Source organism: Monodelphis domestica, chromosome 4 (genome assembly GCF_027887165.1).
Source record: "Monodelphis domestica isolate mMonDom1 chromosome 4, mMonDom1.pri, whole genome shotgun sequence".
Lineage (NCBI taxonomy): Eukaryota > Metazoa > Chordata > Mammalia > Didelphimorphia > Didelphidae > Monodelphis > Monodelphis domestica.
The window spans coordinates 272,571,157-272,681,766 of record NC_077230.1 but is presented as its reverse complement, the minus strand read 5'-3'; the positions used below and the strand labels follow the sequence as shown (position 1 = coordinate 272,681,766).

General features: G+C 41.5%; 3 protein-coding genes and 1 long non-coding RNA gene across 7 annotated transcripts; 2 read left to right on the top strand and 2 right to left on the bottom strand.

The window, feature by feature from the left end:
* Window positions 1–16,461: 16,461 nt before the first annotated feature.
* On the top strand, window positions 16,462–39,670 carry HEPACAM (hepatic and glial cell adhesion molecule). The gene is made up of 7 exons (XM_001371457.4): window positions 16,462–17,019; window positions 32,780–33,121; window positions 33,583–33,864; window positions 34,321–34,420; window positions 34,717–34,790; window positions 35,194–35,264; window positions 35,412–39,670. The coding sequence occupies exons 1-7, from the start codon at window positions 16,935–16,937 to the stop codon at window positions 35,712–35,714; spliced, it is 1,257 nt and encodes a 418-aa protein (XP_001371494.1). The 5' UTR covers window positions 16,462–16,934; the 3' UTR covers window positions 35,715–39,670.
* A 2,135-nt stretch (window positions 39,671–41,805) lies between these two features.
* Window positions 41,806–59,904, top strand: ROBO4 (roundabout guidance receptor 4). Its single transcript, XM_007495060.3, has 15 exons — window positions 41,806–43,530; window positions 50,825–50,940; window positions 51,105–51,348; window positions 51,692–51,804; window positions 52,508–52,676; window positions 52,901–53,086; window positions 53,285–53,327; window positions 55,121–55,257; window positions 55,398–55,661; window positions 56,284–56,394; window positions 57,352–57,493; window positions 57,666–57,902; window positions 58,083–58,435; window positions 58,944–59,156; window positions 59,313–59,904. Exons 1-15 carry the CDS (start codon window positions 43,395–43,397, stop codon window positions 59,318–59,320), a joined length of 2,472 nt encoding a protein of 823 aa, XP_007495122.2. The 5' UTR covers window positions 41,806–43,394; the 3' UTR covers window positions 59,321–59,904.
* A 302-nt stretch (window positions 59,905–60,206) lies between these two features.
* Window positions 60,207–78,806, bottom strand: ROBO3 (roundabout guidance receptor 3). Of its 3 annotated transcripts, none has more exons than XM_056794551.1 (27): window positions 77,389–78,806; window positions 74,245–74,571; window positions 73,712–73,869; window positions 73,004–73,124; window positions 72,774–72,912; window positions 72,314–72,441; window positions 71,802–71,926; window positions 69,707–69,878; window positions 69,236–69,441; window positions 68,925–69,006; window positions 68,362–68,530; window positions 67,971–68,137; window positions 67,521–67,645; window positions 67,089–67,308; window positions 66,690–66,811; window positions 65,472–65,643; window positions 65,155–65,346; window positions 64,821–64,844; window positions 64,695–64,737; window positions 64,314–64,453; window positions 63,838–64,035; window positions 63,439–63,577; window positions 62,747–62,959; window positions 62,423–62,571; window positions 62,149–62,259; window positions 61,765–61,926; window positions 60,207–61,380 (listed from the first exon to the last, which is right to left on the bottom strand). In XM_056794551.1, the coding sequence occupies exons 1-27, from the start codon at window positions 77,546–77,548 to the stop codon at window positions 61,160–61,162; spliced, it is 4,185 nt and encodes a 1,394-aa protein (XP_056650529.1). In that variant the 5' UTR covers window positions 77,549–78,806; the 3' UTR covers window positions 60,207–61,159. The 3 variants fall into 3 exon arrangements, with proteins under 3 accessions (XP_056650529.1, XP_007495123.2, XP_056650530.1); XM_007495061.3 differs by having other exon boundaries at window positions 67,521–67,642; window positions 77,389–78,805; XM_056794552.1 differs by lacking the exon at window positions 77,389–78,806 and adding an exon at window positions 74,965–75,082 and having other exon boundaries at window positions 67,521–67,642.
* A 1,225-nt stretch (window positions 78,807–80,031) lies between these two features.
* On the bottom strand, window positions 80,032–103,450 carry LOC103092502 (uncharacterized). 2 transcript variants are annotated; one of them, XR_008911345.1, is made up of 4 exons: window positions 103,251–103,450; window positions 101,714–101,994; window positions 95,766–95,832; window positions 80,032–80,299 (listed from the first exon to the last, which is right to left on the bottom strand). It is a non-coding gene; the product is annotated as an uncharacterized LOC103092502 (long non-coding RNA). The 2 variants fall into 2 exon arrangements; XR_008911344.1 differs by lacking the exon at window positions 103,251–103,450 and adding an exon at window positions 102,624–102,909.
* Between the last annotated feature and the right edge of the window lie 7,160 nt (window positions 103,451–110,610).

The window sequence follows — 110,610 nt, the reverse complement described above, 5'->3', positions numbered from 1 at the left end:
GATCAGGACGGCTAGGGCGAAATACCGTGTGTCAGAGGACCGAAGGATCAAATCCATCCTCTCTACCTGCCCTTCCCTTTTCTCTCCTTCACCTTCTATTTCTGTTTCTGGGTCAGATTGGTTTCACTTAGAGCCACGGGAAGTTCTCTAAATTCCAGCTCCTCTCCTTTAGAGTCCAGGTATCCTATCCTAACAGACTACCTTGTGCTGGACCATGTTCTACTCTTAGGACCTTTTGGAACCATTCCAAAGTGACATTTCACTTTAACCCCGTTTCTGCCTGTGTTGTAAGAGATCTAATCCACCTTCCAAGCTAGGACTTTTGAAAGGATGTTTTAGAAGGCACATGAAAGCTTATCTTACAATATTTTGAGATCTCTTATGAGGCAGTAAGCCCTGATCAGATAGGCATGTAGATTTTGGAAGAAAATGTTTCAAAGTTTTACCAGACTTCAGTTTAGGAGCTCTACAAATATTGTGAGCCTTGGGAGGTTGATGTACTATTATCCTCATCTGACCCTTAAGAAATTGATGCATACAGGTTAATGACTTGCCCAGAGCTGCACAGCTAATGTGTGCTTCGAATAGTACTTGTAGTGACCTATTATTGACTTGAAACCCTAGTGCTCAATCTACTGTACCACCTAACTGCCTTTCAGAGATGTCAAAAAAGTCAAAAAGGTTCCACAAGTCTGAAAAGAGGAAATAACTGTCTAAAGAATCAATGGAGTTCACAACCAACTTGTGGGAATTCATTGATCAACATAGTTTTTTAAAAAAGATTTTAGTATGCTTGCTGTTCATTTGTCTTGACTCTTCATTGATTCCATTTGCCATTTCCTTCTCCAGCTCATTGTACTGATGAGGAACTGAAGCAAACAGGGTTAAGTGACTTGCCTAGGGACACACAGCTAATAAGTGTCTGAAACTAGATTTGAGCTCAGGAAAGATGAGTTTTCCTGGCCCGTATGGGAAATGGTAGCAAAAGCAGTTCACTAGATAAATATAAAAAATGGTTCTGTAAGAATAAAGTTGTGTTCAGTTTGAAAGCTCAGAATAAACTAAAATTGGCCATGACTACTAAGGAAAATAAACAGCTTTTTAAGCCAAGCCACTTGGGGGGGTGGGGGGGGGGGGGAGAGCCAAGAAGCAATAGGATGATATTTGGTGTCCATGCTTACAGGCAACAGAACTCAACTCTTGGCCAAGGAGAGCAATATTTGGACTAGGAATGAGAGAATAAAAATAGCTAACAAGGAATTGAAACACTGGATAAATGAAGAGATAGTATGTGAGCAAGTACCTCCTAAACCCAACGAGTTCTGGCCAGCAGTACTGCATGAACACAACCTAGTGTATTGGGGGGGGGGGGGGGGGGGACTGTCAATATGATTGCCAAGCATAGATATTTAGAACATTGGGGATGAAAAGTGGAGGGTCAGAAAGGATATTGCAAGACTGAAGCTGTGTAAATGTAATCCCAATTTTCAAAAAAAGGGGAAAAATGGACTCTGCAAACTATTGGCCAATGAGCTTATTTCTGGCAAAATTATAAAGCACATTATTAATATATTTGTAATCATTTAGAAAAGGAAGCATAATTTCATCAATAACAGGTTATACAAAACCAGATTTCTCTTATTTTCTTTTTTTGCCATGCCATTGAATGTATATCCTTCTTCCTTCTTTTCCTTTCCTCAACTTTGGGATCAGCTATCAAGACAACCAGCATCATTCTAAGAAAAACATAGGAGTCGTCTAGTTCAGCCTTTATATCTTCTACATGAAGAAATTGAGACCCATAGAGGATAATTGGCTTGCTCAAGGTCACGTGGACTATATAAGTGGTATCAGAATTTGAACTCAGTGCAGCAATTAAATTCATGAGCATCAGGGTCTGAAAGCATCCTTTCAGTGACCACATTCAAGTCATATAGCCATGGTTTTTCAGAATAAAAAAATACCTGGGAAGATGTGCAGATTTTCCCCTTCCTTTAAAAAAATAAAAATCCTTCCCAAGTATCAGTTCTAAGGTAGAAGAGCAATAAGGGCTAGGCAATATAGATTAAGTTCTGGTCCCCCTTATATGTTGTTTTCTTCTACTGGAATGTAAGCTCCTTAAGGGCAGAGTCATCTTGCTTTTCAGTTTTTTTCTTAATCCTCAGTGGTAGACACATAGTAAGAACTTAATAAATTATTTTTTCATTAATTTAATTAATTACAACACAGAAGAGAGAAAGGCTTTTTTTAGTAGCAACAGTAGTTAGACTGAGCTGTGAGGAAATTTCCTACCTTTGCATGCATTTTCTTTTTCCCTCTTTTCCAGTGGCCTATTGGATTCTTCTTATATCTTGTCTCTCTAACAAGAGATTATCTTCAACTTATGATGTACCTTATAAATGCTTCCCTCCAACTAGACGTTGCACTGGGGTAGTACCATCACCAGATACCAGACAGACCTATGAAAGATCTTGTTCCCAATAGACACATGTTCTATATCCCCTTTCAACCAGATTCCATACTGGGGTAGCATCATTACCTATCAAGGTCTGCATTGGCTTGGAAGGAAAATAGTTCCAAAGGAGAATGTGCCTCTTTGTATATATAAATCTTCCTTATTCCTTTCTATCCAGAACCTAATATGTAAAGTGCTGATAGAGGTGGACAGTGATAGAAGCAAGGCTCTCATTCTGAAATCTAGTGAGCATATATTGCAAAATATGTACTAGTCATTTGTATTAGTCTTATACTGTTTTGTATTATTCTTTTACTGTTCTCTACCCTTCCAATGTCCCCAGATGATAATAGCATTTCAGGATAGCAAGATATCTCTAGAGGGAACAAAAGACATATGCACTGAAAATTTTCACAGTCCAGGGGAATCCCCTAAATCTCTATATACTCTTTAGTCTCTTTTTCATCTCCTTAAGTTTACCTATGATGTGTCAGACCAAAAAATATACCTCTATCTGGATCTATACTCTCCTCTACCCCCATTTTCCAGGGTTTTCTGCCCCAAAATGCCCAGGGGCGGGCTATTCTGGGAAAAATTCGAATTCTCTGAAATGGGGGGTGACTACACCCACAGCTTGGGCCATTCCATCAGTCCTGAGGCCATTTCATCAGCATAGGATATTTTATAGCCCTAAAACTCTTCTTTAAATAAACACTTTCATGCCTAGATAGAACATTTTGAGCCTCTGATTCTTTAGGCAAGATTCTGCACAAACTTTGATGTATTTCCTGTACCCCAATACTTGGAAGGAGAGCTAGTTTAATGGGTTGGGGATATATCCTTCCACATGGCCTGGTTAGTAGAATAGGATGGAAGCACTTTTAAGATCTAAAAGAAGATGAATAATGAGGAAAGTTTGGTAATTTTCCCCATGATTTTTTAACTTATTTGTCTTTGGGCAATGAAGCTTTACAAGAACTCTAGAGATATTCTTCAGAATGTCCTCACTGCATCTTAAATAGGTCAGTTGTGCCACTGCAATGCTTAAAAAGCAATTAATTTCTTTCTTTTTGTTCCTCTGAAGAGATGCTGAATAGGGCACTTTTAAAAACCATGGACACCAACTGAAATCACACTCAGCATCTGAATGGAAGATAACTCTTTTCAGAAATCAAATATTTACTCTCAGTTTTCTCATGCTGAAGTAAATGTTCCTCACCCACTTGTTAACATTTATAAAGATCTCATAACTGCCCTTATTTCGCCTACTGAAATTCATACCTTATCTGAGACCCCCATGCTTCTTCTGTGGCCTCTATCCTTTTAGGGAATCCATACCTCTTCTCTCTAAGCCTTGTATCTGTTCCAACTACACTCATCTTTTTCATATCCTCAGGAACCAATGTTTCTCTAGTGCTCTGTTGGAAGAAAAACCTAGAAGGTGATAAGAAGGGTGGCTTTGAAAGAGAGGCAAAATGAAGGGGCCTTTTGAGATTTGTTTTAGTTTGGTCTCATCTCCATTTTCCTTAATTTGATATCTCTTACAAAGAATAACCTGATGTTTTAAAAACTCTTTGAAGAGGATCATTCTTCCCAATTCATTCTCACTCAAAAACATACAAACAAAAAATATCCACCTTCATTTTGTTTCAAAAAGAAGCCAGCTAATCTAACACTTGTTTGGTGGTTGCTGGAGCAGCATAGCCCTGCCCACTCTATACAAAGCTGCACACAAATTCCTTGTTTCCTAGGCAGGGCTCTTTAGCTCTGCAAAAGCTCTGGCTGGTATTTGCCTCTCAGTTTATTTCTCTCTGTTCTGGTAAATCAAACCCACAGTAGGGCCCTATTACTACCAGTTCACTAAAGCAAAATTTTATGAGGCTGGATGAAGGGAAAATCCCAAGGTACCTTTGTGGAAAGAGGGCTGGGGGAGGAAAAGGAGTAACCCTTGGAGTTAGAGAATGACTATGCACTATGTGCTATAGATCTCTGAAAGAGTGCTGGAGTCCAGGTGATAAGGGCGGTGTTTAGATTTCTGTAACCAGGGATGGAACTCTCCATTTAAGCAACAGGAATTAGAAGGTTTGGGGAGAAGGAAAGAGAGTTTAGAGGAGATTAAGGTAGCAGATCACAGTTCTGCTTTCCTCCCTTTCCCTGAATATCACCTGGCCCCTTCATGTCCTCAACATCACCTTCCTGTGTTCACAGCTTCTTTCCTTACATCTTTCCTGTAATTCTGAGATAGGAATTCACAAAGCTGGTACAATCTTATTATGAATGCTATTAGCATGGAGATTTTTTGAAGACCATAATTCATTTGGCTTTTTTTTTTTAACCCTTACCTTCTGTCTTAAAATTGATACTAAATATAACTTTCAAGGCAAAAGATCGGTAAAGGCTAGGTAATTGAGGTTAAGTGACTTGCCCAGGGTTACACAGCTAGAAAGTATTTGAGGTCACATTTGGACCCAGGACCTCCTGTCTCCAGGCCTGGAACTCTATTTATTGAACCACCTAGCTGCCCCCAGTAACTCATTTCTAACACCATTCTTGTGTAATTAGAATCTGTTACCCTAAAAACTAGAATTCCCAGCCCCCCACTCTCCTCACGTTTATGTGCTAACTTAGGGAGCTCATGGGTTTTGTGTAGCCCCACCTCTTGATCTCTTGATCTGACCTGTTTGGTGGAGGGGATGTGAGGTGAGAGTCAAGAGATTATTGTTCACATGGTCTTAATTTTGTTAGATAATTGGGTTTTCTTTTTACTTCTATTTCCTTTTTATTCCTTCTACTTCAAGTGATTATTAATAAACTTAATAAAATATAATTCTTGGAGTGTTGGATATTAATTTAAGTCCTATATTCCCTTTTCTCTCTGTGAAACTTCCTCTTTCAATCAATCAATCAATAAACCATTATTAAAATGGCTACTACGTGACAATCACTGTGTTATGTGCTGGGGATACAAAAAGAGGGAAATTCAGTCCCTGTCCTCACAGTGCTTACAATCTTCTTGTAAACTTACAAATAAAATAAAGTAGACAATGCGCAAACTAAAAGCAAACTATATAAGATAAATAGGAAATAATTAAAAGGGAATTAAGGAGGATTTGATAATCTTTCTTTAGAAGGAGAGATTTTAGTTAGGACTTAAAGAAAACTGACATGGAATGACAGGATTCAAAAAGTCTTGACAAGGGCAAGAATTGAGTAAAATAAAAAGCAATGAAAACAAATGTTGTCTTTTACTGGGTCTAAAAAATCAACTTCACAGAACACCTGAGATACTGGAATAGAGGAGATAGTGTGAGACAATTTGTTTGAAAAAGATTTAGGGGTTTTAGTAGGCTTTATAAACTATATGAATCAGCAGGAAAAGCCAAGAAAATCTTGGGCTACATTATGACAGCCTCAGCCTCTAGTAAGAAGGACATGGTAGTCCCTCCATTTTCTTCTTTGATTAGATTACATTTGGAATATTGTGTTTAGTTCTAGGCACCAAAGTTCAAGAAAGTCCAGCTTGATGAGCTGGAGATTGTCCAGAATAGGGGAACCAGGATGGCGAAGTGACTTGACTCCATATAATAGGAGGATTGGTTGAAGAAACTGAACATGAGTAGTATGAAGAAAAGAAGACTGAGTGAAACAATCATTCTCTTAAAGTATTTAAAGGACTGTCATATAGAAGAGGATTTATTTGTCTTTTTAGTCCCAGATGGCAAAAGCATGGGGAAAGAGTAGTAGTTACAAATAGTCCAATTTAGGCTTATATCAAGAATAACTTCAACAGTGAATTGCTTTCAGAGATAATGGATTTTCCTTCATTAGAGGTCTTCAAATAAAATCTTGATGACTATTTGAATATATCATAATGGAGACTCTTTTAGAAGTATGGATTAAATGAGCTAGATAAATAATATCTATTGAGTTCCCTTCCAACTCTAAAATTCTGTAATTTAACTTAGGTTAACAGGTGCCATAGAATTTTAGAGTCAGACGAGGACTTAAAGATCACTCATTTTTCACTTTTTCATTATGTTCCCTCATCATGGGTATACTATGAGTATAATTATATTAGTTCTACTTTTTATTATTATTAATTCATTTTTTGGTTACATTAAAATTTCCAGATATTTCACCTCCTTCATACTCCCATAGCATTAACAACATCACCCGACAAAAAATATGTATGTTGTATTAACTTATATTTGTTTATATAATTTTATTTTATGTATTTTTTTCTTAGATTTCCCATTGTGGTATGTTCTTGCTAGCTTGTGACCTTGAAAAAATCACAACCTTCCTGATGTAAAGGATAATTTTAGCATTGTGACCTAAACTATATTAATTATTGGTTGCCATGGATATCCCAAATAATAAAAAAAATTTTACCCAAGTCAGTCTGGAAATTTATGGTGATTTAATTACTATAGTGGAAAGAAATTTAAGAAGAAGGGAGAAGGAAAAGGTGTAGGATTTCTCCTGCCTGGCTTGTGCCAGGTGGGAAGATTAGAGGCTCTAGAAGGTAAGGTTTTGGAGAGTAAAAGAGGAAAGAATCAGCCTGAACTCCAAGAGGGCTCAGCCAAGATGCCTGAACCTAAATTAGCTCAAGGGCAAACTCACTGCCAAAACCCAGACAAATAGCTGCCACCACACCCAGATGTTGGAACATTTAGCACACTGCCAGCCAGAAACACCTTTCCGGGAAAAGAGGCCGAAAAGAGGAAGTGACGTGCCCTATATAGATGGCTTTACGTCATTTTCCTGTGTCTCATCTGTACCAATGTTAGCTTAGCTTGACTTAGGACAGCCCAGGGGCCTGTCTGCTGTTTCTGCATATGTCTGTTGAAGGCCATTTTCTCAGATACTTAATCTTTGAGTATGGTGCAGACATTCCTGACCTTGTTAAACTAAGTAGGGTGGAGAAATGTAGAGTTCCCAAGACTCCTTGATTCTGTTAGACCAAGTATCTCCATTTTTACTAATCAGGAAATAGCTATATCAGATCTTCTAAAGTATGGTCTAAGTAGAGTAGTTTTAAAATTCACACTGAGCTCCAATTTCTTCATCTAAAAATGGGATTTCTAAGGACCTCTCCAGCTGTAAAATCATATCATTGTCCTGCTTTCTCATTTTACAGTTAGTTTCTTAAATTCAGGGATCATAACATGTGGTTTCCTTTTTTGCCTTTCTACAGTGACCTGTAAATGAACATTCACATAACAACACTGAATTCCTGGTTTGTATTTTGAGAGTGAATATTGAAGCGTTGAAACTTGTATACCAAGTATCTCTATTCCTGCAACCTAGAACTTCTTTACATGAAGTTTCAAAATCCTCAGAAAGATGCCAGGTACTTAGGTATATAAGCCAAGTGCTTAGAAGGGCAATCTCTTCTATTGCCTTATATTTCTTTAGGTTCATAGTATCCCATATGCCTTTTGTTCAGAAAAATGGACAATCCAGAATACCTAAGCATTTGCCCAATGATAGTTAGTAACCTGTTTATACCAAAGAAGGCAACAAAGTTCCAGGAAAATAGAAGAATATCTTAGAATCTCAGTGTTGAAAGGAACCTCAGAGGCCATCTAATCTAAACCATATCAGAAAAATAATCCCTTCTACAGAATTACTTACAAAACGTCATCTGACCTTTGCTAATCTGACCAACATTTCACCCTTACTCAAATACAAAAATAGATCTTTGATCTTATTTATTTCTATGGTACCTCCAGTTATGCAAATCAGAATCTATTTCTACCTATATATCTTGTGTGACTATTTTTCATGTCCTCTCATAAATTTATCACAGGGATCACTGGATGAGATGGGTGGTGGGGTCTTTCTTTTTTTTGACATAGCAAAGATTCTACAGGAGCACACTCTGTACAGGCCTCATTTTTCTACTTCTGTTTTTATGATCATACTTTTTTTTATGATCTCCTTTACTCTAGTTCTTTACTACTCTTTTTATGATCATACATTTTTTGATGATCTCCTTTACTCCAATTCTTTATAGTCCTTATTTATATATTGCAAAATTCCTCTTATCTTTTAGAAGCCTCTATTTGTTGTTCAATCATTTCGGCCATGTCCAACTCTTTGTGACCTCATTTGGAGTTTTCTTGGCAAAGATACTAGAGTAGCTTATGGTTTTCTTCTCCAGCTCATTTTACAGATGAGAAAACTGAGGCAAACAGGTTAAGGGATTTGCCCAGGGTCACACAGCTAGTGGGTGTGTAAGACTGGATTTGAACTCAGGTACTCTTATCTCTAGAGCCAACACTCTATCCATTGTGCCACCTTGCTGTCCTCCTCTGAACAATAAACAATTTTAATCCTCCAAAAACTTTAGTTATTAATCAAAAGCAAATGTTGCAGGATTTCAAGAACCAGCATGATCCCAAAGAAATTAGAAAATACCCTCACCCATCTCCCTTTGATGGATGTGGTACAGTACATATATTTTCAAGCTTTTTCAAAGTACTTATCAATTTTACTTATTTTTTCCTTTTCTTCCTTTTTCTTTAAAGATACTATATGTAATGTGGGATGGCCCTCTGGGAAGAGAGAGTGGGAATAAAATCGAGAGACATTCTGGTAATATAAAAAGTAGCATATATCAATGTGCTTGGTTTTAAAATTTTTGTTTATTCCAGTCAGCAAAAATCTGCCTTCTTATCTCTTACCTCTTCTCCTCCAAATGGGATCAAAAGAAAAAAAACCCTATTACAAAGATGTATAGTTAAACAAAATGAATTTCCTCACTGATCATGTCCAAAATATTATGTCTCACTCTAGACTCTGAGATCTTTACTTCTGTTTTAGAAGGTAAGTAGCCAATTGCATCATTAATTCCCTGGAATGATAGTTGATTATTACACAGAACAGGGTTCCTAATTCTTTAGCATATTATTATCATACATTGCATACATTGTTCTTCTGTTTCTGTTCTCTTCACTCTGTATCAGAGCATATAAGTTTTCCCAGATTTCCCTGAAACACTCTTGTCACAACACAACAGTATTTCTTAAATGTATATACCATAACTTGTTTACCCGTTCTCCAGTTGATTGGCACCCTGTAATTCCTATTATTTTCTACCTCAAAAAGAGCTATAAATATATTTGTGCATCCTTAGAGTTTGTTTTGCTTAGGACCTTATCCCTTCCTTAATCTACCTTCCCTTTAAATCCTTTCCTCTTCTTTCTATCCTATTTCCTTGTTGAATGAAACATATTTCAGTACCCAACTGCACTTGTGTGTATATTCTTCCCTCCTCTGACCAGTTTAAATGAGAATGTTAGCCATTCTCGTTCTTGTTTGTGGAGATGTCTACTTGCACAGTCTGATTATGTGATAATTTCCCCCAACCTTCCTTTCCCTTTCTTTCTCCTCAGTATATTCTTCTTCCCTGCTTTCTATTACTCTACTTAAATTTTTTTTAATTATTTTTTTACTTTGTCTTAAAATCTGTGGGGTTTTCCTTAATGGACTTCCCTGACCAGCAGGGTCCCACAAGGGAAGGGGCTCACCTTTGTGATGGGACCCGAGGAGAGGTAGGAACTGAGAACCAGGGTGGAAATGAAAGACAGGGACAAGTCAGTGTTTGAATAGGGCAGGCAATCCCTATGATACTCCCTTTGATAGGAGAGTATGAGTACAAAGGAACAGGAGGCGAGTGAGGAGATTAAGATAGGGAAAGCAGGCCGAGATGGTTACAGCCTCGGGGAAGGAGAAGGTCAAGAGGAGAGAGACATAGTCATTGAGGAGCCCAGTGGAGCTCCATGGAAGGGGAGAAAGGCCAAGAGCCAAGAGGAAGTTCATGGGAGTGCCTCCAAATTTATTCCTGTCCTGCTTGGGCGGTACTCCCAAGGACGTAGTAACCACATCACAAAGTATAGACAATTAAGATTGGGTGGCAAGGTAGAGGGAACACCTTTGGGCATGTAGATTGCAAACCACACTTTCCCCGGGAATTGAGTCCGAGCATGTTAATGAGTTTGTCTTAGCCAAGGGCCACATGGCCAGTTCAAGGTTACATTCACAAACCTCATAGGTATAACCTTATGCTTGGAGACACAGTAGCCATACAGTCATTTATATTTCATAGATGTGAATATGCTTGGGATGCTACAAAATCAATACTGTATATGGGTCCTAAGGCAGAAAAGCAGTAAAGGGTAGATAAAGGGAGTTGTGACTTGCCCAAGGTCACACAGCTAGGAAGTGTCTTAGGTCAGATTTGAACCTAGGTCCTCCTAACTCCAGGCCTGGCACTCTATCCACTGAGCCACCTAGCTGCTCCCCTCATTTCTTTTCTAATCTTCTAGTTCATTTCATTTATTTAAAAAAAAAATTTTTTTTAACTTTTAAAAACTCTTGCTTCAGCTCTTTCAGGAATTCTAGTTAAATTTGTGCCTACACTGTGATTTCCTTTAAGATTCTTATAGACATTTTGGAGTCCTCCTCTTCTTCAGGTTTTGAGTCTTGATCATCCCTGATGCCATAACAGCTTTTTATGATGAGATTCGTTTGTTTTGCTTTGTTTTTTACTTCTTTTTCCAGCCTACTTCCTGATTTAAGGCCTGATGTTAAGTCAAAGTTCTGTTAACTTCTAATAGGAAGATGTCTCCTGGTCTTGTGTTTTTGGGGGTGTATTGAGTGCTGCATTATTTCAATATCTCAGGTTGGAGACCTGCAAGCCTTCAGTATTCACAAAGGGGTCTGATCCAGGGCAAAAATTGACTGCTAACCCTCCTAGTCTAGGCTCTGCAAATTCCTGACCTGAGTTTGGATTTAGCCACTCTAAGCCATTGGTTCAGTGTGACAGAACTGTAGAGTCCCCTTTGGTCTGTGACCCCTGTCCTGGTTATTTTTCCATAGGCTGATATTGGACTCGACTAGAAGTTGAGGTTGAGACATCACTGTTCCCTGTGTGTGACACACACTACTGCTGCTTGCTGCTGAACTTACTGCTCTCTCCATATACCATCTAGGGCAGGGGTCCCAAACTTTTTTCACAGGGGGGGAGCTGTTCACTGTCCCTCAGAGCCTTGGAGAGCCAGACTATTAAAAAAAACTATGAACAAATCTGTATACCACAGTCTGGGATAGCGGAGGCTGCAGCGCTGGCTGTGATGGGCCGGTCACCACCACTATACCGAGCAGCAGTATACACAGTGCGGAATCCCCTCCCCCAGATCGCCTCTCACCATGCTGACGGCTTCCATTGTGCAGCCAAATAATCCTTTGTGTGGCACCTTGTTCTCCTTCAATTACTCTAAGAACAAGGCACCACACAAAGAATTATGTCACCGGAAGTAGTATTATATGTGAGCAATGCTGCGCTTTGCAGCACTGCCATATATAGTGCTCCTCTCACTGACCACCAGTGAAAGAGGTGCCCCTTCCAGAAGTGCGGTAGGGGCTGGATAAATGGCCTCAGGGGGCCACATGTGGCCTGTGGGCCATAGTTTGGGGACCCTGATCTAGGGCCTACACTGGAAAAGAGTACTTCCTTGGATGCAGGGCAATCTGCCCTGAGTCTGTGACCTAGAATTGGGCAGTAAGTGACAAACTTTCAGTGGTACCTGTTTCTGTCCTATGTTCTGGTATTGGTATGAGATAATGCCCCAGGGACCTTCCCTTGTACTGAAGTGCTCAGCAAGCAAAATATGCCTGGCCAGACTTTAACCCCAGTGTCTCCCAAACCTCCTTGTCTATCTCCCTGTATTGACTTGGGCTGGAAAAAGGACCCACTGAGACTTTTTTTTTTTAATTCCCCATCAGGATTCAATCTAGCACATTTTATAAATTTGTTTGGAGAAGTATGGGTGGGGCTGGGGACAGGAAGAGAGCTCATTGTACTTCTTCCTACTACTCTGCCATATCGGCTCTGTCCCATTTATAATTTATTTTTTTAAAACAATCTCAGTATTAAAAAAGATGTACCTTTGTTTTAAGTAGCAGTCTGGCATCAATAATGGAGCTCTGAAATTTACTCCAAACAATCCAACCTACTCTCCTTATTTAATTCTGAGCCCAATTCATGGCCATTTGCAGTGTCTGCCTAACATAAATATGTCTATTTAGGAGCTCTATATGTTGTCCATCTAATTGCACATCACAATATGGAAAACAACATCCTTTGCCCACTTTTTAAACTCCTTTGAGTAGTTAAGGATCTCAACTAGGAGACTGTACAGTGTTTTAGAATTTGATACAATCAGCACAACAAGCATTACAAACTAGAGCATCTAGAAGGCCTCATTTTCTATCCTCTTGAACTTGTACTCTATGCTGGATCTCCTCTGTGTCACAAGAAAACCTTCAGGGAACATAGACTTTTCTTTATCTTGCCTTGCCTGATGCTAATGATAAATATGTTACAGCAAGGTTATTTATATCTTTCAAAGAATCTTGAATAATTTTGATATGTGCATTGAAGGAACTTAATTGGAAAAGAGCATTTAAGGCATCACTTTGCTCTACCAAATCTAATGTATGTGCATTTAAACAAAAATAGCCAACAAGCATAAGCATAGAGGCATCTTATATTTTCTACATGCAAAGTACATCTTGTGAAGACTTGCCTTTTCTTTAATAATATCTTCATTGAGAATGCCCTTGATGCATGTGAACATTATCATCATAAAATTTTTATACTGTTGGGAAAGTAGACATATTAGTAGGTAGTTGCTGATGTGTTCTGAATTACTTTTTTAATATTAATGATAGAAGACATTTTCTTACTGTACATTCCTCACACCAATGCAGTCATTTGCACAGACTATTAAAGTCTGAGATATTTTCTAAATCTTTGCTATTTTCCCTTCTTTCAGATTCTTGTTGTTCATTTGTTTCAGTCATGTCCAACTCTTTGTGACCTCATTTGAGGTTTTCTTGGCAAAGATACTAGGGAGGTTTGCCATTTCCTTCTCCAGCACATTTTACAGAAGAGGTAAACAGGGTTAAGTGACTTGACCAGGGTAATACAGCTAGTAACTGCCTGAGACCAGATTTGAATAAAAAGTCTTCCTGAGTTCAGGCCCAGCACTTTCTTTATAGACAATACCACCTAATTGCCCTATCTGTCTTCAGATACTTCCTGAATGAATTCCTAAGCGCCTCACAATTGTGTAGCCTCCAGCACACTTAATCTAATCTAGTGACTTCTATCATTTTTTATCTCTTTAATGTCATTCCTACCTCCTCTCTAAATCTGGGTCTCTAATGTTAGAATCCAAGAGCAGTAATTTCACTAATGTGGCAAAAGGAGTTTGTTACTTTAAAAAATCTTTGATGATCTTTTTCATTTTTCTTCTATTTATTGGTCTTCCATTTTCATCTTTACTATCTTGGAGACAAATGTCTTTGCTTAGTTAGGCCTGTTAACCAGGCTTTCTTTAAGTTGATTTTACCCTCCACAATTTTGCTCCGTTTTATAAAGTGATATTGCTTCCATGATCTTGCCATGATCCATAAAATTTTACAAATGGGTGTTATATTCCAAACTGGTTGATTCTCAGATTTCTGTGTATGACAAGTAAAATAAACATTTGCTGTTAAAGTACCTTTTGGGGTCTTCTGGTCTTCTTGTTATTGCAATTTATATACATTGTTTAAATCTCTTTATGAAATTTTGTAGTTGTATATGTTTTTTCTTTTTTCTTTTTACATTATCAGTAACTCATTTAAATAGGTCAAGATAAATTAATTATATGCCATATCTTTCATTTTTATTCATCTATTTCTATACTAATTTTGATATTTACTCTTAACAGGACAATGGGCTGATTACACATAGACAGTTTGCACAAGTCTTATCGCCATTTTGCATTTTTCTTTGTTTTATGGGTTGCCTTGGCCAAAGAATTAATCAACATGGCAAGTCTACTTGTGATGAACTTCTTCTGTGTATTTAGTTAGACTGGCACTCAGAAAACTGATTTAGTCTGCTGTTAGTATTGCTGTCAGCATCTATCTAGCAGGATAGAATCTGCTACTTCAATCTTGTCCTCCACTAACATAGTTTTTGAGAATCCAGGACCATTTCCACATCAAATAGACACTGGATTTGGACTTGATGAAGGACTCTATGCAAGGGAAGTATTAGTACAACTGTAAAAATCTTGAAAACCAATTCAGCTTGAAATGTTCAAAAGAAATTAAAATGAATTAGATGGTTCAAAATAAATTCCTTTGGATACTATTCACACAAGTGTAGAAGCTCTAGGCCACAAAACTAAGCAGTGCAATGGAATCTCTTTTCTTAGTTGCAAAACACACCTTCCCTACAGTAATAGGGGAGAAGAAGAGAAAAAAAAGATAGTGAAGAGCAAAGGTCACATTTTTGCATCAAATGATGGGTTCTGAATCAGAGATCACAATCCTTTCCTTATTCAAATACTCTGGAGTCTGGGAAATAGGCTTGTAATCCCCACTAAATCCATCAGTGTTCCTTTTGTATGGATTCATTGTACCTCCTTCCCGTACCTTCTGTTTCTCAAGATGGCAGAGACTAGAGATATCCTGCCTTGTGGTTTACAGAAAATCATATCTCTAATGTGATCACAATATTTAAAGAACACCTTCTTGCAACCTTTATTCTCTTTAGGCTATCTCTTCCAGTCCCCCACCCCTCCATAGACATACACAGTTCTAACCCCCAGGTAACTAGAATATAACAAGTTATCAATTATTGAAACACAGGCTATCTATGAGGCATTTTGCCATTATGAAAAAATGCAATTAAAATAGGATGTAACCCCTTCAATCTACAGCTGCTTAAAGTAGTAGAGGGTTTAAGATTGGCAGGCAAGAGAGGAATTGGTCACAGTTATGATTGACGCCTGATGGTGAAAAGGTATGGAACTTGGTGTTGGAGAGACAGATTCTTCCTGTGGCTAGCTGTTGGGTGGACCCATCCTGACTTCTCCACTGATGAGCTAGCTTCAGCCAGAGGACTTTGAGTTCCCTGCACAGAATAGGTCGGTCATAATTGGGAAAAGCTGTTTTCTTCTCAGGACAACCAGATTACTAAATCTATTCCCAATGCTACGAATTATGGTAATGGCTGTGATCTGCTATTTTTGGTAACACCACCAGGACATTATTCTTATTCTTGCTTTGACTTGTTCTTAAAAATAAATAACTGTATCCTGTCTGAAGGCAAGAAGTTATACAAGTTGACATTTTTATTTTTTCTGCATTATACACATATTATCATGCAAAACATTTCCATATAGTTCATTTTTGTAAGTGAATAATCTTATAAAATCAAAAGCCTAAATGCAGTGATCCTGAATAACTTGGAGGAATCTACAAGAAAAAACATTTTCCACATTCAGAGGAAAAACTATGGGAGTAGAAACACAGAAGAAAAACAACTGCTTGAATACATGGCTCAAGGGGATATGGCTGGGGATGTAGACTCTAAATGAACATCCTAATGCAAACACCAACAACATGGAAATAGGATCTGATCAAGGACACATGTAATACCCAGTGAAATTTCGTGTCAGCTATGAGAAGGATGGGGGAGGGGAAGGAGGGAAATAATGTGATTCTTGTAAACAAGGAATAATGTTCTAAATTGACTAAATAAATTAATTCAAAAACTGTAAAAAAAAAACAACAAAAAACACAAAAAGCAAAAGCCTAAAGCATAAACTCATATAAACAACTGAAAAAGCTTTTGCTTTCATCTGCATTCTGACTCCAATGGTTCTTTCTCTGGAGGTGGATTCTTTGTCATAAACAAGATAACTTTTGAGGGGAGCACATAAGCAGCCCTTTGATTCTGTAATAGTAGAGATAATCAAACAGGAAAAGAAGAAGAAAGATGTAAGAATAACAGAACTGGAAGTTTTTCATTTCCTTTCCTTAGGAGTTGAAGGGGAGATTTCCTTTCTTCACTAGTTATTTGCTTCTTCAGATTGAGGCTGCTCAGGAACTCCACCCCCTTCTCCCATCAGAGCCCATTGGAGGCACTTCCCTGGCATGGTCATCCCCCACCCCCTTAAAAACAAGGAAAGTGGACTGGTGACTGCCCAAGACTGGGACACAGAGTCCAATTTCTTTGTATTACTCCAACTCAGTTCCCTGCATTATTCTCAACTTCAAATCCCCACGGGGGAAATTAGTCCCCGGCATATCATCTTCCTATTCAGCACAGGTGAATCTGGAAGCAACTAGCATTTGTGCTTTGCATCCTGCTTGGACCTGTCCTGGTGGCTTTTCACCATCCTAATTCCACCTTTTGGAAATTGAGGATGTAGGGCTCAGGAAACCAGAAAATGTCAGGTCTGAGGGAGAGAAAAGAGCAAGCTGAGCAACACACAGAGCTCTGTGTATTCAGAGGCAAGTTGGCAGGGTTGTACTGGAACAGAGAAACTCCAAGTGGTACAAAGAGACGTGCCCAGAGTGGAGAAATCATGCTAATTGTCTGCACCAGAGCCCAAGAACTCAACCCAAAATGAAGAGAGAAAGGGGAGCCCTGTTCAGACGCTCCAGCGCCCCAAGCCTCACTCCTTTCGTCTGCCTCCTCCTGATCCAGACAGGTAGGAGATGGGGGTGGGGAGCAGATGGGTTTGAAGAAGAAACCAAGGGGCTTCTTTGGGGAAATGAGGGGGAGGGGGGGGCTGAATGTCTTTGTAGTGGGAGGAGGGGAGAAAGCTCAGCTGCCGTGGGAAGTATTGTGAATTCAGGCTTTTAGTCTTGAATACATTTCTTCATCCTCCTTACTCCCTCCTGTCCTCCCCCCACCAAAAAAACAAAGGCTGCATGGCATGGAGCTCCCACAACATTCAGTACATAAAGATGAGCTACATCGAACTCTTTTCTTATAGCCTAAGTTGTTGGCATGGATCCTTTTGGCATCCTTTTAGATGATGACATGCTAGTAGGGGTTTAAGGAGCAGTCTGGGGAATGGGGTGCTTTGCTCTGGTCTCCTCTGAACTTTTCCAGAATTAAAAAGGCAAAGAATGAAAGAAGCTTTGAAAAAATAGCATCCTGCCTCCCCTTTCATTCCCCTTTGTTCATCAACATTGACAGGGTCTCAACCATCACAATCATAAGTCAAAACACATTTTTAAAGCACTTACTATGTTCCAGGCACTGGGCTACATCACAGCAGACCTTTATGCCATGGAGACCTAACTCCTGTACTGTTCCCATCCATTTCTTAGAGACTTAAGAGCTTGGTGGTAGTAGTGCCTCATAAATAATAGGAATGTGGATCATTGTTAGCCTCCCACCTCTGTAGCAATGTCTGCTCCCCTTGCTCAGATGAGTCTCAGTTTGTATGACTTTCTCCTCAAAATTCCTTTGCAAGGATGAAATATAGTTTGGAGGAGGGACATTCAACTAATTTTTCTTCTTTCAGTTAAAGTTAGTGAAGCCTGGGGTATATTTTCCTTCCTATATTTATTTCCTGACTCTAAAAGAGGAGTTCTTAACATTTTTAATGTATCACAAACCCCCTTAACAGTCTAGGGAAGCCAATAGAACTCCTTATAGTGTTGTTTTGGAGTTTGTATTTTATAAAGACTCTTACCTTCTGTTTTAGAATCAATACTCTGTATTGGTTCCAAGGCAGAAGAGCACAGTAAGGGGAGTCAGTGGGGGTTGAGTGATTTGCCCAGTGTCATGAAGCTAGGAGTGTCTGAGGTCAAATTTGAACCTAGGATCTCCTGGCTCTATGCCTGGCACTCAATCTACTGAGCTACCTAGTTGCCCCATCCGCATAGTGCTTTAAAATGCACGGCATAAAATAAATAGGATTACAAAGGAAACCAATTATATTGAAATAGTTATTTCTCTATTTAAAAACAAAACAAAATGGTACAGGTTCTTAGAGCCCCTTAGAGACACAGAATCCAGGTAATACTTGGTATTTTGGTATCCTGCCTCCTCATAAAAAGATTCACCAAGGACTTCCCTTTGCCATGGACATAGGAGGATAAGGGAAATGCCATTCCATGCCCACCCCCTCCGCCCCTGCAAATTTTATGAAGATGAAGTTCTAATGGACCATGAGATTAAGGAGCCAATTCTAGATTTTCCACCTTGTCTTCTCATGCTATGGAGTTACAGGTCTCTATATTTGTCCCTACACTTGTTGAGGCAGCCTAGGAACTACCTGGGTGACATGCAGACTGAGAAAGGACCAAAGAGAAGGGAACACAAATTTATTGTCTACTATGTGCTAGGCACTGCTAAAAGCTTTCTTAATATTAGCTCAGGCAGCATGATCTTCCACAACTGGGGTGTTGAGAGGTCTAGTTCGTATGACACTTGGTCATATCATCACCATTGGTATAATTGTTTAGGTGGGATTCATCTTAAGCATCCTAGTCCCCACCTCTGACTTAAGATGAGGTGGGTTTTTTTGTTTGTTTTTTGTTTGTTTTTTATCCTGATAAATACTATGGGCCAAGAGATCTCAATCATCTGGTTGTCTATGTAAATCTGGAATCATGTCAACCTGGTAGTGTATGTGAAGTAGAGCCTGAAGGATGGAGAAGTCTTTTCTGCTGAAATTCCTCTCTTATAGGTAATCAATAATGTTCTTCTTGAAAAATCCAATGATTTTTTTCCTATTCCTTATTTTCTTTAATCTTTTGGTGGCATTTGACTTTATCAATCACTCCCTTCCTCTTAAAACTCTCTAGGGCTTCCATAATATAGTATCTTGATCTTTTCCTACTTCCCTAATTTTCTCTCTTTATCCTTTGGTAGTAATTCAGTCTTCTCTATTTGCTACTTCTAGGCATTTCCTAAATGTTCAGTTATTGGTATTTTTCCACTCTCTACTATTATATTTTCAACTACTATCTCTATACTAATAACTTTAAAAAATGTTTTGTTAGTGCATTTTTACTTTTACACCACATTTACTTCTGAATAATCCCCCCATCATACCCTCTTTTATAACAGAAAAAAAAGTTATAAACAAAACCATTTGGCACATTGACTGCGACTGACAGAGCATGTAACATTCCTCATCAGTAATCCACCACCTCTCTACTAAAAGAAAGGTAATGTATTCTAACATCATTCATCTGGATCTAGTATTGATCATTGCTTTTGATCTGCATTCTGTTGTCTTTTACTATTGTCCTCATTTGTATTTTTATGGTCATCATGTATATTGACTATTCTATTCTGCTTTCTTCATCCTCTGTCATTTCATAAAACTTTCCCATGTTTCTCTGAATTCTTCAAATATATTGACCCTAGGATACAATATAATAATCCATTTCATTCTTGTACAACCATTTCAACCATTTCCAAATTGATGGGCATCCATTTGGGTTTTGCTATTACAAAAAAATGTTCTTATGACTATTTGGTTTATTGCTAATGACTTTAAAATCTATTGATACACCTGACTTCTCATCTGACATACTGTCCTATATTTCAAATTGTCTCCCAGGATACCTTCCTTCAGATATCCTACCATATATAACCTAACTATGAGGGTGGCAGAATGATAGAGTGGATAGTCAAGTGGAAGAACAGTGAGGCTCATTTTGTGTGGCTTTAGATGTGAAGTAGGACAATTGGTGAAGGAAAAAGTGAAATTTGTGAACAAATTAAAGAAAAAGCTTTCTAACAATTAGAACTGACTCCAATTGGGGAGCCTGCTTTATGAGTTGTTCCCTGTCACTATGTGAGCTTGATAACTACCTGTCAAAGATGCTGTGAAGAAGGTTGAACTAGGTAACCTCAGAGGGCTTCCACATCTATAAAGATTCTATGATTCACCTCAAACTCAAAATCAAATCCATCGTCTTCTCCTTACCTTGCTCTGACAACTATAATTGTTATGATCCCTAGCCACCTAAACTAGAGACTTTGGCATCTTCCTCCAGGCCTTCCTCTTCCTTTTCTATCTCTACCTTATCAGCCCCTAAATCCTGCCAATCCTTCTTTTGAACATTTTTGTCCTTTCTTCTTCATTTCCAATACCTCTGCTCTAATCTACCTTAAGTATGAAATATCACAGTAACCTCCCTTCCTCTAGTCTTCCCCTTCTCCAATCCTATAAATTCTTCCTAAATTGATAAAGCTTTTGTGTTTACTTTCAGTTCATGGCCACAGAAGTTAAAACCCAGACTAGTTTGGAGTCACTTTGGATGCAATATATGAGGTAGCCATCAGGTGGCGATCAATTTAAGTTGTCTCTGCCTGACACACATGCCCAGATTGCCAACCTTCCCACTGACTCTCCCTCCTGTCCTTACAGAGTGCTCAGAGCCAACCACCCAGGACTATTCTCCCTTCTGAATTTAGGCAGCTGCTTCCTACCCTTTTGGCAAAAAAGACATCTAACTCTTTGTGCAAGATGCGGTGCTTCAAATCTAGGAGATAAGCATTAACATTTTAAATAGTGATGGTTATGATTATCTTGACTGTCTCAACTCAACTCTGGGAGAGCACACTCTTTAGTTTCTCTTCCTTCTGTCCCTTTTGATTTAGATGCACAACCTGCATTCCCTGCAGTTTTACTATTCAGAAATTGAAGTAGATAAATTCTCTTAGTATATGAAGATAAGCAAATTACCTGTATCTTCCTTTTTTCTTTTCAAGTCTTCTGTGCTGCAGGAGAGAGCTCAAGGGTCATAGAAAACCTGGAAAGGAGAGAATTTCATGCTCGTTCCTGTGGATAAAGGAATGGAAAGAGAACAAAGAAGCTCTGGCTTATCAGTTTAATAGCTAGGTAGATTTCATAGCAAACCAGGGGTCTGGTATCTTTTCCCCTTGTGATCTGGATCACTCCCTCAACTATATCATTTCTATTTTTTAAACTAACAAACATTTTTCTTGCCCTTCACCTACTGGAAAACAAAAGAAAGAAAACAAACTACTTTTGTCTGTTCATGCTATTTCTGCTACCTGGAAATAGCATGGAAATATTTCCTTATCCCACTTACTACCTACCTACCCAAATTTTGCCCATCTTTCAAGACTCATCCTAAGTCCCACTCTTTCCATGAAGCGTCCTCCTCCTACTGAAAACAACACTTTTCTTTCCTGGTCTTGACTTCCTACAGAATTTATTATTTATATCACATCTATTATCACTAACATATTCTGTCTAGTACTGATTTTTGATTGTTTCCAGTATGGAAATCTTGTTTTTCCAACAAGACTGTATGTTGTCTGAGGAGAAAGAATAGATCTCATACTTCTCCCATCCCCTCCAAAAAGCATTTAGCAGAGGAAGGAACATAGGCACTCAGCAATCTGTTTAGCAAACACTTGACAAGTAACTATTCTGTGTAGAATAGGTAAATTGGTGCTAGAGTTTCTAGGGTTTAGATGACTGGATGAGAAGTTTGTACTTGTAAAGTCAGGTGGCTAGTGAAGTGCTAGTGAGATCTAAAGGAAGAAGGTCATTATCAGTTGGACAATCAAGAAAAGTTTCCTAAAGTATGGCCATCTGAATAGGTTTTAAAGGATTGTTAGGAATTAAATAGGAGAAGGGGAAAAGGACGCCAAGGATAGTATAGGCATTGGGAACAGTCTAAACAAAGGCAGAGAGATGAAAAGATATGGGTTGTGTAAACACTAGTTCAGATTGGCTAGAAAATAGAGTTTGTAGGAAGAAAGTAGAACAGAATGGCTAGAATAGAAAGATGTTACTAAATTCCGGAAGGTCTTGAATTCCAATCAAAAGAATTTCAACTTTGCTCATCAGGCAAGAGTGAGCCATTGAAGAATTATGAGAAAACAAGTGGCATGGCCAGACCTATTCATAAGGAACTTAAGCTTGGCACCAGCGTGAAAGACAATTTGATGTGGGGAAGAATGTAGAATTGGGAAGCTGTATAAGATGGCAACTAGTAAATAATGGAAGTTTGTAGTTACATATACAATTATTTGCAATCTTTTTGTTGTTAATTTGAGGCTTTTAAAAACTTTCCTTTAGTCTCATATTTTATTACTTATACTTGTTGATGAAAATGAAAATAAAGCTCATTCTTGAGAAAAAAATGTTATTGCAGTAGACCAAGCTGATGAATACCTGTGCTATGGTTTTATGGCACTAGGAATAGAGAAGAGAGAACAAAAATTAACACGTATTGTGGGGGTAGAATGGGGTTTAAGGACTGATTAGATATGAGAGGTCAAGTAGAAAGTCAAAGGTAATGCTAGAGTTTCAAATATGGAAGTTAGAGTGAATAGTGATGCCACTGACTGAAATATTAAAGTCAGGTGAAAGAATAAATTTGATCAAAATCTATTCTATGACAGTTGTGACTCCAGAAGACTGAGAATGAAGTGCATTTCCTGCTTCTTATCCGATAAAAGGTGGATTGTAGATGTAGAATGAATGTCTTTGTAACCTCAGTGCTTAGAATATTGCCTGGCACATAGTAGACACTTTAAAATACTTCTTGAATTGAATTAAATTTCTTTGGTGGTAGGGAAAGGAGTCATCAAGAAGTGATAATGTAAAAAAGATCATCATTAATTTTTTTTAAAGAAGTACATTTTTGGAGAAAGATAAGCTTGGTTCTGTTTTAGTTGATTTTGAGGTAACAATGGGATATATAGGTAGAGATGTTCTGTGGAAAGTTAAAGGTGTGAATGAGTCTGAAACATGGGTTCCAGACTGGATCCTAAGAATTCAAATAAAATATTGAGAGCCTTCTATAATTGAGGTTGAATTAATTATTAATAAGATTATCAGGGAAGAGAATATATAGAAAAGAGGCAAAGATAGAACCTTAGAAAACAAATTTAAGGGACTAGAAAGAGAATGATGACCTAGTAAAAGCAGCTCAGTATCACAGTGGATAGAGCACTGAGCATGGAGTCAGAAAGATCTGAGTTCAAATATGGCCTTGACACTTACTAGCTGGGTGACCTTGGGCAAATCACTGTCTCTTTTTGCCTCATTTTCCTCATCTGTAAGATGGGAATAATAATAGTGTCTACTTCTAGAGTTGTTGTATAGCTCAAATGAGATAATTGTAAAGTGCTTAGCTTAGTAAGTGCTATATAAAGGTTAGCTAGTAGTAGTAGTAAAAGAAACAGGTAAGAAAAAAAAAGCTGGAGAATGTGATATCTTAGAAATTAATGGAAAAGAAAGATCCAAAATGAAATTGTTTACAGCTTTGTCAAATGCTGCATAAATCTCAAGAATGAAGACAGTTGAGAAGGTTAGTAGTGAATTTTGAGAGAAGATAAAACTCTAAAGTGTCAGAGGTGGCAGCCAGATTACATGGGACTAAAAAGAATATAAGTAGTAGAATTACATATAGACAACCTTTCCCACAAATTTAGCTATGAAAAGAGTTGGTAGTCAAATGTGATAGAAGGGTTAATAGTATTTATTTTAACATTTAGGGAGATTTGAATTTAAGCACATTTGAAATCAAATGGATAGGAACCAGCAGAGAGAAAGAGATTAAAGATGCATAAAAAAGAAGAGATTATTTTTGGAATAAGTCATGAAGGAAGACATAGGATCTTGGCCCAAGAGATAGAAGTGATCACAGAGGCCATCTAGTCCAACCTTATTATTTATCTAAATGAGGAAACTGAAGGCCAGAGATGATAAATGCTTTCTTCGCCCAAGGTCACTTAGGTCCTAGATAGAATTTGAATACAGGGCTTCTGATTTCATAACCATTATTCTTTCTATTATGCTGCATGAAAGTTTATGAGATCAAGGGCTAACCATATAAAAAGAAGATATTGACTTAACAAAAAGTAGGGATGCCTTTCCCTCTGAAACAGAGAGAAAGGAGAAGAGAATAGAAGAGAATAGGTGAAATGCAACAGTGGAAGGAAGGGTTGCATGTAAAATGGCCTTAGAAAACTAGGTCATCTGCAAGGGAATGTTGGAAACTTTGGGTGAAAGAAAAAGTTTGAAAATATTCTTGTGGAGAATGAAATTCATAGCTTATCACAGTGCCCTGTACTTCCTAATATCCCAACTTATAGTTTTACCAGTGTAGGGAAATTCTGGTGTGGAAACTTCCTCTAGTGAAGCAATGAATTAATTTATACTCTAAGAGAGCTATTTGGGCACACTAACAGGTAACACATTTTAGAGCCAAGGTGTGACTAAAGTGTTTGTCATTGGATGTCAGGGTGTAGTTTGAAGTGATGACTATAGTGGGGTGTGTGTGATCTAAAGATTGAAGAGATTGGATAATTGTGTATTTAGGCTACTTGAGGATCTATCATCATGACTATTGAAGGTAGGTAGGACCACAGTGAGAGAAGAATAGAAGACAAAACAGAAGCTAAAGTCATTGAGGAAGTTGGGAGAGTACTCTGGAGGTCAAGAGGGATAAAGAATGGAATTGAAGAAAGAAAAAATTGAATGGGTTGTTTCGAATGAATGTTAGTTCTTTTTAAAGTTCTCTGAAAAAAATTATATTCCACAACATCTTTAGTCATTTCATTGACTCACTCTCAAAAAATTCTACCTTACATAAAGATGCCCCAGATAAAAAATCTTACACTCTGTCACATATCTGACCCAAGTTGGAAGAAGCACTATGTGGATGAACTAAATCATGAGATTGGAAGGATATTTTGTCACAGGTTGAGTCTAGCTAGAAAGCCACTTCTCTGGATAGAGCCTGTATTGTCAATGACACTGTTACTAACCCTATACCTTTCAAATGGTATAGCGGGAAGATGTTGAATTTGAAGACAGGATCTGGTTCAGTCTCAGCTCCACCATTTACTACTCATGTGATCTTGGGCCTCTTTGGGTCTCAGTTTCCTCATCTGGAAAATGAGGATATTGTATTAGATGCCCTTGGAGGTCCCTTCTAGCTCTAGATTTATGATCCTATGAAATGTCTCAAGGATGTAGTCTTATCTAAAATTCTTATAGATGACTTGGAAGAGGGAGAGCACAAAATGAAATCTCTAAGTTTGCATTGAATCTGTAATAGAATGGGTAATCTGTGTGGAAACTATTTCTTGTTACAATAACTGGAATGTTCTCTGGCTTGACTAGGGGCTGCTAGTATGGGGACACTTGAGGGTACCTAGTTACAATGGGGATCGATGTACTTTGAGAGATACTGAGATGCTGCTACAGGGGAATGCTCTGGAGCTGCCTATTGATCCCTAATGGCTAATGGATCAATCTATTTCCTAATCTCCTCCTCCTTTCATTCCCAGATCCCACACACTCGCTCACCCCCTTCCCTTCTTCCAGCCTCTCCCTCCCAGTTTCTTCTTGAAGTTTGGGGCTTCACCCCTCCCCCCAAGTGGACTATGAAGATACTCTTGTTTTCTTTCTCAGGTAAGGGGTTTATTGGGAAACAACAGCATAGAGAACTGAGGAAAGAGGGATGAGGGTTTCCCTACACTATAAGGAGAATTTGAGGGTTGGGAAATCAGTCCATTCACAACTGTGACAGAGGGACAGTCAGAGAGATGGAGGACAACTGTTATTCTTCTTTTCTTCTCCACAAAGCCACCAAGGTCTCTCAGCCTAATTTCAGAAGCCCCCCTCAAGGGTCCTTCAGCCTGAGACAGAAACTAATAATATTAGTTCTTAGCTTCTTCCCCCTTCAGCCAGGCTTGCCTCCTTTGGTCAGAAAAACTCAGAGCCAAAGTTTCTCAGTCCTTTCTTGGTCAGTCAGTCCCCAGAGAGAGAGAATCAAAGTCTCAGTTTCTCTCCCTGGTCAGCTTCAACATCCTCCTCCTGGGAACATTCTGTTTGGAATCGTCACCTTAATTTTGCAGATAAGGTCCCCAGCTTGGTTTGTATGCCTGGGTTGTCCTGCAAATCCTCTCTCTCTCCATGCCTTTCCCACAGATCTTAAACTATGGGACAAACTTCAGGAAAATCTCATGAGGCTATGTGAGTAAACAGAAAAAGGGCAGGTGAATCCTTGTGGACAAGTGTAAAAAAGTGCAAGAGGAAAAAAAATAAAAACTACATTCATAGGATGATGGGCTTTGACCTGTTAATTATGATCCAGGATAATAATGAAGAGTTTCTGTAAACCATGGCACCCCAGAGGCTCCAAAAAGTTATGAATATGCGGCCATTGTCAGGAAAGCAAATAGGAACAAAACAAAAAAGATCAGTTAAAGTGTACTGCTGTTATTACTACCACTACTAATACTACTACCTCTGCTATAGTTCTTTAATGCCTCATCTGGGCATTGAAGTAACTTTGGGTTGTCTTGAGGCTGTGCCCTCCAGGCACAAGTTCTAGCAGTTCCTAAACTAGAAAGACTTCAAGTACAGACTCAGTAATGGAATTGTTTGTCATTTGGGATTTAGCTTAGCTGCTAAATCCAGTGGCTAGAGCAGCTCACTATGGCCATCTACTGATGGAGCCAGCAGTTGCAACCTCTATGGATGGAGGGATTAGAGATGCAACTTCATGAAGCTCTGACATAATTATTATAACATAAAATCATCCTATCTCTATACAAAGTCACTTGATATCCTGCCTACATTTCTCATCTTTATACTCCAAAGAAGACATAAGAGAACAAGAAATGGTCAAGAGAAGGGAAACTAAAATGATTAAAGGATTCAAAGGCCTTCTTTAAGAAGACAGATGAAAAAAGATTTCAGCCTGGAAAAATGAAGGCTGAAAAAAAGATATATAGAAATCCTTATGAAATACATGAATTGAATGAATATGGACTAAATCCCCAAATATTAGGATCCAAAGTTACTACTTAAAGCTTCAAAGAGGTACTGTTGGGATAAATGAAAATAAATTATAATTATATTATTAGTTTATGTTATATTTTATATTATATTATAAACTTTAGCCCAAGAGGTGGTAAAGGCCAAAATATATATTATCTCATTTGATCTTCACAACAGTTTTGGGAGTTAGGTGCTTTTATTATCCTATTTTATAGGGGAGGAAATTGAAGCAGACAGAGATTGAGTAACTTGTCCAAGGTCAAATGGCTAGTAAATATTTTAAGGCTGTATTTGTACTCAGATCTCCTAATGCCAAGCCTTGTTGCTCTACCTACTACCTTGCCTACATGCCTAGGCATGAAAGTATGAAAGAATTTTAAAAACCTAATAAGTGGATAGAGGGATTTTTTTCAACCTATTCTTAACTTTTTTTTTTCAGGTTGTTAACCATCCAGTTCAAAGAGTCTTAACCATTTTTGAATCAAGAATTCCTTTGACAGCTTGGTAAAACCTAAGGACCTCTTCTCAGAATAATGATTTTAAATGCATAAAATGAAATGAAAAGAATGTCAAAGGAAGCCAGTTATATTTAAATGTAGTTATGCTATGTATGTAATATGCATAATAACGATGTTTTATATATATATATATATACATATTTGTGTATATCTTCTTCCCTTCCATACATATACGTGTTATATATAAAACTTCATGGGCTCTTGGTTCAAAACCTCAATTCAGGTTAATGGAATGGAGCCCTGCTCTAATTAGTACATGCTGATTTTTTGGTACCACTGTTGGCTATTATGCCAAGCTGTATGTCTCTTGATTGTGATAATTAAGTCTGAATCATCTTTGTTGACAATGAAACATTTCTTCTTATTCAGTGACCAGTGAAGTTCTATACAGTAATGCTTCAGATACTTGAGGTTAATGATTAAAATACTCTTTAAGCTAAATAATTGTAGCTTCTTTGATTTCTGTATCTAGTTATTTTCCCAACTTTATATTCTGTCTCTGGTTCCTTTCCCAGTTCTCTATGACCCTCAAAAGCTGTGGAACCCCAAACTTATCATGGATTCCAGTGAGGATTTCAGGGACAGTCTTCCTGAGACTTCTTTGGCTACAGTTTTAGAAATAAGTGTTAGCTTAGAAAGATGTACTACCAATCATTGAGTGAGGATGGTGATAATAACCCCAGGCTGTGTACACACGTACCCCATATGCTCATGTGTGATCTGACACAGTATATAGACCCTCTTCTCCCCCATTTTTTACACATGAAATCAACATCAAGCAAATTACCTTGAAAAAGAAAAGAAGTTTTATTTTTAAAAGAGCTTGAGTTGGAGTTGGATATCTGAGGGAAGGATCAATTCCACCCATTTTGCTCTAGGGGAGGGGAGTCACTGTTCAGTGTCCCTGCTTTCAGTATTTCACAAGTAGAGATGTGGGAGGTGTGACAACCAGGCTGAGGCTCTTCTGAAAAGGATTTGGGATTTTTAGTGCATACAAACTTAATACAGGTCAACATTATTACAAGTTAATTGGATTTCAAGGCTGCATTCATGAAGGCAAAATGTCTACCACAAGGGAGAAGATCATCACACCTTGGGCTCTTCCCGGCATCTGCTCTGAGTGTCATATTTTAGCAGGAATATAACAAATAGCTTTAAATCATCAAGAGGAAGGGGTCCAGAATTGTACAAAATGCTATATGAGGATCCAATGAAGAAAATGGAAAGCTTAAATTGAAAGACTGTCAGTCATTAAACATGAAATACCTACTATGTGACAGGCATTGTGCTAAGCACTGGGAAATAAATGAAAAGCAAAAGATATTCCCTGTCCTCTAGGAGCTTACAATCTAATGGGGAGACATGATAACAACTATTTACAAACAAGATATAGACAGGATAATTGGAAATGATCAACGGAGAGAAAGCAATATATTTAAGAGGGATTGGGAAAGGCTTCCTGGAATTTAGTTGGAACTTAAAGGAAGGCCTGGAAGTCAATAGGTAGAGATGAGGGAGAGCATCCCAGGCATGGGCAACAGTCAGAGAAAATGTCCAGAGCCAAGAGATGGAGTATCTTGTTTAAGGAATACAATGAGGAGGGCAGTGTCATTAGATCACAGGATATGTGTCAGGAATGTAAGACTGAGAAGGTGTGTATGTGTGTGGGGAGGTTAGGAAGGGGTGTGTAGGTTAGGAAGGGCTTTGAATTCTTTATATTTGATCCCGAAGGTCATAGGGTAACATTAGAATTTATTGAGTAGGGAGGTCAGACATGGGCTTTAGGAAGATCACTGACCACTGAGTAGAGGACAGACTGGAGTATGGAGAGACTCAGAGGAGGCTGCCCAACCAGCAGTCTATTGTAATAGACCTCTAAGGTCCCTTCCAATTCTGAGGTTCTGTGATTTTGGTTAAAAGCAATACAAGGGGCAATCCAAAGTTCAGAAACTTAGGGGTGATAGCTGTGATTTGCCTTACCCTGTAGACTTCTCTGCATATTGTTATATGCAGATAAATATCCAGATGGTTTTAACTAAAAGATTATTTCTTTGGTGTCCTTGGGAGACATAGGAGGCAGATGATACATATATGGCAGAGTGAAAGAATTACTGGATTTGGATGCCAGAGAATAATTTCTAGTAATTACTACCTGTATAGCCTAGAAGAAATAATTTACTTCCTTTACTGATGGGGTTTCAAGTTCCTTTTCTCTTGAACGAAGGGTTGAATTAGAGAGACTCTCTAAGATTTCTTCCATCTCTGCTTTCCAGGGATATCTCATTTTACACATGCCAGCCTGGTTAGGGAAGTTGGACACTTTTTTTTTTTTGCCAAATCAGTGAGGAAGCAATTGAAAGTTTTGGATTTGATGAACAAAACAAAAGAACCAAACTGTGTGCCCAGTGATTGGTAAATGGCATAATAGATAGAACAGTGACTTGAAGTCAGGAAGACCAGAATTTGACTCCTGCCTCAGATGCTTTTGAGCTGTGTTACCTTGGCCAAGTCACTTCACATCTGTTAGCCTCAGTTTCCTCATCTGCAAAATGAGCATAATAATCACACCTGTTTCCTAGGGTTGTTGTGAGGATCAAATGAGATAATAATTATAAAGCCCTTAGCATTGTACCTGTTACATAGTAAGCACTATGTGAATGCTAGCTATTAGACCTAATCTTGGACTACATTCAGAGAGGCATAGTTTCCAGGAATAGGGAATTGATAGTACTATTACAGCCTTCCTTCATCAGATATCACTGGAGTTTTGAGTTCAGTTATGAGAATTACCTTTTAAGAAGGACATTAATATGGCTGGAGAGTGCCAGAACACAAGCTAGATGGTAAAGGCCCTTGAGTCAGTGTCAAATGAGAATCAGTTTAAGGAATTGCACAGATTTAGCCTTAAAGAGAAAGGGCTTTGGGGGAGAAGCGATAGCTTTCTTCAAGTGTTTGAAAAGTTGTCATGTGAAAGAGAGGTTAGACGTGTTCTGTTTGGCACCAGAAAGCGAGACTATAAGCAAGGGTTAGAAATTTCAAGAAGCAAATTTAAGCTTAACATCAGGGGGAAACTCTCCCAATAATTAGAACTGTTCAGAAGTGGGCCAGGTTGTACTGAGAGATGGTGGAACTTTCTCTCTCCTTAGAAGTCTTCAAGCAGAAATTGGATAAGTACTTGTTAAGGATGCTATAATATGGACAGATTGGATGACAGGTGATTGCTTTCTATATTCAAAATTCTGTGATTTGTGATTCATATGGCAGTTCTTTCAGGATCTCTAACTTTCCCCATCCTTCCCCTACTCAATAATGATTTTTCCACCTTCAGTACACTTTGTTTTCACCTACCTAATGCATTTATCATATGTGATTTTGTACTATAGTTATTTACATTTGCATCATATTTTCCTACTAGACAGTAAGCTGGGTGAAAGTAGGAATGTGTGTCTTCTCTCTCCTTACAGTGGACACCCAATAAATATTTGTTAAACATTTATTTAATTCTAATCTAACTCACTCATTTTACAGATGAGCAAACTAAGGTCTCAAAAATGTAAATAATTTAATAAGGTCACAAAGCTAGCTAGTGGCTGGGTATAGGTTACAGACCCTCAACCAGTTTGTTGTTTGTTGGTTTCTTTCTATTCCTATTGAAATACAGGTTGGATGGTAGGGGAAACCCAGGCATAATGATGAAGCTTGATTGCTTAGATCTTAGACTACCTTTATTTTCCTTTTCCCCCTAATACTCTTCTTCTTTCAGGTACCGTATGCCTCTATGTTCTTTCTACCATCCCCATGTCCTTCAACATTCTCCACCCCACAAATCAAAACCATCAGTTAGGAAAGAATATGATAAACTTAATAATGAAATGCAAATGGAATCACTCACATGCATACACACACCAATATTTGCATTTTTAACTGAAAACACAATTCCTTTGGCTTATGGTAAAGGAATGAATCCCTAATTGTGAAATTTCAGATACTAACTGAGAGGAGAATTTGGGGGATAAAAGGATGCTCTTCTACTATCTTGAAATCTGAAATAGTTTCCTAACAGAGGGGCTTAACAGGAAGGGGTAGAAGATTCCACTGATGCCTACATGAATTGGGAAGATGATTTCTGTATCTGAATTTGGCATTAAAAGAGGCAGGGGGCAGCCAATCTATGCTGTCCTTTGTTCTCAGCATGACCTTTGGAGAAAGAGCCAGGTACCCACAAGTGAATGATAGTACCACCTTCCATTGGCTGTGGGGTCCCCTGAGCTTATTGGGTAACATGTTCCATTAAGAGGAAAGAAATCCTGCTTTCCTGGAATAAGGAACTTCTTCATGATCTCCTTTGTCTCCTGGGAGCCACTGGAAGTGTGGTGAGGATGGAAATTTCACACTATACCTTTAGAGGACCTGAGGTGTGAATTAGCTAGAATTTGGTCAAGAAGATGGAGCTGAGCAAGGCAAAGAGCCAAGGGATCAGAAGAATAGCTATATGTAATATAAAAAAAAAAAGGAGGAAGATGAAAGCTATACTGAAGGCAATGAGACAGGGGAAAAAAAGGAAGAAAACACTGGTACCTAAGGATGAAGAAAATGGTAGAGGAAATAGTATCAAAAAGTTACATTTAACTTGGAAATGGGGATAGCAAGGATAAAAATGAATGAATGAATTTAAAAGCATTCATTAATAAATAATAAAAAACATCTAATACAGTGTCAGGCACTGAATTGCAGCTAGTGATACAAGTACAACAATGAAAATGGTCTTTGCCCTCAAAGTAGCTTATTTTCTAATAAAGGCAGACAACCCATAAAGGAGAGTGATAATTGAAAAGGAGCATCTTGGTCTGGAAAGTTATAGGGATGCTGAGTAAACTCACAGGCAAATAGGTTGATTGGCAGTACTGATTTTATTATACTTCCAAAACTTAAAAACAAGGGAGTTGGGGGTAAGAGGACAGTAAGAAAGACAAAAAGGTGGCTAGCAAAGAGATGTACAACCTAAAAAGATAGGGGAGTAAAGGGGCCAGAGTAACTAAGGAGAGACAAGAGTGATGGGTAGTAGGAATGAAGTGAGGAAAAATACTTTCCTTCCTGTGGAAGGGCTGACACTGTCCCCTTTCCTCCTGGATACCTCTTCCTAGGCTCGCTGGAAGGGGTGAATATCACAAGCCCAGTACGTCTGATCCATGGCACTGTGGGGAAGTCAGCTCTGCTTTCTGTGCAGTACAGTAGTACCAGCAGTGACAAACCGGTAGTTAAGTGGCAGCTGAAGAGGGACAAACCAGTGACAGTGGTACAATCCATTGGCACTGAAGTCATTGGCACCCTGAGGCCTGACTACCGTGACCGAATCCGGCTCTTTGAGAATGGTTCCCTTCTTCTCAGTGATCTTCAGACATCTGATGAGGGTACCTATGAGGTAGAGATTTCCATCACTGATGATACTTTCACTGGAGAAAAGACCATCAACCTCACTGTGGATGGTAAGCTGTCTAGAAAAGAGGGATGGGCTAGGGGCTGAGGGTCAGGGATTGATATTGAGCTTTTCTGAGTGGTAGTACAGAATGAGTAGCTCTAAGATGAACCATTCAGAAATTTTTCCAGGTGGGTCCATCCAATATACATAGGCCATCCACATAAAGAAATGCCAGGGACTAGAAATTGGGTGGTTGAGGTTGAGTCTAGTCAAAACTTCTTTTTTTTTTTTTAAACTGAATTATTTTAAAATGTAAAGCCTAGTAGCCCTGAGAAAGGGTAAGGGATATAGGGCTTCAATCAAGGGGGAGAGAAGGAAGATATTAGATGGACTAGATTATTTTTGATTGGTCCTGTCAGGTCATAGATTCAATGATAGGAAGAATTCTGGTAGATCATGAGCAGAGAGTGGGAATTGTGAAGTTCTCAGGTCTTTAACCCACAGTCTTCCTCTCTTTTCCCTGCCCAGTTCCCATCTCAAAGCCACAGGTTGTGGTGGCTTCATCTACTGTCCTGGAGCTCAGTGAGGCCTTCATACTGAACTGTTCCCATGAAAATGGTACCAAAGCCAACTATACTTGGCTGAAGGATGGCAAGCCACTCAGCAATGACTCAAGGATGCTCCTGTCTCCCGACCAAAAGGTGCTCACCATTACACGAGTGCTTATGGCAGATGATGACATCTATAGCTGCTTGGTGGAGAACCCCATTAGCCAAGGCCGAAGTGCCCCCATCAAGCTTACTGTGTATCGTGAGTATCTTTTCCTGGAAGAGCTCAGAGCTCAACAGGGCAGGTATCTATCCCACAGCAATAGTCAAGTATCATTCTAGTCTGGGTGCCAATGATTCCATGATCAAATTTCTTTTTTAAAAGTTCATTTTTAAAAATGAACAAATATTCATTTTTCTCTACCTTCTCTATCCCTCCACTGGGAAAACAAAAAACAAAAACAAACAAAACAAACAAAACTTTGTAGCAAATATACATAGTTAAGCAAAACAAATTTCCAAATTGGCTGTGTCTAAAAAGTGTCTCAATCTTCACCTCTGAATCAACTAGCACTGTGAAGACATATTTCTTTGCTGTCCTCTGGAATTGTCTGACAATGAAATTCTCTCCCAGAGAAATTCTTTCCACCACATTTCCTCTAATTCCTTGCCACTCCAAGCTATTATAGTTCTCATTTCCCCACCTGCTTTTCTCCAGGGAGAAGCTCCCTTTATATCATCCTGACTACAGGAGGCATCTTCCTCCTTGTGACTTTGGTGACAGTCTGCGCATGTTGGAAACCCTCCAAAAAATCCGGGTAACTACTGAATTCTGCATCCTAGGCCAGAGATTTCACCTTAATATTCCCTTCTGTTTCTCTACTTTCAGTGCTTTCCTGTAGTGTAGCACCTCCTTGATAATAAATACCTCTGCTGAATATGAAGAATATTCCTGTTCTCATAATCCACTCTTCTGTCTTCCTCACTAACTGCTCAACACAAATATCATTCCTGTGCCAAGACCTATCCTAAGCCCATCAGGGCCTTGGGTCTTCTAGCCCTTCTCCCACCCACCCTATGGCTTTACTCAAGGAATTCCTGGACTGTTTTGCAGAAAGAAGAGGAAGCTGGAGAAGCAGGGCTCTCTAGAGTATGAGGATCAGAATGATGACCACGTAAAATCTGAAGGTGAGAGCAAGGAGCTGAAGCCTCTCTTCCCAATCCCATTGATCTCAGATGAACAACAGAGTAGTAATACAATACAGGGAAATTTCTGCTGCTTTGTCTAGGTCTTTCTGGATCTCCCTAGGTTCAGGGAGATTCTAAGGGTGGGGTGAGGGGAGGAGCAAGAGTCCAGGCAATTTGGCCTAAAACAAAACAAAAAGAAGCAAAAGTCCGTTTTGGAAAGAATTGGTGATCATCTGAGTCACATTCCTGGAATATCAGAGACATGACTGCTACTTTTGAGAAGAGGGGATTGGAGTCAGAGCATAGTTTAGCACCTGTGAGCTAGAATGAATGGTTTGGAAGTGCTAGGATCTGTAGTGAGCCAGGACAGGCAGGTGATTCCCTCAATCTCCCCTTTGCGCAGTGGAAACCTTGCCCCGAAGTGGCGAACACGAGCGGAAGAACCCTGTGGCCCTGTACATCTTGAAGGACAAGGTGAATAGTACCAGTGGCATTTGAACTTGGTGATAGAATTAGGGGCAGAGGTGCTGTGAATCACGGGGGAAGTGGGCTGGATGGGGACATGAAGCATCCAGGCCGCTGAGTAGGCCTGTGCCTCTGACTGTTAGCATCCCATTGCAGGACCCACCAGAAGGGGAGGAGAGCTCCGCCCCGGACCCTCGGAGCGCCACTGAGCAGAGCCCGCCCGGTTACACTATCTCCTCTGCTGCTCCAGGCCGCTCTCCTGGGCTGCCCATTCGCTCAGCCCGCCGCTATCCTCGCTCACCTGCCCGCTCTCCGGCCACCAGCCGGACGCACACGTCCCCCAGTCGGTCCCCGAGCTCTCCCGGCCGCTCCCGCAGTTCTACACGCACCCTCCGGACTGCAGGAGTGCATATGATCCGGGAGCAAGAGGAGGCAGGCGCCGTGGAGATCAGCGCCTGAGCCCTCATGGGGCCCTGCCTCCGCCTGATGGGACTTTAGTCTCCCGTTTGGGGTGAGGTCCACATGGCCTCTCAGGGGGGAGGTCACGTGCTCGGGAGAGCTGGGCGCCTGTGAGGGTGACCGAAGGGGTGTGTCCCTGCTTCCCATTTAACAGCTTGGTTCCCGGTTGGCAACAGGTGGGTGTGGATTGTGTCCTCTTAGGACCCGCCTCTAGATGATTAAATTCCAGGTCTGCCCCTACAGGAGCCTCGTGGAGACTAACAGTAACCCTAACACTCTGGACTGGTTTGTGCCCTTCCTCCAGGCTCCCAGGGCTTTACCCATCACCCCCCCTTCCAAATTCCTGTCTTGCCCGCCCCTGGAAGCTCCTTTTTACTAAGCAGGACATTGAAACAAGAGCAATGAGTTTGCCCAGGATCACAGGGCAGTTTAGGACTGGAGAAAATGACAAGAGCTTTAGTCGAGACAGGAACTCTATGTCCAGCCCATGAGGAGGCCAGAGGCCGCTCACATCATGGGGAAAATCCCTAGGTGGGTGAGTTTTATATCAGCCCATACCAACCCCACGCAGGAAGCTGGGTACCGTGAATATTTACCTTCTGCGCCTGTCAGTGCAGGCTGGGGGGTTTGCATGAGAGGAGGCATATCCCCTAGAAGAGTAGAACTGTAGGGTCTGCTTTAGGATAGAGAGAATGGCTTTTCCCTGTGCTTCAGTCCTGGGGCCTTGGGCAAGTTTCTTCATCTATATAGGCTCTGGTTTTGTCTCTTGTGGGTATATAAGAGGAGGAAGTTGGATGAGATTATCTCTGAGGTTTCTTTAGGTTCTAACAACCCCTTACACTACAAATTTATGGTAGGTGAAGAGGGGGAAGCTTCCTGGCTCATGTTTGATCCCTATTTGCCAAGTACAGCCTCCCAGAAACTGGTCTGGGTCCTACAAATCTGCAGACCCTTACTTCCTCAGCATCACACAGGACAGTCCTGTCGGGGGACACCAGACCTGAGAAGAGGCTAGGGGATTTGTGCTTTGGAAGCAAAGATTTTACCCAACTCCAGAAGAACTGTATCCATCCCCATAGAGCCTTCCTCTTTCCCTCCTTCCCCAACTTCCATTATCTTCCCTCTCCCAACAAAACTTGCAAACAATCAGAATTCCTTGGAAAGAAATTAGAGGCCCCTACTGGACAAACCTTGCTAACTCTTTTTCTCATATTTGGATAGAGAAAACAAAGGTTCCAGTCTTTGGAGTGGATTCCCAATGATCAAAACTACTGAGGTCAGGAAGTCATGTTCTGACTCTTGGCCCTCTGCCACTCATTCTCCTTCTCTCAGACACCCGGGTCCTTGGGAAGCAGGATAAGGGTAGCTTCCCTAATTGAACTAACAACTCAGTAGTGAGGGACTAGGCTAGGCCCTCGTGTAGTTGGCCTTATGTTTCTGCCACCCATACTGTCCATAGAGAGGCAATAATCTACTGTGTGTGGAGAGAATGCAATTAAAAAGCTGAAAGTGAGGGAGGCCCCCTCAAGGGAGCCAGGCTCTGTGCACTCTGTCTGTCCCTCATACCCTTCCAGTACACTTCCAGGAGCTGTAACACTCTCCCTGTGTCCTCCCTATCACAGCCTCCTGGAAAGAAAGCAGCCTTGCCCTTCCACAAACTACCTCTCAGGATGCTCTTCTTCCTAGCACTGATTCAAAGGGCTTAAGCCCTTTACCCCTAGACCTTTCACTTTTTATTACTTTTAAAACATCCTAACCCCAATTTCAGGCACCAATATTCCTACATCTTGACCCTTGAGTCTGCCTGGCTCCTTGGGTTCAGAAATTCCCCATGCCCCAAATTTAATAACCCTGGGGTATTCTGGGTAAATCTCAAAGCATTCCTGTCGTGTAAAAATCAGTGTAATTACCCTAGACACAAGTTATCTTTAAAGTTAAGAGCAATCATTTTCTCCTTTATAGTCCCTAACCTCAGCCATATATTTTGGAGCTAGAGTCCTAGTCTACTGCAACCTTTCCCCCTCTTCCTCTACTACAACTATACTGGGCAATTTCCTCAAGTTTGTTGCTTCTCAAAGGCCTTCTGCACCCTTATTTACAACCCTATCCATGTCCACCATTGAGTTAGGTCAGAAGGTTTTTGCTCCAAAACCTGTGGGAAGCAATAATAGAGCATGGGGTAGCATCCTGCTTTATACCTATCTTAAATGTCACTATTCCAGACTTTTGTTCCTTTCCTTTCCTTCTGATTCTATGCTCCCACCAACAAATTTAACTCCTATTGTTATATAAGAATTGATTCCTCTAGAACTTCCAGGGAACTTGTTTGTTTATCCCAGCAAAATGAAGGTACACATTTTTGATTCTCCAAATTAACCCTGATTTGGAAAAGCGAATATTAGAGAAATGGCTTCTAGGTTGGGAAGTGTACCCTCTGCCACTTTCTATAAATCTTCCACTCTCCCACTTCTGCTAAACTTAATCTAATTGTGCCTCAGACAAGTAGTATATATAGGATAAGGGAAAAAAGATCTAAGAAGGCTTTTAACAGCTTTACTTCCACTCACCTACTTCTGGAGGCCAAAGAAGAGCAAACACCTTCCATCCATCCTTTAAATCTATCCCTTTTTCCTCTTTCCTTCCTCTTTCAATACAGAGGAAGCTGTGATAAAAGGGAAAAAAACTGGACTTGGAAGACCCCAGTTCAAATCCTGCCTTTGCCACACATCATCTATATGACCTTGGACAAATATTTTAACTTTTGGGGGCCTTATTTTCCTCATATGTAAAAAATAGGGATGTTAATACTTCTGTAGTGTGGGCATAGCACCTGACACCCTACCCCCTTCTGTCTCAATCTGAGCTCAGGCACCCAACCTGAACCCATGAAGGCAGGCTGAAGGATTTGTAGATGGGGTGGCCATTTCTAGAACTTACTCAGGATTCTAGGAGTAATCCTGATGGCCAAGAATATACTTTTGATGTAGCTCCTGAATTCACACCAGTGTGGCTCCCATTTAACAAATAACCCAGTTCATTTCTATTAACTGCCAATTAGAAATACTAAACAGAAGGTAAAACAAGAATAATGAAGAATAACAACATGCTACCCATTGATGAGACATATTTTCCCACCAATGCACAATATCCATGGGAGTAGAATAGGCACAAAAATTATAGAACCACAGCAGATAGGTAAATATGTAGAAAACACATGGCTGGGGTAATTCACAAATTTCTGCTGTGGACCTTGCTGTCCTTTTGTCTTCCTCAGGAATAGTCTGTACAATTCATTGCTCAGTAGGGCTGCTTCTTTGCTAGCTGTTCCACCTGGGCAGCTCCTCTTCCTGGCTACCAAGGTAATGTTATATCATTTCAGCAAAAGCAAAAAACCTAAGCTTGGGATCTGCAGGATTTTTCCAATTCTGCTTCCTTGTCTGGGCTCTAAGAGATTTCTACCTCTCAAACCCTGAGTGACAATTCAGGGAAAAGCAAAGGCAAAAGCCTTTTTTCATCCTCTAGCCAGTTCTACCAAGCAACAGGTGTCAGTACAAGCTCTGAGGAAATACAAGTCTTCCTAGAGGGCTCCCCTCTGCTGCTCTAAAACATGGTCTCTTCAATGTGATGACTCACTACCATCTCTCTAGGCAATATATGTCTTATAGTCACCAAACAATTTCTAGGAGTCAGTTCTCTAGTTAGTTCCAAACCTTCACATCTGTCACATACAAGTTAGATACTGAGAAAAAGGATGCTTTGGCCATATTTAATATGAGTAAGTACCTTTTCCGGGGGTGGGGGGATACCTTAAAAAAAAAAACCTTTCACAACTGTCCTTGTATATGTCCTTTGTCCGCATCCAAAAGGGGCATTCCCTTATACTTTCATTACCTACCTCACAGGGATGTTGTGAGGATCAAATGAGATATTGTGTATAAAGCGCTTTATAACAGAAAGCGCTCTCTAGATGTGAGCTATTATTATTCCCTTTTTTATCTCCTGCCCATTTTCTTCCATTTCATTTGCCCTTTTTGCTAAGCTCATAATTGCCATGCATGGTCTGGATTGGGGAAATCTAAAGGCAATGGGGAAGTTCAGAAGAGAATCATTGCTACTTCCCCCTTCTGTCCCTCCTCCCCAACTTTGCCCCTCACTTCAAGTTTTGCCCCACTTACCAAAAGCCTAGTCTTCAGATACACCAGTTTAGGAAATTGTCCTTCCTACTGTGTTGGCTGATACTCAGAGCTCACAAACATGAAAAGAAGAAATTGAGTGGGAAGAATCTCCACTCAAGGAAGGAAGACCTGATGGCAGTTAACTATTCCAACCAGGGAGATGAAACCCTAGTTTATTAGTGAGACTGAGTGTAAGAGACAAAAACTTCAAGGAACCTCTCTTCCTGCCTGCCTCTTAGAAAGACCTAAATTCTCTACCCACTACCTGCCTAGCTTGTAAAAAAAAATACCCTCCAATCAAACCTAGTTATGGTTTTTATATGGTGATTATCCCCCAAAGAAGAAAGCATGATGTTAGAAAATGCATTGGATTGGGGTGGGGGTGGGGAGAAGGTTCTATATTCAAGTCCTAGTTCTGCTACTTACCAGATTTAGCAAGTGACCTTTTGTAAGTCAATTAACCATTTTCCATGTTTCTTCACCTGCAAAATAAGGAGGTTGAGAAAGGAGAAAGGGAGAGAAAATTTATTAAACATCCTATGTGCCAGACCCTGTTTTAATCACTTTTACAAATGTTAGCTCATTTGATTCTCACAACTACCCTCTGAGGTAGATGCTATTATCATTTCCGTTTTTCAGCTGAGGAAACTGAGGCAAACAGATAAGTTACTTGCCCAGGGTCACATAGCTAGTAAATCAAAGTTTTCCTTCCTGGCTCTGGGCCTAATGCTTTACCCATATTGCCACCAAACTGCTTGAATGATGATTACTATTTACACACACACACACACACACACACACACACACACATATATATATATATTATATATATAATAGCTATTTCTAGCTATAAATACTGTAAATCCCATTAAAACAATGTTCCCTAATGGAGTCTCAGGAAAGGACTTTGATCTTAGCCCTTTCCTCCCTTGTGCAAGTGAGTAAGAAAGAAAAGCACAGGAAATCATTTTGCAGCATCAGGGATTGGGATAGAACCTACATCTTGGGTAGAATTTTTGAAGGTTACACATCCCTGATATTCCAATGACTCAGGACAAGCCTTCATCTTTGGTAGGGTAATATCAGTCCAAAGCTCAGTAGTTCCTCAAGGAATACCATCACCATGAGTCATACAACTGGCCCTTCCTCTATTTGTGCAAAATGAGACAATTAGACCCTGGAGGGTTGCTGGAAATGAATACAGCTGTGCCTGGGATTTAGCCAGATGAACATCACTGCTGGAAGTCCCCTTGACCTTCCTGACACAAGCTCCAAATCATGTACACCCTGCCTAAGATGGTAGAAGTAGGTGATCCTAGAGCAGGTGTCCTAAAGTCCTGAGTTTTAGAAAAGCAATATGATAGAGGATGAATTATGGTCTGGCTAAAGTGTGAGATGTCAGTCCTGTCCTTGAACACCCCAAACCTAGGAAGGGGAACAAGTTATGCTGAAGGAAGGTCTTTAAAGATGGTGCCTATTTTTAGTGAATGAGATCCTTTCTTAGAATTGAAGTTATCTCCTAGGTCTTCACTGTTCTCCCATTCTGCTCATCTTAGGAAGAACTTGATCTCATATCTGAAATTCCAGAATATTTGCCCTTATCTTATTTTCTTTGAAGGAGTCTTTGGCTTCCTTTCCAGGATATAAAGGAGGCCAGGACAAGGCCCTAGAAGCCCAAACATCATCAAATCAATTAAAAGTTTGCTTCACTGAAGGTAACCTAGGGCAACCTTAAGTTCTCAGTGTCCCAGACAACTTCCTAAGACCATCAGCTGGAGAGTAAATGTTGATCAGTTTGGGTATTTATAGTTCTCTACTGATAGTTCCCCATATTAATGATATTGGATGAGGAGGAGGAGGAGGGGAGAGACAGAGAGAGAGAAGAAAGAAAGAAAGAAAGAAAGAAAGAAAGAAAGAAAGAAAGAAAGAAAGAAAGAAAGAAAGAAAGAAAGAAAGAAAGAAAGAAAGAAAGAAAGAAAGAAAGAAAGAAAGGAAGGAAGGAAGGAAGGAAGGAAGGAAATAAACAGTGATGCTCATATGAACTCTTCTTCTAAGCCCCTCCTTACCTTGTAATGTAGTAGTGGAAAAAAACTAAACCTTAATTAAGGAAGTGGCAACAACAAAATTTGCAGGGGACAGGCAATGGAGTTTTCAACAAAATTAGTAGCATACTTAAGGATTCCAAAATGAAGAATTTGGAAGACACTTGTATCTCTTTTATTGATCCAATTCATCTATCCCTTTGTATTTCTCCTCTCTGTCTCTGTTCCTTTTATTCTTGGTCTGAGTCTAATGCCAGCCAGGTGTATAGATCCTGTAAAAGAGAGTTAAGAGAATAATAGGTAACGAGTTGTTAGAAACTCTTCTGCCAAGACCCCAGAAATTAGCCTTGGCCTCCCCACAGCCAATTCCAGGAAATGACTGAGATTCCAGACCTGGGAGGAAAAGAGTCATAAGCAAAAGCTCTGTTTATTTCTAGGAGAAAAAATAGTCTCTGTGAAGGGGAACAGAAGGGAAAAAGGGTAAAGGGGTCGTTAGGAGCTATTTCATCTCCGGCAGAGAAGACATAAGGCATTAAACTATAACTATATAGATTGTACCCCATCCAAGTCAATGGATCTCCCCACTCAACCATTTCTACCTATTCCTGGTCTTTCCCTGGAAGCCTGGAGTCTGGAAGTCACACAAAAACATACCCATCTGCCCCTTCCCTAACCCAACTCCCATATAGCTCCACCAAATTCTTCACATTTTGATATTATGTCCCTGCCAATCTCCCTGCTATGGCACCATGAGGCCATGCTTCTGATGTCCTCCCTCCCTTCAGCCTCCAAAAGAGGTCACGTAGGGAACAATGGGGTGTGGTTTATGATTCAAGGACTTCAAGAAGAATACTGTTTAGAGGACTAAGGTTAAAAGATTAATGATCACTGAATTAAAGAATTTCAGAATGGAAAGGGACATCAGTTTCCAATAACCCATACCCAGAAGAGCCCCCATTACAAAATGTATATCAGGTGATCAGCTATTCTCCTTGAAGGCCTTCAGTGAAGGAGAACTCCTAATTTCCTAAGCAGCTTGTTCTGTTTTTATATAATTTTAACTAGGATTTTTTTTCCTTGACATCAAACCTATTTGTCTTTTTGCAACTTCCACTCATTATTCTTAATTCTGCCCTCTTGGAGTTAAGGTTAACATTAGAATTAGTGGATTTGGATTGGGGGGTTGGGGGGAGGCAGGCAAGCCAAGGCAAAGACCAGAGCCAGGTATAAGAGCAAGTCTAAAGGATCAAGGTTAGAGAATTTGACTCCTGTCTCTTTCTTTAGTACTTCCAAGGAGATTAGTCCCCGTAACTGGGCCAGGCAGGAAGCAACGATTTCCTCAATGCTGCTTCCCTCTTAGGACAGGATTTATGGTCACAAACAACTGGTGCCCTGCCCAGCCATCCTCCTCCCTTTCCTCTCCCCCCCTCCCTCAATGAGCTCAGAGCAGCTGAACGCACTGCATGGGACAGAAGGGTCTAATAGACCCTGGGGTCCTTTGGGCCTTGTGTGGAGAACTGAGACCAGGAATGAACCCAGAAAGAATGAGAGTCCCAGAGACCGGTTTGTCCTTGTCTTTACTGCTCCTGTTTATCACAGGTGAGTCTAGATTGATGGATAGGGTCCCCTCTTCACCATTCCTCCCTTTCTTTGTTCTATCTAGTATACTTGCCTTTTGATTAAATACTGCTGAAGAAGAGAGGTGAAGGATTCTACTGCTCTGCTTGGGGAAATGAGGAAGAATATATGGCCTACTTGGCTCCCTGACAACATAAGGGAGATGGGATAGGAAGGTTTATAACTCGGGGATTTGGGGAATTGATGTATACTGAGTAAATGCACATAGATGAAGATAACATTCAAATGAGAAATATAGTGGTTGCAACATCTTAGGAGTACTCAAATGAAGGACCCCGAGTTGTACCTCTTACTTCCTCACCTAGACTCTATGGCTAAGGACTTCCCATCCCAAATCCTTCTCCATCCTGAGGACCTGTTTATCAGATGTTTGAACCTAGCTAGGCTAAGCAGCCATGCTTCAAGCCAATCTCCTCCCACCTCTTCCAAGAGCTTGGAAATGAGAAGTCACTGAGCATTCCATCTCCCTTCCAACCTCTTCCTTGTCCTAGACCACCTTCCTTCCTCTTGCATCCCCCAGCCAAGAGCCAGAACTGTTCTGATCAAGTCCTTAAATCAGGCCTGGGATCTCTACCTGTGACTCTAGTAACCCAGAGCTATTAGCAAGTATTCTAGGCTCTAGTTTGTGAGGGCCAATGCAAGAAAGATACCTCAGGGACAGAGGATCTTGAGAGTAGGGGAGAATCTGGAAACTAAAGGGATGCTGAGGGGGGGCATGGAGGTCTATTTGGTGGGGACCTTATATTTGGAAATAAGGAGATTTGACTGAATGAATGAAAGGGTTAAATGATAAATAGGGAATTTTTCAATAGCATTTGGAGGGAATAACAGCTAATATAGGATATTGTGGGAATAGGAATGATTCCAGAATAGGAAGGTAAATTGGGGGTCCTATTTGTTTTTCCATATGTTCTACCACCTTTTCCCATAGTCCTTCATATCAATTTCCAGCTTCAAGGCCAGAATGTGGTAGCAGTGGTAGGGGAGCAAGTAGTTTGAGAATTTGGATCACTCTGGGCCCAAGGTCTCCCAGAGAAAGGATAGACAGCCTTTGGTCCAAGAGTCATGATATTATTGGTAAGCTTAGCTCACAGACTCTGGAGGAATTCTGAGGGATTCACAGCAGTGCAAGGAATCTGCTCCCCCCACCCCAATCCCTGTTCATTTTTGCCAATTAAACCAGTTTGTCAATTAAACCAAATAAGCACCCCATTATACCCTCATCTCTTAAATATACACTGGATTTTTGCTTTTGCTCTAAATGTTTCCTGTGTCACATATCTGCCTTTCTATCCCCTCTTAATATGTCAAGCATGGTTCAACTTTATTCAAAGATTTACTGACAAGAAAGTGTAAAATTTAGAATGTGAATAATAGGGTTCAAGAATGATCACATTGCTCAAAAGTCAACTGGCTGGCAAAAATTTCCTAACACAAAATTTCCTAGTAAAATCTAGTCTCCTGATCATTTTACTCGGGTCTTGGTGCTAGTATGTTCATGGCATCTATTATATTGGAATAAAAAACCTTCATCCTTTGAGGCAGTGTAACAAAATGGAAAGCATACTGGATCTACCATCAGAGAACCTGGACTCAAATCTTGCCATTGTGACTTTGGAAAAGTCACTTACCCTCTCTGAGCTTCAGATTTTTTTTTTCACTTATACAGTGAAAGGGATGGACTATAAAATCTCTGGTATCTCTTTCCATTCCAAATCCTTGAGCCCATAAGACAGGAAGTATTTTCCCATTCTCAAACCTAGAAAGACCTACCATAAAACTCAGGCCAATCTCTTAGCTCCTTGTGCTATCTGGTCTGCCTTACCGTGACAGCATGCTAGTGTTATAAGCTGTATGCCCCCAATGAAAGGGTATGGAACACTCATATGTGGTTCAATTCCAGCAAACCATCTATACGCACACCCTCCTCCTTCAAAGTAAATGAAATCATAACAAAGACTATCATTATACCTCTTCCCTACAAAGTATCAGAAAATTTTACATAGCCTACAACTTATTACAGAAAGTATTAATTACCAATTCCCCTAAAATTCATAAAGTAAAACTATGTCTGTATAGATATATATGTATATATAGCTATCATTTCATCCTTATTAACATCTTGTACTTAGTAACCTTCATTTCACAACTACATTGAGGACTTTAAAGTGTAGATTAGTAACAAGCAAATATAGGAACAATAGATAGATACATTTTAGAATCTCCTAAAACCCCAATCTCAGGCCAGTTTCTTTTAGCCTCTCCCTTCATTTATCTCTCTCTATTTTGGGGAGCAGACATTGGAGGGGAGAATGGAAGGGAAAATCCAGAGGATGGACTTTCAAAATTGCTCCTTAAAACTAAAGATGTAAATCCCATAGACTCATGTTCAAATGTATATGGTTCCTCCTTTGTACTAACTCCCCTACTTACACTCACACTTTGATATTAGATACCCAAGTTGATGTTTAGCATTCCTTCTGGACATATTGCTTAGTTGGTCTTTCTTGGGTTGTTCCACTCTGCAGTTTAATTCTACACCGCCAGAATTAGTCATTTCTTATGGGACAATAGTATTCCATCACAATCATATACCACAACTTGTTCAGTCATTCCCCAACTGATGGACATTCCCTTCAATTTCCAAATCTTTGCCTCCACAAAAGAACTTCTATAAATATTTTGTACAGATAGGTTTATCTTTCCCCCTTTTCATTCATCTCTTTTTTGGGTCTCTCAAATGCTAGGTTAAAGGGTTTTATAGCTCTTTGGGTATAGTTCCAAATCACGGTCCAGAATGGCTGAACCAGTTCACAACTCCATGAACAATGCATTATCAAGAGCAAGTAGATGGCTAGTGGATTGAGAGTCATGACCAGAGATAGGAGGTTCTGGATTCAAGTTTGACCTCAGATACTTCCTAGCTGTGTGATTCTGGGCAAGTCAATTAATCACCATTGCCTAGCTTTTACCACTCTTCTGCCTTAAAACTAAGATGGAAAGTTAAGGTTTAAAACAACAATAACAACAAAAATCAATGCATCAGGGTTCCTTTTTTTTCCACAGTTCCTCTAACATTTCCCCCTTTTTTCCCCTATCATATTATCTAATAGCAGTGTCAAGTGATACTTCAGAGTTGTTTAATGAGGCTTTCTCTAATCAATAGTGATTTAGAGCATTTTGGATGCTCATTGATGGTTTTGATTTCTTCTGCTGAAAATGCCTATTTGTATCCTTTGACCATTTTGTCATTTGGGAAAGAATGGCTCTTATTTGTGTAAATTTGACTTAGTTCCCTAAATATTTGAGAAATGAAGCCTTTATAAAAATTTTGCTATAAAAATTTTTAAATATTACTTTATTGTCTATGGCACCTTTTAGCAAAATACAAATTCCTTGGTTATCCCTTAATTGGGCCCATTTTTGCTTTTGCTGTGTCTGAGATCATAGCTGTTACCCTTACCTTTTTTACTTCAGCTAAAAGCATAATAGATTCTTTATTTTAACTCTGTGTTTGTGTTTCTGTTTTATGTGTGTTTCTTCTAAATATATTGTTGGTTTCCATTTTATGGGTGAGTTTATTCATTCACATTCATAGTTATGATTTATAACTATGCATTTCCCATCATCCTATTTTCTTTGCTTCTGATTGCTGCCTCCCTTAATCTGTCCTGCCTTTAATCACAGTCTTTTTTTTTTCTTATCCCCTTTCCCTCCTGTTTCTCTGTTTGGTAAGATAGATTTATATACCCAATTAATTACATACACATATATATGTATATATACTATTCCTCATTGAACCAATTCTGATGAGATTGAGACTCGAGTATTGCCTGTCAATTCCACTTCTGATTCACACCCATGCTTTCTATGTATTATTTATTGTCTGGTCATTTCAGTCATGCCAGGTTTTAATGAGTCCAATAATTTTAAAATTATTTTTACTCAATCTTTTTTCTAGGTCACTTGTTTTTATGAGATGATATTTCACATTTTCTTCTGTTTCATCATTTTTTGGACTTTCCCCTCTAAAACCCTTACCTTCTGTCTTAGAATTAACACTGCATATTGGTGCCAAGGCAGAAGAGCAGTAAGGGCAAGGCAATTGGAGTTAAGTGACTTGCCCAGGGTCACATAGCTAGCAAGTATCTGAGATTAGTTTTGACCCTAGGGTCTCCCATCTCAAAGCCTGGCTTTTTTAGTCACCAAACCACCCAGCTCTCCCCATTCTTTGGATTTTTAAAAAAAATTGTTTCTTGATGTCTCATGGAATCATTAGCTTCTACTTCCTCAATTCTAGTTTAAAAATATTTTCTTCAGTGAATTTTTATGTGTCTTTTACCATTTGGCCAATTCTGTTTTTTTTAATTGTTATTTTCTTCAGTATTTTTATGCCTCTTTAATCAAGCTATTAATTCCTTTCATAATTTTTTTTTGCATCTCTCATTTCCTTTCCTAATTTTTCCTCTATCATTCTTATCTCTTTACTTTGACCTTTTTTGTTAAAGTTGGGCTCTGCCTACCTGAGAATGTGGAAAGATACCATCTCAAGCTTCAGGCTTTTTTATGCTGCTACTTTCAGAGCTCATTCTGGAGGTCTGCAAGTTTTTGGTGCTTCCAAGGTGATGTGATCTGAGGAAAGGCATATGTTCTGGTCTTTGCTCTCATCTTTACCAAGGTAAAGCCCCTAATTGCCTGCAGCTGCAAGTACTAGCACTTTTCTTGACCCTGTAACTGTGACCAGATCTCCTGCTCTCTTGTGGCTTCAAGATAGTGCTCCTCTCCAACCTGAATCTATTACCCAGAACTAGGTATGGGTAATAGAGTTGCCAAATCGTATCAGGTCCTCCACCAAGTGCCAGCAAAGGACTTTCTATAAATTTATTTCTGACAAATTGTCTGACCCCCCCCCCCTTACCGTCTCTGGGCTGAGAGCGCCTAAAGTTGCTGCTACTTGCGTTGTACTCCAAGGACTATGTGCTCCAGGTTGACTCCCACCTTGGTGTCAAAATCTCTCCTGCTGGTATCCTAAGTTGTCTTAGGCTGGAAAAATATCTTATTTGTTCTTCCACTACAGAATTTGATTTGAGACATAACTTTAAAATTATTTTGGTGGAGAACATTGGGAGTTTAGCTAGGTTGCTATGTCTGTTTCACCATCTTGGCTCCATCCCACTTCATAAAGTTACGGCTTTGTACTTTGTTGGTATATTAATACCTTGTATATTTGGTTAACCTTCCTCTAATTTCTCTGATTATATCAAGCTGGAGGAGGGAAAAGGGAAACACTAAATCTCCTTCCTCTCTAAACATATACACATGCATACATATTTGTAACACAACCAAAGAGAAGCCTCCTTTGGTGAATCTTCATGCAAATCATACCTCCTAACCATGCTTATCCCTTTTCTTCTGGGTTCTCTTTTCTTCTCCCTTTATACCATTTCATTTTGTGATGTCATCTGGTCTCACAGATTCATTTCTAATATGCTAATGTGCTGATGATTTCCTACACTTTCTTAACCAGCCTTAACTTTGTTCCTAACCTCCAGTCTTGAATCTCTAACTTTCTATTAGATATCTAGACATCTTAAAAATCAATTTATCTTCCCCACCCCATCCCCCAATGTTTCCTTTCTCCCTAACTTTCCTATAACTGTCAAAGGCACCAACATCTATCTTCCTAGCCACTCAGGCTCAAAACCCAGCGGTTATTTCCTCACTCTCTAATCCCTTCCTCAAGCCAATGTATTCTTTCTTCATAACATCTCTCCTATATGGCTCCTTCTCTCTTCTGACACTGATACCTCTTTGGGCAGGCTCTCATCATCTCATACCTGGACTATTGCAATAGTTTTCTATTTTTTTCTGTTTCAGGCCTTTACCAGCTCTAGTCCATCCTTTATGTGTCAGGTTGGTCTTCCTAAAGTGAAGGTCCAGAATCAAATATAAAATTGTCTTTCATTCAAGGCCCTTCATAATTTGGCTCCTTTATAACTTGGTTCCATACACGATACTCCTACTTCTTATTCCCCATGTACTCTATAATCTAGTGACATTGACCTCTGATGTTCCTTGCTCAAAACACTCTATCTCCAGACTGGATGTTTTCTTATGCCCATGTTTGGAAATCTCTTCCTACTCATCTTCATCTCCTGTACTCCCTTTGAGGACTCACTAAAATGCAAACTTCTGCAAGAAGCATGTTCTGATCCCCCTTAATGTGAATATCTTTATTTTGTTGATTTTCTCCAATTTGTCTTTGACAGAGTTTGTTTCTACTTTGTTGTTTGCATGTTCTCTCCCCCATTAGGCTGTGAGCTCCTTTTCAATAGAGACTAATTTTTTGTTTGATTTGTGTTGTTGTTATTTTGCCTTTATTTCTATTTTTAGTGTTTAGCACAGTACTTGGCACATAGTAGCATAGTTCTTAGCACATGAACAAATGCTTACTGACTGACAGATCCTATGCCTACCTTAGTCCACAGAGATTCCTAGAGGATTGCTGGTGATGATTTAAGCAAAGAAGAGCAATGAAGTGGTTCTTGTGTGTGGGTGTGGGTGTGGGTGTGGGTATGCATGCACCATGCACATAGCAGCCAAGTCAGTAGGACAGAGGGAAAGCTGAGCAGCCTGTGTGGTTGTTTGAGGTAAAGGGATGGGTGAAAATGTCTATGGTGAATAAGAAGCTGAGGTAATAGTTGTGTGAAGTCAGAGGCGAGGGTCAGGGTATATGGAGAAAGGGGGTCAAGGGTTAAGTTGAATGGAGTGAAGATCTATGATTAAGGGGTTTCTTAGATAGACAAAGATAGACAGATAGGCAAGAGAGATAGATAGATGGAGAGAGAGACAGAGAGAGATGGATAGATACATACTTAGATATATAGATAGACTGATATAGCTTCTATGAGGGCTCAGAACATGTATGTGAGATGAAGGACTGAGATGAGGATGTATGTGAGGTGAGGGGCTGAGTTAGTGTGAGAGGGAGAATCTCTGTAATCAGCGCATCTATATGGAACAATTATCTAGGTGAGCAATGTGGGAATTTGAAATCTCTTGGGTCCCAACATATGGAGAATGAAGAATGATGTTGAAAGGAAAAGGTTTCTATAGGGTTATGGCTTTGGGCTAAAAACAAAAAAGGGATGGGGAGGGAGGTCAAGAAGTTGAGAGGGTAGCTGTAGTTTCTTCAAACTGTCTGCTCCCTCTTCTCTTCCATTTGGGCTCCATTCCATCTTTTCTCCCCCTGTAGAATCTCTGGTCCTGGCTGAGCCCGTGGAGCTGCTGGTGATGCATGTCCAACTGGAAAATGTGACTCTTTTCCCTACTGACCAAATACCTGGCCCAGTTGTATGGCTGAGTTGGAAGGTAAAGAGGGTGATGAAATTGAGCAATGTTGGGGAAGAAATAAAGGAAAGCAATGCAATGAGTCCTTGTGCTCTAGGTGACAGATCAGCAGGGGGCTAAAATCTCTAATACCAGCATTTTCCTGAGGCTCCCTGTGGCTTCTTAATTCCTTATTTTTTTTATAGGTGAGTGGTCCTGCTGCTCCTGCAAAGGTCTATAAAGTCCTGTTCCGGGCCCGGCAATCTGCAGCAGGGGAGGTAGCAGGGCAGCCAGATGGCCAGTGGAGTGAGTCCTTGCTGATGGGTAGGCAGAGTGCAGAACTTCGGGGCCTTAGCTGGGGCTACGATTATGAATTTAAGGTGAGGCCATCTTCTGGTTCAGCCCAAGGCCCTGACAGCAACATTCTCATCTTGAGGTTGCCAGAGCAAGGTAAGTGCCACAACACCCAATGACAAAACCCTTTTGACATCACATAGGGACCCTCCAGCTGCTGGCCTGGAATCTTTCCTAGCTTGCTCTAGAACCCCCCATACTATTTCCTGTATGCCTGTCCCTCTCAGGTTGCCAGAATGTTAGGTTCTACTCTTGAGGTGGCTTCTTCCCAGGACAAAAATCACTGTGGAAGAAGCCCCTGCTCCTTTCCAATGTGCTCAGGACCTCATGCCAGCTTTTTTGGAGTTCTCTGCTCTCCAAAATTTTTTATTCTGTTGCATTTTCCACAGTCCCAGATACCTCTCACAATATCCCTTATCGACTCACTTCTTTCGTTCAGTGCCCAGCGCCCCACCTCAGGCTGTTACCCTGACCCCTGGAAATGGCAGTGTCCTGGTGAGCTGGGATCCACCTCCATCTGAGACTCACAATGGCATTATCCGTGGCTACCAGGTATACGTTTCCCCTAACTTCATTCTGCAAGCCCCCCCCACTCCTTGATACACATTTCCCCAGCTAACCAGGCCAAATCCTCACGCCTAGAGGTCTCCAAACTTATGGTGAGGGAGGTGGAGAAGAAAGAAGGGCTATCAGAGATGACACCTAGAAACAGATATGGATCCATGATTTCATAGATGTTGGCATTTTTTCCATTGGTCAATTACTTTAAATCTTAAAGGGACCTTAGAGAGCCTCTACTCCAGCCCCCTCATTATTCAATGAGGAAATGGAGGCCAAGAAACATGACATTCCCAAAGTCACACAGCTAGTTAGTGGCAGAGACAAGACCAGAACACAGATCTCCTGCCTCCAAAGTTGGTGATCTTTCCAACTACTCCAGGCAGTCTTTGAGTGGAACAGGAAGAAAACAGGGCTGGAAATAAGGATTCCCAGTTTCTGAGGCCCCCAAAACATCTTAGGCAGTGGCCTTCTTCCTCTCCCATCCTCTCCACCCTATGCTGTGTATGGTTAACGTGAGAGAAGTCTCTGTTGGCAAGAGAATCCTAGGGTTGGCATCCGAGAAGTCGGAAGAGATTTCTCAGGATAATAAACAGCTAGGTTGATTCCAAGTGTACAGTCTGACTCTGAAGTATAGGACTCAGACTCTTGAAGATTTGAGAAGGGCACTTTGCTTACTGCTACACTGTCTCCTTAGGTCTGGACCCTGGGCAATGCCTCACTGCCCCGTGCCAACTGGAGCGTGGTTGGTGGTCGTACTCAGCTGGAGATTGTAACTGGAATGCCTGGTTCCTATTGCATTCAGGTGGCAGCAGTCACTGGAGCTGGAGCTGGGGAGCCCAGCAGTCCTGTCTGCCTCTCCTTAGGTCAGAGCAATATCTATCTTCTGGCAGACATCCCTCTAGCTCCCTAACCCTACTTCCTTCCCTCCCTACTCTCACCTTCTTTTCTCTGTGTCCCAGCAAGCCCCTATTGCCAGTCTTCCACATACCCTACATCCTTTCCTCTCCATGCCTTTCCCTTCCATATAACCATTTGTTCCCCTCCTTCACCCCAAATCCCCCCTGCAATGAGCTCCTGTATCCTCTAGAGAAGGCCCTGGAACGAGCTGCACGAGATTCTGTGGGCCTGGGTCCCCCAACCCTGGAGCAGCTTCAAGCAGCCCTGCGCCGGCCAGAGGTGATCGCTAGTGGTGGGGCTGTGCTCTGGCTGCTGCTGCTGGGGGCTGCAGTTTGTATTCACCGCCGGCGCAAGGCCAGAGCCCACCTGGGCATGGGTGAGTGGGAACTTGGGAGCTGAGTGGTACAATGGCAAGTAGAGAATGGACTAAATAAAGATAGGAAAGCTGGGTTGTGAGGAGCCAGTGGGCGGGAGGCAGGGGCTAGACAGGGAAGTTCAGCCATCGGGACCCTGGAATGTAGGTGAAGCCTTAGGAGAGTCACTAGAACTCAGTTTCTGTTCTCCCCTTCCCCAGGTCTGTACAGATACACCAGTGAAGATGCCATTCTTAAACACAGGTGAGAGAAGGGACCTGCAGGGAACTGATGGGGCAGAGAGTATGCGACAGAGGAGTAGATGGGGTGTGCCCTTCTTCCCCTGGATCTACTCTGTCTGGCTACCAGTGAGTTTCAGATCCAGAAGACTGAATCTCACTGATTTTACCATCCTGAGTACCAGCAGGGAAAACTGGGCCTCAGGTTCCTAGCTTCTCTATTGCTTCCAGAAAGCAGACTGGTATATGCTCAAATTAACTTGCATTTGGGGTGTAATGTCTGGAGTTTGAAATGGAAATTATTTACAGAGTATCATTTCCCCCTCTGATGCCTTAAGTCACACACACTATACTAAATTATCTGGCTAAGCCCTTTGGGCTCTGTCTCTGAATTATGAACAGGGTCTAGGGTGAAGGCCCATCCCTGCCCATAATTCATGGAACCTCACAGACCCCAGGCTAGAAGATCAGGGAAGCACCTCTAATTTCCCCCATTACATTACCATGTCCCAATCTATGCATTATTTAGGTTATCCAGGTTGTAGTTAACTTGGCTAAGAGATTTCCAAGAGCACTGGATGTAGAGTTGGGAAGACCCGAGTTCATATCCAGCCTCACATGTGTATAAATGGAGATTTGGAACCTTTGGACTTCATCCCCCAGAAGTCCCTTAGTATTTCCCCAAATCCCCTTTAATCTCTCCTGTACCTCCATGTTTGTGTGATCATGTTATTGTTTATAAGTTCTGTAGCTCCTCCCTCTTGTTCTCTTCTTTTACAAGCAGACTGGGTTAGTACCTTTTTTTTAGCTAGTTCTTTTTTACTTTTGTTATTATTAATAAGTCTTATAAATATAATACATGAGTTATTGTATACTAATTTAAAAACCTACACATATAATAGCTGAGTGATTATGGATAAGTCACTTATCCTTTATCCTTCATCCTTCATCTGTAACACCTCACTTCCAAGGCTGTGAGGATCAAATAAGAGCTTTTATAAACCTCAAGATACAATATAAATTCCATTATTATTATTATCTCAATCTTTCCTAAGACTTTTAAGCCCTCATCCTGTCTTCCATCCAGCTTGTGATATTTTCAGTTCTGTAAAATGTGTTTTACAGAACTGCTTCTCTTGCTCATCCTTACCTTCATTCTTGTGCTGACACTAGGGCTTTTCTTTTTTTTTTTAAATATATTTTATTTGATCATTTCCAAGCATTATTCGTTAAAGATCATTTTCTTTTCCTCCCCCCTACCCCCCATAGCCGACGCGTAAGTCCACTGGGCATTAGATGTTTTCTTGATTTGAACCCATTGCTTTGTTGATAGTATTTGCATTAGAGTGTTCATTTAGAGTCTGTCCTCTGTCATGTCCCCTCAACCTCTGTATTCAGGCAGTTGCTTTTCCTCGGTGTTTCCACTCCCATAGTTTATCCTTTGCTTATGAATGGTGTTTTTTTCTCCTGGATCCCTGCAAGTTACTAGGGCTTTTCTTAAGGGACTTTTTTAGTGCCTCCTAGATCTGGAGATTCTACCATAAGAGAATTTAGAACTGGAGGGGAGGTTTAGATATCATCTAATAGCGAGATCATAGGAGCATATCCTACAGATGAGGAATAAGGCCCAGAGGGATTAGTGACACGATCACACAGGTAGTATAGGGAGCAGAGATGACTCAAATTCTCCCAATTTCAAGAGTGGTGAGGGGCAATGGAGAAGGATGGACCTGAGCCTTGGGGGTAAGAACAGTCAAAAACATCATTCCATAAATCACTTGGCACTCTCACCCCATTTTGTGTTTCTGATTTCTCTAGGCTAGACAGAAGTGACTCTCCCTGGCTGGCAACCACATGGCGATCCACCTCTGGCTCTCGGGATCTCAGCAGCAGCAGCAGCCTTAGCAGCCAACTGGGAGGAGACACTAGGGATACATTAGACTGTCGGCGGTCCTGTAAGCTCCCCCTCTCTAGATAGAGACCCTCTATTCCCAAAGCAAGGGCTTGGGTGATAGAATCAAAGCTTCATGGAAAACAGAACTGGAGGAATGGGGGTAGGGGAGCTAACCTTAATGCTTAACTCTTCTCATTGCAGTGATTTCCTGGGATCCTCGAAGCCCTGGTGTCCCTCTTCTCCCAGACACCAGCACCTTCTATGGCTCTCTTATGACTGAGATGTCCAACGGCCCTCTTATTCCCCCAGGCCCCAGGGCCCCACCTATGAGGAGGCTTCCACCTCAGCTGGCTAGGCTCTCCAATCCCTGGCCTAGTTTGGACAGTCTCTGCAATGCTCCAAGAATACCTTCTTCCCATCTCTCCTTGACTCCTACAGAAGCCTGGAGAATAGTAAAGAAGCAGGGTAAATTGTATTAGAAGACAATGGCCTAAAATGAATAAATAGGGAAGAAGGGGGATAATACAACAATTTCCCCCAAATATCTATCTTCTCCATAGACAAAAGTGGAGGGAACTGAGGTTTTTCTAGTTGTTAATGTCTAACTAAAGAAGAAGAACACTAAGGGGAAAGTTTCAATTGTAGAGCCTTTAGTGCGTGGAAAGAGGTTTACACAGATGTCAAATGAAGTCCTCTGTTTTATTCTTATAAGGGACTGAACAACGTCTCAGGTCTGAAGATTGTCCTATCACAGATGATCCTCCTTACTGGTGTTGGTTAACCCATTATCTTGGTTGACTCTAACCTTGTCTCTGCTTCCAAAGTCCCCTTAGACTTACCTAACATACATGGTCACTAGAGATTAGAAGCATTTTTTTTTTACATATGTGAGTTGGGGGGGTGATATCCATGAGGGGAAGAGAACCAAGTAGAGAGCAGATAGATAGAGAGGATTAAAGACTTCTCAGGTTGGGCATGGGGAAGCCTCTTTCTTTTCCTCTGATCCTTGATCCTTTGGAGATAGGGATGAGTCCCAAGCTCTTCATATTCCCCAAACTGTTTCTCTGACCACTTCTTCTTTTTGTAGAGCTTCATCAGGCTAATAGTTCTCCTCTGCTCCGTGCCAATCACCCCATGGGGCATTGGGCCTGTGAGCTGGCTGGTGCAAAGGACTTCAAGAACATTTCCCAAGTCCCAGGTAAGACCTTTTAATGTGGTCTGGGAGGGGACAGAAATCATGGGTTTGGGTGTCCACTATCCTATGTCCTGTGTTTCTCAGTTTATGATCCTTCCCTTTGAGCTTCAATATCCCAGTTATTGACTATGATCTTGTTTGGGTTTTAGACATTTTAGGAGATCCCTACTCAAATACATGTGTGTGTGTGTGTGTGTGTGTGTGTGTGTGTGTGTAGTAGATTTATGGTACTTCCACTCTGACCCTGTCTTAAGAAAGACCCTGCTACAGCATTCTAGTCTCCTATCCTCCAAACTACTGATAACATTTTGATGCTTTTGGCTTCAAACTGCCATCCCCCTTTCTCCTTTATCTTACCTTAGAACAGCATGAGCTTTTTAAACAAGGACAATTATTTACAAGGAGAAGCATAAGATCAGAAATTATGTATAGGCAGGGTTGCCAAAAATATATAGTCCATGGTGAGCTATACTTTCTTCAAGTCTTATAAATGTGCCTTAGTTAATTGCTCAGGCCTTCTTGTGCTGCCAGAAGTGGGGCATCACCATGCAAAGACCATAGGTCTGCCTCCTAGCTGCCGTACCTCTCCTTTGTCTCCCCTACTCCCAAGGACCATTCTCCCATATAGAATGCCAAGAGTGAACAGGTGGTTCAGCTCAGCTTCTGCATGGTGGATTTGGCCTACTGGTTTGTTTCTAACCACAGCCACAGCCTATGCTGAAGTGCCTATGCCTGTGCACCCTGACACCAGGGCTCCTCTAACAATGTGCTGGGTGACCTCAGCAACAATGTCTTCACTCTCTGACTTGTTCTAGAACAGGTACACATCAAGCTGATAATAAATATCCCAGAACCAAAAACACTCCCAAAGTTCATAAGGACACCTTATTTCTTCACAGGCTAGGGCCAGGGACTGCTGGGGTCCCCAATGTCCCTCATACCTTGGCTTGTGCTCTCTAGGAGCTGTACCCCGTACTCTGGCTGCCTGGCGTGCCATTGGACCACAACTTCTCAACCCCAGGAATGAGTTGGCTTCAAGGCCCCTCCCCCCAGCACCCCCTTCTCCTATCGGAGGGGCTTCCAATAAAGGCCAACAGAATCAGTAAGAGAGAATGGGGGGAGATATTAGGAGCTTCAGCTCCTTGGGAAGTCAGGCTTGGGCAAGTAAGATGAAATTACCAGAGATTTGAGGGGGGGGAATGGGACTAAAGCCATTGAGGGCAGAGAAGTAAAAGGGGACCACGCTGACAAATCCATCTTCTTTCACTGACTAGATCAGGTAAGGACTTCATGGAGCCTCAGATTCCATCCTCCCTGCCCCTAGCGGCAGCCATCTCTCCCAAACCTCCCAGCCCCTTGGCTTCCTCCTCCCTCTCTGGCCCCAGCCCAACCTCTAGCCGCCTGTCTAGCTCTTCATTGTCCTCCTTGGGAGAAGAAAGGGATAATGTGCTGACCCCTGAAGATGTGGCCCTGTGCCTGGAGCTCAGTGAGGATGATGATGAGACCCCGAGGTGAGTGACTAGGGGAAGGTTGAGGACAGGGTGGTGGGGTGGGGGAAATAAACAACAAAATGGAGTTCTTTCTGAAACTTACAGGGCCCTAACCAGTCATTTCATGGTCATAATGTAATAGAGACTTTTGAACCCCCTTCTGAAGTCTGTTTGACACCCTAACACTTTATCCCCTTCCAGGAACAGTGGTACTCCTGTCCGAAGGGCCCCATCACCACCCACCAGCTATGGCTATATCAGCATCCCATCAGCCTCTGGATTAGGGGAGGGGAATGCAGGTGGACTGGGACCAGAGGGAGGCATTTTGCTATGTCCACCCCGACCCTGCCATACTCCTACACCCAGTGAAGGTTCTCTGGCAAATGGTTGGGGTTCAGCCTCAGAGGACAATGCCTTCAGTGCCAGGGCCAGCCTTGTCAGCTCCTCCGATGGTTCTTTTCTTGCTGATGCCAACTTTGCCCATGCCTTGGCTGTGGCTGTGGATAGCTTTGGCTTTGGCCTGGAGTCCAAGGATCATGACTGTGTCTTCAGCGGTATGTCCCTCTGCCCCTTAAGCATCTTCAAAGCAATACCTCCTCTTCTTCTGATCATCTTCTACCTCCACTGGGAGGGTAACAAGTCAAAGAATTGCAGCCTCTTGAACCTAGTTGTTATTCTGTCTATCTCCCTATCTCCAGGTCTTTGAACTCAGACAAATGTGGGGAGTGTTTTCTTTTCTCAAAGATCTGCAAGAAAATTATTCTAAAGTCTTCCTTTCATTACTTTCTTCTAATGTTCCATACCTTTTCATTGCCAGCATGTTCTGTTTTCTTTCTAGCTTCAATTTATCCAGCTGAAGTTTTTAGTATTACCTCTTGTTCTTAACTCAAGGAAGATGGAATTGGCCCATTATATACCAAACAGGATGTAGATAATTCTTTCCATGTCACTGTCCACCCACCCAATGTCCCTTATTCCATCCATTCTGACACTAAGACCTACAGCAGAGTGCCAAGTAGTAATTGAGGGACACTTTTCTAATATCTTGTTCATTTCCATCAGACTTCTCTCCACCTCCTTCACCTCAAGATGACTTTGCCCTTACTTCTACCCTGACCCTGCCAGCATGGGAGTGGAGTTCAAATTGGATTGAAGAGATGGAGAATAAATACAGTCATCAGTTATGTAGGAGGCTACCTTCTTCTCCCCCAGAGATAGAGAAGGGTCCATCCCAAGGGAGGCATAAGACTGGCCCTTTTGTGCCTAAAACCCATGGTAAGTGTCTTTGTGGCATAGGGTTAAAGGGAAAGAAAGTGGTGGAGGCATCCAGGAAGGGAAAAAGGATGACTCTTTGGGCACAAAGTAGGTACCACCTGGAAGTGAACAAATAGCAATGCCAACCCCATTTTAATTCAACTTCTTTATCTCTAGACTCTTGATTGGGATACTGAAGTCCCTAGAAATGGTGTGGAAGCTGCTGCCGATCTGCCTTCAAGTATAGGGACATGGATGTTTAGAGTCTCTCCAGTGTTCTTCCACTTTCTGTGACTCAAGATGCATCCCCTTTTCAGGGGTTCAACAGAGATTTTCTCCTCTCCTGGGATTGAGGAAATAGAAACACACAACTGGAGTCCCTTAGGGGTCAGGGAGTAACTGCATTCCTAACCATGCTTTCTAGTCTGGTCCCTGAATCTAGACATCTCTGCTGGAGAAATAGACTCTCCTGTATTTGCCCTTTGGATCAGAGTAGTGAGTAAAATGAGTTTCTTTTGTGGAACACAATGAAGGACTATTGGGTTAGAGGGAAGAATGGATCATCTCAGACCTTCACTTCATTTCCATAGATCCTCACTGCCTCCTTCCTACTGGCACCGCAGGTAACATCGTTTTTCCTTCCCAGGGCCTTGGGCCACCCTCCCTAGTCAAACCGTGTTCTCTCTCCCTTTCCTTTCAGACCTCACCTCCCATATCACCCCCACCCCCACCCCGCCCCAAGTGTAAATAAAGAGAAATATTGCCTGAATCATTGAAATCTTATGCCAGTGATAAGGGCAAGAGAATGGTGATCAAGATCAGGAAAATGCAGAATGAAGAGGTGGAGAGCAAAACACTGGGAAAGATGGAGAAGAGTTTGACTTAGCCCCTAGAAAATGGGACAGATTTCCATAAATCAGTAATGTCTAAGTTTGGGTTGTAGAGAGGGTTGGGAGTGGGGACATGGCTTTAACACTTTGGTAAATATGAGTCACAATCTGGAAGAAGCAGCATTTTCACTCTTGTCCTCACTCAATTAGAAGTCCAACAGGAAACCAAGGCTGAATAGGGCATAGTACAGAGATCAAGTGCTTTTATTGGCTTATTTACATAAAAAATCTCAGCTGGAAAGTGGGAGAAGAGGTATAAGGGAAAAAGAATTGGAAGCAAAGAAGCACAACTAGCCTCCTTGGCCTCAAACCAATCACCCAGATCATATTCAGAGATTTATTCCCTGGTGTGGGGGAGAGGCAAAAACCCATCTTTTCTTTATCCCTTTCTACCAGATTAAAGGTCTTTCCCACTTTATATAGCATCATAGAATCACAGAATAGGGAGAGAACTTCTTGGTCAGCTATTCCAACCCTACTGAAAGCACAAATCCCTTTTATAGATCCTTTCCCTGGGACTCTAAAGTCTTTTCTTTTGGCCCAAGACCACCCTTCCCACCCCCATAGATAAGGTTTTTAATATTTCTGTTGTCATGAATAAAAGTCATCTTATTTCCTGGATACAACTAGACATAGAGGTGTTTGGAGCTTTGCCTGGGGGTAAGACATAGAAACGTTGAAGGAAGATGAATGGGGAGGGCAAGCCTCTATTTTAGACTGCCTGTTCCACTTTGCACAGCTGCCCTTCCCAGAGCTGCCCACTTAATTGGGAGCATGGTCAATGTTTTATTCTGCTTCATCCATTGAGGAAACTTCCACCTCTTCTTTCTGGGTTTCCTTTTTCCATTTCATCCCTTTCAGTCAAGATATTAGAGTGCCAGGCAGAAAGAGGAAGTTGGGCACTTACAATTATGGAACAAACCCATGAGTATCAGGTTCATGTGTGTATGTGTGTGTGTGTGTGTGTGTGTGTGTGTGTGTGAAGGGGGGAGGAGTATGATGAAAGATGATAAAAAATCTGAGGCCATAGACTCTAGTAGCTTATTTTTTCTTTCTCAAAACTTTTCTCTATTCTTTCTCATTCTAAAATTATTCACTTTCTTCTCCATCCTCCTCCTATCCCCCTGTCCTCCATCACCTCTTAGCATTTACCTCCCCTGGGCCTTTTCCTCCTCTTTCTGTCCCCAACTTTACTTCTCGATGCTCCCCTCCGGGGCGACGGCTCCGACCAGGACCTCTTGAGCCCCGGGAACTACTGGAGCCTCTGGAGGAGTTACTACCAGCAGTGGAACAGGCACTAGCCCCCTGGCTTCGGGGCAAAAAACTGGGTCTGCTATATGGAAGCCAGGCTTCCTCTGTTGGGAAAAGAGAAAGAGATCCAGGTACCAGGAAAAAGGCAATCACAACCACTTTTCCCACCAAACCCATGATCACACTCTAGTGACAGAAGATTGAGCAGGAGAGGATGTTAAAAAAATAAGGGATAGGTATAATGTACCTACAAAAAGTGCTTATAAATAACAGGAACTTATTATATAAAAAATAGAGTAGGGTAGGATATTTAAAAATAATCACATCGATGAGTTCAACTGAGGATGAGTTTGGAATTTAAAAATCTCACCCCTGTTGGGAAATAGCTAAAAACTTTATAAATTGGTGAACAATTTCTACACTATAATTTCCATACCAATTCCTTCATTATCCCGTATTTGACCCCTTCAAAGTGCCTGACTACGTACCATCAGGGTGAGAGGCATGATGACTCCCTGGGGGTGCAACTCGAACCATTCTTTTCTCCCCTCTCCTCTCTCGTTCCATAGAGGAGATATTTCCCATTGGTGGAAGCCCTAAAGCCCAGCTAGCCTCCTCTTCTGGTGGAGGAAGGGGTGGTGGGGGCAAATCTGGGAAGGCAGAGCTATTAGTATCAGAAAACTTTACTTTTCCCTCACCATCGATCTCTTCCCCTATATTAAAATAATCTTCCTGGCATAATGGACCAAGAGTAAATAGTTCTGAAAGGTTCACCTTCCCAAAATCTGGGGCCTTCTTTTACTCATCATCTAGCCCACTGCCATAATATCCTACATTTCCTGACTATTCCCAACTATTGTGATACTACCCACCTCCTGGACTCCGATCCTTCCTGTAAGGAGTAGCTTTGGATTTCTTCCGAGTTCGTGCACGGGGTCCTGGGGGTGAGGAAGCCATCTCTCTAGGTGGTAGTCTGGCTCTAACTATATAGTTATGAATCAAAAGAAGTTAGGTTCAAGGAATGGTCTCTAGGAAGGGGCTTGAAGCTAGAACTTTGGATCAGAAGGTGTCATATAGCTGAGGATGAGAGAAGAATGTTAGCTTAGGAACAGAATTATTTGAAGGGCTGAGTGACTATAGACTCACCTGAAGTGGTGGTAGTGGTAGGGACAGGGCTGGGACTAAGGTGCCGAGGGGGCATTGGACTGGCACTCAGGCTAACAGGTCCTCCTTCGAGGCCACTCAAGCTGGACTGGGATAGGCTGAGAGGAGGACTTGCTCCAGCGGGCACTCGCCTACAAAGATATGGATCTGTTAGGGCATGGAGAAATGTCACCCTACAGAGATACTCTTCAGAAACCCAATCCACAGCAGGTCAACCCTTTCTAGTTTATACCTCCTACATAAAAGGGGTATAAACCATACACAACCATGACCCCCCCACCTCCTCAAGATACCCAGGATTCCTACCTGGGTGTATGGTGGATACAGACAATTTCAGTGGGGGGCTGTGATGGCTCAGGGGGTGAGGGGGTAAGGGTCGCTGTGGATTGATCTCCATAAGAAGGAGTGGGAGAGGGAATATTCCCATGGGAGGGGGAGGCCCTGCAGTCTTTGCTTAGGTTGGACTCTTCCAGACGACTTCTTTCAGGCAAAGGTGGGCACCACTCATCATGTTCTGAACTGAGAACAAGGAAAGCAAGAGGAGAGAAGGAAGGGTACAGTTGTTCTTTTACCTTCCCTTCAGTCCTCCTACTACCAGCTCCTCCTCCTCCCACCAACATCTCTGTCATCTCATTCATCCTAGGTATCATTAAGTGATAACTTGAAACAGAGTTGGAGGGGAACTCAATTCAGATAATCTATTCTATACCTGACCAAAAATTCTCTAGGACATGCTTATTAAGTGACCCTCCAGCATTGTTTTGAAGATATCCAGGGATGAGTAACTCACTTCCTAGCAAGAGAGCTTATTCCAATTTTGGAACAACTTATTATTGGGTTCTTTAGGGTCCCTTTCTGCTCTAAATCATAGAAGCACAATTCTTCTGAAATTAGCCTCCCTGCATTTTCCACCCACTGATTTTCATTCTGTCTTTTGAACAAATTAAAACAAATCTAATCCTTTGTTTGCTTGGAATTAGAGCAGGAGATCCTCTTACCTGTGCTCTAGCTCTTCCTCAGCCCCCTCCAAGCAGCTTAACTCACAGGAAGGGGGTGGTGGAGGGAGTGGTTCAGGCCAGCTCAGAGAGGGGGTCTGTACAGGTTTTCCCAGGATCTTTAATTTCCCACCTCGGAGGTCTGAAAGGAGAAAGGAGAAGGGGCACACAGAGGTATTGTTCAAAAGAGGAGTTATAAGGAAAGGCAAGTAAAGGTAGGAGGTGGAGGGAAGAAGGGCTGAAAAGTGGCAGGAAAAATCTTGGAGAAAGGGAATATTTAACTGAAGAATAGGGGCTAGACCAGGTTTTAAGATATCAAGTGCAGAAGAAAGAGATTATAGGTAATCCCTGGGCTAGGGTGAAATTTCAACATTAGGATTTAGGAATGTAGAGAAAGCATACCACTGTCATCCTGGCTCCATTCTGGTAGAGCATATTGTGTGGTCCAGGCCCCTGGATCCTCAGGGGATTGAGCAGGGAAGCCCCCATGGAAGGTTTGAAGCTCCTCACCCTCTGGGTCAATGGTACTATAGATGGGCCCCTCCCCTGGGGCCGTGGCTCCTCGGGCTGTCTGAGCCAAGTATAGGGAGATCCCTGCCTCTGTGGAAAGAAAGGAAAACCAAGGGAGAGGGACAGGGAGACAAAGAAACCAAAAAAGAAGGGTCATAGGAAGAATGGGTGTGGTAGGCAACACATCCTTCCCTCTTTTTCCTATCTAGGATCTAAGCAAAGGTACAAAGTTTCTCCTCAATATCTCTCAGCCAAGCCAGAAATATACAGATTCTATGATTCAGATTCCTGGATATTTTTTCTAATATGTCCCATTTGGCTAATGAAAGAGAGGAGGTGAACTGGGGCAAGTGTGCTATATGCCTTACCATTGTAGTATCTGTCATCTGGGTCAGGATTGCTAGGGCAGCAGCTTCCCCTTGATTCTTGAGCTGTAGGACTTCGAGGTGGATGAGGCCAAGAGTCTGCTAGCCAAGGATATGGGGCTGGGCCAAGGCCCATGGGAGGCCTAAGAGAAAAGAAGAGAGTTAGGAATAGGGTTGGGTGGCCAGAATTTGGTAGGAGACTTTAGGAGTGGTCATTTTAGGAGTGTTAATCTGATTTGAGGAGTGGGTCTGGACTGAGGCAGATAGTCTGAGCGAAGGCTCTGTGGGTAGTTGCCCTGGGGATGTAGGGGCAGGATTGGAGAAGGGAAGAAAAAGGAGAAGAGAGAATGGAAATGCTGGCAGGGTTATGGTTTCGGGGATTACCTGGAGCTGGCTCGGGAGAGGCCCTCAGTGTGGGGGAAGGAGACTGGGAAAGACAGAGTGGGTAATTGAGTGAGGTACCAATTTTCACCTCTGGTCTGAACCCCCTCCTAGGTAGAGCTGCCTTACCTGCTGGTGTGTAGGCAAAGGAGGCTTCCGAAAAGACAAGTGGAGGAAGAGTAGGGGCCGGACAGGGTACACGTGAAAGGGGAATGGACAAGTCAGGAAAACCAAACTTTATCCCCATTTCCTAGCCTCATCTCACTTTAAACTAATAAGAATCTTTGAATTCCTTCATTAGACCCCTCCCCTTAGTCTTCGATGAGTTTTCAGCTCTTCCTCCTCCCTCACACCTCCTCAGTCTTGGAGGTGTAGACCTCCAAGTCTTATCCCTTCCTGCAGACATCTTTTCTTCCTTTCGATTCTTGCTGCCCTCTCCTTCCCATTCCAGGCCCTTGCTCACCATTGTAGTGGCTGAGCTCCTTGCGCAGTCTCCGACGCCGATACAGGGCAGCGCAGAGTCCAAGGAGAAGCGCCCCACAGGCTGCTCCGCCTCCGGCAATAAAGGCTGGCTCCCGAAGCACCCTTGCCAGGCGCTCGGCAAGCCCTAGACCCATCTCGAGGCCGGGCCCTGGTTCTGGATCCCTTGGGAGAGCTATGCAGAATGGGGAAGTATCAAAGCGTGGAAAACAAGGGAAATTCTGGGTCTCTGAGTGGGTCATCCTGACGCCGGAAGTAGTTATCCCCCTAGGTATCCCATCTCCTTTCTCTGGCACTTACGGAGGTGTACCAGCACTGGGGGGCTGGCCACGCCCACACCAGCACTGGTGGCCGCAGCGACCTGGGCTCTGTAAAGGAGCCCTGGGAGTAGCCCTCGAAGCACTGCAGACCGTGCCCAGCCTTCAGCTGATTGGTTTACATGGAAGCGGCTTTCATTGCCCAGGCACCAAATCTAAAAAGACCATGAACAGTGAGGTAGGGGAGAACACTGTGCTTGGATTTGGGACATTACCCTACTTAGAAATTGAGGCATGACACAGCAGGAAGGGGCCAGCTGGTGGGCTCTTACTACCTTCCACCCTTCCCACTCCCAAGATTCTGGAAGTATAATATCCAGCAGAGGCACTGTGAGGCCAGCTGTACTTTGGCCTCATTCAGACTACTTCACGAAGATTCTATTTAGTTCTAGGAACTATTTAGAAGGAATACTGACAAGTTGGAGCACAACTAGGTACCCAAAATATGGAGGAGATTTGAAACCATGGCATTTAAGAATCTCTCAAGAGGAACTGGGTATATTGAGCCTGTAGCAGAAATAGAGTTATGGGGGAAGGGCATCATATCTACCGTCAAGGATTTGAAAGGCAGTCATATGGTTTAGAATTGTTTTGCTTGGCCCCAGAGATTAGAACTAGAAACAATGGGTGGAAATTACAGAGAGGCAGAATTCTGCTCCATATAAGGAAGACTTCCTAATAATTAGAGATCTCCAAAAATGGAACAGACTTCCTTGGGATGTAGGGAAAATGCCCCATCACTGGAGATGCTCAGTCAGAGGCTGAATGATTATTTTCTGAAGATGTTGTACACAGAATTCACTTTTGGGTTAGAAAAGATAAAGTCTCTGAATCCCATTCTAGTTCTGTCCAAAGCAGAGGCCTCAAAATATACCTTCTTCCTTAATCTCATGCTTTTGTAGCTTTCTATTCAGTAGCCCAAGCCCTTCCACATCAATCTTTCTGTCCTTTCCTTTCTTCTAATTCTTCATACCCTCTCTCTTGTAGGCCCTACCATTCTCCCTAGTGTCTGGGTTCCAAGCTCTACCCACTCAACCCCATTTGTTCACTCTCTCTCTCTCTCTCTCACTCTCTCTCTCTCTCTCTCTCTCTCACTCTCTCTCTCTTTCTCTCTCTCTCTGTCTCTCTCCCTCCCTCCCTGCCTCCCTCCCTCACCCCCCCCCCCATACACACATATACACAAAAGTCAAAAGCTTTCTACCTGGTATTGCTGGATGATTCCATTTTGCTGAGTGGGGAGAGGAGGCTCCCAGGAAACTGTGATGCTGCTGTTGCCATCACCCCCCAAGGCTACTGTCACTGCCTGGGGGGGCCCACTGGGGGCTGGGCCAGGGTGGGAACATGGTGGAGAAGGACACAGACAGTCACTGAATGCCCTCAATCCCTGGTTCTCCAAACATCTTTCCCCCAATACTATTGTATGAATAAGCTTGGGAGCTAAGGAATTGTTTCCCCAACCAAACCTCTCCATTATTTGGCTGACAGTGACTATCCCCTACAGACTTCAATCCTCCTCAGCTCTTCCCCCTCCCTCTCTTGTACTCTGATTCCCTCTTGCCTATCCCTCCTTGATGTCCCTCATCTCTATATCCCTTCTTACCCTCCTCAGGGGTGCTCCTTGTTAGAACAGCACTTTCAGGCCCTGGTCCCTCCCTGCTGTAGGGCTGCACCTTGATCTGGATCCGTACACCTGCTGGAAGTTCCGTCAGCACAGCACTCTGCTGGCCTGAGGATCCTGTGTCCAGAACTGTCCAACCACCTGAGCCTACTGCCCTCCAAAATACCCGGAAGCCCCACACCAACTGAGATTGGCCATCCACCTGTAGAAAGAAGTATGCTACAGTGGATAAGAGGCACAGGAGAGGAAGAAGCCCTGGCAGCCTCTGAAGACCTCAAACCCTCCACGGATCAGACAAGCAACCACCAAAGGACTTCACTCTCCCAAACCCAATTCTTTGGGCTTTATCACCTGATGTTAAACCCCCAAGTGCTGTCTGTGCTCCCCTTCCCTCCACTTTGTCTCCTTACTCACAGTCCAGGACACCTTCAAGGATGTGGGACTCAGGAAAAGGGGCTCCTGTAGTTGAACAACCACATCAGCCAGATCTTGCTGCCCTTGCCATGGATCCTCAACTGGCCTGGAGGGGCCACTGTCTGCTAATTAGAGAGTCCCCTCAGCAGGGGTCACAGGAGACAAAGGAGACTGACTATATTGCTTGCTTCTCCTTTGACCCTTCCCCAAACCAGTTCTCCAGGACATAGCCAGGGGCCCAGTGGGAACAGGACAGCAGAGTGGCTTCTGGGGACGAATTCTGACATTTCCCACCCAACATCATAGGATAGGTGGCATTGAAAGGGAAAGGAAGAGATTTTCTCCTTGATAAGAAGGCTTCTCCTTTTACCTAGATCCCTCTAGAGATGTAGCTATGTGGCCTTTAGTCTCCTATCCATTTTCCCATATCAAGAGATGTTCTTCACTCACCCTGAGTTTGGACAGGCTCAGAGACAGGACTAGGTTCACTGAGACCCCAAATCCCTGCTGCTCGAACCAGGAACAGGTAGATAGTGTTGGGCTGCAGACCAGTGATGGTATGTGTCTCTAGTTGTACACCATCTGCTACCGTTTTCCAAGTGTTACCAGATGCCTGGCTGCAAAGTGGAAGGTTAACTAAGGGAAGTACATTAATCCAGCCTGACAGGACTTCTGTGATTCCACTCTGCTCCCAAACTTTTCTGCCCCCTATTCCATCTCCAGCCAGAGAGGAACCTGGAAAGTCCTTGCCCACCATAGCAAAGATCTCAAGAACACAAGGCCCTAGACAGGGCCCAGTTCTGTCAGCTGTCCCTCCCTTCTCATCTTCTTAAACCCTCACCTGAAGGCCTCTATTACATATGATGTAACAGGTGACCTTCCAGCCTGTGGGCTGGGCTTCCAGGTTAGGGTGATGCTGTTCTTGGTGACTTCAATAACCACTGGCTGAGAGGGAGACCCAGGGGGACCACTGGGCTCAGGAGGGAGTCCTGTGGACCCAACCACACTATCTATAGGAAAGAATTAATGGATGAAAAGGCATTTGTTAAACATTTACTATATATACAAAGAGATTTTGTTAGTAGTATTATGGAAAATAATAGTCTGCTATGGGACTACACACCAGTGCTATGGCAATGTTGATAAGGAAGAGGATAGTGTAATGATCCTTACTCACATAAGTTTCACAGTTCAACTTCTTTAATTCAATTCCATAAACATAATAAAGTTACTGCTATGTATCAGGCACTGTGCTAAAATCCCCTCTTCCCTTCTGAAAAGCCATGAATTGAGAGTATGGAAGATAGTCTGTCCAGAGATATTATAGAAGGACATTATTGATAGGGTGGATGGTCTTGGGATAAAAATGCATAGAAAAATAGATTGGTAAAAGGGGTATCTCACCATGTATCCTTAGCCAACCATTCCATATGGCCTGCCCTTTGGAATTCTTGGCCACACAGCTATAGATCCCCAAATCACCCTCCTGAAAAAGACAGGTTACTGGTGACTGAACTAAATGGGGGTTAAATGAGCAAGGAGGGTGAGGATGCAGAGAGATGCGAGAAATACTGTGCTAAGGTAAGAGAAGTATGAGATCAGCTGGAGGTTACAAGTAAGGATTAGATACCTAGCAGATGATATTTGGTTGCAAATGTTAGAAGGAGGTGCTCTGAGGGGTCTTTCTGGGTTCACACAGATCTGATATGTCTTACCTGCAAGTTGGTGATATGCAAGGTGCCATTAGCCAAAAGATTGAGTCTCAGGTCTCCACTGTTCAGCTCCTGCCCATCCTTCAACCACTGAACACTGGGCTCAGGGTTCCCAGTCACTTTGCATGGCAGCCACACAGCAGAGCCCGACACCACAGTCTGATTTGATGGCCCATGAAGGATAATGGGAGGAAAACCATCCAGGAAAACTAAGGGAGAAAATACTGAGCCAACTCAGACGAAAGTTCTTAGATCCAATGTTTAGTCTTCTTACCTTTTACTTCCCTAAATCATTTGAAAAGCAGAGGGGTTGCCCTAATTTGTTATTATTAGCTTAATTCTACAAACTTATCCTTGTTAGGTTCTTTTCTTGATTCCCAAACTTTAAAGATTTTCTCTAGAAACCACCCACATTGCATAGAATATATGAGCCAGTCTCTCCTTCCAGTTGCATGTACTTCATTGTATGCTCACCATCCTTCACCTGCAGCAAGGCCCTGGCCAGAATACTGCCAGCAACGCTGACTGCCTGGCACACGTAGTAACCGGCATCCCCACTTTGTACTTCAGTGATGTTGAGCTGACCACTTGGGGAGACAGTGAAACGCCCTGTGGACTGGGAGGGCTGACTAGGGAAGAGCAGAATCTGGAGACAAATAGAACCAGGAATCTGAGAACCCAGGGGAGGAGAGAAAGAGAGAGAGCTATACCCTTTCTGGGGACTTAGAGCCCTCCTTTCCCACCAGAACCCAAATCAATGAAATTCCAAGGAGAGAACAGGCTTATATGTCAAGGACAGATCACAGTTGGGAGACCCCCTGCTTTCCAGATTTAAAATATATCTATATAAAGTGAAAACAGTGATATGTGGGAAAGAAGGCCTTTATGAAGTGTTTGGAAAGAGTACAAGACTGCTGTCAAGAGAATTCAAATACTCCTTGGCTACTTTACTAGATCTCCCCTTTGTGGCTCTCTCCACCCATCCTTACCTGGCCCCCAACCAAACCTCCAGTAGAATATAAACTCCTTTACAGGGAGTGTTTCATTGTTGTGTCTGGATAGCCAGTACACATGGCCTACTATGTACCTACACTTTAAAATGTGTTATGAATTTAATTGGTGTCTAGTATTGACTCTACTATTCTTGGGTACTCTTGGTCAAGTCCCAGGACCTTCATTACCTTTTCTGTGAAATCAGGAAATTGAAATAGATAATCTCTAAGGTCTCTTCCAGTGCTAACATTTAATGATTTGGGGAGATTTGGGATTATAGGAATGGGAGATGGGGAAGTTTCTATCTGGTCACCAATGGAAAAAAGGTTTTATATTTCTATATTGTTGATAGTGTTCTATTGTGTTGCTTAATACTGTCTATTAACTCTCCTTACTTCTCTTGATAGGAATTCTTTGTATTTCACTTTCAGTGTATATATAGATATATTATACTCAGTGCATTAATTTCTCTGAGTATATGAAACCAAGCTATTAATTGGAGTTATTAATCTGAGCTGAGAGCAAAGAAGCAATCTTCCCTTTGTAAATGCTTAGGGAATCACTTGGCAGCACCCAAATGTGGCAGAGAAATGGTCATGTAGGATCATAAGATAATAGGCTTAGAACTGGAAGGGATCTTAGAGGCCGAGAAGTTTAACCTCCATAATTTACAGATGAAGGAAATGATTTGACCAAGATAGTAAGTAGCAAAGCTAGGAATAATACCCTAAAACTAAAACCAAATCTCCTGACTCCAACTCAGGCTCTTTTTTTTTTTTTTAAACCTTTACCTTCCATCTTGGAATCAATACTATGTATTGGCTCCAAGTCAGAAGAGCAGTAAGGACTAAGTAATGGAGGTTAAATGACTTGCCCAGGGTCACACAGCTAGGAAGTGTCTGAGGTCAGATTTTAACCTAGGACCTCCTGTCTCTAGGCCTGGCTCTCAATCCACTGAGTCACCTAGCTTCCCTCCACCTCGTGCTCTTTCTCTTACATCACAAGGAGTCATCTGTTCAATTTTTAAAAGTACCCATGATAACAGAAAATAGGAAATGGTCACAGAGAATCCAGAAGATAGTCAAAGGGAGGCTGCCCCATTTTAGAACAGGAAGAAGAGCCATTCTTTTTGTAAGAAAGAGACACAAAGGGGACACTGAGATGTTAAATTAAAGTAATAAGAATGATCCAGTTTTCTAATATGTGGAACCAGAAATAAGAACTAGTAAGACAACTAAATTAAGACTGGCTACCCAAGAGAGAAGTAGAATGCACTAGGGAAAAGATGTATGAACATGCATGATGAGGTAGAGGCTTGATATAAGGTCTGGAAAAATATTTGTGGGAAAGGGAAATGTAAATCTTAGGGATGAAAACAAAAGTATGGTTGATAGAACCAATTGTTAAATTTTCAGTGTGAGCAATTATACCTTAGAAATCAGCAAACAGTACAAATTAGGTTGATTTATTATTTTGCTGATGATCTAAACTTAATAAAATGTTATTAATACAGATTAAACTCAAAAGTTTGTCAATTATTAAACATTTACCAGTATACCTCTGGACAGACACCTACCTGACTACCTTCTTTCTGCCAGAAGATAGCAGGTGGAGGATTCCCCTTGGTCTCACATTGGAAAGTCACAGTATCTCCTGGAACTGCTATCTGGTCCTGTGGCTGTGTCACTAGCTGTGGTGGGACTGGAAGAGGGGAGAGAAAGGAGAAGGGGAGGGGTGAAGGCACAGGGACAATCCCAAGAGCAGATACGAAGGCAATAAGAGTTCTGATGGGGAAGGGGAAAAGGCCAAAGCTGGCTTGTTGGGAGTAAGTAGCCTATCCTTTTCTTCTTTCCCATTTTTATTCAATCTCCCTTCTTTCCTTCCCTCTAGAATTAACTGACTTTGGTCTGCACATCCTTGCATGTCATGGAATAAACCTCCAAATCCTCTAACCAAATTTCTTTTTGTTTTATGCTTTCCCATTATATCTCTATTACCTAGATTCTTATCTGGCCTCCTATCTCTGCTCCAATGATCCCACATCCCATCCCTCCCTGTCCTTCCCCTCCCCTCAAAAAGGGTTCTCACCATGGACACTGAGGGAGCCAGAGGCCTCAGCTCGGCCCACGCTGTTCTCGGCCACACAGGTATAAGTTCCCTCATCTTCTGCATTCACCCTCCCGATCCGAAGACTGTAGTCACTCCCAATCTCATACCTGTTTCACTCCCCACCCACCCACCAGGAATGGGTTGGTCACAGCTATGTCCCCTTTCCTTCCCCAACCCTGAAACTCTGATCTAAGAAGCCTGTGACCTTCCCAGGACAGTCACCAAGATCAGGTACACAGACAGAACATGAATTTGAAGCCTACAGAAACAGATTGGGAATGTGGATACCATAGATGGAGTGAATGGGAAAATGGATATGGATTCCAGAAGTGCAGACACTTTAAGGTGAGGGTGTGGCTGCATCCCAATTCTCTGGAGAAAGGGAAAGAGAATCTCTTGATGGTTGGGAGTCCTGATGAGCAAGAAGGGGGCTTCTCACCTGCCTATAGGCAACTCCCCCTCCTCCTTGCGCCAACGCAGATGTGGTGGAGGATCCCCCTGCACCTCACATGGGAAGTCAGCAGGGGTATCAGCCAGGACCACCTGGTTCACAGGCCTGCGCAGGAAGGAGGGGCGCTCTGCCACAGAGGAATAGGGATAAGGTTAGTAGGATGCCAAATGACCTGTAAGTCCCCCTCCCTCCCCAGCCTTAGGAATTCATAAACTCACCAAAAACCACAAGTTCAGCTGCCCCACTATCACGTTCTCCTGCCACATTGGAGGCCACACATACATACATCCCAGCATCACTCTTGAGTGTGTGTGACATCATCAGTTTCCCACCACGAATCTGCAGAATGTGGAAGCAGCTTAACTCCTTTGAACTTAATGGTCCCCACTCCTGCCCAATACTCTTCTGCCCAGCTATGCCTTTTCCCCATATTTGACTTTAAAACCACATTTTATCTCACAGGACAACCAGCTTACACTTTATCTCCCTAATTTCTTACTCACCTCCTCCCTCCCTTCCTTCTTTACTTCAGTAAATTATATATAGTTTTTTATATATTTTACAATCAATTTCTCTTGAATTCAAAATATTATTATTTAGTAGATGATCAGCCTTTGAGTAACCCAGAATGGGTGATTCTTAAAACAATGCGTCTTAATTTTGACATAATTCAATTCCATTGATTAAAAAGCATTGCAGTATGAGTCAGGAGACCAGGAATCTTTATTGGTCACAAACTACTTTCTTGACCTTGAGTAAGTCACTTCCACTTGAGAGGGAACCTCAGTTTCCTTCTCTGTAAAATGTTAGGTTTGGAATAGTTCATCTCTATTGATGCTAAAATGCCCCGATTTCAAGACCTTTATACTATGGATCCTTCCTTTGACCCTAGTTGTCCCACCCCTCCCATGACTCCACTCCCTCACCGTGATCCGTCCTTCCTGCTCCTTAAGTCGAAGATTACCCTTCTTCCAGGATACTGAGGGTTCTGGGTGGCCCTTGGGAGGCACACACTCCAGAACTGCAGGTTCCCCCACTGCCACCACCACATCCACTGGGGACTGCCTGAAGTCATCCCTCAGAACTGAAGAGACAAGGAGTGAATAACAAAGGAAATTTTTAAAAGGTAGACAGGGTTCAGGGAATATGTGAAGACTAAGCAAGGGTGACTTCAATTTTTCAGGCTAGTGTACCCTCTAAAAGTATAGAGTGCAGGTCCTAATCTGGATGTACAGGGGCAGGGCTCTGCCACTTCATGGAGAAGCACGAAGTTTGTGGTGCACTGTAAAATTAAATAAGGAGTGAGTAGTTGCCTATCTGAGAAGGAAGGGTTTGTAAAGTGCCAAGACCACACCAATTAGATCACTGGATGTGTTGGGAATGTGAAAGCAACTGCGGCATGTATTAGGTTAGGCATTTGCCCTGAAGCCTCTGGAGCAATTTAAACCCGGCTACTCACCCGCCACCTCCAGCGAAGCATTCCGACTGGCCGCCACTCCTAGGTAGTTGCGAGCCACGCAAGTATAGACGCCCTCATCTGGACGAGCTCGGCGTCCATGCACGATACGAGGGAAGAAAAGTGCGCCACTAGGTAACAGCAGTCGGTGAGCCCGGGGATCCTCTCGGGCCGTGGCTACACGTGCACCGTCCTTGTACCATTCGATGTCCGGACGGGGCCTGCCCTCGGCACGGCAAGGCAGCGTGGCAGGCTCACCCCTGGAGACCAACAGATCTGGCGGCTGTTCCACTATACGTGGCACTGCATCTTCCGGTCCGGCCCGAGACCCTGAAAAGAGGAAGAGGTGGGAGGACTGCCCAAAAAGGGGTAAACTATGGCAAGTTGGCCAGAACTAAAGGGTTAGTTTCTCCACACCCCCTCCCTCAGTACAGATTTTCTACGAGTCACATGGCCTTCTACATCGCAAGATCTACTCTTCCTAGCCAAGATGCTGGGACACCCCGGGCTCCGCTTAGTTCTAAAAAAAGGAAACATCCTGAGGGAAGCTTAAGGCGTGGAGCTGAGAAAGGACCCGCTTGAGGATCGACAAACAGGTCAAGAACTGGAACGTGGTCACACATTGGCCTCCTCCCTTCCTGGGCAGCTCAAGACGTTCCAATTTCCTGGCTATCTCACTGGATAAGAGAAAGGTAGACGTAGTTTTCGAGTACCGAAGCTTACCTGGGTAGAGGCAAAGGAATAGAACGACTTTCCTGAGAGTGCGATAGAGGAGAATGGTTGGGGGGGAGGGGAAGGGGAGGGAGAATTGTGGCTTTTATTTACGGGGAACTGTAACCAGTCTAGGCCAGTAGGCGTCGCTACTGCCACACCTAAGAGAATCATAGGGATTTTTAGGTTGGGACAAGTATACATACACTAAGGAATGCCCCCTAGCTGAGCAGCCATGAGCCTTTCCAGACTGCCCCATCAGCTGTTGGCTTTGGTTTGAAATTAGGTTTGACTTTCCTGTCCCTTAGAAAATTCAAATGGAGACTGAGCTGGGCCACAGTTCCTTTCTTTCGTTCCCTGATCCCTTGGATGTGAAGCCAACAATGTATGTATGGGAGTAGGAAGATTTAAAATTACCCCTTTCATTCAAATGGATATAGATTATGGATATAGAACTTATTATTTTATTGGTATTGTGATATCCTGGACGAAGACTTCCCTTACCAGTGCTGGTTGACAAATTTGCAAAGTAACGTACAGACTTGAGGAATCATTAAAATATTGAGAGATTCAGTGACTTGCCCTGACTCACATCTAGTATGTGTCAGAGGCAGGATTCCCACTGGAGTCCTTCTCTATCTTCAAGCCTGACTCTCTATTTCCTATGCCACAATTAAAAAAAAATTATTTTACTGTTTTTAAACTAATTGCCCTGACATGATCTGGCTTTGTAGTGCAAAATCTCCTTTTTCTCCCTAATTTCCTTCCTCCACATGCCAAACTCCTTCTAGCCCAAGTCTTCCTCCTAAATCATGTTTGGGCAATATATAATTTAGTCAGCCTCCTTAATAGAGGGAGAGGGCACTGAGACTCTTTGGAGTCGTTTAGAGCTATGGAGTGGGGAGAATGAAGATCATAGAGGGGGCTCCAAGCCTTATGTCCTCTGAAAAACAATGCCCAGAACTTGGGAAGAAAAAAACCTCTCAGACCACCTGGATGCCCCCACCTCACATATTATGCACTACTTCCCTTCTCCCTAATTCCTTCAGAAGACAGCTGCGGGACACTGGTCCCTAGAATTCCTCCTCTTGTCATTTCTAGTCCCAGGAGAAGCTTCTACATATCAGACTAATGAATAGCTGATGGGCATGTTAATGGAGCCTGGGGGCTCTTCACCTAGTAATGAGAGTACAGTATTTCCTTTTCTTCTGTGATTTCCAATTTAAGGTCATATATCTAGATCTGGAACGAACCTCAGAGGAAATCCTAGCTCAACACATTCCTTTTACAAATGAGGAAGCTGAGACTTAGAGAGGTGAATCTATTGTTGTTATGTTTGCACAAATAGCAGGTAGAAAAGCAGAGACTAGAATCCATATTTCATGATTCTAAATTCAGTTACTCTTTCTGTTACACTACTGCCCCAGGCTTCATTTTCTATTTTCCTCTCTGATTTTCACCTTTCTTCTACACCCTTCCCCCCCCACCCCCTTCACTAATATCAGAACAGTATCTTTTGGGGCGAGAATGACCAGAGAGGATATAGGAACCTTTTTGAATAGAAACTCCTAAGGAATAATCATTTTGAGTTACAACGAAGTGGGTGAAGGGTGAGGAAAGGGACATAAAAAGAATACCCCAAGAAAAATGACTGGAAGTTGAAGTTAGGGACATGGCCGATAGGAGGCAGATTTTGGTCATATATCTCCCTAGGTACATAATGAACAGCTCCCGCGTGCTTCCAGATGCGCTCTGGGAGCTTCGGGTTGTCGCAGTCATTTATTAATCACTGTAATTAGCAGTAATGACTCCGACTCCTGCACGATTTAGCTCTACTGGAGCCGGAGGCTGCGTGATCCCACAGTGGGGGAAAACAAGGCTTCAGAGTTCCCCTGAAATGCTCCGCTAAATGATCCCTGCGGCTCATCCCATCCAGCTAGGTGCGCCGGAAAACCCCGAGGCCAGACTATTCTCTCTACTGGATCCTCGTGATTATTTGCATTACTTGGGCCGGACTGGACGGAGTGTGCCACTGGGGTCTGGGGCAGATTCCTCGTCCCACCCTTCAGACCTTCTACCCGACGTAGGATCATTAGCCCCAGCCCCTTCTCTACTTTGAACTCTACCACCATGGAGATCTCTTTGGCCCAGATCCCCACTTAGGTTAGCCCAGGGATTCTGTGGTCAACAGCCCCTCTCCTATGCTCTCAGCTCCCAGCAATTCCAGAAAAACCATCTAACCCCTGTCCCGCCAATGATTCGTCCACTGCCATCCCAAATTTTTTCACTTTAAGATGACTGGGGAGACGAAAGGAAATGAGGGAATTCTTAGCACAGGACCTCCCAAACAGAAATTCCTATCCCCTAAGAAGTTTGCCTTTCCTTCTAAGCGCGCACTTCCGAAGAAGTGGAATTCCCCAGGCAGGGCAGTCTCACCGTTGAGAGGGGGATCCCCGGGGGGAAGGAGGCTGTGGTTGAGCGCAACCAGAGAGGAGTTGAAACCGAAGAGCAGCTCGCTTGAGTTGGAGATATCCCCTGCCAGGGAGTCCGCGAACAGGTTCATCTGCAGTAGCGTCTTTAGCAGGTAACGTAGCATGGCCGGGACTGGGACAAGATTGGGGGCTCGGGTCCCAGCCCACTGGTCCGAGCCCCTTGATCCAAGAGTTGTGCGCCCCTCCACAGCCTCTGTGAGTTGTCCTAACCACAGAATTGCTCTCCTTCCCGCGCGTTAGTTCCGTCCGGTCCCCTCCTTCTCCCTCCTCCTTTCCACTCCCCCTCCCCAGTTCAGGCAAGTCTCCTGGGGGTTGGGCGGGCTGAAAGCAGGTGCCAGGGCAGACCACCGCGTAATTAAGGGATTAATCCGCTTCTCACCGTCTTTTACCCCCCTCCCCTCCACGCTACGGCCTCTCCAATTGGGAGGGGGCTGTTTTAGTTTAGGCCTTGGAATTGAGCCCCAACTTGTCACAGGAGAACCTCTTCCCCTCAAATCCCAATGCAGACAGGACAGAGTCCCACCTTTATCCTTTCTCTCTATTTGCCTCTTCAAAGGTCAGACTAAGTCAGAGACTCGAAAAGAAATTGGATTTGGCTAGAGCTTCCCAGAAACCTACTCCTCATTCTAGGTCTTCTGCCCGGTTTCCTGACTTATAAACTACTACATTAACGCCCTCCTCAGTGTTTTCCATCTCTCCCTATGGAAAACTGAGACGAAGAGCTGAAGATCTGCTTTCCTCAGATTCACCAGGAAGGCAAACCAGGAATCCTGGTTTCCAATCACTTTGCATGTGCCTAGGACCAAAGGCTAAATCTTGCTGGAGACAGACAGACAGAGACAGACAGACAGAGAGAGAGACAGAGACACAGAGACAGAGGGAGACAGAGACAGAGAGAGACAGAGACAGAAGGAGACAGAGAGACAGAGACAGACAGAGACAGAAACAGAGAAAGAGAGAGTCCAGTTAGTCAGTTAGAGAGTATAGGGACAACAGGAGGGGTAGCTTAAGTGGAAGTGAGTGTTCTATATTGGTGCTCCTCCACCCCTCCATAGGGCCTATTCCCATCCTATCACAACCTATCCAGGGTCCTTAGTCAAATGTAATGTTAGTGTAAAGTATGGGAGAGAGGCACAGCTGGTAACTGGAGGTTCTTGACTGCTCTGGAGTTCAGATAGATGAACTAAGGCCAGTAGTGAAAATGAAAATAGTAGGCAGTAAAATGCAGATCATTTGCATATGTTATGCATCAATCTATACTCAGATATCTCATTAAATTGCTTTTATACCTTTAAAGAGCAAGGGAATGAGCCAGAATGAACCAGAGTCAAAGGACAAAAAAAGGAAACCTCTTTGTGTCTTTAAAAAGAGCTTCACTGTTTCAATAAGTCTAATTGCAAAGGCATCTTAAGTATTGTGGCTTTGAAATTTGGCACTGGAGCCACAAAGACTTTGGAGTCCTGCCTATGACACATATTTGCTCTGTAACTATAAGCAAGTCATTGAACTTCTTAGTACACTAAGATTACAATTTTCAGATGCATTTCTGTAGTGGAGGGAATTACCAAAACCTTGTGCAAAACAATTGTAAGAAAAGAATTGGGATCAATTCAAGAGTACATACAAATCTGTATACTCTAGCTAGGAAACCTCACACTCATGCCTTTTGAGATGGACAGAATTTGAAAGCAAATCCATCTGCTACTTTTCTAGAATTCTCTCCACACTTTGAACTTCTAATGTCTCTTCAGTCTCAATTCATCCATGTCCCTTTACTTCTGTTTCTTAGGATAAAGGCTAGAGATGGAAAAGAATTGAACTGATTCACAAAGAAAGTCTCACTCCCATCCTACAAAACAGGAAGGAATAGCCAGGAAGGGTCCCTAGACTCAGCAAGTTCAATTATTACCCTTATACCAAGGGATCATTAAGTAGCCAAAATAGCCTGGATATTCATCACAGCTCCCATGAATTTTAAGACTATAGCAACCTCAATAAACTGTTCCTCCAGAGGATCCCCAAGGAAGGGGCCTACAAATCATCTGTGACAACTGATCTTAGATCACGTTAACTTTCAGAATAATTCAAGCAAACAACTCTTAAACTAAAAAATTGTTAAAGGACTTGTGTAGTGGGGTTTCAAGATCCTTCCCTTTCTGTGGCAGACTCTAGAACTAGGCTATACTGAAAAGACAATCCCCTCATTTTAGCACTTCAGCTCTTAGCACCTTTCTAACTTTGTATGCATTGTGGAGTGCAGAAGGCAAGGAAAGAAACTAGTTAGTTAGCTTTGTGCAGAGGAAGTAGGCCTTGGGCTGGGGTTCTGTGGTTCAGGAAGGAGATTTGAGGAGCTGTCCTTTCAGCACCACAAATTCTTAAAGGCCTGCCTAAGATTGAGCATGGCTTGGGTTTGGGAGGTTAGATTCTGACCATGCTGTCAGAATCAAGGTAAGTGTCATAAGAGATCTGGATTTGAAGTGTGCCCCTTGTTCAACTGGTTCAGAGATGGAAATAGAAACAAAACTTTAGTTTGTTTCAATATAGAGATACTGTAGAACAGTAACAATATAACATCATTATTGTTTATACTCAAGTACAATTGCAACAAAGTGTGTTACAAAGGAGAATTTGTATTGACTCAGTTGTATTGGAATAACAATGGAGAGACAAATTCTTTGATAAAATATTTTTCCTTCAATGCTCAGTGACCTCAAAGCTGAGTTACAACTGTCCCCCTCATTTGCTCTATCACCTCCTTTACACATTGTCTAGTGTAAAATTGTGTGTGTCTCCTCCTTGAATACCCCTTGAATGTTATGTTCCAGAAGAAGTCCGCATACTCCATAATCTTGGCTCTGCAAAGAGGTAAAAAGGAAGAAATTTCTCCTAAAGGAAATTGAAGGGAAAGAAAATTGAAACAGAAATATCACATCAAGGTCTTTATCTTCAGTGACATGCTGGATCCTGCATTGCTGTGTCTATTAAGTACAGGCCTTGTTCTTAGCCCAAACTGGCTGAGGACACTAGACAGCCCTCAAATCAATGTGAGCCAGGAAAAGAATGAAAGAGTCTTGACTGTCAGCCCAGCTCTTTAACCAAGTAGGCTTATCCCCAGGGCCAAATAGCCACTGATTTCAGGATAAGGTTTGGGGGGGGGGGTGGACAAAAAGGTTTGGAGCAGACGGAACTGTGAGTACCACCGTGTGGATCTTGCCTGATTTTAATCCCCTGATTTGTTCCTTTTCAGCCGCTCTGCAAACATGGAGCCCTCAGGCGTCTAGGGGCTTGTTGCCCTGTTAGCAGATTTGTTCCCCGAGATGGCGCAGCTAATTGTCCCTTTATTTGGGGATCAGGGCGTATTTACTCAGGGTTCCCAGAGCGGAGAAACTGCCTCAGCTTCGATGACTGGCACCAACTGGGCAAAGCTAGCCTTCTAATCCTCATCATTCCCTAGGGTTGGAAGTTGGATAAACAGTAGGGGCTTTCCTCCCCTTTCTTGAGTCCTCCCTATTCCTATCTCCCATGCTTTTTCTATTTTTTATCTTTGGCTCTCTTTTCCTCCTAGCTTCCCTTCTTCTCTCTCCTCATTTCTCTTGCCTCTCCCCTTCCTCCTCCACAACTCCACTTTTCTTTGGCCCTTTATTCCAGTCTCTCCTCAAGAATAGCCTATATCTTGCCCCAGATTGAATGGAAGAGGGTTACCCAGAATAATGAATGGACTCGCAATAAATATCTTCTAGCTACAGAATACTTACTGTTCCCACCCCCATCCCACCTGTGGTCCCAAAAGCACCAGAAAAAAACATGCCTGAAAAGAGATCACACCAGACCTAGGAATGGAGTTCTCACATTTATTCACACTATGGCTTCTTTTCACCCTACTTTTTATTCAGGTCTCATGTAGATCTGACTGTTCTTTCTAGCACTGAGCAAAATGAACAACTTGAAATTCCAGATACTACTCTGCTAAAAAATCAGCTCCCAGTTTTGCATAGCTGCTACACATTCTCTCAATGACTCTCAAAAAACCCAGGACATTTCAATGCATTTCAATTCAACATATGTTTGTCCAAATCTACCATGTGCACATGCAGTGTATAACAAGTAGTGTAAATTCGGTGAGGGTAGAAACTTTCATTTTCATATTTATATTCTCAGCACCTGGAACAGTGCCTTGCACATAGCAAACAAAATAAATGTTTGTTGGATTGCTTGTTGGTTGCTGGGGTTACAAAGATTCAAATAATTAAGCATTTTTAAAGATCTTATCATGAGTTGGACATTGACCTAATCACTGAGGATGCGGAGAAAAAACTAAACAATCCCTGTACTCAAGCACATTATATTAATCTGTATACAGCATATTCAAAGTCAAGATAAAGCTGGGCACTATATCTCTGATTTTATTAGTATAGGGAACTCCTAGATTAGGAAATTCCTTCTACCAATACAGGTCAGTATCTCCTCTGTAATTTAGTCCTGAGCACTAAAAGACTGAACAACTTGTCACCTAGCCAGTATGTGTCAAGGCATGGCTTGAGCCATGGTCTTCTTGTCCATAGTAAATAAATGCAAAATATGCACAGAGTAAAAACAAAGGGGGAGAGAGGGAGAGAAAGAGAGAGAGAGAGAGAGAGAGAGAGAGAGAGAGAGAGAGAGAGAGAGAGAGAGAGAGAGAGAGAGAGAGAGAGAAGGAAGGAAGGAAGGAGGGAGAGAAGCATTATAGGAATGATTGAGGACAGGTGGGAAAACACAAAGATAGGAGATAGAAGGTCTTGGTCTTTTACAGGCATATCAAATAGGTCAGTTTGAAGGAAAGGTAAAGTTTGTGGAGGGTGGGTAATGTCAATCAATCTAGAAAGAATTTTTGAAGCCAGATTGTGAGAAGCTTTAAATTCCAAACAAAGGAGTTTGTTTTTTATCCTAAAGGTGATGTGGGACCATTGAAGCTTTTCGAGAAAGTGAGTCAAACCTATACTTTAGGAATTGCAACTGTGCAACTGTGTGAAGGATAGATTATTTAGGGAAGTGATTGAATGCAAGAAGTTTTTTGGAGGACAACTGTACTAATCTGAACGGAGACAAGAAGTTTTGTATTAAGATGATGGCTATGTGAATGGATAGAAGGGAACAGGAATATTGCAGTGGTAAGACAAAATTTGGCAACTGGTTGGATACAGAGGATGAGGGAGAATGAAAAGTTAAGGATTTTTTAATTGGAAACTTGTGTTAATGAGTGGATTATTGGTGCTCTGGAGAGATGTAAGGAAGCTAGTTAGGAAAAGAGCAAAGTTTGAATGGGAAGATAAATGGGTTCTGTTTTGGACATCATGAATTTGATATGCCTATGGGACATCCAGGTATACAAACCAATCTGGCAGTTGGTGTTAGGGGATCAGCTCAGGAAGGAGATGTGAGCTGAATATTGAGATTTGGGAGATGATAATGATGAAAACTGAACTCATGTAAAAAGACCAAAAAAAAAAACAACTCCATGGTCTTTGCTGTCAAGTATCTTATAATCTAATGTGGGAATAAATCATACACATAAAGCATAGAATGTAATAAGTACACATTTGAGGTCAAACACAGAAAGGTGAGAAATTTGGGTGATAAGAGTAACTTTTAGCTAGGTGAATCAGAGAAAGTTTCACCAGGTAGGTGTCCCCTGAGCTATTCCTTAAAATAAGAGAAAAGGATGTCAACAGGTAGGAAGTTAGAGAGAGTCTATTCCAAACAAAGGATAATTTGTGCAAATGCATGAAGTCAGGAAAGTATGGGATAAAAATAATAGTAGTATTTTAAGGTGGGCAAAGTGCTTTATATACATATTTTATTTGATCTTTCCAACAACTTTATGAGATAGGAGCTACTATCCCCATTTTGTAGGTGAGGAACTTGAGTCACAGAGGGTTTAAATGACTTGCCCAAGGTCACACAACTAATAAGTGTCTGAGGCAAGATCCAAACTTCAGTCTCTTTTAATCCAGGTTCAGTGTTATGTAACAGAATAGCTTGGGTTCCAGTTTGACTGGAGAGTGGAGGGACAAAGGGGAATAGTACAAAATAAAGCTGAAAAGTAAGGTCATAGAGGGCCTTGAATGCCTCAGAGAGGTCTTTGAGCAGGGGAGTCACAAGGTCAGATCTTTGAATTAGAAAGATGCCCTTGACAATGGATGATTTAGAGAAAGGACAGACTAGAGGCTGGGAGACCAATTAAAACACTAATGGAGATCATCCACAAAAGAGGTAATAAGGTCCAAACTTAGATTTTACATTTCTTTACTATTTAATTATGTAGTCTTGGGAAAATAGTTCACTTTGTTTCTTCATCTGAAAACAAGAATAATGGTCTTCCCTACATACAATTGCAGATGTCTCCAAGGAATAACTTTTCATTTTGGCTCCTTCTCTCCTAAGAACCTGATCATGGGATTTATGGTATTCAGTTTTCTTATAGATACCTTGTCAAGGTTTAAGGGCAGATCTACTCTTGTGCAGACCATATATCCTCTTTGCAAGATTTTTATTAATATAATAGTATCAATCATAACAGCAGAGACAATGAAAAATAAGCAAGAAAAGGGAAGAAGGAGAATGAGGAGGGAAAGTGAAATTTTACAGAGTAGCCAGACAGAAGAAAGGAGACAGAGGGACTTATGACTGATGACAAAGAATTCTTTCCATCTCCAGAGAAAGAACTGTTGGAGTCAGAATGAAGATGAAAACATGAGATTTTTCAATTGTTCATTTGGGCTTATGTTTGGGGGTTTTGCTTTTATGAGATTACTCACAACATAGAAATATGTTTTGCATGATAATATGTATATAACCCAGATCAAATTGCCTGCCAGCCCTGGGAGGGGGCAGAGAAGGGAAAGAGATAAATTCAATTGTATAACTTAGGAAAACTTGTGTGGAAATTTATTATAACATGTAATTGGTAATAAATAAATATTAAAAAGAAGAAGAAAGGAGGTAGGATAGTTGGAGGCAGGGACCAATGGAAGGCAGTTAGTACATATGACATTAGGAAATGTGCTTGTTCTGATCTGTGGTGGAATGGACTTGAAAGAAAGGTTTATTGGAAGTATGTTGGGGCAACTGGAGGGGATACTTTGAGATAGGAATGTTGATTGGATTAGGTCAGAGAGAGCTTTTTAGGACAAAAGGAAATAATCTGGGGTCTCTGGGGTAGGTGGTATAGTGTAGGATTATATGTGTGTGCTAGCAGAGTTATCACTATATGCAGTAGAAAGGTAATTAGAGTCAGAATACAGGAAGTTCTGGTTCCAGTTCTTTGGCAAAAGTGTTAGTGCAAACAAGCTGGGGTGAGGGCTGAGGAGAGTCTCCCCATTCCAATCAACCTCCCACCTCCCAATTAATGATCAATCTCTCAAAGACACACAAGTCCAACATATTAACAGCATAACTGAGGGTTTCAAACTCCAAGAAACATCTCTGCTGGTGCCTTCAGAGAGCACATTATATCTATCTATATATATATCCATATCCATATTGGTATCTCTATATAGCTATAGCTATAGATTTCCAAGTCCATGACTTTGGGCAAGTCATATTCCCTCTCTGGGCTTCAATTTCTTTATCTATAAAACAAGTAATTTCCTAAGATCTCTTCTAACTCTAAACTTCTATGAGGCTCTGCTTATTTCTTAGGGCTGAACCATCCTGAGTGAGTAAAATATAGGAAGCAGCTTTCCAGAAAGGCTCTGATCTGAGAAAAGGCACTGATCAGCAGTGGGGGACTTGAAGGTTTCAGGACTGGGATAACATTAGAGCCATCCAAAGAGGGCTATATTATATGTCTTTGAGGAAAACAAACCAACCAACAAAGAAACTAAAACATCTTTCTTCTAGTGTGAGATCGTGGGGGTGATGTTTTTCCTGCCCTTGTTCTCCATGAATGTGTCATGGTCTGGGTTTCATATACTACAATCTCCAGCCCAAGGTGACAGTATCTTGGCCCAGGGCCAGTACACTGCTCCCTTTGACCAGAGAATGTGGTTAGGAAAATGGTAGAACTTGAGTTCTGGTGGTGGGAGGGGGGAAGTGTTGATAGAAGTGTCAGCACCAGCTGGTTAGAGTGAGGGCTGGAATGTCATTGCCAGGAATGAGCAATCTGAAGACAATCCCTTATCCCATCCTGATTACCCTGCAGTGCTCTCTACCCTGATGCTGCTACTCCCCTTCTCCCCTCCATACACACCCCCACACACACTTAGGCACACGCCCAACCCATTAACATCCCTCCTGAGGGCTACAACCTCCAATCACCACCTCTGTCTGGGCCCCTTCACAGAGCACAAATATGCATTGAGTGTGTACAGAGGAAGAAAGTACATGAGAGGGAGGGAGAGGTCTTTTGCTGGGAACAAACATCTGCCTTCTTCCCCCATGAGGTGGTGCTTGTGAATGGGCCAGCAGGAGTTCTGAGGTTCAGAATGAGGATGCCAGGGGGCAGTGACCTGCCTGCAGGGGTGGGAGAGCCAAATATTGGGGGTAGGGAGGTGGGTAAAATCAGAGAGTAAAGAGCAAGCATTGGCTGGAAAGGCAGCAGCCGAAGCCAGCCCCCAGCAGGAGCCAGGGTTTGTTGGCTTGGCCCCTGTTGTTGCTGGGATAATAAGCCAGAGACCCCTATGGGGTATCAGTGGAAGAGTCAGTAGGAAACTACTCTAACCTATTTCAAAGTTCAATAAACCTGGAGGTTAGGGAGACTAGTGGGCAAAAATGTCCATATCCCAGTGGAGCCCATGCAAAATAAAGGCAATTTCTTCCATCTAACTTTTAATCACTTCTCTCAGTTACTTCTCCAAAACCCTCGTAGTTTTCTCTCCTCCACATTATTTTTGTCTTTATATCTCATTTCATTTTTAGGTATGTTTTAATTTTAGATGCTCTTCTTTGACCCTTTCTCTAGAAGCACTTTTAAAAGGAAGGGCCCCAAACTGACACACAACTCTAAGGGTGTCAAATCAAGTGTCAAACAAGTATTTATGAAGCATGTGTACTAGGAACTGCGTTAATGCTGGGATTACAAAGAAAGGTTGAAGTTCCCAGAAGGGAGATGTTTCTTGCACAACCTACTCCTATAAATAAAATCTAGCAGCATTTTAGTTTGTATTTCTCTAGGATTCCTAGGTCATTTGTTTTTCTTGTTTTCTTTTTTAATCCTTACCTTCTGTTTTAGAAACCATACTAAGTATTGACCCTGACCCCTCTGGACAGAAAGTGGTTTGTTTTCCTTCTAACCAACCTTGTTCAGTCACCCACAGGTGAAGGATTATTAACCCTCTCAGCCTTTGTTTCTCATTATGAACTTCCTCACATTCACTGTGATAAAACAGATACTAATATGTGTCTGCCAGTTCCTAGCCTCTCTAAACTTAGAAGTCTCAGCCCCTAAATGTAAATATTTATAAATCTTACATTCAAAGGTATACATTGCTTCCTTTAGGGCTTACATCAGCATCCCCTGTACAAGAACTTGAGACAGGAATACTAGGAAAACTAGGATGAACCTAGGGTAAAGAGCAAGGAGGCAAGCAGGTCCAGAGTTTTAGAGTTCCCTTTAGGGTGAAGAATTCTCATGTTGATAGCTATCTAGGACTGTAGAGAGTCAAGATGACCTGAGCCTAAAGCTGTTACCTCTCCCCCTTTTCTCCATTGGTTTTACCCCTTGCTGGTGTGCCCTGGAGGCATGGAGGGGGCTCCTCCTTCCCCCTCTCTATTTTGCTTGGGGACATTTTTACATGTCTTGCCCTTTTCCCAGCAGACCAATTGGGAGCACTTTCTCCATCCACTCTCTGGGGTAATGGGGTGGGGGTGTGTCACAGGCAGCTTGAAGGTGCAGTTTGGGCACATAATCTCTAATACTGAGCTAGAACATTACCAAAACTTTCAGGGATGGAGGAGCAGGTAGTAAGAAGGAGGGATCTTAGAAGTCATCTCAATGCAGATTTCTTTCTTAGAGAACGCTGAGAGAAAGTCATTCTGCCTCTGTGTGGTCACTTTAAGGAGGCTGTCCATTATATTTTCAAATAAATCTGATTGTTAGAAAATCTTTCATTATGCTTTATTGACATTTGTCTATATTCTCTAGCAGAAAAATGAAAGGTGGGAGATTTGGTAGTAGGGAGAAATATCTACTCAGGTCCCAAGTCTTGAGGAAGAGGAATATTTCACTGGGGCCCTATACACCTGGGAATTGCATAGCCTGAAGTTTTCTACCCTCTATCACTTAGCTTTTAGATGTCTCAGTGAGTTAAGCTGAGGCTGAGGTAGGGATTTTGTCCAAAGCAGCAATTTCTTACACTCACCCACCTCCCCCTTCCCACTTCATTCCATTCTGCTCCATTTTACCATAGCCTAGGTTTGGTCATGGTTCTCTAGAGTGTTATTTTTAGGGGATGAGAGTGCTGTCATGTAAACTGGGAGGGAGGTGTGGGGACAGGGCCCATGTGTTTTGGACTCTATTAACTAACTCTCCGGCCCCAATCCATCACAGTCTCCCCCCGGGCCTCTGCAGCCCCAGCAGCTGGGTAACCCCGGGGAGGCTGAGTTGAGGGTCCCTGAAGGGAGCCAAGCTTCAGGCAGAGCAGCAGAGACACATGTGTGCTGGGGCAGGTTGGGGCTGGCTCCTCATTGGGAAGGGGGCTCTCCAAGCTGGGCTTCATTAGGGCCATGGCACTAATAGGGGAGGGTGTGTGGGGGTTGGGCTGACAGCCAATTACTTGCTCGTCTGCATTATGGATTAACCCATCTGGGGCTGGGAGATTGGCTCTGAAAGGGGCACAAAGGGGGGAGGCGTGACTACAATCACACACTGAATTATCTTGTCTGAGCATCATTGTCCAACAAGCAGGGCCTCTGGATGGATGACCCTTCCTTGGGATCTCTATCTCCTTTATTCCCTTTGCCTCCCAAAAAGGGTCAGAGGTAATCCTTTACCTTGTTAAAGGGCAAGGACTTTGGGTACACTTCAAATGAGCTCATTCTAGAAATTTAGGGAGGTTGTGGGGGCTTGGGACTTGGGGTCACACTAGCAAACCTGAGAGCTAAATGATATATTTGCATGTTCTTCCCTGCCCAATATAGGAACACAGCCTGTCAAAGCAATCTTCTCCCTTGTCTCCTTGGAGAGGAAATCCACACAAGACATACCCTTTCCCCAATGCCTAAGTCTCCAGGCTATGGAAGTGGGGGGGGCAGGGATTGAGGAATAGTCATGGTGAGAAGAGCAAGATCTGGGGTAGATAGGATAAAAGGAACAAAAGCTCTGGGGAGAATTTGGGGAAAGAGATAGGAGTTAAGGGAAAAGGATCAGGGACTAAATAGAAAGCTTTGGAGATGGAGATGGGAGCCGGAGATGGGGGCTGAGAGAAGAACAGGGAGTGGGGTCAAAAAGAAGAAACTCCATAGTTATGCCTCAGGTCAGTTATCACTGACTATTCATTCATATGTTGTATCATTACAGATCTGAAAAAGAGGTTGTAAGGAGGGGACTTGGAGGACCCTATGCCCTCCTCTGGCATCTCTAATGCAATTCCCAAGGGAACCCAACACTCCCCTCCCCCAAAGTCTCCTTTTCTAGGAAAAAAGCCGATGGTGCAGAGTAGTAGAAGAAAGAATGGAAAGGGAGGTGGAGTGAGAGTGGGGTTACTCTCTTTGGATAATCCTCTCATTACCATCTCATAATCAGAATCACGCTTTCAATGTAAATGGGGCTGTTAAATATTAGTTTCTCCAGACACAGGCTCCTCTGGAGTAAATCACAATGTTCCCCATAATCCCCTCACCCCTTCACTCTTCTAACAGAGATTTACTCCAAGACTGGCCGCTCAACATGGAAGGGTGTCAGTATGGAGAAGAGGTTAGGGGTCAGGTTAACCTTAGTGTACAAATAATGATTGTTACTCTTTATATACTACTTCAAGGTTTGCAAAATGCTATAAATTATTCTATCTGGCCTTCACAATGATCCTATAAAGTTGAATATTAGTGTACCCATGTTACAAGATGAAGAAACAGCCTCTGAAATGTAAATGACTTGCCCATGGTCACATAGGTATAGATGTCAGAGACTGGATTTGGATCAAGGTCATATCCAGCATTTTATTGACTACATAAAGCTTTTTTCCTTAAAATTAAATTATATATTTTTTCTAATGAAGATCTGCCTTCCTTCTCTCTCGTGTCACCCCCATCCCCTTCCCTGATTGAGAAAGCAAGAAAAACAAACTCTGTTATATAAACAAAGCTAAGCAAAACATGTATATGTTGAGATGTCTTATGAATATTGGAAGTATTTGCAGAAAAAAACTCCTCTGAGTTTTGCTTTCACTGGACTCCAACAAGATTTTCCTGATTTTGAACAAGATTCATTAAAGAAAATTGACCCACTCCAAACTCATAAAAAAAAAAACACTATCTTTGCTGATTGGCTTCTGGTCTCAAAGCATTAGTGGCCTACTGGAGATCAACAAAAATAGTCTTGTGGATTGCAGTGTCAGAGTTCTGGAGGTGAAGGATGTTGCCACTGGGGCATGGAGGGTCTTTGCTCAGTCTAACTTCAGAAACCTATGGTATCTTCTGGAGATGTGGTTAGTATGTTTCTTTCAGGCATGTGCAATATCAGCTTGTATTTCAGTCAGCATAACAGGAAGAGGGATTTTGGTGGGAATTTGGAGTAATTTGTTTCCAGTGTCCTTCCAAAGAAAGGAGAGGGTTCTGACCTTTTGCCATGTTGAAGGTGTAGAGGCAGAGAGTGGTTGGTGGTAAAAGAAATGTACTCTGCACTAAGGATGGAAGTATATAAGCTGCATTGAGATTTTTGAAACACCTTATATAAACATCTTTATAAAGAGAAACCTGCATGCTCTTGGGGTGGAGGGAGGGTGGTCAAGAGTGTCATCAGCTTTGCCATGCTCCTTTGTTCAGTCTCTAGGCCCTTTACTACCAGAAAGTTCATTTTCCTGTCTGTCCACTCAGTTTGGATGTTTTTCCCCTTACTGTCTGGCCTTCCAGCTTGGTCCTCAAGAGAAAGGATTTAAATACAGTTGGCAAATCCTCTGTTTAATATTGGTTTTGGGACAGGGATAGGAGAGGGAGGGCTGGTCCTCTGATCTTGGCCCATTTACTTGGAAAATATATGTAAGAATAGGTAACATTTATAGTTCGAAGAAGTCTTTGGCTCTTTAGATCAGTTCTTTTCAATTCAGCTCAATTTAGCTCAATTCAATTCAACAAATATCTAGGTGCCAATTATATGTAAGCCACTATGTTTCCTTTTGGGAAAACAGATATTAAAAACAGAATAACTCACAGGATAAAGAAGCTTCAATTTTTATTTGAAATTGGGGTTTGGACACAAGAATTTAAGTGGGGAGAGGAGGGGGGCAGGATGGCTCCTGCAGCAGGGATTTCTTTTGCATCTAGGGTGGTAGGACAAAGGACTTCCCCTTCTCTTGGAGTTGCACCATTTGGGAGAGGATAAGCATGGGACTGCATGTGGCCTGAAGTGACCTGCTCCTGGAGAAGGAGGGAAATGCCTTCGGAGAGCCCCTTCCCCCAGGACGGGGCCTGTTTCCGTTGCTCTACTCCCTGGCTCCCTCCGTTTAGTTTTCTCCTCATTAACTCTCTGGCCTCATTAATCAGCCCAGATGAAACGCGCCCCAGGGAATGCAGACCGCCCCCTCTGCAGCTTGGTGCTTTAATTACCCTCCCGGTAGGGGAGCTGGCCGCACGGGTGAACACTCACCCTCCTCCTACCCAGCACCACCTCCACCCCAGCGAACACCCCACACACTGGCACATGCGCACAAAGCCAGGGCTAGCCGGAGATAAATGGAAAGACTTGTGACCCTGATGCTGCTGAAGGGACTGACGCAGGAGACTGAGTTCCCTGGTTATTTCGCTAGTCAGGGAGAGCCCCAGTTTCTGCCTACTCCAGTGAGACAAAAGATGGGAGTGATGCTTTTGTGGGGCACGGGCCTGTCAGCACACCTATTTCCATCCTTCCCCTTGTACCGCCTGTGAGGAAGTTTTCTGTTCCAAGTTTATGCTTATACTCATACAGCCATAGGTTAGGTATGCCAGGTAAGCATCCTCCTAGAGTGCAAACCCTCCTCGTTGGCGAACCTTTTCCGAGTTCAAGTGCCCAGAGGACAACTTGAAGCTGTCTGTGAGCCCCCAGATTACCAAAGACAGCTGAGGGAGAACGTCCTCGATTTGGGCGACTGGACAGAGGGGTGAGACATGCCAAAAAATGTCACAGGCTCTGGGAAGAGGGGGAATGGAACAGCTCCCCAAGTGCCAGCTCTGCACGAGTGCCAAGTCTTCCCCAATGCTGCCCTAGGAGAACCCAAGGAGGGAATTTGAAGGATCTGTGATTACTTCAAGCATTGATACTCCCTTAATTAATTGTTTTTTTTTAAAAACTCTAACTTTCTTAGAATTGGTAATAAGTATTGACTCCAAGGCAAAAGAGTGGTAAGGAATAGGCACCCGGGATGAGCGACTTGCCCAATGTCACTCAGTTAAGAAATGTCTGAAGACATATTTGAACCCAGGCCCTCCCAACGCCAGACCTAATGCTCTGTCCACTGTGCTACCTAGCTGCCCCTCTCCTCACCAATTTTTAAAGTATCATTTTTTTATCTCTAGATTATGTCAGGAAGCTATAAGGATGATCCATAATTATACTAATACAGATAAATGCTTGCTTATGTGCAAACATAGAGAAAGACATAACTTGGAAAGTCAGTGCAGATGGACAATGAGCTGGGCCTAATTAAATGTGAGTCAGTGAGCAGATTTTGGGAAACTTGGAAGTACTTAGAATGTATGACTCCCAAACTCCTGGTTGCCCCCAAAGCCCAGTTTCTTTGCCATCAGTATTCTAGTGATGCTATATAACTTCCAGTCATGGAATACCATGACTTTGGAGGAAGCTGAATTAGAAAAATAATAAGTAACATTTATATGATACTTATGATGTGCTATGCACTATGCTAAGTGCTTTACAATTATTATATCATTTTATCTACACAACAACCCTGAGGGGTAGGTGCTATTATATCCAGATGAGGAAAATGAGTTTGAGGGAGATAAAATGGACTTGCCCAGAGTCACACAGCTAGCAAGAGTTTGAGGCTGGATTAGAACTAAGGTCTCCCTGACTCTATATCTGTAGGTCACTTAGCTGTCAATTACAAGAAACAGAATGAGCAGCAGATACCTGCTGGTGCCAGTTAGCTTTAGAAGGTTACTAACAAAGACTTCCATTCCATAAGTGAGACAAAATAAAACAAACACGAACTGTCACTGAGGATACATATGACTGCAAAAAGAGTTGATTGGATTATATGTCCAGAATGGGAGACAATAGACAGATAGTCTGTGGGCTTTACTAGTGCTTACAGGTAGGTAGCAAAAGAAATAAAAGATCTCTGTTGTGTTGTGGTATCTTCTGTAGATAGATTTTGGAAAGACATAGATAAGAGGGCCTTGAGAAAATGAAATCTGCTTGGGAAGATGAAGTAACCTCTTCACCAAATCACAAAACCTACACTACATCTTATAAATATCCATCATCAGTCACAGAAGATCTGCTCTCAGATAGCTATTTTGTAATGTGAAGATTAAATATATAATGAAGCCTCAAAGCCTCTGTTGGACAAAGAATACAATTACCAAAATTTGCCCAGGACATTAAAAAATGGCTGGTCTTGCCTCTAACTTGCCTCTGAAGGTAGGTGGGAATATGTTGGTTCCTAAAGTCAATTATGAGACTTTTCCCAAGGCCTCTGACAGTTATGATGAGGCTGGGGTGAGGAAGACTACAAAGGGCTAGGGCACCACCCATTTCTTCCAGGATGCTTTATCTCCTCCAGAGGCTGAGATACGGACCTGGAAATTTATAGACTACATGAAGAAGCAACCTAGGCCAACCTTGAACTCCATGCAAACCCAATGCAGTGGTAAATTCTTCATCTCTGCTAGTGACTTAAGTCATGCTCATTTCTAAACATATGGCTAGTTTCTTATCTACTGCCCAATTTATTTTAGAGGTTCTTTTTTGAGGCAAACAGATTTCCTAGGAATCTGATGCTTTGAGAACTTCAGATTCAGCATTTATCAACCTAAAGTCAACCTAAAGTTTCTTAGACTTGCTGTAGAAGGATTGAAAGGACCCAGCTAGGAGCCAGAAGAGCTATTCCTTCAGCCTAAGGGCTAAGTAAGACCAGAAACTTCCTTTCCCCACCACTTTCCAGCTCTTTTTGAGCTTTATGATTCTGTACTTGGTATTTTTATAGTATTCTTGTTACATTTGGGAATGAGTGTCCTTTTAATTCCAATGGAAGAATTTAAAAATGAATTCCCAAGAACACTGAAGCTCTTTCTATGCCAGTGCCTATGGATCAAATAGTTCAGCACTGACACTAAAGATTTAGGAAGGTAGACTCAATGATAAAGGAGGAGAAAGCCAAATTTTCCTTAAATCCAAATGTGCATGGAATATAGTAGATCAGTGAGTTTCAGAGAGATGCATAAAGATGTTTTCCAGCTTATGTATCTCTATCATCCCCTCCCAACTGTATTTTGATCAATCTATCTTTGTCTCTTTTACCCCAATGTCTCTTTTTCTGTCTCTCTGTCTCTATACATGACTCTCTGTCTTTGACTGTCTCCTCCCTGTCTCTCTCACACTCTGTTGTTCTGTCTTTGTTTCTTTTTCTTTCCCTCCCTTCGTTCCTTCCCTCTATCCCCACCCCCATCCCATAAACCATATCTCTTCTACTAAGAATGATAGGTCTCTTGAACGTGTCTGCAGCTCTGGCAGATCATTTAGGAAAGAAATGTCCCAGTCTTGGTTAGGGGGATGGGGGAACAAGGGAAGAAGGGCGGGGAATCGAAGGGAGGGGAAGAGGAGTACAGAGGAGGTCCTGGCCCAGGCCGCTAGCCAGCCGCCTCTGTGATTGCCAACTGGGGAAACTTACAATAGCGCAATCAGCGAGACTGAGTAAGTGGGCAGAGGGCTCCGGCTGGAAACCCTGATCCGGTGGATGAGTCTATTCATTTTCTCCTAACCTAAATCCTAATCTTCATACCCAACCCCGCCCCCAAATCATCCTCATATTAGATTGTATGAGGCCCCATCTCTTGGCTGTCCAGTTCTGTTCTACCTTAATGGAATACTTGGAGGTCTGACCTTGGTATTAGGGCAGTGGTCAAAGTTATCCTCCTTTGGTTGTTTTTGTTTTATGGCCTCTCTTATCTAGGTTTTGGGAAGTGATAAAAGCCTTCCCCCAACCCCCCATTAGATCAGTTACTACTAAGAGTACCTATCTTCCCCCACTCTCAGTCTAGCTGCACATATTATTTATCTGTCCGCTGTTCTCTTTGCTCCCACCCCCACCGCTCTCAGCAACACACTCCTAGGTGGGTCAAGCTAATGAGTTCCTTTCCCATCTTCTCCCATTGTATTTATGTTGGGGTGTACTAGGGTCTCTGCGGTGCGATGGAGAGTGACCAGGCGGCTGCGACCCCCGCTTCACACCTGCTCCCCCCGCCCCCCGCCCGGGGCCGGGCTCGGGGTCTCCTCCCTCCTCCCACCCCGCGGGAGGGGTCTCAGCTGGGGCTGTACTTGGTAAAGAGGCCTTGGAGAGGCAGGCCAGCGAGAAGGAGCGATAAATTTGGAGCAGATGCGGCCTGACAGTCACCCTGCCCGGGGAGATGGGGGAGGGCACATCTCCTAAAACCCAACCCCAATCCCCATTTCTTCAGCTGAGTTTCTGACTGGGTCCAGGAATAGGTCACTGAGGGACATGCAGAGGGAGTAGAGACTGACTGAGGCTGTATATGTGATAGGGATGGGAAATCCCTCTGCAGATCTCATAATGTGGGACCCTTCAAAAGAGGAAGAAAGGTTACCTATATGTCTTGAAGGCAACAAGGGCGGAGATAGGCTGGGAGTGAAGACTCTAGGTTCCAATTTTGTTTGCTACTATTGCACACACACACACAAAGAAGAAGAAAAAGAAGTGCAGATAGAAAGCTAGAGTCCAATATGAGATTTGGGAAGGCAGAGCTTCTGGGGCAACTCATCTAAGGAGTAATAATTCATATCCAGACGAATTTAAGATTTCCAAAGTACTCTCCTGACAACAGCAAGATGATTTAGGTAGTGTGGAATATTGTTATATTAATTTTCATATGAGGAAACTGAGGTACAGAAAAGTGTAATAAGTTATCCAAAATTATATGATTAGTAAGAATCACCCTTAGAAATGGAATTCCTACCTCCAGACTCGAAATCCAGGAATCTTTCCAATTTGGAATTCTCAATGAATATCCTCTTCTGATCTTTCTGTGAGACAAAGAAAGGATAGGTGACTATACCTTGAGCAAGATGATGAAACAGACTTGAAAGTGATAGGATAAAGAGCAAGGAAATTGAAATCAGATCTGGGAAGGAGCTAGAATATAGACAAAATTTACTATGGGGTCACTTTGAGCTGAGTGGTTAATTCAGAGTCTTTTAGTCTCAAGACCTTGACACCATTGCCATTCTATATACATAGGATGACTGGGGTTTTGTTTCATTTTGTTTTTGATTCATGTCCAAGGCACCAATGCCAGTCTGATACTGGCAAATACTTCTGGAATAGCAACAATCTTTTCACAGAGCTAGACTACTCCTGCTCTTGCTGCCATCTAGGAATCAATAAAACTGATTTGGAAGTAAATATGTACATCTAGAACCCAGTGTTCTATATGTAATGACATTGTAGCTTTTTTAGAAAAGAACATTTATTAATTGGAGAAAGAAGAACTAAGGCATTCAGTGTTGGAAGAGATCTCTATAAGCAAGACTACTATGGGATTAATATCACTTTAGTTTCTTTTGAGTTCATCAAACTGATTCCCCTAGGAATCGCAGGTATTTTCCAGAATTTTTGCTCTTTTAATTATTAAAATAAAAATTTCTCTTCAATTGGAGATTTTGGGCACCCCCTAGAGGACCATTACAATTTTGCTCTCTACTCAGCCAGAGTGAAACAAGTACAATTCCTATTTTATTTCAGATTCTGTTATCTATTACCATCACCTAATTGTCAAGATGCTTAATTATGATGCCCTGAGCTTTATTGGAAGAGACCAAGATATTATAAGGCATATCTACACAGGCAATCACAGTACATTGGAGCTAGAAGAGACAGTAGAGCTCATTCAGTTCAGTCTCCTTCATTTATAGCTGATTAACCAAAGCTCTGATAGATGAGGTGACTTTTTCCAGATTCACCTGACTCATAAGTGACATAATCGGACCAGAACATGGACCTTCTCATTCCAAGTCTAACAGACTTTCCACTATATTTTCAAAACTAGGAATTGTGGTGGACAGAGATCTGAACTTTAAGTCACAAAGACCTGAGTTCATGTCCTACTTTGGGCACCTAATTAACTATATAAGCCTGGGCAAATCACTTAACCTCTATCTGCTCAAGTTTCCTCCTTCCTTCCTGTATAAAATAGGCTAAAGTATAAAGTAGCAAGGTTGTTGAGAGGATCAAATGAGATAACATAAGTAAAATACTTTGAAAACCTTAGAGTATTATATAAATTCTAGGTATTATTAGTATTATTGCTATTATATAAATGCTAGCTAATATTGTTAAAGCAAAAGTATTTGTTGAACTGAAGAAGGGATGCCTCACTCTATGCCTATTTATTACTCATTAATTTCAGTAGTGATTAATCGAAAAATGAATCTATAAGCTTCATCCACTAATGCCTGAAGCTTAGAACAATTTGAGCATGTCTGCTTGTTTTAGGACCATCCATACTCCTTAAGTTTCTCCCAAGTCGTAGTTGGTGACCCTAGAGGGGTTGCTCTCCTCCCTCTCTCCACTGAGTCTAAGGACATTTCTCACATGACCTTCCCCTCTTCCCAGCAGACCAATGGAAGAATTTCCTCCCTTCTGTCTGGGATAAGGTGGGGGGTAGAGTGGCTCACATGCTGCAGTTTGGTCACTTGGTCTCTAAAAGGTTCGCCATTATTGTAAAGCCCTATCAAAATATTTGCATCACATTTTGAGCTAGTTGAGTTCGAGTTATGAACTAGGGATGCTCACCGAAGGACTAATTTCGCACACCCTCATGGCTGGGGGCTAAGCACTTTCCTTCTATGAACACTAATATAAGGTTAAGAGAGAGAGAAGAAATGCCAACATCATAAATAACAGATCTGAATAAATCAAAGCCCTGTTGGATGACATTTTATTTTCTACCACTAGGTGACAGTACTCTCCTGGTGAAAACCTCTTCTCTCCCTAATAGTCTATCTCCCTTAAATTTGGGACCAGATTGCCTAGGCAGATCCATGATCTCATCACTCTAATACTCATGAATTAGGTACTTCCTTTATCAACTCACATCATAATCCAGCCACACTTTCTTCTCCTGTGCCATTTTTAATTAAAGTTTGTCCCATTATTAAGCCAGATGACAGCCAGCAAATGGAAATGTCTGAGTGTTCAGACCATATCCAAGTTTGGAAAGCACATAATAATAGACCCTTTGCAACTTGTTGCTATGGCATTTCTGTAAAGCATGAATTGCCCAGAATCAATGCGAAATAAGAGTGAAGGCAGCTAACCAAACTTTTGCTACTGGTTCTAGGAACTTCCAAGTGAATAAGTTATTAAACGTTGGAGTGGAGATTACATGGAGCTCTTGGGGATGAATCAGAGAGACTTTCTATAATATTTTCATATATACCTCTCCCTACTTTAAGGTAGATCTTTGACAAATAAGGCACCTTTTAGACAGGACAGACCTCTGGGTCAAAGCCAAGGGAATTAGTGGCAACTCCAAACAGATGGGTAGTTTGGTTAAGCTATTGCTTTTCCAGATCTTAGGAGTTCATACTCTTCCTCATTTTCCCCATAACTTTGGGCTGGCTGATCCCAAGCTTCAAGATAGCTGGGGGTGGAGATGGAGAGGGGTAACTAGTACTGTTTAGTTCAGCATATCAGCTGATTTGGGAAGTTCTCAGTTACTTCAGTTTGTTTATGTACCCTGGCATGTTTATAGCTACAGAAATAAGAATTCTGAGCAGAAGTACAAGCAGATAGGTGACAAATAGAAACCTAAAGTATCTACTATCTGCAGAAATGTCAAAACATAGTCAATCAAAAAGTATTTATTGAGTGCCCTGTAGGCATTCAATATGGCATAGTACTTCACCCTTCATTGAAATCCATTAAAACAATTACCAGGTCATGGTTGGAAACTTTCCTCACTAAGGAATTTGCTTTAGTTGCAGGGTTAGCATGACCTGATTTGGAATTCAATACCAATACCCCATTTAGTTAAATAACTCCTAAATAAAATAGTATTCAGAACCTCTGAACCGAGGAAACTATATATGTATTTGTGTACCCATGTACATATTCTGATGAAGACCTTGTGGAGCTAATGTCTATGGTAGAAGGGAACAATTAGAAAATTAATGAATTATCCTTTATTTGCACTTCAGACAAAGAGCTAATTGCTTGTTTACTTAACAGGTTGTGCTTGGATTATACTCTATTAGTGACCATGAATAAATGAAACTGGTTTTGCATTCACAAATATGTTTGAATTTCATATATCCTGTATTTCCAACTAAAGGCTGAAGCTTGGCAAACATTTCTAAGGAAATATCTCTTTTCAAGGCAGAAATCCAGATTTAAACAATATTTTGGCTTTTAGAATTAATGTACAAGCAGAGGAAGAATTCATTTTCACTGATGCTAATAAAAGAAACATTTAGCAATATATGCATTTTTCACATATTCCTGAAAATTTGAGTACATGTATATAATAGGGGGAGAATTTAAGAGTTTATCTTTCTATCAGATTAAATAATATTTGGGGTAGCTTGTTATTAATTGCTTTCTTTTGAGGTTTTTACATCCAATGGTAATCTTCTCAAAATATTTTGATAGGACTTTACAATAATGGCGAACCTTTTAGAGACCAAACCAGATCTTTCCTACAAGTGTAAATTCTCTTTTCCACAGAAATAGATGCCTATTAACTAGAGGAGGGAAAGGGTATGGAGCAAGGAGATCAAGAAGCAATATTCTGGAGGAATCAATTTTATTAGAAAGTTCTATCAGTCTATGTTGTCAGACTTGCTTTCCCAACTATTGTGAAGTAGGGAATTTTCATATCAGGAAAATTCCTATTATGGGGGAGGAACTCTATTGTGAATAGGAGTCAGGAATGCTATTTAGGACATTTTATCCCTTTCTTACAAACAGCTGAGTGATGTAGCTTTCAGGCCTTAGTTTTGTACCTGAAAATAAGATCTATAAACTAGGATGGAGTATGGAACTCATAGAACTGGCCTTTGATAAAATTGGGGATTAGGTTATGTTTGTCACTGGCTTCTTTTCACCTAGGAACCATATCATCACCTGGGAAACAGAATCATATTTTTTGTTGTTACCCGGCTGCTCAGAATTTTCATTTTGATGTCTTCTCAGGCATACCTTCCCTAGAAAGAAGCCTATATTTCTAGGCTCTCCTTTCCCTATCTCTGTCATTTCTAGTGACCATTAAATAACACTCTAGGAGCCTGATTTGTATAAAGTAAAATAACCCATTTACAATGATAATGTTGACTAAGACTGACTTGTTCCCCCTCATCCCTCTCAATCCAATCTTCAGTGCTACAAGAATTATAGCCAGTGTTATGGTAGTAATATAAAGGAGGAGAGATGGAGAGAAGGAAAAATCAAAGTAGAAAAAGAAGGTGTGGAAAGGAAACAAGACTAACATTATTATCCCCATTTTTCCAATCCCCCCATTTCCTTTCCCAACAAATATTACAAAGGAAAGATTAATGAGTGTAAGATATGAGTATTCAAAGCCCTTGTTTAATATGTTTTATTTATTTTAAAATTTTGTTATTTTTTTAAAATTAGTAACAAATTTCACAAAAGTTTTCTGAAGTTATATGATCCCAAACAGTCTTCCTCCCTTCTTCTCTCTCCTTTCTTGGAGCTGGCAAGCAATTCAATCTGGGTTATACATGTAAAAACATTTCCATATTATATTTTGTATTTTGTAATTATGTAAAACATATATGTAAAACATATTTTGTAAGTGAATAATGTTATAAAACCCCAAACCCCCAAACATATAGCCAAATAAAAAGTTATAAATCATATGCTTTCATCTGCATTACAACTCCAAAAGTTCTTTCTCTGGAGGTGAATAGAATTCTTTTTTCACAAGTCCCTGAGAATTGCTCTGGATCACTGTGTTGCTGTTAGTAGCAAAGTCTATTACATTTGATCATTCCCCAATATTGCTGTTATTGTGTACAATATTTTCCCAGTTCTGCTTATTTCACTCTGCATCAGTTCATGTAGGTCTTTTCACCTCTTTCTGAAATCATACTGCTCATCATTCCTAATAGCACAATAATATTTTATCATCATCATATATCACAATTTGTCCAGCCATTTCCCAATTGAGAGACATCCCTTTAGTTTCCAATTCTTTGCCATCACAAAATGTACAGCTATAAATATTTGTACAAGCAGGTGCTTTCCTATTTGTTTTATCTCTTTGGGTTACAAACCTAGTAGTGGTATTACTGGATCAAAGGGTATTCATTTTTGCCACCACAAAGAGCATGGCTATGAATATTTTTGTACAAGTATTTTTCCTTATTATCTCTTTGGAGTACAAAACCAGCAGTGGTATGGCTGAATCAAAGGGAAGGCAGTCTTTTAAAGCCTTTTGGGCATAATTCCAAATTGCCTTCCTGAATGGTTGAATCAATTCACAACTCCACCAGGAATGCATTAGTATTATAAGGGGGAAAATTGTAGGGGTTTAAAATTAAAGGGTTGGACTAAATTATTTAAGAGTATGGTCGCCAGGAATTATTACTCTATTCCAAATGATTTTTTATGGCAATTTATTTACAAAAGGAGAAAAATGAAAGTGGGAAAATCAGAGAGAGGAAAGGGTAAGATATCTAGCCTAACACACTAAGTATTTTACTCCTGCAACTCAGTCAGGGCTAATCAGTCCTCAGCTGGAGGAGCCTCAGCCTTGAACTGAGGGCCAGGTGATGAATAAAGCAAGGGCTTCAGCCCCAAAGCCTCTCCCAAAAGGGGAGGCCTCTCCTGAGGCTAGTCCCTTCAGAAAATCAAGAAAAAGGAGAGATTTAAGAACAGTCTCACCAAGTCCAAGGTCACAGGTCCAGTAAGCAGATTCTTCATCAGCCAACTTGAACTCCAAACTCTGAAGAACAAAGAACTCCCTCATAGGAAGTTGTAACTCCTTTTAAAGATGCTTCTTTTTGGTCACTTCCTGTGTCTTCCTCTACTTTACATGGACCAATTATAGTCTACAAATTTTCTTAGCATTGCCCGGGGGTCAGTGGGTTCTGATTCTTCACCCATTTTCACAGACCTCCTCCACTTAGGGATAAGTGGGATGTATAAGCTTCTGGTGATTAAATCTAAAAATGGGCAGGGAAGAGTTAATCACATCTTCACAGTATCCCAATTTTGTCCCATCCCCTCCCACATTTATAATTTTCCTTTACTGTCATATTGGTCGATCTGATAGGTGTAAGGTGGTAACTCAAAGTTTTTTAAAATTTGCATTTCTCTAATCAAGAGTTATTTAGAACATTTTTTCATATGAATAATGATAGCTTTGATTTCTTTTTCTGAAAACTTCTTAATCATATACTTTGAGCATTTATCAATTGGGGAATGATTTGGATTCTTTTAAATTTGACTTAGTTCTTTACATATTTGAGAAATAAGACCTTTATCAGAGAAATCTGTTTTTAGAATTTTCCCCCAGTTTGTTGTTTCCCTTCTAATCTTGCTTGCATTGGTTTTGTTTGTACAAAACCTTTTAAATTTAATATAATCAAAATTATCCCTTTTACAACTTGTACCATTCACTATCTCATTTGGTCATAAATTCTTCCCTTTTCCATAGATCTGACATGTAAACTATTTTATGTTCCCCTAATTTACTTATACTATCATTCTTTATGTTTAAACCATACACCTATTTTGACCTTATCTTGGTATAGATTATGAGATATTAATCAAAACCTAATTTTTGCCATACTGTTGTTTTCCCAGCAGTTTTTGTCAAATAGTGAGTTCTTGTTCTGGGATCTTTGGGTTTATCAAAGACTACATTGCTGAGGTAATTTATCCCTAAGGCTTGAGATCTTGGAAGGAAAACAAACTTGGAAGAGCTGCAGGAGTCTACAGCAATGGAGGGATGGGCAAAAAAAGGAACACAGAACTTTGGAGAGAGAGTCGAGAGAGCTGATCGAAGCAGTTGGAAACCAACTGCTGTCTGGGATTACCTCACCAGAGAGGTTGGCTCTAGCTAATTCTCTGATCCAGTGATCTCTTTCCCTGTGATTCCTGACCCCAGATCCTCACAAGAAGACAAGCCAATTGGAAAGGACTTTGAAACATAAGCTGTCCACTAAGAAAGATTTCCATCAATTTCCTTGAACCTTGAACTTGGGGACACTCACTGTGCAGCCAAGAAACCAGAGTTCCTTTACTCTGACCCCAAACCTGATCTGCCTGACTTTGGGGGGGAAAGGGTAGTAATTAGGCAAGGACCCTTTCTTCCTCCTTCCTTCTTGAACCTCAATTTCCTACCCTCCATATGCCCTGTTCTTTTTCTTTTCCCTCAAATAAATTCAGTTAATAGGACCCAGAAACTGACTCAAACCTTTACTAGAGGGAAGCTTGAGATTGAAGGGGAGAGAAGTGATATTTCTCTCCCCAGAAAGAAAGAAGCTTATCACCACAAGCCTCTTCAAAAAAGATCCTTTAGAGAACCCAGCAGTTAAGAGTTGAAGGCAGCCATAATGGGGGTAGGGGGTGTCAGAGAGTTCTGAGGGGGGAAAGACAAACCCATCCTCCTTATCTCCCTTGACTTAACATCACCTCCTCATTCTGTGCCTGCCTTCCAAGGGAGAAGACTATTCCCTTTTCACCTTTTCTTCCTTTGTCATAAATCTCTCCCCTTTTTACCCCCTTTATTACACTAATATATTCTATTGATGCATCCTTCTATTTCTTAGCCAATACCAGATTGTTTTTATGATCACTGCTTTATAGTACTTTTTAATGCATTTTAATTTCAACAACCATATTTAGGTTACTGCTCATAAAATTGCATAAAAAGCCATGAGATGGGAAAGAGGAGAAAGAATTTGGATTTCAGATCTAGGGCTAAAAGGGGGACCTCTGAGGCCAATTAATTCAATCCCCTTATTTTATAGGTAAAGAAACAGATTCAGCAAAGCTAAATGACTTGACCAAGGTTATAGAGGCAGTAAATATGAGAGGAAGGATTTGAATACATATCCTCTGACTCTAGAATCAGTGTTTTGTTTTGTTTATCCCTACAAAACTATGTTGCCCATTTCAACCTTCCTAGATTTCAAAGATTTGGTCTATTGAAATTCAAGAACAATATTAATGCATTTAAATATTATGCTTGCAGTTGGAAAACTTGGCTTTGAATTTCAATTCTCACAAATTACTGGCTATATAACCATGGAAAAATCACTTGAGCTTCTAGAGCCTCCTGTTCTTCAGTTGGTAGAATGAAGATAACTACTTCACAAGGTAACTGTGAGGAAAGTGCTCTATTAATTTTAACGACTTTCATACAACTATGAAATAAGTAATTCCCCCATATAATCTTAACATTCCCTTGCTCAGAAATCTGCAATGACTACCTTTTGTCTTCAGGGTAAAACACAAAGTCTTTATCCTGACATTTAGGGCCATAATCTATCTTTCCAGGCTTTTGATAATTATGGCCCTTCATTCATTCTACATTCTAGAGAAAATAGCCTTCTTGCTATTTCCTGAACTTGGCTTTCTACTTCTTTTCTCCCTGCATTCCCACAGGCCATCTCCGAAGCTATAATACACTCAGAATTTGTAGCTTCTTTCAAGATTTATCTTACATGTCACCTTCTTCTGGAAGTCTTTCCTGATCCCTCTTTCCCTTTGCAATTTCTCTCACCCCCTTTCCTACAACACACTTGCTTGTTAAGGCAAGTTTAGGGTTTAATGGGTTTAATGACCTAGAATCTGTCAACTAAGGTTTGTGGCTAGTCTGCAGTTACCATAATATATCAACTCTTACCTGTGTTTTCATATCCATTTCCAAACTCTGGCCTTTCCATTGTCTTCTTTTAAATTTCCCTTAATTTTCTGCTAATATTCCTTTTGAGCTTTCCCAAATATGCCTCCTCTGATCTAAGGAAAAAAGATGCCATTGGCCACTTAGACTAATTTATCCTAGAAGGCTTAGAGACCATGAAGTCATGGTAAAAATAATAAAACTACCATTTACATAGCATTTCAGGCTTACAAACTGTTTTACATATGTTATCTCATTTTAGAGTAATAACAATTCTGGAATGTGGGTACTATTCTTATTACCATTTTATAGATGAGGAAACTGGAGCTTAGGGAAATTATGTGTCTTGTCAAAAGTCACACAATTAATAAGGATCTGAAACCAGATACGAACTAAAATTGTCCTGACTAAGTCTAGCACTTGATCTAATGGGCTACCTATCTGCCTGTTGGTAATGATGGCTATTCTCAGTTCCTGGGATGATGATGGAAGGGATAATATGTTAGAGTCCTCTGCTCCTTTAACATAATAACTGCTAAATCTTGTGTGGTACTGATTGTGACTCCATGAGACATCAAGAAACAATAAAACAAATTTTAAAAAATGAAAAAAATGGAAGAAAATGTGTAATGACTTATTGGAAAAATAACTAATCTGGAAAATAGATTGAGGAAAGATAATTTAAGAATTATTGCATGATCTAAAAGTCATTATCAAAGCAAGAGAAACTTCCCTGATATTCTAGAACTGAGGGCAAAACAGAAATTAAAAGAATCCACTAATCGTTACCTGAAAGAAACCCCAAAATGAAAATTCACAGCAATATTGAAGCCAAATTCCAGAGCTCTCAAGTTAGAAAAAAATACTTCAAGCAGTAAGAAAGAAATCATTCACATATTGAAGAACCACAGACAGAACAGAATATTCTAGAAGGAAAAAATCTGGAATTACAACCAAGAATAATCTACCAAGCAAAACTGAATGCCAACCTTCAAGACAAAAATAATGGATATTTGATGAAATAGAGAATTTTCAGTCATTCCTTACAAAAATACTAGAGTTGAATACGTAAACATAAAAGAGAAGTCATGAGTGACTCAATAAGGTTAAAATGTGCCTCAGACATTTCCCAGCTGTGTGACCCTGGGCAAGTCACTTAACCCCCATTGCCTAACCCTTACCACTCTTCTGCCTTGGAACCAATACACAGTATTGATTCCAAGACAGAAGATAAGGGTTTAAAAAAATGTGTATCTTATGTGGGAAGAGGATACATTTATTTTCTAAGAACTTATCATTATTAGGACAGTTAGAAGGACCCTATATAGAAAGGTAAAAGATTTAACTGATTACATTGAGATGATGTAAAAAAATGGATAGGTCAAGAAAAGGGATGCCCTAGAGTCTTTCATTAGTGAATCTTTTCTGAGTGTGAGTGCCCAGAGGGCAAATTCAAGCTGTCAGTGAGCAAGAGAGTTGAGGGATAAAATGCTTGTTTTGGGTGGTTGGACAGAGGGGTGGGGCATGCAAAAAAATGTCCTCCAGGCTGGGAAGACTAGCTGCCAAAGGGGAAGGGAGAGAAAGAATCAGGAAAACTATCTCACATAAAATAAGTGTGAAAGGAAGATCTTTTTTAAAATGGATGGGGAAATGGGCTGGGCAGGAAATGCTTTAACCTCACTCATCTAAATTGATTTAAAAAAGGGAATATTTGTATATATTCTCATTTGGTAATAGAAATCTCTTACTCAACAAAGAAGCAGGAAGGGAAAGGTATGAGAAAAAGGGGAGGTAATGAAAGAAAGGGCAGAAAAAGAAGTCAGTTATCAGAGGCAAAACAGACTTTAGAGAACAAGCAGGGGAGAGAGAGAGAGAGAGAGAGAGAGAGAGAGAGAGAGAGAGAGAGAGAGAGAGAGAGAGAGAGAGAGAGAGAGAGAGAGAGAGAGAAGGAGGAGGAGGAGGAGAAGAAGAAGAAGAAGAAGAAGAAGAAGAAGAAGAAGAAGAAGAAGAAGAAGAAGAAGAAGAAGAAGAAGAAGAAGAAGAAGAAGAAGAAGAAGAAGAAGAAGAAGAAGAAGAAGAAGAAGAAGAAGAAGAAGAAGAAGAAGAAGAAGAAGAAGAAGAAGGTAGGGAGGAAGGGAGAGAGAGAGAAGGATAAATAGAAGAAAATGTGATGGTGGGAAATGCACAGTTAGTAATCATAACTGTCAAAAGGAATAGGATGAACTCTTACCCATAAAATGGAAGCAGATAGCAGAATGGATTAGAAACCAGAATTCAACAATATGTGGTTAATAAGAAACACACTAGAAACAGAGACACACACCAGGTTAATATAAGGGACTGGAGCAGAATCCATTATCCTTTAGCTAAAGTAAAAAAGATAGGAGTAGCAATCATGCTCAGATAAAGCAAAAACAACAACAACAAAAAATAGACCTAATTAAAAGGGATAAGCAAGAAAAATACATTTTTCTAAAAGGAACAATAGACAGTGAAGTAATATCAATATTAAGCACATATGCATCAAATGGTATAATATCCAGATTCTTAATGGAAAAGTTCAATTAATTACATTAGAAAATAGACTATAAAACTATACTTATGGGAAACCTCAACTTTTCCTTGTCAGATCAGAGCTAGCTAAATCTAACAAATAAGGAAGAAGTTAAGAAGATGAATAGGATTTTAGAAAAGTTAGACATGATAAACCTCTGCAGAAAACTGAATAGGAATAGAAAGGAATATACCTTTTTCTCAGCTATATATGGTATAAAAACTGACCATATATTAAGGCATAAAAACATCACATCCAAATACAGGAAAGCATAAATATTAAAAGCACCCTTATTAGACAAAAATGCAGCAAAATTATATTGGAAATTGAGGGGATGCCCATCAATTATGGACTTTTGGAACAAGTTGTGATATATGATTATGGTATGATACTATTTTGCTATAAGAAATGATAAGCAAGTGGTTTCTGAAAAATCTAGTGAGATTTTATGAACTCATGCAAAGTGAAGTGAGAACACAAAGAACATTTTATACAGTAACAGTAATGGTGTTATGATGAAAAACTGAAAGATTTAAGTATCCTAATCAACACAACGATCCAAGACTATAAAAGCTATCCACCTCCAGAAAGAGAACTCATGAACTCTGAATGTGGATTGAAGCATATTTAAAGTTTTAAAATTCTTTATTATTTAATTTTGTGTTTTTCTTTTGCCATATGTTTAATATGAAAATGTCTGGCATGACCTCATATGTATAATAGAAATCAAAGTGCCTGCCTTTTCAATGAGCAGGGAGAGAAGGAAAGGGAGAGACTTTGGAACTCAGAATTTTAAGAATATGGCTAAAATTTTTATATGTAATTGGGAAATATTTATAAATTTTATAAAAACAATTAAAAAAAGAAAAGAAAAGTAGAAGAAGATATGGTGAGGTCATCTTTAGGATGTAAAAGACTTTTTTTTAAACTCTTACCTTCCGTCTTACAGTTAATACTGTGTATTGGCTCCAAGGCAGAAGAGTGGTAAGGGCTAGGTAATGGGGGTAAAGTGACTTGCCCAGGGTCATACAACTGGGAAGTGGATGAGGCCAGATTTGAACCTAGGACTTCCCATCTCTAGGCCTGGCTCTCAATCCACTGAGCCACCCAGCTGCCCCCTGTAAAAGATTTTTTTTTTAAATCATACCTTTAATTTTTTTAAATCTTTACTTAAGTAAAAGCCTAAGCTTTGAACCAATTATTTTGCATTGCTTTATGGGACTTGCCTGATCTTGTTTCTACTAAAACATTCTACTGATCTTGTAAAAGAGGAGGAAAGGAGAGAGAGAAAGTAGAGGGAGATTATTCTCCTCTCTTTCTGATGGAGAAAGATAACCAGGTTTTATCTCACTGAATGGAGGTGTCTCTCCAGTGAGAGGTTGAAAGGAAATATGGAGGTAAAAAGGGGTGTGAGGAATCTGAGGGGTCTGTAGTGAAATGGCTATGTCTTTCCTTCCCCAAAGCTGACTGTCTTTAGGGCTATGGAATTTACAGGGAGAAAGAAAAGGAATCTTTCTCTTCCTTTGAATGCAGGCTCAAACTGATGGGCTGATGTGATGTCACAGGCAGTCCTTTTCAGGGGTAAGGATCTTTGTTGAGAGACCTTTCTCTATAACCCCAGGGGCAAGCTGGTTCTTTGCTTGCCCCTGATGAAACAAAGGTTTCACCCTTTGGTCTTGTGCCCACACACCCAACCTCTATCCTTCAAGAAACCTCTAACCAATCTCTAACTGAAAGTAACTGAAATTTATTTTGGAAAGGGATGGGGAATGAAGGTAGGAGGGATCAAGAAACAGGATGGAGGGAATTAGGAGAACCCTTACAATTTAATTGGAGTGTTTAAAATTCAGTCTTTGGCTGAAGGCTTGGTGCCTCTAAGCCTTTTGCCCAAACACCCTGTTTCCTTATCTCTTAACTTTACTCTAACTTAAAACTAATATCTTGTTATCAAACCAGGGAAGGTAAAAAGGGAAAGAGACTCAGGTGAAAGGGCAGATTGGCCCCTGCCTCAGAGTCCAACTGACTTGAGTAGCAGGAGTCTAATGGCAAAGGATTTTGTAAAGGATTTTCTAGTTGGAGACAGGTATGTAGCAAGATGAAATCAGCTTCTTTGCCCTCCTGGCATCAGGAATCACTCTCTGACCCTCAGAAAATGCTCTTCCCCCTCTGCTTTCAAAGCTGAAGTCCAATCAGTTGGTTTAGAACTCTCTCAGCCCTTTTCTCCCAGTGTCCTCAGCTCCTTTTCCCTGCCCCCTAGGCCAGTCTCTCTCTCAGCCTGCAAGATTCTCTTTCAGGGTCTTTCCCCATTTCTTACAAATCCCACTTCTCATCTTCATGCATTTGTAATCAATGCACTGAGGTTAAATTTCTTAATTCTAATTTTGACTATCTATTGTACTTATCCCACTCCCCAAAGAAAAAAAAATCCCTCTTTCTTAAACTCAATTCTACACTAACTTAACTAATTCTAAAATCTAAGAAGGGAACATATGGGAAACAGGGTTAGGATGGGTGATTTCTGGGTTTTCATGGAATTGAATACATAAGCAAAAGTTTGTGGACTAAACATTTTCCCAGAACAATTTGTAACAATTAGCTTAATGCTACTTGGCAACTATTTTCTACTGCTACATTTAAACAATATTATACTATTTTGTCTTTTTGGTTAGCTACTTAACTAATAGAACATTTATTATCTTGCTTTCTATGTCTTATTCTTATTTTCTGTTCTTTCCCTCATCTAACTCACTAAATATCTATCAACCTCCCCAATTCCCTGACTTTCTGTCCCTATCCTTACATTATTTTGTGTTGTTAGTGCCATCCTTATTCCTAAATCTAATTGGTGCTAATAAACTATAGTACATGTAATTTATTTTATGTACATATAATTTTCACTGCACAACAATTACATATGATATATATTACATAGATACAAGAATTCTGCTTTTGGTGTCAGATAAACAGAAAGGTCTTTTTGTCCTTTCTATCTGTTTGAGCCCTAGCAAGAACTTTATTTATCGTTTTTTTACTTTAATTTCATGAATCCCGCTTATTTACTGCAAGATTCCTGTCAGTTTGTGTTGTGTTCATGTTCTAGGTATGTAGTGTTTGCATTGCATACTTACTCCATATTGTAAGACATCTGTGTCTATGTGTTGTCTGAAGTGGTCGATTTTCTTTCTTGAAGCTATGTGTGTGTTAGATGTATGTCCCTAATGTGAAGTTAATATGTTCACAGCATCTTCTATCGTACGTGACTGGTTCCACAAAGCATTATTCTTCCTGATTGTTCATGAACTGTGGTCTCTCTCAGAGGGGCGAGAAGCCTCAAGGTAGGAAGATAGAGACAGGATAGAAGTTTTAGATACCACG

What these genes read in the sequence shown, in the direction of transcription:
- ROBO4 (XM_007495060.3), top strand. Translation starts at nt 43,395, where the DNA reads ATGGGACAGAAGGGTCTAATAGACCCTGGGGTCCTTTGGGCCTTGTGT. An exon ending in CAGAGCCCACCTGGGCATGG is followed by an intron (nt 53,087 to 53,284) that starts GTGAGTGGGAAC and finishes CCCCTTCCCCAG; the next exon opens with GTCTGTACAGATACACCAGT. An exon ending in GATGCCATTCTTAAACACAG is followed by an intron (nt 53,328 to 55,120) that starts GTGAGAGAAGGG and finishes TGATTTCTCTAG; the next exon opens with GCTAGACAGAAGTGACTCTC.
- HEPACAM (XM_001371457.4), top strand. Translation starts at nt 16,935, where the DNA reads ATGAAGAGAGAAAGGGGAGCCCTGTTCAGACGCTCCAGCGCCCCAAGC. An exon ending in CCTCCTCCTGATCCAGACAG is followed by an intron (nt 17,020 to 32,779) that starts GTAGGAGATGGG and finishes ACCTCTTCCTAG; the next exon opens with GCTCGCTGGAAGGGGTGAAT. An exon ending in CATCAAGCTTACTGTGTATC is followed by an intron (nt 33,865 to 34,320) that starts GTGAGTATCTTT and finishes GCTTTTCTCCAG; the next exon opens with GGAGAAGCTCCCTTTATATC.
- ROBO3 (XM_056794551.1), bottom strand. Translation starts at nt 77,548, where the DNA reads ATGCTACGTTACCTGCTAAAGACGCTACTGCAGATGAACCTGTTCGCG. An exon ending in GGAGCTCAGCCACTACAATG is followed by an intron (nt 64,845 to 65,154) that starts GTGAGCAAGGGC and finishes TCTTTTCGGAAG; the next exon opens with CCTCCTTTGCCTACACACCA. An exon ending in TACCACTACCACCACTTCAG is followed by an intron (nt 62,260 to 62,422) that starts GTGAGTCTATAG and finishes ATAACTATATAG; the next exon opens with TTAGAGCCAGACTACCACCT.